The sequence below is a fragment of the Ambystoma mexicanum genome, chromosome 7q (genome assembly GCF_040938575.1).
Source record: "Ambystoma mexicanum isolate Mex_15411 chromosome 7q, UKY_AmexF1_1, whole genome shotgun sequence".
Classification (NCBI taxonomy): domain Eukaryota; kingdom Metazoa; phylum Chordata; class Amphibia; order Caudata; family Ambystomatidae; genus Ambystoma; species Ambystoma mexicanum.
The window spans coordinates 701,399,966-701,544,144 of NC_090941.1; the positions used below are offsets into that span (position 1 = coordinate 701,399,966).

Below are 144,179 nucleotides of genomic sequence, written 5' to 3' on the forward strand. Positions count from 1 at the left end.
GGCCAGGCCCAGACTCTGTCCTAGCGCCGTTGGCGCCAGGCTCATGTTGGACATCAGTCCTGGTGCCATAGGTGCCAGGCTCATAAGGGGAAGTGTTTGGTGCACTTACCTGAAGCAGACCATGCTGCACACTCACCTGATGCAGACCATGCTGCATGAAGAACCAAGCCAAATGAGGTTTAGGAGGGACTATTTTTCTGAAGGAACTATTTTGTTACTTGGGTGGGGCTGTGGAAGAATACTCACCTGGAACTTCTTCCAAAGCTATTTAAGCCACGCCCGGACAGCCACACGTGCTTCGCGTTGTTCTGCATCCCAGCAGCTGAACGCTCACTGTGTCTGCTCCTGCAACTGGACTCCAGCCACGCCCGCCTCAAACCTGGAACACCTGTAAGGGAATAAGAGAAGAGAAAGGTGAAAACCAAGAACTTATTCAACCTTCTTACATGCATCTGGAATCTTCACGCCAGCATTCCTGAAGGAAGACTTCCATTTAAAAGCACTGCGTTGCTCGCTGCAGCGCCACGCTTCACTCACCTGTTCCCGAGACGCCGCCCGGCTCCATCGCGGCTCTCAGCACCGGTCGCCACATCTCTGCACCTAGGGGAGAGAAGAAGAGACAAAAAGGTGAGCAAGGGAACACAAGAGGAAAGCCGAATTTTCAGCCATATTACTTAACGGCTTTTCTTGGTGAACCATTCCACATCTCGGGTCGGCGCCGCATCTTTGGCAGGTACCGCACCCCGGTCCCTATGGGGAAAGGACAAAAGACATTACTGGGGAATTATAAAGACATTTAGAGGGGTCGCCCTCATCACTAACTCACCTGATTTTACCACCGGCAATTTAACCCCTCAACGCATCGCCTTTGTTCTGCACCAGAAATAAAGGACAGAAAAAAACAACATAAAAGGAGGCTCACACTTGAACTTTGCATCTTCATACTTACGGCGTATCGCTCAGAAAAGTCAAGTGGATGTGCCAGCGCCATTCTGAAAACCAGTGAAGTAACTGGACGAACGCGCGCCCCTGCACCAGAAGCAGGATGGAGAGTTCATCCTTCCAAACCATAAGGTGAGCTTAAACCGGGGGTTTTGGAGGAAGTCAGAGAAGAACGAAGAGGGAAAGGGGGGGCAAGCACACTATTCAGCAGACAGTTAATCCCCTTTCTCATCTGCAGAAGGATATTCCTACGGGCCAAACAAGCAAGATTTGGGGGTCCTGTTCAATCGGTGGTCCGAATTCTGTGCATCACGCTTGAAGAGGCCACAGCAACCCAGACCAGACCAGCGCCTCCGTGGGAGCCAGGTGAGCATTACAGAACGCGAAGCCTTCCTACAAATTCCCACCCAGGCGCTATGGAAACTTCCGAGACTGACCAGTTGGCCCAACTACTGGGGGAATTACGGGCCGAAGTACACACCGCTCGTCAAGAGACTAATGCTCTCAGGAGGGAAGTGATTGTAACAAAGGAAAGAGCTGATGACCTGGCTAGACAGCTTTTGCAAGGTCAAGCTGGACAAACTCCTTTACCCGGTTCCGGAGGGAACCCCGCTCCTGTGCTTTCCAGTAACCCGGTGCAGATTAATCTACCTAGAAACATGCCGCTAGCCCCACCCGAACGCTTTGCTGGGGACCCCAAACGATTCACCGTATTCATGAATCAGTGTCGTTTGCATTTCCTGTGCAGACCTGGGGCCTTCCCTAATGACCAGACCAAGGTAGCCTTTGTATTGTCATATCTCAGCGGCAGTGCTGCCGATTGGTCAGTTCCACTGGTAACTCAAGATGACCCGATTCTTCGTGATTTTCAAGGATTTCACGCAAGCATGGAAAGGTTATTTGCTCGTCACTCCCAGGGGCAGGCTCTAGATGACGAACTTCTATCTCTGCGACAGGGCAATCAAGACCTCCTTTCCTACATTGCAACCTTTAATAGACTAATTGTGGAAACCGGGTGGCCAGAGGATAAAAGAATCACGTTATTTTATCGAGGTCTACGCGGAGAACTTAAAGATGTCCTGGCCCAAGTTGTAAATCCGCCCCAAGAATGCTCAGAATATATAGACTTAGTGGTCCAATTGGATCACAGACTGCAAAACAGAAAAGCAGATCGGTCCAAGTTTGAGACCCGGGTGTTAGTCAAGACCCACGCTAACCTCAAGGGGGCTGAAGCCTCTGAGCCAATGCAAATCAGAGGAGTTAAAGGACCTTTAACGCAAAAGGAACGTGAAAGAAGACGGCAGATGCACTTATGTCTTTATTGTGGATCCTCTGGACACTTTCTACGAGATTGCCCGGGAAGGCCGCCCAGGAAATCCATGAAACCTCTGCATCGGGAAACGACCCCGCCCGACAAGCGTAGGGGTCCGCTTGCCGAGCTTGAAAACGAACTCTCAGACCTCGCATTTCACTGTGCCAATGGTCCTCGTAGATCCGGAACAGCCTAAGCGGTTGCATGCAATAAAGGCATACATCGATAGTGGGGCTACAGGAAACTACGTGGATCATGAATTGGTCTCCAGGATTAACCTTCCCCTGCGTCCTAAAACCAGCAAAGATGTCATCACCACAGTTGATGGAACCGAAATTGCCTCGGGACACATTCCACAGCTGAGGTGACACTTGTAGGTCCGGACGGCCATTGGGAGGCAGTTGTGTTTGATGTAATCAAGGCTCCACAGTTTCAGGTTATTCTCGGAATCCCTTGGTTAGAGACACATAATCCTCGAATTGATTGGTGAGCGAAGAGAATAACCTTTCCAGAGTGTGCACGAACCTGCTACCCAGAAAATCTGAAGATCAGTCTAGCATCAGTAACCTCTGTCTCCATGCAACTACCTCCGGAATACCAAGACTTTCAGGTTGTCTTCCAAAAGGAACAGGCCAACACGTTACCTCCTCACAGATCGTACGATTGCCAAATCGATCTGGTGCCCGGTGCACAACCCCCTTGTAGCAGGATTTATGCCCTTACTGAGCCAGAGAATCTGCATTTGAGACAATATTTAGATCAATACCTAGCCAATGGTTTCATTCGCCCGTCAAAGTCTACGGCATCCTCGGCTTTGTTCTTCGTGACAAAAAAAGAAGGCAACCTTATAACTTGTATCGATTACCGCGCATTGAACCAGATAACTGTTAAAAATCGTTACCCTCTGCCTTTGATCCCTGAACTCCTTGACCAGGTGAAGGACGCTTGCATATAAACCAAGTTAGATCTCCGGGGGGCTTATCATCTGGTACGAGTAAAAGAAGGCGATGAATGGAAAATGGCCTTCTGTACAAAATATGGACTCTTTGAATACCAGGGGATGCCTTTCGGGCTGTGCAACGCGCCTGCTGCCTTCCAATTCTTCATGAATGATGTCCTTCGGGAACTCATCGATGTCTGTGTTGTCGTGTATATCGATGACATTCTGGTGTACTCCTCTTCGGAATCTGATCACAGAAAACATGTCAGGGCCGTCCTTGAGAAATTGCGCCAGCACAAACTGTTTGCAAAGCTGGAAAAATGCGTTTTCCATACCACCGAGGTTGAGTTTCTTGGATTCATCCTGACACCTAAAGGGGTCCGAATGGACTCACGGAAAGTGGATGCCATCCTCAAATGCCCATCACCTAGTTCGGTGAAAGGTGTCCAAAGCATGCTTGGTTTTGCCAATTTTTATCGCAGGTTTATCCCGGAATTTTCACGGGTGCTGCAACCCATCACTGCACTCTTGCGGAAGAATAAACGTTTTGAATGGACCGAGGAAGCTGAACAGGCCTTTCAGGAATTAAAAGCTAAATTTACGTCCGCACCTGTTTTGAAACACCCGCGTCCTGATCTCCCATATATAGTCGAAACCGACGCATCCAGCTTAGCCATGGGAGCTGTCCTGTCTCAGAGAGACCCCGAAACCAACCAACTGCACCCCGTAGCATTTTGGTCCAGAAAGTTCTCGCCGCCGGAGATAAATTATGCAATGACCGATAAGGAATTATTAGCCATTAAGTCCGCCTTTAAGGCTTGGCGGCATTATCTTCTTGGCGCCAGGCATACCATCACCGTGATCACTGATCACCGAAATTCACAATATTTAAAAACTGCCAAGACTCAGTCTTCACGACAGCTCCGATGGGCTTTATTCTTTGCTGAGTTCGATTTTGTAATCACCTACCGTCCCGGCTGTAAGAATGGCAAAGCGGATGCGCTATCCCGAATTGGAATGGGAGAAATGGACACAAACTCAGAACCTGTGCCGATAATTCCCGAACAAAGAATCTTGGGGATAACCACTTAACAAACCCTTGAAGACATTCAAGCACGGGTAAAACTATTCCTGGACTCTTCAGCCTTGCAGGATTGGATCAAAAGGGGGTCTGCCTTTTCAATCAATGATGGCTTACCTTACTTCCAAGGACGTTTATTTTTGCCAGAAAAGGAATTGCAAGAACTGGTTATTTCCCGTCATCACGATACTCTAATGGAAGGACATCCTGGCATTGCCAAAACAGAGGAAAAAATTAAACGACAATTCTGGTGGCCGTCCTGGCGAAAGGATATTAAATCTTTCGTGATGTCCTGTGGAGTTTGCGCCCAAAACAAAGGTAAAAAAAAAACCCGCCGGTCTTCTTCAACCCTTAGACATTCCACCAGCACCTTGGCACACCTTGTTACTAGATTTTATCACGGACCTGCCCTCTTGTAATGGATACAATACTATTCTGGTTGTGGTGGATTTATTTTCCAAGATGCCCATTTTATTCCGTTGAAAGGATTACCTTCAGCTTTTGTTCTTGGCAAGGAATTCCTCGAAAATATCATCCGTCTGCATGGATTCCCATCCATACTAACCTCCGATCGGGGAAGCCAGTTTATTTATCATTTTTGGAAAAAGTGTTGTCAACTGGCACCAATCGACGTAAGACTCTCAACCAGCCACCACCCACAGACCGATGGTCAGACGGAGAGAACAAACCAGACCCTTGAACAATATCTACGATGTATGTTGCACCAATCGGAGGGTAATTGGAAGGATATTTTATGGGTGGCTGAATATGCATCCAATAACTCGATACACTCTGGAACTGGTCAGAGCCCCTTTTATATCCTTTTTGGACATCACCCTCGTACTTCAGACTTGGACTCACCTTTGAGCCTCGAAATGCCCGCAGTGGACCATTTGCATTCTACGATTACTCAAGTCTTCAAGGATGCTACTGCACACTTACAACATGCGAAAGGGAAATACAAAAAGAATGCGGATCTGCATCGAAAGGAGGCGCCTCCATACCAAATAGGGGATCAAGTATGGTTGGCTACCAAATACTTATCGCTCAAGGGACCTCGGACTTTTAATCCAAGGTATTTAGGCCCTTACTCGATCAAAGCTATAATTAACCCAGTGGCAGTCAAGCTAGATCTACCAGCTAACATGCGGATTCACCCCGTTTTTCATGTGTCACTTTTGAAGCCAGTGCAACCAGGAACCAGATTGATAAAGCCACCAGAACCAATCCAGATAGATGGGGAGCCTGAATTCGAGTTGAAGAACATTTTGGACTCTAAGATCTGAAAATCAAAACTTTTCTATCTAATTGATTGGAAGGGGTACGGGCCTCAGGAAAGATCTTGGGAACCCAGCGACCACGTACATGCACCTCGGCTAGTAAAAAGGTTCCATCGGAATTTCCCGAACAAACCGAAACCTCCTGGGGAAACAACCTTGGGAGGGGCCTTGGGGGGGGGGGGGAGTGCTGTCATGATGCCTACCCCCGGAGCAACAGGCCAGGCCCAGCACCCCCGGGAGCAGGCATCACGCCCCCGGGTAAAAGCCCAGCAGCCCTTTATAGGGGCTCTTTGGACTGTGTCCTGGCGCCGTTGGCGCCAGGCTCATGTTGGACATCAGTCCTGGCGCCATAGGTGCCAGGCTCATAAGGGGAAGTGTTTGGTGCACTTACCTGAAGAAGACCATGCTGCACACTCACCTGATGCAGACCATGCTGCATAAAGAACCAAGCCAAATGAGGCTTAGGAGGGACTATTTTTCTGAAGGAACTATTTTGTTACTTGGGTGGGGCTGTGGAAGAATACTCACCTGGAACTTCTTCCAAAGCTATTTAAGCCACGCCCGGACAGCCACACGTGCTTCGCGTTGTTCTGCATCCCAGCAGCTGAACGCCCACCGTGTCTGCTCCTGCACCTGGACTCCAGCCACGCCCGCCTCGAACCTGGAACACCTGTAAGGGAATAAGAGAAGAGAAAGGTGAAAACCAAGAACTTATTCAACCTTCTTACCTGCATCCGGAATCTTCACGCCAGCATTCCTGAAGGAAGACTTCCATTTAAAAGCACTGCGTTGCTCGCTGCAGCGCCACGCTTCACTCACCTATTCCTGAGACGCCGCCCGGCTCCATCGCGGCTCTCAGCACCGGTCGCCACATCTCTGCACCTAGGGGAGAGAAGAAGAGACAAAAGGTGAGCAAGGGAACACAAGAGGAAAGCCAAATTTTCAGCCGTATTTCTTACCGGCTTTTCTTGGTGAACCATTCCACATCTCGGGTCGGTGCCACATCTTTGGCAGGTACCGCACCCCGGCCCCTATGGGGAAAGGACAAAAGACATTACTGGGGAATTATAAAGACATTTAGAGGGGTCGCCCTCATCACTAACTCACCTGATTTTACCACCGGCAATTTAACCCCTCAACGCATCGCCTTTGTTCTGCACCTGAACCGGACAGAAAAAACGACATAAAAGGAGGCTCACACTTGAACTTTGCATCTTCATACTTACGGCGTATCGCTCAGAAAAGTCAAGTGGATGTGCCAGCGCCATTCTGAAAACCAGTAAAGTAACTGGACGAACGCGCGCCCCTGCACCAGAAGCAGGATGGAGAGTTCATCCTTCCAAACCGTAAGGTGAGCTTAAACCGGGGGTTTTAGAGGAAGTCAGAGAAGAACGAAGGGAGAAAGGGGGGGGCAAGCACACTATTCAGCAGACAGTTAATCCCCTTTCTCATCTGCAGAAGGATATTCCTAGGGCCAGACAAGCAAGATTTGGGGGTCCTGTTCAATCGGTGGTCCGAATTCTGCGCATCACGCTTGAAGAGGCCACAGCAACCCAGACCAGACCAGCGCCTCCGTGGGGGCCAGGTGAGCGTTACATCATCCCTGTCAAAACAATGCATTTTTCCAGCCACAGCAAGCACAGATCCCCATTTGCTATGGCCGCCCAATTGATTGCGTGGGGCAAACCTCACCACTGGCCCCCCTAATAGAATAGGTACTTTTAGTTACCCAATAGGGACACATACATTTGATGACTGATTAACTTCATTGCGGCTTTTGGCACAAATGTACACCAGTTAAGCTCACTTTGTGCAAGTTACACTCATTTGTCCCACAGTGTTCAAAGCACGCAAGATGTAAGTAGCAGGGGCTACTTGTATCCTGCCTTGCCAAACAATTCTTGGATCAATTACTCTCTAAAATACTAGACAGCAGATCCATTCTGCTAATACATTGGATTTAAAATGTCTTTATTTATGCCCATAGCTGTGTGTGTGGACATTTCCGTGACAGACTCTTTTGATCCTGCAAATCTGTTTTCATTTTCGCATTGCTTGATCAAAATATTTTTTTTAGAAAAAAGTCTATTAACCAAACAACTCTCAAACTAAACAACTCCTCTCCTTGGTAAATTGTACTTTAGCCTTGACAGTTCTTTTCTGGTGCTTCCTTTGTGCAAAACTATTATCCTGCCTGTGGCCCTGAAATCTTTGCTCCCCTGAACATTACAAAGTACTACTCAGTCTTAAGGAAAGATTCACTCAAGTTATCTTCTGGGAAGGGAGGCGAGAGGGGAAAATATTGTGGCATGAACAGACATTGTCCTTGGCTTTTGGTCCACTGTGCACCCTCTCTGCACAGCAGTGAGAAAATGAGGACTATCCACAGGTATGCAGAAACCCTCCAGAACAAGCCTTACCATGGGATGCGGCTAAGAAGAATTCCTTGCAAAAAGCCAATTTCCGTAGCTACATAAGCAGACAAACGCTTTAAAGAAATTCTCCATGTCTGGGAAAATGAGGCAAAGTCTTCTTGCTATGCATGCATATTTGCAATAACCTAATACAGTGCTTTAGGTCTATGCCACTTAAAATCACATTAACCCTTTCACTACTCAATGCTTTTTTTATGGCAATTAGCACATATATGTACGACATAAGGACTGTCAAACGATTAAACTTAGCAATAATTATTGCTACGCCATGCTTATTTAAAATGTAAAACCGACTGCTTTGTTTAAGAACGTACTGAAACACTATCGGAACCCAAGCTTATGGAAAAGGTATGCGGAAATTGCTGGTAGGGATTGTGTGCATTTTCTCCATGCTAGGTTCTCAATAAGACTTCAGACAGAGAAACAATGGTGGTTAGAAAAGCAGAACAATTGCTATAGCGTAGGAGATTATACAATTCAACTAAATAAAACTACATGTTGCCTCGTCCCGTCCCCAGCCAAGTAATAAGTAATGAATATCTTGTGTGATCACCACTTGAAATGCAATACCTTTGAAGAAATATTTATTTCTTTGCTTAATCGCTAGAAAATCTTACAAAAAACATCATAATGTATATAAAATTGTAGGCTCTCCATTGTGGGAACTTGTGATTTTTCTGATAACAATTTAGAAACGCAAAAGAAAAAAAAAACATAAAAATATAATTCTCCCCAACCCCCACTTATAACTCAGAGATTTATTGTAGTCAGTTTGCAAGTATTACTTAGAAAAAAAGGAGTACTAATATGTCATGTTTGAAGCATTTTTCCATACTAGATGTTTCAATGATCCTCCTCTGAAACTTGCATAATCTCTTATAAGATATCTGAGACTCAAAAAAAACAATTCTATTGTTAAGAGTGATCTTGTTAATGTAGTCTTCATGTGGAAATTTGCAGAGCTGTTTACACTTCCTGCACAGACAGTAGGGTATTCTTGGAAGGGATCTTCCTAGCTGGCTCACAGCCCAGGCCATACAGAAAATGGCCACAAATCAGGTGAACTGTTTTTCTTGCACAGGTCTTTAAAATATTACACATTGTAGAGGTCACATCTGCAGAAAAAGCCCATTTGTTGTGATGTAAGCAAGAGATTTAAAGGGCAAATATGAATGTACGAGACTCTAAAAGTTCCCCACTTAGTAGGATGTTTGAATACTTGAATGTTACGTAGCAGAGAGGAAATAGTAAAGACACAGAATAAAAGTTGAAGACCCAGCTTTATCTTTAATCCTATGGGGGGTAAGCTACTGTATGAGACAAGCAGTCAGAAGAGCGAATACTCAGTGTCAGTGAGTGGTATGCATACTTTGACAATATTATGGGCACAAAATAGATTGTCACCTTTAATACATTAGGGTCACTAGAAGTTATTTTTTGCTGTATCCATGCACCAATATATTCAATTTCATGAATATATACCACAGGGTCATAGTGGCATTTGCTATGTAATGCTTACAGAGTCTAAAGCTTCCAAAATGCCCATCTGGTCTGTACATATTTCATTAAAAATAAACTCTATATAATAAATAAATATATAAAATAAATATAATGTTGCCTTTGGAATTTCTATAAATAAATTTAACTTTTTATTTTCACTAAGATGTCTTTCCTTTAAACTCCATGGGTTGAGATGCCCCACAGAGCAGATAACTGAAAAGTCTCTTGTTTTAGTAAGACTGCACCCTTTGTGCCTTTGCAAACGCAGCATACACTTGAGCAGGCCACCAATCGGAAATCCTGATGAATTGAGTATGGCAGCTATGCCGATATAGGATGAAATACAACTGATCGAAAATGAAAAAGCGCGGCTATCGCTCTGCATGCATCGGGCCATTTTTCCGTCCTTGTATCAGCTTCTCTTCTCTCTATATCCTTCTCGGTCATCGTAAATCAAGCGAATGGGCATTGGCTCTCCTCCAGGAGGACAAACCTTCAAGTGCAGAACAAAATCAGCATGGTCCATCCAAGCCTCCATCATACAATATGCATGCTACAAAGTTTGGCAACAGTGGAGCTGATGTGACGACACAGCTAATCAATAAGAACCCACCGCATTAAACCTTTATAGTGGTTACTTTTTAAGGGCTCGTGTGTAGGATTCGGCTTTTGTCAACTTTGGCTTAAGATATCCTTGTAAAGTTCTGGCACTTTCTCAGGGTCCACAGGTCTAGGTAAAAAATGTGTGAATTTCTGATGCCGTTTAGTCCTAGTCCCTTCTCTTGGGGTCCCGTCTTTATTTAGAGCCACATAATAACGTCTTCCAGTGTCCACGTGCTTGTAGAGATTAGATGAGTATGTGTTATACCAGTTTTCTTCAAATTGCTCTCTGAAGACGCATTCCTGGGTTAACTTTTCCTGTAAAGACAAAAAGGGAAAGGGCCATTATTATCAACCTGCAAGCACAGAACAACATTTCCTTTTTAGTGACATTCCGAAAGTTCAGGATACGGTTTAATACCCTTAAGCAGGTTTTTGTTCTGCATAGGTCCACATATTCAAATGATCAATAAAATAAATACTGGTTATGAACTGGCACGGCTACGTCCATGAAAGGAGATAGACATGTGCAATGGAAATGACATTGATTTTAATTTGGTTTAATCGCACTGCACATATTCACCATGCACCCAGGTTGAGCACTGCACATATTCAACCCCATGCACCCAGGTTGAACAAATGTGTGGCATATGCCATCTAACACCATGTGTTGCATGAACAGGTTTCAAGCAAGTTTCTAATAAATTAGGCCCATACTTGTACAAACACACAACCTGAAATCATATGCTATGGATGACGATTTCATAGGTCAAACCTAGCAACAGCCTGCAAATATGTTTGTTAGGAAGCACAGTACAGCGTAACCACAGTGGAATACATCACAGAAAGATGGAATTCCACCTCAAAGGAGTACAGAGCTGCTGATATTAACAGGTGCAATAACAGGTTCTAATTCAATGGCATACTTGAAAATAAAGTTTTGATTTGCAAGTGTTGGTTTGCACTTAGAGCGTCCCAGCCAGGCAAAAAGGTTCAACATGAGAAAAACCTATTAGTACATGCCACAGTGCGAGCAAGTTGAGTTTTGCACGGCAGAAGGCACACGTATCATTTGTAGTTCGTTTTGATACATTCGATTCTTCACATAGCAACACAGAATGAGCAACAAACATATTAATGTAGTGGTTGCAGAGGTTATAAATAGGGCCGTGTGTTATAGCCCCTGTGCTTAGAAGTAGTACATGAAGTTACGTTTTCATTGCGGTGCGAGGAAAGAGCTGAAGTAGGTGGAAGATTGAGTCAGAAAGGTACTTGATTATTTGATTTTAAGGCATAGTACCTAATGAACAAATCCCAAGACAAATCCCTTTCCTATTCCAAAAGAGAGGAGCCGAGGTCAGAGGCACCCGTGTTGCGTTGATCAACTCTAATTGTATCCAGCTGCACAGTCTGAAGGTGATGGGAATGGAATGTTAGCTTTGGGGAGGGCAGGTAGGGATGAGCCTTTTGAAGGACAAATTCATGAGAAAAGAGCACAAGGTTTTGTGATACCAATAGGTCATGCCAAAGATTTAGAACACTACTAGCAACACCCAAGCAGCGGTCATCCAATTTTAACTACAAGTAGATGCATAACCAAAGCAAAAACATCCCTGAAATTCAGACTCAAGAGTGGTGCCTTGGTTACATCATTACTGGGCATCTGGGGTTTGAAGGAGATGAGGGGTGAGCTGTGTCTGAAACGTTCCATGATTTAGGATAGAAGCAGCAGAGGTGACGTCAGTACATTTAGTACAAGCTCAGGGGTGCAGCTTGTGTGCGCCACGGCGTCTAGTATAATGTGAAGGTCCATTGTCTTATCAAAGCAGAGTTGCCCTCGCCAGTCTACTTTGAACATGTCTGAGTAGGAGGGATGGAAATCACATGACAGTCACGGTTGATTAGTGTATCAATATACCCGTTAGTCAATCGTATACCTGGATTCATTAGTGACGATGTAGTAGACCACATGGATAGGGGTCTGGGTTTAGATAAGGTGTGGCCACTCAGTCCAGGGAATATAGGGGGGTATTAGCATGTTATATAAGTGGTAGCCAATGAAGGTGGTGCGTTGACATTACCTATGTATGCTAATATGCGGTGTTACGCTATATAACCTGTAACTTCTTGGGGTGTGACGAGCTCTGTGTCCGTTAGGTTCTACGGGGCCGTCCGGCATATAATATAACCTTGTCTTCCCTTCATGGGCGGTGCAGTGGTTATTTGGCCTTTTGGATTTTTTTTTGTAATGTACAGGTCTTGGGTAATGTCTTTCTTTACACAAGGACTTCTATTAAACTTGAAGTTACAGAGAAGCAATCCTAAAGTCAGCAAGTCCGTCAGATAACATATTTGTAGAGTGAACATTCGATCCAAATGGAGTCTCTTGGCGCCATAGGCAGGACACAGATTTGTATTGCGGGAGACACTGAAATGATGATGGATGAAAAGGTTGAATAACATTAGGTAAGGCACATAGACATGTGACTGGAAACAAAGGCGTGCAGAATAGCCGACACTATGCAACACGCAATTTAGGAAAGCAAGCATCACTGCTGATTAATACCACAAAGGATTTGGAAAGTTCCCCCAACAGGAATAGAATAGGATTACAGAGTGGGGAACATTTGGAAATAAACGAAGGTTCATGGGACAATTGAGACAGAAAGAGCACTCAGTGGGCAAAGTAACTGGACAGAGCATAGACACTGAGCTAGGCTACACCCAATCCTGCTTGTAGCGTGTTGGGGGAAGGGGAGTACTTAAATGCCCATTGGGGCAATCTGGCAGCTGTTTGCAGCTACCCAGTATTGCATTCATCTAGTACCAGTGCTGATGAACTATAAGCCACAAAAATATATGACTCCATAAATGAAAATTAAAATGTGAGTCAACCAAAAAAGGGAACAGCAAAAGGACAGCCCATTCCAAATGAAAACCATCATCAGGAATGGCGGCTGGCAACAGCTATAAATTCGAAAGAACAGTTAGCTGCCTACCAGGGCAAACATTAAGGATTTTGACAATCAGCGTTTGGAGACCATGCACATATTTCGGTAAGATAACAGCATGGCAATTACAAAATATGTGATCTTATTTACTTTATGGTACATCATTTACCAGGGTGTATTTAATCCAGTTGAAACCAAATTTACCACATTTACACGCATCATTCACATACCAAATGCACTACAAAACATTACTGATTTCCTGGAAATAAAAGGTCCACACTAATAATTGTCTTTTCATTTAAGTAAAAAAATAGAATAAATCTTGCTAAGACTTCTCTTAACAAACAATATCATATTCACAAATCTAAATCTGGACCAGTTTATGTCAAATTTGCACTTAAATACCAATTTTATGACTTGTTGAATAGGGGAAAAAAGGTTTGGCCTCAATCAGTAATGTAAAAAAAAAAAATCTTTGGGGCAAAAAGCAATTTGAGTATTTTATTACTATGCGTCATGTTATTTTAGCAGACCGATTCATTTGTTTGCCATAGTGTAAACGATTTTAGATCATATGGAAAGGGACAAAACCAGTTTGCTTCATTTTGTATTACCAAATCAGTAAAACTGATGCTAAAGCCTGGAACGACTCAGACCTCGTCACCCTAAAACACAAGTGCAGGGTGGCCGAAAGGAAATGGCGTTCTTCAGGTACATCCTCCGACAAACTGGCCTGCCGCCTGCTGCAAAGGCAAAACCGGCTCTCTGTCCTAACAAAGAAGAGAGGTCATATCCAAGCCTGTGTCTCAGCGACATCTAACAACTCGGCTGAACTCTTTAAAATCTGCGAGGAACTGGCCAATCCTGCTGCAGTCTCTACCTCTCCTGTCCCTTCCCAGGCCCTCTGCACGGCACAGGCTTTGCACTTCATCTCAAAAACTCAGTAAATCCTGTCCTCTCTCTCTTCCTCTCCCCTCCCTCCCCCTACTCCCTGCTCTGGCCCTTCTGCAGCCACCTCTCCTCCCTCCTTCTCTGCCTTTCCCCTGTTCTCCGTTGACGAGGTTTCTAGACAAGTCCGTTCTATAAAAGTCTTGTCGAAACAGGTTCACCCCTGTTCCTCCAAAACTATCAAGGACCACATTGACTACCTGGCTCCTGCCCTGGCTGATTTCTACAATCACCCCTTCACCACTGGAGTCTTCCCATCCCCCCTGAAGCACTCCTTTGTGCACCCTCTTCTTAAGAAACCCTCTGCCGACCCCTCCTGCCCGGCTAACTATCGCCTAATCTCCATCACTTCCTTCCTGGGCAAGCTCCTAGAGAAACTGGCCATCTCCCAGCTTAATCTCCACACTGAATCTGTTGGTTGTCTTCATGACCATCAGTCTGGCTTCAGAGCTGCCAGAAGCACGGAAACTGCTCCCCTGAACATCTGTGAAGACCTGCTCTCCAACCTTGACTCTAACACCCCTTGCGTCCTCATCCTGCGGGATCTCTCTTCTGCCTTTGACACTGTAAACCATGTCGTCCTGCTCAACTGTCTCCGTGATAACCTGGGTATCACTGGTCAGACTCTGGCATGGCTGACCTCTTTCCTCTCTGACCGTTACTCCCAGGTCCAACTTGGGTCCTTCCTCTCCGCTATCTTTTTCTCTACCTGTGTTGTCCCCCAGTGGTCTAACCTCTCTCCCTGGCTGTTCAACCAATACCTGGCACTCCTTGCCCACCGCATCGCCACTCTCTGCCCTAACTTTCAGTGCTATGCGAATGACACTCAACTCATTTTCAGGCTACCGTCTGCCTCCTCCTCTCCTTCCCTCATCTCTGGCTGTCTTTCTGCTATCCAGTAGTGGTGTGCCGCCAATGACCTCTGCCTTAATACCAGTAAGACTGAGATTCTCCTCATTGGCATACCCGTTCCCTCCTTTCCTATAGCTCTCTGGCCGGCCTCTCTTTGTCCCCCAGAAGCTCACTGTCTCCAGAGGTCTGGTTCTCTCTAGGCTGGACTATTGCAACAACCTCTTTCTTAAAGGAGAGTTCCGGGACTTTTTTTTTATTGTCCCTACGGGTCGGCCATGTGTTTGTAAGCATAAATCGGTAGATCGTAGGAAACTTTCCTATGGACCTTACCCGACTTTTCGCCCCTTATCGCACTCGAAATCAGCCTCCATTTTGTGATAATCCTATCATTCCGCCGCATCGACCTGGCTCACCTGCCTTTGCGGCACTAAATCAAATCCCCCGCCCCTGAGCCTGACATCAGCAGACGCGTACTGCCCATTTCAAGCACGTCTCGTGTCAACAATCGCTGCGCCTCAGCTATTGACGTGTTGCCATGGAAATGGCAGGACGCCTCTTTCCCCAATAAGTATAAACAGACCGTTTCACAACATACAGCAGCAGATTTTCGATTCCATTCCTCTCTCTGTGTTACTTTGAGTATTCTGTGACTCGTTTCAGTGCTCTGGTCAGCTACCTTCGCCGCTTGTAGCCCGTGTGAACAGATACCAGTACCACCGCTATAAATTATTTTACTATCTTTACCGCACAATGGCCACAATAATGCCGTATATGTACGAGCCCGAGTACACCGAGGAAGAACTACTGGAAAGGCAAGCACGCGAAAACGATGGGGATTCGGACGGCAGTTGGGAGGACCAGTCAACGGATGAAGAGCCTGGACCATGTCGCATGGACGGCGTCTCCACCTGGTGCACGTGCAATCGGTGCGAGCTAATGCCAACTGAGGAGGAGAACTGCTGCTGCCGTGAAAATTCCGGGTGCTTGGCCTACATTTCGGAAAGCGAGCAAAGTCAGCAGGAAGGCGAGCAAAGTCCGCAATGCATCACCGAGCTGCCAGAGTTCAGGGAAGCCTGCCTCTCACGGACAGTGTTGAGGATGATGATGGTGCTTATGCACGAACTTCGTGGCACTGTTCGTCCGCGTAATCCGAGTAACGAGTAAGTATACTCTGTTTGTGATGTCAGTGATGCCACCACTATTTCATGGTCGTCTCCCACATATAAAATTACATTTACATATCATTGGAACGCATGTAAATTGGTTCCATATAGTGCATTTTCTAGATATAATTTTTTTCTAAGAAAAATGACATGTGTTACCTGAATCGACATTGATAAGAAAGTTTGGTCAGTTTAATACAGTTTGCATCTTTTTTTTTCACAGGTGGTACAGGCTGGTGGCCTATCGTTGCTTCACTTGGTGGCTTCACGGGAGGCTCGGACACCGCGTTCGGAGAGTAATACCTGCCTGTGCGGTACTTGCCATTAGACAACATTTCCCCAGTGACAGTGGACAATACCGCGGATTTTCCCTCGATGTGCTGCAACCTCAACTTTACAATGTGTAATGTTTATTATTTATGTTTAATTAAAATCTAAAATAAAGCCCAACATATATTTTAACAATGGTTGTTTTGATTTTTTAAATGAATCTAGTGTATATTCTCCTGGGAGGGTGAGGTATTTATAAACTCACCCCCCTGCCTTCCATGTAGTAGATCCTGCAGCCATCCTCTTACATTCAGTTAGATGGCCTCTCCTTGGTGAGGCCCTGCGGCAAACGGGTCTTGTCTGCACGACCACCGCCCCGATCCACCCCCCGCCTTATCAAAGGCAGTTCGCACCGGGGTACTTGAGCTGCTGGCAAGTGGAGCTGTCAGGGAGCGATAAAGGCCAAGAGGTGCCAAAGACCATGTACACTTCAAAGTGGTCTATAGAGCATGGGTTTGTTGTTCCCATGTCTACCTCCAGACCCCGTGTCTCCTGCCAAGCATCCCCCTCACGCTGGACGGCCCCCTGCAATCCACATAAGTGTGTCTCCATTCACGAGTCTTCCTGTGTCTTGTCTGCACGACCACCGCCCCGATCCACCCCCCGCCCTATCAAAGGCAGTTCGCACCGGGGTACTTGAGCTGCTGGCAAGTGGAGCTGTCAGGGAGCGATAAAGGCCAAGAGGTGCCAAAGACCATGTACACTTCAAAGTGGTCTATAGAGCATGGGTTTGTTGTTCCCATGTCTACCTCCAGACCCCGTGTCTCCTGCCAAGCATCCCCCTCACGCTGGACGGCCCCCTGCAATCCACATAAGTGTGTCTCCATTCACGAGTCTTCCTGTGTCTTGTCTGCACGACCACCGCCCCGATCCACCCCCCGCCCTATCAAAGGCAGTTCGCACCGGGGTACTTGAGCTGCTGGCAAGTGGAGCTGTCAGGGAGCGATAAAGGCCAAGAGGTGCCAAAGACCATGTACACTTCAAAGTGGTCTATAGAGCATGGGTTTGTTGTTCCCATGTCTACCTCCAGACCCCGTGTCTCCTGCCAAGCATCCCCCTCACGCTGGACGGCCCCCTGCAATCCACATAAGTGTGTCTCCATTCACGAGTCTTCCTGTGTCTTGTCTGCACGACCACCGCCCCGATCCACCCCCCGCCCTATCAAAGGCAGTTCGCACCGGGGTACTTGAGCTGCTGGCAAGTGGAGCTGTCAGGGAGCGATAAAGGCCAAGAGGTGCCAAAGACCATGTACACTTCAAAGTGGTCTATAGAGCATGGGTTTGTTGTTCCCATGTCTACCTCCAGACCCCGTGTCTCCTGCCAAGCATCCCCCTCACGCTGGACGGCCCCCTGCAATCCACATAAGTGTGTCTCCATTCACGAGTCTTCCTGTGTCTTGTCTGCACGACCACCGCCCCGATCCACCCCCCGCCCTATCAAAGGCAGTTCGCACCGGGGTACTTGAGCTGCTGGCAAGTGGAGCTGTCAGGGAGCGATAAAGGCCAAGAGGTGCCAAAGACCATGTACACTTCAAAGTGGTCTATAGAGCATGGGTTTGTTGTTCCCATGTCTACCTCCAGACCCCGTGTCTCCTGCCAAGCATCCCCCTCACGCTGGACGGCCCCCTGCAATCCACATAAGTGTGTCTCCATTCACGAGTCTTCCTGTGTCTTGTCTGCACGACCACCGCCCCGATCCACCCCCCGCCCTATCAAAGGCAGTTCGCACCGGGGTACTTGAGCTGCTGGCAAGTGGAGCTGTCAGGGAGCGATAAAGGCCAAGAGGTGCCAAAGACCATGTACACTTCAAAGTGGTCTATAGAGCATGGGTTTGTTGTTCCCATGTCTACCTCCAGACCCCGTGTCTCCTGCCAAGCATCCCCCTCACGCTGGACGGCCCCCTGCAATCCACATAATGCCACGACATATACACGTCATTCATTCACAAACACACCCCTGGTTCGAATTCTTTATAACCCACCTCATATTTCTAATGAGAACTTCTTTGCGCTTTGCTAGTCAACCCGTGAAGGTGCTGGTTATCTGCTCTTCGTCTCTGTGAACTTCCGTGACCACTTTGAGCAAACTCGTCAGTTTGCAACCTGTGAACTGCTCCCTGTTCTACGACAAGAAACTACTCTGATCCCTGCATCTAACTGTTTGTTCGTCAAGGTAAGTCCATGTACCATAATCATTTTGCGTCCAATTTTTTAATTTATATCTATTTGCTAGTAGTCATCAAATTGCATCCATGTTTTCTTTTCGTTCACGACAGTACATGCAAGGAACTAGTCACATGTTCTGAGTTTAGTCAAATTACTTTTTCTATTTTTTGAAAGTTATTGAAATACTTATCCGCATGTGAATAACGTGTATAGTTCCAAGAACCAAAACGGACCTTGCATTGAACCTTTTATGTGTCATTTACTGTTTTAACACATTGGTATTCATAGAGAATTGTTGATCTTTACTTTTCAGAACTTTCCATAATGCCTGCCTGTTCCATTGGCGGTTGCCCTTCGAAGACCCATAACAAATCTGAAGGTACTATAATGCATGTTTTCCCTAAGACAATAGATCAGATAAGAGAATGGGTCCGATATTGCGGATATCCAGCCTCTGAGCTAGAAAGTAGAGTCCTAGAAGTCTTTGCGGACAAGAGGGGTGATCGATACCGCATCTGCAGCAGGCACTTTAGCCCAGACATGTACTCCACATCATTGCTAATAAAGAAGAAAACACCGCGAGCGAGGCGAAAATTGCTCTCAACCGCTATTCCCACTCTATTCGTCCACATCCCTCCACTGGTGAGTCAAGTTTACGTATTTATCTCTCGGCCTTGCGGTAGTGTGTAGCATTAGCTAACAATAATTTCCCCATTTATGTATCCACTCAATATGAAGGCGGAATATTCTCCATCCGTGTCGTTATTGCAGTCATCAGCCACTTCAAGCGCCTATCGGGTAATCTTACTTAGCTATTCTGACACTGACTTGTTTTAGGCATGTAAATCAATAGTTTTAATTGATCGTGTAATTATTTTACCTAATGGTACACCCTTGTACTCGTCCTCTAGTCTTTGTTTTCAGTTATAATTATTGTTATCCAAAATAATGCAAGTACTGTCTTTCAGGGAGATGCTGAGGAGTCCAACGCATTGACGACAACCGTAGATGTCACTCAGATGCTCGAGGTACGTTTCCGGACAGTTCCATCGATGGAGATCATCAGATCTTGCATTCTTGTAGCGTGATTGTTACACACAATGTTTCTTTCGTTTTTAGCCATTGATATGTCCTTCTGTCGTCGCCCTCCTATTTGTCTTCTTTTTTCAATATTGTGTTCATTACTAATGAAAGTCCTATGTTTCAGGGAGTCGATGGAGCATTAGTCCAAGTAGAAGGGGGAGCATGCAGTTACGGGTCGGCGCAACAGCTTGCAGAAGTGTGCACCGCAGTTACATCGTCCCTTGATGTTCTTATGCATTTCGAGGTATGGATACTGACAGTTCGATCAAGCGAAATCATATGACGTGATTACATCCGCTATACTTCCTTCTTTATTAACGCAAGTACTATGTTTCAGGGAGATGACGGAGCTTCTTCTACAAGAACATCACCCCTAGTAGTTGATGCAGATCTCTGGGTGGTGACACTTCCAACGATCGAGCAAATCGAATCATATTTACATATCCATTATTTATTTTAGACAACTGATCATTTGTGCAGGTCTATTTAGATGAGCCGTTGACGCCTGCTCAAAGTTTATGTTCTTTTTAACAAAATAGAAAAGCATACTAATGCAATTACTGTGTTTCAGGGAGTTGCTGAAGCGTCATCTTCAATAATATCATCAATGGAAGTCTATGCGGAGCCCGAGGTATGGATCTTGACAGTTCAATCTAACTAGATCAACAATGCGTGAACTATTGTCGTTTGAATGTTCTACACAATGCGTTCATTCGTGTTTTGCTATTGAGATGTACGTATGGGTATTGGTCCCCAAGTACATTTTGTGTTTTCAATATTATTATACATACTAATGAAAGTTCTATGTTTCAGGGAGTCGATGGAGCCTCAGTGAGTGATGGATGTGCTTATCATGAAAATATAGTCGTTGCAGCGCGAGAGGAAGTGGAGACATGCACACACGAGTCGGAGCAACAGCGTCCAGATGTTGAAGTTCGAGGCAAGAAAGTTTCAAAGAAAAGAAAGCAAAAGAAGGTTAGTGTCCTGTTCACTATATTATGTTGTCTTTCACTGTCAATAGTTCAATACTGTAAGTTGTGTTTAAACTGAACATCCCTTTTCTAATCTGTCCTCTAGTTGCGAGTGGGTGTAAGAACTAAATCTACACAGACAGTGAAGCGAACGAGAGATGTTGCTTGTCAAACCTTTTGGCAGGGACTTGAGACTGGAGATGCATCGTGCCAATGGGAAGAATATGAAGTGATTGACAACGGAGCTATACCACCACCAGCCATTGATAGTGAATGTCCTCCTGGTAGTTTGGATGCAGTCGGAGATCAATTCACAGAATCCACACCCGCAAAAAATAAGAGCGCGCGAAAGTTGAAGACATTGTTTTTTTCTCCCATCTCCGGACAAGGAACAGATGTTGCAATGGAAGAGAATGACGTGGACGACAATGAAACACCATCAATATCACTCAGCATAGCGGAAGACGATATCAGAGATTGTACCTTTCACGCGAGTGACATGTCCTCAACGTTACAGGCCGAACCAGCTGGGATGCAGAGTGAAAGTATAAGGAAAGAGGCCAAATTCATTGTATTCGATAGCTGTTTGATGGATATTATTATGATGATGAAATGTGGGCATTCGGTTGGTGGGGAAGTATGTGGGGAGCCATTGATTAATGTGACTCGTGCAATTCGAGGCACTAACCTTAAAATACATGCCACCTGTACACAATATCATCCGTTCGCATGGTCTGCACAACCCATGCTGGGGCAACTGCCAGCAGGCAATCTACTTTGTGCAGCGGCCGCACTTTTTAGTGGTTCAAGTTTTAAAAAGTTACAGTATTTCTTTCAGTTTGTGGGAATCCATTTCATTGCGAAAAGTCAGTTCTACAAATACCAAACCGATTATCTATTTCCAGCCATCAGCGAAGCTTGGAGAATGGAAAAAATGTCAATGGAAAGTACATTCGCGGGCAAACGCTTCAGGCTAGCCGGTGATGGACAGTGCGACAGCCCAGGATTTTCAGCCAAGTACTGCACCTACCACTTTCAGGACATGGAAAGTAAGAAAATTGTGAGTTCGGTGGTCGTGCAGGTGTCACAAAGTACATCCTCAGTGGCCATGGAGAAAGTTGGCTTTGTAGCATCATTGCAAGAACTACAATCGCGGGGAATGGTGATCGACCTGATAGCCACGGACAGACACGTTTCAATTGCCAAGACAATGAGAGAACAGTACAAAAATATAAATCACCAATTTGACGTTTGGCATCTTGCAAAATCAATCAATAAAAAATTGTCTGCTGCAGGTAAAAAAAAAGAATTGCAAGGTATTTCACAGTGGTCCAAGTCAATCAGCAACCATCTTTGGTGGAGCTCAAAAACATGTGAAGGGTCGTTGGAAATTCTACTGGAAAAATGGCGGTCAGTAATGTTGCACTGTAGCAACGTACATCGATGGTCGACAAATGAGCATTTCCACAAATGTGAACATGGCCATTTGTCCACAGAGGAGGCACGGAAGAAGAAGTGGTTGATTCCTTCATCACCCACTCACAAAGCCATTGAAAAGATTGTATTTGATAAAACTATAACAAAAGCTTTGAGGGGACTCACGGAATTCTGCCACACAGGAGATTTGGAGGTGTTCCACAATATGTGCCTCAAGTACAGGCCCAAAAGATTGCATTTTGGCATGGAAGGCATGATAAATCGGACTCTTTTAGCGGTCTTGGCACATAACCATAATGTTGGCCGTCAACAAAGTAGGACGACCGGAACTTTAGGGACGCTTCGCTACAATAAGGCCTTCACTAAAAGAAGTAAACAATGGGTGATCAAACCAGTGTTTGAGGATATGCAATATGAGTTTATTGAGAGACTTATCGTAGATGTCCTCGATAGGCACATACATGGAGTGGTGAACGAACCTATGCAGGGGACAACTGCATTGCCACCCAACATTGCCTCTGTTCCATGTCCACCTAAAGCAGAGCTCATTGAGAAATACACATCACGGTTTAAATGATTGTAATTTGATTGTCTGTTCTCTCGAGTCTCCTCATGTTGCAGGCCCATTGCAATTAAACCAAACAGTAATATAAATCATTTTTACAAAAATTATAGAATGTTTCCGTATTGCAAAAACATGGCCGACCCATAGGGACAATAAAAAAAAAGGCACGCAGACAAGATGTCCCTAAAACTAACTGCAGCTAACTAGAAATGTGTGCTCGCTCAAAGTGAAGGTCAGCTGCTTTGATGTTTTGCTCGGGTGGCGGAACGGCCCACGACCCAATATAAGGTTCTATTGTGATTTGACCTTGACAGGCCGGGACCATCCTGAAAGACTAAGAAAAGATAATGAATAAAATTTCAGAAACGAAACGATGAGCCACGTTCATTAGAAGAAGTAACGTCGGCAAAGAAGGAGTGGTGTTTCGGGTCTGCCCTACACAGAGACACAATGGAAAATGCAAATATAATGTAAGTAACTTTTGATGAGTTTATACCGCAATTTCATTACTATACAGTGGCTTTAAAGACGGGTTCAGTTGTACTTGTTCGTTCTATGTGGCATATTGTTTTCTACCGCGCACTATCTTGAGGAGAAACATCTGCTTTTACTGAAGCACCTCAAAACCTTCCTCTTTGCTTCTGCTTTCTCTCTCCCTCTCCCCTGCTACAACTGGTCCACTGTCTGCGACCTCAGTCCTGGGCCCTTCCACTCTCCACCTGCACTCCCCCCCCCCTCCATGCCTCGCCACGCCTTTAAACACTTGTGTACACCCAGTAGCGCTGTCCTCGCTATGAAATGAATAATTTTAATAAGGATCTGATGGTGAGACTAATTTCATTTTTTATGTTTTTAGGTACATCATTCACTACTGTCTGTGTCACGAGTACCAGACACCGGCGGACGGCTTCTACAGCCGCCAGTTGCTTCTCCGCGTGAACAACGTTACCACCCTGACCATTTTATGGGACGATCGCCAAGTACAAGTATGCCCTTACGCGGTACTAACGGTTAGATGCAACATACCTACCATTGTGGTGGCCTAGTGCCTCGTTGTTGGAACAGCCATGCGATTATCAGTGCGACAGAAGAGCTTATTTTTATCGTAAACCAACACCCTGTGTACTGCACACGAACATCGCTTCCCTCAAGACGAACTAATTTGGATCGAGAGCAAAGAAAAATGCAAATCGCTGAATATTCTCTAAACATTTGATGTCCAATAAACGTACTTTGCCAAATGTACAATCTTGCCGTTTGCTTTTAAACCACGGTTTCACATTCCGAATTGTGGTGCTGTATTGTGAGATGCTCTAAGACCCTGTGTACAGCAAAGGACCATCGCGTTCCTCAATACGAACTTTTTGGAACATGAGCAAATAAAAATGCAAATCGCTGAATATTCTCTAAACATTTGATGTCAAATAAATGTACTTTACCACATTTACAATCTTGCGGTTTGATTTCAAAGTACAGTTTCATATTCCGAATTGTGGTGCGCTGTATTGTGAGCTGATCTGTGTTGATTTCCGGGGTCTGTGTGGAGTCGCGCACAGTCACGTCACGGATAGAGGCGGGGAATATGAATGTTTTGATAAAGTCTGTTTCAGGGGGGGGGGATTTGATTTAGTGCCGCAAAGGCAGGTGAGCCAGGTCGATGCGGCGGAATGATAGGATTATCACAAAATGGAGGCTGATTTCGAGTGCGATAAGGGGCGAAAAGTCGGGTAAGGTCCATAGGAAAGTTTCCTACGATCTACCGATTTATGCTTACAAACACATGGCCGACCCGTAGGGACAATAAAAAAAAAGTCCCGGAACTCTCCTTTAATCTGCCTGCTTCTACTCTCCGCCCTCTGCAACTTACCTCAAGCCCAGGGATCGCATCTCACCAGGACTGAAATCTCTGCACTGGCCACCAGTGGCTGCGAGGATTAAGTTTAAAACCCTCTGCATCGTCCACAAGGCCTTCTGGGTTCTTGGCCTCAATACCTTCAACTCTCTCTTCCCAAATATCTTCATTCTCGAGCTCTTTGCTCATCCACCTCCAACTCCCTCAGGGTCAGTTGCTTCTCCAAGCAACAAGTTGGTGGTAGATCTCTTTCTTCGGCTGGGACCTCCCTTAAACAGGAGGAGAACCATCTGCGGTGCCGGAAGCACCTCAAAACCTTTCTCTTTGCTTCTGCTTTCTCCTCTGCTGACTTTCTGGCGGTAACCGGTACGGCACTGGCTACCTGGACACCATCTGACCGCGGGCCCAGGTCCCTCCCCCACCAAGCGTCACACACCTGCACCGCCCACCTGGCAACCCCAGCACTTGGGGACTGTTTCTGTATCACTACAGTCTCCCTTCCAGCTCTTGACACCTGATGTCTGCACTTACACATGCACTTGCCACATGCTGGCACTTACTTATTGTTATTATTTATTCCCATGTATTGCACGGTCCCTGCCCCCTTCCCATGCACTTGCGCGATCTGAATGACACCTGGCCTAGTAGGATCATTGTAAGTCATCCCTTTGTTCCCCTCCCTTGTCTCGTTGCACCTTGAAACACATGTGTAGAGGCACGTTATAAATGCCATATCATAAATGTATTTGCAAAATGTTTAGAACCAGTGCAAACCTTCGGTAAAACAGGCCATCTTGCACTGCACATAACATGTAAGTTTGACTGCTTTTGAAATGCAACTATTAAAATAGGGTGTTGGAACTGAAATACGAGGAGTTAGTGGATAAATACATAAACATTATTGGAAAGGGTTCTATCCTAGAGAGGTAATAGAGCCAAGAAGAGTATAAACATGTTAAATCAGTGTAACACACTGCCATGTCTCAAAAAGAGAGGGGAACAATAAAAGTATGCAAAAACTACTTCAAAGATCCAGCTATTCATGCAGAAACACATTATTACTGTAACCCATCTTTTCCCACCCGCTCATCCCTTAGTCTTTAAGTTGGTATGATGAATAATAGGAAATGTGTTGGTCATCACTTACTGCAGCTATCAGGACCGTCGATATCCAAGTCTTGTTTCTCTTGAAAGTCTCTTGGCTTAGAGGGCCTGATGTATTCAAAAACAAAACAAATGTTCCTTCAACTAAGTGCAAGTTGATTTCCTGGTTTCACTTTGGGTGGGGAATTTTCAGCCCTGGGTCCCTCTCTTCCAGGCGCTGCCCCTTCTTTACTTTTAGCCTACCTTCATTGGGTTCACTACGGCTTTTCCTTCGTTCACAAATCTTAACGTCTTTTTAAACAGTTACAGTGGACATCCCTCGGCCGGGTTCATTCTTGCCAACTTCACATTCATAAATGTTTGCAGGATTCACTTCCCTGGCTTTCCCACATTCGTAGACCAAAGGCTTTCGACTGCACAGAATTTTTGCTTCACCTCCTGTATGACCACTTTGACCTATCTTGGTGGCTCTCCTACAGCCTGCTGGTTTCTGTAATTTTCATTCACACGAGTGTCTCTCGAGTTAGCACGCACGTGGTGCCGGTTCCCTCTGCAGCTAGTCTCCCCTCAACATTTTACAGTTCTTTTGCTCTTAATTCATTTTGCCACTTTGCATCTTTCAAAAATCACAACCAGGCTCTTATCGCCTCCCCGCTCGACTCACTGGGTGTGATGAACCGCTTGGCTTTCTCTGTAACTGGAGTCAAGACCGGTACCACGGTAGCAGGAGTTTCCCTCACATCAGCGTCGACACGTTCCGTGTACCCATTGACATCTGTTGCAGTACACTTGGGCTGTTGTCCTCGGTCTTACGATTCCCTCCGCAGAGGTTTCACGGGTGTGCATCGGAAAGGGCAAGGTTGTGTCTCTCCTTATCAGCCTCTCGATATTCACCTCCTTTCTCCTCCTCTTGAACTGCCGGACCTGAACAGCGGTCTCGTTGTGCAGTCTGCCTTGCTCATAGTTTGCTCTCTTGCTCCACCTTTTATCCCTGTGGGGAAGGGAAAGGGCTGTCAGGTGTGTGTGATTCTGATCAATTGCCTGAATTTGCCTGACGCTTGTATTGGGACATGTCAGGTAAATGGCTCTGTTAGTCCGTTCTCTGGTGAATTGTGTGAAAGTGTTCGTGACGGAGGGGGGGGGCATTGTTTTTGAATGTCGTACGTGGTAGGAGGGGGAAAAGGTGTTGAAAGAAGGGGGATACTGCGTCCCAAAAACACAAAGAGGTAAAGGGAAAGGAGAACCCGTATGTAACCAACCCTCAGAAAGGTCAACAACCTTTAGTAAACAACATTAAGGTCAATCAGGCCTCTAGATTCCATTTCTCAAAGGTAACAATAGGACCAGTCGATGCTCGGTAATGGTGAACTGCATCTTATTTCATTAAATTATCAGGCAGTGCCAACTGACTTTTTAGAAAATACAATTTTATTTATATACAAAAGTCGAACACATGTAATCTGAAAAGGACAAAAAAGACAATACACAATTTATGTTGTACTGACAGGCAATTGATCTGGGAATAGAGCAGTGTAGTTTACTTCTACTGCACTGTGACCCTCCTGTGTTTCAGCTCTAACATCAAATAGACAGCAGTGCAAAACATAGAACAGACAGTAAGTCGTGTAGGGGGCTAGACAAAGTAACAACCCTCTAAGGTCTGCAGTGTCTACAGATAGTGTTGTATGCTTGTGCAAATACATAAATATTTTAAAAAACAAGGTATTACATACATCATTTCATTCTCTCACTCCAAAATGCTACACACCCTTCTCAACACAACTCATCCAACATGTTTCTTTCCAACAAACAAAAAAAGTGTGAACCAAGTGTAGGGAAATTCATCAGGGAATCAAGTCTATGTCAACAAAATGTAAACACTGTGTAAAGACTGAAGCACTGCAACTGTGATGAATGGAAAGGTCAAGCCGCTCCACTGAGTGCTTTGAGTTCCATAGTATCAGCAAAAAAATGCATACAATAGCGTGAATAAAATGCAAAAAGTATTTTATATTGAAAATGCATCAACGATAAAGCACCTTGTCAGTCCACATGTTACCATCCAAATGATGGTCTATGTCAACGAATCCAGCGGCCCGCCGAAGGACACTGTCTGGAGGATTGCTATGTAGTTAATAGGGTTTTCATGGCTTGATACTGAAAAACAGGGCTAGAACCTGTACACGATAGACTGCTGTGCTGACTGAGAACGTATCAAGCCGGGGTCCTGGTGTAGGCATCGCTGTGCGCTGTGGAGGTTCCACTAGGCGGCGGGGAGCCGTACCTTCAATGCAGCGGCATGCTATACATGAAGGTGTCTGGCTGGTCGGATATAAGTGGCAGCTGCTATCTGCCCGATACTCGAAACTGTAGAAGTCAGTCCTTGTTCCGCTGTGCGCAGTTTTCCGGGATAGACGTGGCCGTAGCCCAGGATGCGTGTCGGTGTCCCACTCCCAGAGGACTCCAGGTGATCCTCCCTCACTGGTCCACCCCCAGGATCTGGATCCAATAGCGATGGCCGTGTCCTGGCCACCTGAATGACAGATCCCCGGAGACTAGCTAGGGAGACACCTTCAGGTTTCTCACAGGTAGGATTACAAAGATATTCTCAAAGAGGCCAAAGAAAGAACTGGGTCCAGCCAGCACCACAGAAGGTTTATCAGCCTGATGATGCGCCAATGGCAAAACCGTCCACTCACTCTTACACTAGGTCTGCATAGAGGGCCGGTGACCAGCCATGATAAATTCTAAGTGTCTTCTGGATAACCCTAGATGCTCCAGGATAACTTCCCTCAGGAACCAGGCTGATAATTGAAGAGATTAAAGGGAGCAGTGCCAAAACCTCACCCTCCCCTGCCCTCTCTCTCTCTCTCTCTCTCTCTCTCTCTCTCTTTCTCTCCATCCCCCTCTTATCCCCTCACCCTCCCCACGCCTCCAAGACAAAAAGGTCAAACCTCAGGGGAAGCTTGAGCAGGGCGGACAAAGGGGTTACTAAAAGGTGCGAAAAACACTTTGGCTGGCAACCAGAATCGGCATGCAAGGCACTGGTCGCTCATCGAACTTCCTGCATATTTTGTGAATCAGAGGGACAAGGTGGGACACACATTAAGGGATATTGCTTCCCAAGGAATAGCCAGACTATCACCAATTGAGTTCCTGTGCCTGCCCACCCAGAGGGCAAACATGCAGCATTTTGGTGTATAAGTTCGTTTTTCCCCAGCAATGGATAGGGACGTTTTGCACACAGCTCAGTTCACTCAGGATTTTTAATATGAAGATTGAATAGAATGGTTGGGGGGCGGGGGTAAGAACACATCCCTAGCGCAACGCCCTCCTAGAGTCAAACCATGAAATAATTAGCCTGCATTGCCGTATCCTGCAACTACCCCTAGGTCCATGTGCAAGTTAATTTATTATATCTTTAAACCACGTAACGTATCTGATATTTAAACAACATAATGGGAGCATTAAAGGAATGGTTTTCCCAAATTATTGGCCAAAAAGATGGGCAATAATAAAAAAAATATATTGACACTTTTTCTTTTAAAGTTCTTATGTAAAGTTTTGAGCAAATGAAGCTCAAAGGGAAGCACATGGAGGCATCCATTTTGTGAAATGGATGCCCGCGTGTGCTTGCTTTTGCGGCACTAATGAAGGAAAAGCCAGCCAGCTGTAGTAAACAAATGCTACCACTGGGAGGCCTTTCCTTCATTGGTTGCGGGACTCGGAGGACAGAGACCGGAGACTACAGGCAGAAAAGCTGCAGCTAAATCTTGGTAAGTGCTATTTTTTTTTTTAAATAAGCACTAGCCGCGTTTTTTTTTCTACGTTTTCCGGGCTGGAGGAGCCCAGAAAACTTAGAAATAAAACTGCAGCTTTAAAAACGTTGTATTCATGTTTGCGGTAAAGCTACCGCAAACATAAATACAACGTTATTGTGTTTGAAAACGCTGCGGTTTTTCTTTCTAGGTTTCTCAGGCTCCTCCGAGCTCCAGGAGCCTGAGAAACTTAGAAAGAAAAACTGCAGCGTTTTTTAAATGCAACCGCATTGTGTTTCTGCCTGCCGTGGCTATCACTTTGGGTGTCCGGTGCTGGGGGTTGTGTTTCCATGCCGCAGTGTTTTCGCTTACAGCAGCTTTCACAGGGAAGGCAGAAACACAACGCAGGTGTTTAGAAATGCTGCAGTATTTCTGCTTACAGCAGCCTTCACTTTGGAGCTCTCAGGCTCCCCGTGGGGAGCCCGAGAGCCCCAAATGGGAAAGCAGCTGCAGGCAGAAACACAACGCGGTTGTGTTTCGAAGACGCTGCGGTTTTTCTTTCTAAGTTTCTCAGGCTCCTCCAGCTCGGACACAATGGGCCTCATTATGACCCTGGCGGTAAGTTACCGACTCCGCCATGGAGAAAGGGGGAATTACCACCCCATTACAAGGTTCGTGGGGCGGTAATTCCCCCATCCTCCATGGCCCTTCCCCATTCCCATTTTTGCCCCATAGGGCTCAATGGGAATGGGGAAGGCGCTAAGTACGGTGCCGCAAATTGCGGCATCGTACTTAGCACCAAGGTCCCTCTGCGGGTCCCTACTTTAACGGCTGGTAAAACCAGCTGTTAAGGTCGGGTTCGCAAAGGGACCTCATAATTAGGCGCTAATAGGTTAACGGCGCCGCAGCCTTTTACGGCGCCGTTAACCCATTAGCGCCTGGGTCGTAATGAGGCCCAATAACGTTGTATTTATGTTTGCGGTAGCTTCAAAAGCTACCGCAAGCATAAATACGTTTTAAAGCTGCGGTTTCATTTCTAAGTTTTCCGGGCTCCTCCAGCCCGGACAACTTAGAAAAAAAACTGCAGCTAGTGTTTATTTTTCTTTCAAAAAAAATAGCACTTACCGAGATGCAGCTGCAGCTTTTCTGCCTGTAGTCTCTGGTCTCCGTCCTCCGTGTCCCAGCACTAATGAAGCGAAAGCCACCCAGTGGTAGCTTTTGTTTACTACAGCTGGCTGGCTTTTCCTTCATTAGTGTCACAAAAGCAAAAGCAAGTACAGGCGGGCATCCATTTCACAAAATGGATGCCCCCATGTGCTTCCTTTTGTAACGTTTCTGCTTCATTTGCTCAAAACTTTACATAGGAACTTAAAAAAAAAAGTGTGAATATTTTTTTTTTTATTATTGCCCATCTTTTTGGCCAATAATAATTTTTGGCCGAACCATTCCTTTAAGACAATATCATATTGTTGTAGCAAACTGAATGTTGAAACATCCATTGTTGGTTAAGAGATGCAGCAAATCCTTTCATTGTAACAATCAGAGGTCAGGGCTGTGATGTGCTTGCAGCTTGGCAGGGAAAACAACTTGTCGAAATATAGTTTTTTTCTGCTCACTGCAGATAACCGGGTCACATGGTACACCATGCATCAGCATAGACAGCCCTTGTTAAAAATAGAAATCATTGTAAAATGCCATACTCTGTCCTCTGAGGCATTAATTATTAAGTTCACACATCCCCCACAGTGAACAAACATGTTATCACGCATCAGGTTTGGTGCATGTTTTTTACACCTTGTTAAGATTAAAATACAAAGCGTTCGCACTAGAGAGTTTGCTTAATTATTCCAATATAAAACAATCAATGTTACCAAAGGCCATTACATTACACCAAAACCAAAATAAATTCAGAAAAAAAAATGTTAAAGGAATTTTTACACAGGCGACAATGAACTGTAGAAGTATACGATTGGGTGGGCCAAACATTAAGCTGCAGTGATCTCCTTCGAGCCTGGCGCAGTTCTGGAAGGTGCAACCAGCTTAAGTACATACAATACCCCAGGGCCTTGTGTTCTTCTCCATGCGGAAGGGCTTATGGAAAATACAGTGCTGGACTTGCACGTTTTACATCGATTTATATTAGAAATCGCTATATAAACAAAACAAGTCAGTAATTTTCAAACTTAGCTAGCAACCGGTCATTGATGTTAAAAAGGTGGAACTGAATATCCATTATCGGGTTATGTAAAAGGACCTCTGTAGAGACATACGGTGTGGGTCTCAGCATTTCCAAACTTAGAAGATGGATTTTGTGAAATGCTGTCTATCTGCTCTGTCTTATGTATGTATGATGTCATGAGTGTTGTATATATGATATTGGTGAGAGGCTGGCTGAGTGAGAAGGTGTGCTGGGTGAATGTTCCCTTACTACTAGGGCCTGTACTATATCTGCAATCTGTAACTAGAATAATAAAGCCTGCTTCTTTTGTACCTGTGGGCCCTAGCTTCCCTACTAGATGGCCTACCTTTAAATTGGTCTTTTACACTCTCTGCAAAAACGTTATTTTGAGTATAGGTGAAATAAGAGTGAACATATATGCACAAAATCCATGTAGCAAAGAGTAAAAAGAAAAAAGGGAAGAAGAAAAATAGTAAAATAGCAACATGATCAAAGTTTTCCTACTTGCCTCCGCGTCAGTAGGTTGTGTGTAAACGAGGTCCTTCCAATTAAAAGTAACAAAAAAAAGGAAATCTCTTAACGTTGATCCTCACTTGTAGAGCAAATCGTCACTTCAACTTCGAGAATCCTGGTGAGGTCCTCACAGATACAGAAATGGCGTGGGGCAGGGTTTGGTCTAGAAGGTGGCTTTTTGCTGCAGGGCGGGAGGTGTGTATTCATTGAAGTGTGCGGGGCTTCTGCCTTAGAGAGAATGGTGTCTTTTGTGAATGTTCCATAAGGCTGAAAGCTCACACCATATTTGTTTCGGCAATATAACAGTCTTTAAACCTCAATGTGGCAGTAGACTCAACTCTGAAATCTTAAAAGAGGGCAAGAGAAGGCATGAGGAGGACCCCAAACCATATGCAATGTGAACAAACTCTTCACTCCGGGAAACGCTCTGTTCTGTCTGCCCCCAAAACTCTATGCAGACCTTCAGGCTCCGACTGGCCTATTGGGTAATGCTCACAACTTGGGGGGCGATCGTTTTCTGTTGCTGAATGCAACAAGCATGAGGTGGATGCGCATCTATTTTGATCTTCAGGTCTGCTGCTGGACACCAACTGACCCCCCCCCCAACCCCATTCAGGAGTACATTTCTATGAGCATGGGCACAATGCTCGACTCCTGGGGACTGACACATGCAATTACTCACCATATGGGAAACTCAAGGGATAACAGAAAAAGAAAGCATACGCATGTATTAAAAATACTTCCTGTTTTTACCTTTACAAGAAGCCAAAACTCTAAATGCACAACATAAAGATAACAAAACTAGATGGTATATAGCAATGGTTAGAGGCGGGCGGTACACACCGACACTAAATAAAGACAAGTAGAGGCCCCCCATCGCCAGGAAGAAAACACCAGCACAGTTCTGCACTCCACATTGCCTAGCAATCTGATAACCCATTTAGATCAGTGTGGCCCCATCCTCCCCCTGCCCATCGCAAGAACTGTTGGCAGCAGTATTTGGTGGGATGCCACAGGACTGCAACAGCTCACCAGAGCAGGAGAAGGGAAGATTTAGGTGAGGTTAAAGTCCCTACGTATTAAATAAGGATTATGGATTTTACGATTGGATTATAGGTAATGTGTTGCCACATATTCCCAGCTTTCATGCACCTTTCATGCAGCCAACTAGGCCATCTCTCAAGTGAAACTACTTCCATAGCACCGAAGGCGCATCAAAGAATGGTTAAATGAAAATACTGAACAGGGAAAGAACCACTGGGTTTTAAAACAATTGCTCCACAGGCATGTCGAATACCCATCCACTGACTAAGGGACCGGTCACAGACTAATAATGCCATGGTTCATATATTCCATCACATAACTCAACCTCTTCAGTTGGCACAGAAATATCTGGATCCAACTGTAAGGCCAAGATGTTAGCACCATGCTGCAGAGCAAAAGGCTGCCTGCACTCCATGCCCTCAAGGTCTTCATCTTGGAGCCTTCATCTGCACAAATAAACAGGGTTCTAGATGTTTTGCCAAGATCTTCAGCCTCTAAACTATTGCAGTTAAACCACTTCTTCCGCCGACCTAGTCCTGGCTACCCTTAGGAAAATTATGCATTTTAAAAAGGCACACACACACTTGGCAAGGACAGACGGGGCAAATCACAACATTAATAGGAGAATGACCATTCACAGTGCACGGAGAAGGCTGCCACACAGAAAGAAAAACAGGTCTTGGCAAAAATATAGCAATCTGAATAGTGGGGGTTTCCTATATCCCCCAGGACAGTCTTTGAGAGTACATTATGCTATGAAGAGACAGGTGAAGCTGTTTTGCAGAACATTACACTGCTGTCAAGGTGGCTTATAGGAAACAAATGTGGGAATATTTGGCAACATTCTAAAGGAGGTAGTAACGACAGGATTAACTAAATGATGTGGAATGAGAATAACTGACACTAAACTAACAGTCAGTGGTTCCTTGGACAGCTTTTTGAAAATAATTAAATTGAAAAAAATCCATACAATCAGGGAGCCAAGCGAAGACCTCTGCTAGCAGTATTGTGAGGGAATTAAAAACACAGCCCTGTGGGCGTAAAGTAACAATTATTGCATCTCAGATTGAAGATCACTTGCCACAAGTAATCATATGGGAGAGGAAAAATAAAACTAGTCCGGGATAATGAAAAAATAAGTGAATACAGCAAGACTGAGCTCTATGCAGTAAGTGTTTCTCCATCACCCCTCCCCGAACCAGGTCAAGAGGAACCAGAGTCTGTGCTGGGGAATACAGTGCAGCCCCCACCATTCAGATTTCTCTATTCACCAGGACTAGGGCAAGGAGGATCTCTCAAGGGCAGCGCAATGGAAGCAAGACAACACACAGCAACACAGGTTTGAATCCCAGTCGCGCACATGGAGACTGGTCTCTGGTATTTAGCGGGTTATAAAACGATAAATTTGTACATTCTAACTATCTACAAATGGCCCTAGAAAAGCCCCATCTTATCTTTACATCAAGATGTTCAGAAATTAAGTTCTCAGACGGTTGCCGATGTTCCCATCAAAGAAACATCTTTAAGTGTCCATTGGCATACAGAAACTGAGACAGAAACCCCCAAGAAAACAGTGTAAATACACAACCTTCCATCCACGTATACTTTCGCTGTTCAAATGACAATGTTTATTTGTACTTGGGTGGGGCCAGAGCGTAAAAGGTATAGTGCAGTTAAATGCAAATAGTTCTAGTTCATGAATCTGGAGCCCGAGAACACAAACTATTCCATTGTTTTATATATATATGCACTTGAGATTGATCTTTTGCATGGTGGAGTTCTCTCCACCTGCATTATGCTAAATAAGATTAATCCTGGCAAGCCCTCACAAACCTCATACCCAGTGCCCTACTTTGGAACCCATGCAAATCAGAGTACAGAATTAGAGGGCGGATGGTAGTCCTAACCACATAGCCTTGCAGTTTTACATAATTACCGGCATATTTCCCAAAGGACAGCAGAAAGGTTAGCTATTTTTTTTAATGTATGCCTATAGTCTTCTATAATATATATAGGCAAAGACACCATTACACCAAGTGAGTCTGTTAGTCTCTTTCGATGAGTGTGTTGAATCATATATTGAACAGTAACCCTACCTACTGACTGATGAAGAGAAAGAAAAATTGATAACAGGGAGTAGAAGGAATAGATTGCTCTCCTTTTGCGTCCATTGAGGGATTATTAGCAGAGACTGTATGTGAGGCCAAGGAAGAATCAAAAGACCCAGGCCATCTTTAGTGGAAGAGACAGCAGACAGGCTGTTGAGGAAAGCTGATTCCATTTTGCTGACTGATGCCCACCTGTTCCTAGAGGGGGATAATTGAACCAGTCCTTAAGAGGGAGCCTGTCTGATATAAAGCCAAAAGAAATTAATAAGGGAGTATAATCTAAAGGGAAATAATCCTGAGGGGCGTGATACTATAAATGGAATTAGATTAAATCCTGGACCTGTTAGTTGTAAGCACTAAGGGGCGGCAGTATAGCAACGGACTGTACAGCTCTTTTTCTGTGGAATCTAGAAACACAGAATTGTATAGGACATCTCACTGTGTGCATACCTAGATAGCATTACAGTAATTGAAGTCACTTCCTGGATACACCACAGAGTAGAATATTGTTGTTAAAGCCAAGTTGGTCCAGACAAAAAGGGTGTAGGATTCCCTTCAAGATGTCTCTAACAGACTCAATCGTTCAATAAAGATCTTGCCATAGTCTGGTAGTTCCACGTGCCAATAACTACTTTTGCTCCTCCCTTAGCCGCTAGTTTGTTTGTAATCTGGTTTTTATTGGCCACGTATAGTAATGCAGCTTTTTCTCGCATGTTGCAAAACCCCTGATTTTGGATGGCTTCAAGTTTTTTAAAGTTTTTTAAAGATATCTCTCAAATGTAATTGATTCTGCACTTATCAATGAGGGTGGTGGGTAAAATTTGGATTTGTGCAAATTAGTGGCACTGATGGCATCCTCAAAAACATGTCCACCATAGTACTGTTTCAAGTGGATTTCCCTAATTAAGTGATCTCAACGCGAGTTTGATATGGATCATAGAATGCTGTCGGGACAAAAGAAAGGCCTTTCTGTAGTACTGCAACCTGGTCATTATCTAATATAATAATACGAGACAAGTATAGTACAAGAGAGTCAGTTAAGGCTAGGGGTTCTATGGGGGGGGTTGTACAGGGAATATAAAAGGGGGTTATGTGGTGGGGTCCACCCGTGTCCCCTGCTGCAGGTAATTTTGGGCAAATTGTCTTGCCACCTGCTTCTCGCCTTCCCCTGCCACGCTGCAAAAGAAATATAGAGGATTACAATTCTGAGCCCCCCACCTTTCCTGAAAATGCAGTACTCTTTCAATTGGTAGATCTTTAATACCTGCTGAGGAGGGCCCAGCACCAGTTTCATCGGAGGTTTCACTGGAGAAGCTCTAATTTTCTGGTCAATGGCAAGTTTTATTATAACGCCTTCTTTGTCTCAAGCCTGTATTAGGAAGATCTGCATAATTTTGCTCATTATAATAAGAGTCTGAGGTATACAGATAAATCCTTTCATGACTATATGCTGCTATGTCTTTGAGTTTCATGATTTTGTTCCCTAGGTGAGACGTCTTAAACTCCTTCATAGCCATTTCCAGATCCTCCAGGCTCTTTTTATAATTTGCAAGAATCAATTGGTTCTGTAAGGTATCGTGTTTTTGTTGCATTTCACAAATTAGTTTCTCTGAGACCATTTTGGAAGTATTTATTATCAGGAGTAGCCAGTCATGTGTACATTTATTTGCAATATAGCTCCAGTCCTTACGGAACTGGAGCCAATCTAAAAATGTGTGGTTCAATCCTGTTGATAAGTCCTTGTGGTGCAAAGGGAGAGCAGATATACTCTGTCATCAGAGCCCCATGTAATTCAGTTACAAATAAGTTTTTTTTTCAGAACTTCAAGTTCGTTCCAGTCGTCTCCACTTGCACATGCAGGGGATCTCTGGTCCGAGAATGGGAGGAAGGGCTAGGATCCCTTCTACCATTTCCTCAGTGTTCGCTAAATAAATAGACTCCGCTATCTTTTTGAGTATCTATTTTTCCACTGAATCTATTGGTGTGTCTTTTTTGGAGGAACAGAATTATGAGGAGAAATAGAGGGGTACTAAGTGTGTACCAATTACAGAGGCCTACAGCTACTTGCTGTCCGAAGGAGTATTGCATCACTTAAGAGGCCAAACAAAAAAGGGCACCCTGAGCACATTCAAAGCCCAAAACAACTGAGACAGGGTGGTTAAAAAAATAAATCTGGATTTATAATTCACTGAAACTAGTTTACAGGGTCATTCCTTGCCTATCCCTCACCCTAGATAGGTGGCACACCACCGCACCCTAGGGACAAACATCACAAGAGGGCATGTTTAGCTCTGATTGGAGGGACATAAATGTTACTCAATAACTAGTAAATACATTAATAGATATCTGGTTCACCATTCCTTTTGTGTTAAAGTTGTTTTGGATTTGAATGTGGTCCGAGTGCCCTGTTTTGTGTGGCCTCTTAAGTAATGTGATAACTTAAAGTTATGCAAAGTCTACAAAGAGGCTCTACCGACTTTATAATCTATAACCTACAAAAAAATTGTCATTTGCCAACTGCAAGATCATGGCTATTAAGATTGCGATTTAACGTCTTGCAGACTATCGAGTTACTAATCCAAGGATACAACCTGTAGAATATGTAAAATGAATTTTGTGGAAAAATTGTACCATCTTATCATAGTATGGCCGAGGTTAGTAGTGAAGAGACAACTGTTCTTTGAAATGTGTGTGTACTCTACCAGTGCAGTGTGTTCAGAGGCTCTTTCGGCTAGAATTATGGTGATGAGACAACTGAACTCACCTCTTGCACTTCTACAATTTCAAAGGCATATTTTTAGCATTTTTAAGGATGTCTTAGAGAAAGATCGGATAACGGTAATGTAATGCTGTAGCATGTGAATACTAGCTCTTGGGCATCTACAAAAGCAGGGTGCCAATTAGGCCATTTCCAAGGACTTGTAGTTCCACTGAATGGACAGTCAAAGACTTGACTCATAGCTTTACTGATGATCAAACCGTGTCAAAGATTTATGATGCCAGATCAGGCATCCCTTGTTAAATACTTGAGATAATGTTTTTGTCACACATGCATTCTCTTTTTGTCCATTTCAAAACCATGGAAAAAACGTACTATTGCTAGGGTCAAGTTCTCCTGTATACTGGTCAATAGGGTGCTAAAATAGCGCCTCCTATTTGACAAGTTCTCCATCTCCTTCAGCTGTCTAATATTTGTAGGCCTGCCAAAGGTATTTTATGAAACCTCTATTTTTCAATAAGCATGCCGCATGATCCTCCCCCCCCCCCCTTAAACTACACAACTGAATGGGAATCTCAGGAACTGCCTTCAAATGAGGCCGATCATTGCTCAACAACCACACCTGAGAAAATCATAAGAAACACCAAATTCTCCAACAGGAATAGCCCTCATGGCATATCACTTCTATGCCCACCAACCTTAACAAGTACTATTGCACTAAACGCAACCAAAAAAAACATGCAACCAAAAAAACAACAATACCAGCTGAAATTTGTGTCATATGCAGAGGATACGCAAATCAGGAAAAAGGGGATGGGGGCAATCCAACATTCCCATATGTCTGAATAATACCACACATTGGATGAATAGTTCATTTGCAGAATAGTCAAACTTTTACTGGGTGAACCATATGGAATCACCACTCACGTACAGTGACCTATTTAACTGCAAATGGCTCTCCCCTAGAAAAGAGGTAGAAAATGTAGCCATTATTTTGATTCACTCACTTTCTAGCCCTTACAACCTCCCACCCAAAGTTCCTGTCGTTGTCAAAACGGACTAACTGTCAATGCTCCATGTTTCGTAAACTGTGCCCTCTCCTACAAAGTAGCCACCTGATGGAACAGACGACATCCCTAATGACACTAATGGAATATAGCATTGTGGTTTATTTTGAACACCTAAAGAAACAGACTGACAAAACGCAAAATCAGGCAACTAGACTGGTCCCCATGTTGAAAAAAGGAAACTATCAGGCCATCCAATGTATCCCTTTTACTAGCTGCCAGAACTTCGAAAGTTAAGTTTGAAGTTCAATGCAACACGCATGTCATTGCAGAGCAAGGGCACACTTGGGACAATTATCCAGGCTTTATGCCCTAAACCAGAATTCTCCCCACAAAGAAATCCGTGACTGTCTCAAACTAAAATGCAAATTCTGAAAACAGTAGCAAAAACGTGTGGGTAAAGAGCATAATACTTTGAAACATCATCAACCCCATCATTGAGAAACCAACCAAGTTCCCTCACATTCAGGACGTTGCTAGACATTGAACTTTTAAAGCATTACAAAAAAGAATCAGGATTGTGACATTTAGTGAACATTTAAAGCCGCATGCCTACCAGGGCCAATCCCTCTTTGACCAACCATCTACTAAACCTCTCTCCAACCCCTATGCAATCCTCCACAAACACAGGAGTCAATATCAGATTGTGAGGTTCATTGTAACAGATCGCAATTCAACGCATGCTATAAGCAATAATCGGTGTAGTCTTGATTAGTGTTACTTTGCCAGCAGGACTGACAGCATCAAAACGACCACCTCAGAGTAGAACTCGTATTGCAATTCCTCCACTGGTTGCCAGTTACAACACCTATGAATATTAATTCACCAGTCATTGGGCTTCTAAGACCTACAATTGTAGATTGGAAGAAATAAAACATATGCGCCATCTCACAAAAATGCAGTCACACAAGGTGCTACCATTTTAGTCAACAATATGTTCAAAGAAGTCGCCATGTACTTTCTGTTCAGTTGTCAACTCTGGAGCTCAAGCGGGAACAGCTAGGTTTACAAAGCCTTCCTGGTCGGTCTGTTGTTGAATGGCAGGGCATTTAAACTTCCCTTTTTTCTTGTTTGGCAATTTATTTTGTAGTGCCAATAAAAAACATTATTGCCAATCCTACAGTTAACAAGTGCAATTAGCAATTTTAAGTGACTATACATTTTAGCAAATACCTTTCAGTGTTTTTATCACAAGAGTGCCTACTGTATGCCCATGGAATTGAAATTTGCATTTTCTCAGATACAGAAGAAACCTGTATCACCTTTAGTAGTCAATTCTACTCTATGCATTTGAAAACAGTGGGAGCAAGTCTGCGTCGTTTCGACATTAACTTTGAGAGGTAGAAGTCTGGAAAGTGATACATTAAGTGAAAGTGTGGAGGACGTGAAATGTTCTAAAACAGAATTAACTTACCGACCCATACAGCTCTCCTTTCTCGTTCATTCCGAGGTAGAGTCCGCTGTCTACGCCACGAATGCTGACGAGGCCCACCGCAATGCTAATAAATTCCAGTATGCCTACAAAATAAAAATTAAAAAAAACTCACAAATTGATCTGCTTCGCGGGGTAAATATGGTTACATGTGGTTAGAGGAAACATAAAAGCACTGCCTCCCTATTGGCAAGTCACAAATTAAAGCAAAGTCACAATTAATAAAAGGCAGAGATACCAATTAACAGTGATCTAAAATTAAGAAATGTAATATATTTTGACCTATGTGTTCAACATTGCAAGTACATGCAATGGCAGTGTGAGCATTGCAGCCCTCTATGGTAATAACAATATCCACTAACATATCACAAGGCTCAGGAATGGCTTTCCAATAACTGCAGATGAGATCATAGTGGATGTGAATGCTGCCTCTACTTTCAGTCTTACCCAGATAATACAAGATTTCACTGTGTGAATGATGACCTGAACCAACTGCTAAGGGCTTGCAGCTTGGAGGAGTATATACGTTTGCAAGTGGAGCTCAAACTGACCGATAAGGGCTCGTCTGGGCTGGAAACCTAAATATTTTAAAAGTGTAGAAAGATGGTGCAGCATTTTAAAAACGCTGTTTTTGTTTCAGATTTAGGCTTGAAAAATGTGTGCTGTGTTTAATCTCTCCCAATCGTGCTGCTTAAAAAAAAATTTAACATTTTTTAGAAAATGTATGTACTATTGGACCAAAAACAAATACACATTTTTAAAAACGTGATTTTGCTAGAAGACCATTCACACTGCTTGGAAATTGCCCTTTCATATCACTAAATTTATACGTTTGACTGGCGGTTGTCAAGATTCTAGAAACTATGTGCTAAAATATAGAAAGGCCTTCAGAAAAAAAAAAGAATAGTAAACCAATAATTATACCCCATCAGGACATTCATATACAGGATTACGGGTATGAAAAAATGATAATCAGTGCGAGCTGTTACTCTCCTAACAAATTAAGTTTTTTTATTTAAACAGAAAACTGCCCAACTATCCAACAGACTCATACAATTCTTTTGGCATACGCCCGCCTCCCGATACAGCAGAAACAATCAATACTCCATGACGCCAATTGGTGCATAAAAGCAGTTACTGGTCAGCTACTCCTTTCAATATATTTAATATGTCATCGTAGTGCTTCACAGTGGACTCTTCCAGCTTCTACGTACTGTAATAGCAGGGGTTATTTCCCCATTTTATATGGTACTGGATTTCTTAACTTCGTAAGGAGGATAGGCTTCGGAATTCAAACTAGCAATATGCAGGCTGCTTTCACGTCAGAGACAGACACACTCATTCATGGATTATTTGCGGCGAAAGAAAATGGGATTTGTGCGCCATTCTGCCCGCAAATCCCCATTTGTTAAACAGGGATTCACGGGCAGAATGGCGCACAAATCCCGTTTGTTTTGGCGCAAATAATCCATGAATTACCCCTCAAAGCTTTACCATGTGTGGCTGAACATTGTTCAATGTTTGTTGGTTTGTTTTATTGATTTATAAAGCACACCACACCCTGGGATATCTGGGTGCATTACACAACAGCTTAGAATCACAGTAGTTACAAACATAATAGAAGTGACGTGGCAGAACAAAAAGGAGTACATCAAATGTAAAAGCATATGCATACAACACCAGTGACTGTTTGATAAAGGTAGTACGACAATAGTAGTAAAGCAGATACAGTAGAGGAATTGAAGAGTTTGCGGGATAAGTGAATTTTTAAGAAGGAGGACGGTAGAATGGTTTTAGTACTCTAATGTGTTGTGCTACTCATCCCCAAAGAGGTTGAGGATGCAGCATATGAAACCCTGACAAGTTTCAAGTTTGATTATTCAAACGTTGTATGTGCAGGTTTAGCGGAATACATTTAATCAGTTATAAAGAATATTGATAGAAATTGCAAAGGAGACTTCCATTTGGCCTGAAAGGTTGCAGTCCAAATCAGACCGCCTTACTCAGTGACTTGCTTGCCAGATCAGTGACTTGCTTTCAGGGTTAGCGGAACACAAAGGGGCAATTATTGGGAGAAATATTACACAAAGCATATTTTGCCACTAAGTACACATTTCAAACATCTTAAGGATCAGTCATTTCATTGAGGGTCATGAATTTGGCAGATGATTAATGTCATACCTCATTTATTCCAAATTACACCAAAGGCATATTACTACAAATATGTACAAAAAACAGATGAATTAAGAAATTCACCATGAAATACCCTAACTCAATTAATGGTCACCACTTTCAGAATTGTGAAAAATAATGAGAAATATTATCAAAATGATAATACATAGAGTTATGCAGGAGGGAAGATTACAGTCATGAATCTCTTGGTTTTATGTGCTGGTACAATTGGGGAATCCCTGTGGATAAGATTTGAACTTACCCCATGAAATAGTGCACTGAAACCCATTAATGATTGAAACCGGTCGAAGTGTGTGTTGCAGCTATGCAACAGTTAAAAAAAAAAGAAAAACAAAAAAGGGGGAGAAGCCTTCAAAAGCATAATTTCTTGTATGATCATCGTGCGAGATGCGGGATGTATACATGCAGCCACAAACTTTTGCAGGTTCACCACTCTGGGGTCTCAAACCAAAGGCACCAATCAGCAGGTTGAGATGCAGGCGGTGCAAGGTAGGAGAAGGGCCTCATGGAGCGTAAGAGAAGGGCCTCATGGAGCATAGGAGGGTCCGTTCAGGTAGAAATGGTGTAATAGTGCATGCATTAGCCTCGGTTTAGGTTGCAAGAGCATATTTGAAGGTTGGAGACAACTGATTTGTGCAGGTGCTATTCAGGCTCATTTTGGCATGTAGCCCATGACACCCACTGATAGGTATGGGGATTCTTGGCAGTTTAGGAAACATTACCATTGCCTAGAACGATTTAACTAGCACCTATTTCACACAATAGCGTGGGCTATTTCACCCAAAATGAAGGAAACCGCATTTATCCACATTGGGCATAAATAAATGCAGGGCATTGAAAACATGACGAGATAAATGCCAAGCTGGAAAGGCAGTATTTCACTTACATCTGCTACATATCCTAATGCTGTTTCAAATGAAGAGAAATCTACTTACTGATTGGGCCTTGCATGTGATCGACAAAGCCAAGAACAATTAAAGGCCTATTCTACATGGAAAGCATGGCATTTGCAAACACAGAAACTGCGATCATGGAAGTGGGTGCATTTTGCAGCAGAAATAACACATGGAGTTAAAATGTCCCATGTCAAAATGAACAAGTGTTGGCAAGATGCAATTGTATTTTAAAAAAACAGAAGGCCTCATGTCCCAAGGAAATGTTGCCTTCACAAATATAAGTGTCTGTTTCTAGAGGCATGACTTTAAGTTTCTATTTCCTGAGAAGGGCTCATTTTCTATTCAGAACACTCAAGCACTGACCAGGAAGGAATTTTATTGTGGCGTGTTATCTGAGATAAGCAATAGGATGCCCATTTGCCCTGAGAGAAGAAAGGATGATGGGGTAATTGCAGGCTAAAATCAACAACGGAGCAGCAGAGACTGGAGCAGGGAGAAAGAAAACGTAACTGAAATGAAATTCAGGATCTGCACGTATGTTTGAAGATTCCCATTAGTTTAAATGGACTATCATAGTTATTAACTTTCTCAAGAATCATACGTTGCGCCGTAATGGTTAAAGTATCACTAAAATGCTGGTGAACAGGCCTACCTACTGCTGTAATCAGAATTCAACCATGGGGACAAGAATTACAACTTAAAATGTGTTTTTGACTCTGCAGATAATGTCACAAAGCAGAGATTCGGGAAGGTGATAACTAAATAAAGTAGATTTCCGGGTGTAAACTAAACTGCAAAATATTGCTGTTTGAACCTGCAACCTCCGGCCAAGATGAGAGTTAGTTCATTACGAGTAGCATTATTAGAGGAAATCAAAAATATATATTTTGTTAGGTTTATGTGTAAAATGAAGAAAGTTGCCATGTGTTCACTTTTTAGGTGAAAAATTAAATTGAAGTATAAAATGAAAATTCCAGTGGGAGGATTCATCCCTCCTATCATTTCAAGTACATAACTCCAGGGACCTATCCACAGAGAGGGGCTGGGCCTTGGGGGATGGAGAGAACTGTAGGGGTACAATTAATATTCAGGGCCAATAAGCTAGCACCTCCTAATTTTAATCTTCAGAGGTGTGGGTTTGATGTTCAAAAGTGGACGCACAAGCCAGAGAGGGGATTGTTTCCTCTTATCATCTAGGTGAATAATGAAAGAGAGTTATAGAATTTAACCTTGCCAGAGAGCTGCCTAAAAATCATTGTGTGCAACTATTAATAAAATGCTGCAGACTTAACATTGACAATTGGGAAAGACTAAAGAGACTGGGATATTTACAAGGTGAACACAAGAGAGGATGAATGCTGGTGGCTATCTATCCATGACTGAAGTGCTTGACCAGATCATGTGCTTCCCCAAGAGAGGGTCCTGAAACACTGATGTCTCCCCTGAGCACCGAACCCAGACATCCAATGTAGGTTGTTTGTCCAACAGAACCAAGTATGGGGATTTGTATGATTTAATACCTTCTCCTTAGTTGTTGGGTGAGGAGCGTGGAAGTAGACCCTTAGTATCTTTTGATAAATAATTCAATTACTTTCACTTTAGCTAAATAACACTAAATAACATTCAGAATTAACAAAACTCACAACCAGTGTGAACAAAAACTATAGTCTGTTAATGTAATCTGGTACATCTATTTTCCTTGTGAACCCCAGAATTCCTGTTACAATTCCTCAGACCAAGCCTTTAAGCAGAAGGATGCTGAATGCAACTGAATGCCTTGGTTTTAGGTGCTGGGTAGAGCAGTGCTTTGCTAAATGAAACCAAGTGTAGTTCGTAATTGAAAAATGCACACTCTCTCCGGAGAGTGAGAAAGGTACCCTAATAGAAGAGAGGTGTTGTATTGCTTTAGGGTGAAGGAAGAAGGGTTCTATCAATCCAAAATATTATCAAAACTCTGTTGTGCTTTCAAAATGGCTAACAAATTCAAGTGTGCAGGGAAAGTGTATACAAATTGCTGCATGTGTGAAATTGCTTTTGAAAATAGAAAAAGGTTTCAGTTAGTTTAAATCTAAAATTTTTCAAGGAATGCTAATGCTCATGATCTTGTGATGTTTCAAGAGATTGTTTAATTTTGATATTCAGGGGGTTTTGTGTGATGGGAGGGTTGAACTTTTTATTTGGCCTATGTTCCATGTACACGAAACTCAAAAGTGAAATCCTAAAAATTGAGTTTTATTATTGAAGCTTTTTTTTGTACCACAGAGAAGCTGGTGTGTGTGTAATATTTTGGTGCAAATATTAATTGGACATATTTAATATATCTTTTTACTGTACCCCGACCTGGTTCTTGTCTTATTGGTGGCACAAGAGGGGGTATCTAGGCGGATCTATATGAATCATAGACAAGGCCAGACTGAAATCAGACAAATTATACATTGTGGGATGCTTTAATTGGGGGGGGTTAACTCCCCATGTTAAGGGTAGTCTCTAGATATATTGTTACAATAGTCATCTGAATGGTTCAAATTATTTTTTTTTCTTTTGAGTGTAGAGCTCATCAAGGCCAGTCAGTGGTGTCAAAGCACAGGGGAAGAGGTCTGGTGGGAGAAATGGTGAGGTATGCTGCAGGATTACAGCAATTAATCAATTAAGAGAGGACTGAGAATCCTGTGGATGAGCAGGGGCTGCTGCTAGGAGACAAAGCACTGTGGAGGCACCTGGCCATGTTGTAGGCAGAAACGGGAGAGTAGATCCCACACAGTGCATCAATGGCTGAGGTTGCGGGGAGGATTGACAGGATTCATCAGTTGGTCCCCTTTATCTGAAAGGAGGTCCCTCCCCTACCCGGCCCTCTCTATAGGCCCTGCCTTTTGGCCATTAATCTATTAAAAGCACTTTCAATTCTATTTTCTAAGAAGTCATGTGTATGGTCAAATCAGTTCTGATCAATTTCAGTCGATCTGCATATAGATATTAAATGTCATTTTGCCAGCAATACATATTAAATGTGTATTTTATTTTACCAGTGGAATTTCTGAAGTGCTAACCATCATAGCACTGAACCTGGAATTGGGGTGACAGGGAATGTGGGGATATGCGGAGGGATATATAAAACATAGAGGGATTGTGCGTAAAGGATAGTGATTGCACATTATTAAAATGCCAAAATGCTTTAGTCCCAAGTAGGTCATGCAAAGCCTAATCAGGGTTTGCTTTGAAAAAGTGTGTTGGTGTGCTTTTGTGTTCAGGATGGTGTGTTTCAAGGGAAGAGGGCTACAACCTTGTAGTACTTTGGTGTATACCTTCAGGTGTACAGATCCTCTCTTGTGCGTAGGTAAGACCAACGCTTGACAGTGTGGCGGAGTCTTTTCAAATGGTGATTTTGGCAGATAGGTGAGAGAACTTTTTGAACGTATGTCCTTGAATACAAACCAGCTGCCTTTTAAAGAGAACGTGGGAGCTAGTCAAGAGTGCCCACTGTGGGGAGCATGTGATCATTTTTGCAGTAGCGTGTAATAAGACTGGACACGTTTGTATCCTCAGAGGTCTCCTAGCTTAACATTGTTGAATGCACATTTTTTCCTTACTGATCGATCGCATAAGGATTGAACGACACACATTATCGAAGGAAGACATTCCTACTTCACATTCATGCCACATATTGGACTCCTGTCTAATTTGGACATATGGTCTCTAAACAGCAACACGGATAAACAATAAATGTTGCTTGCACAGAGTTGAAAGCATATTCTACTAGCATACCTACAAGTATGATATAGGAGGTCTTGTAATACAGATCTGAATGCTCAAGGGCATTGCAAATGAAACTTAGAGACTATTTCAGTGGTGGTGGGGGTGGGGGTGAATCAAAAGGGCCAGAACTCCTAGTGTACCCACTGGCTGGTACACTATCAGGGAGAGATCCTGACAGTGTCTGATGAGGGGGTTAAGGGAGGAATCCCAAACACTGAAAAGTACAAACGCTTTCTATTTTGCTAGTTTAAGGGGTGTAGGGTGTGTGCGCGTGTGCATGTGCGTGTGTTCGCTTACCACAATAGGAAACATCTGCCTCTATTTTTCAATAAAGAGGATTTTAAGAAAGAAAAGAAATTAGAATTATCAGTCATCATGGCAAGATATCATGCGATATCCCTGCCTGGGATTGCCACAGTGTTACGTGTGCTACACCATTTCAACTGTCATAAGGGTTTTGATGAAGTGATGCAATTGGAGTGATGCAGCATGTATCAATAAACTCAAAATTCAGTGGGAGTTGCTTCTTACTATAAATGCTACTACCATAAATTGTTAATAAGGTTTTTGTGGGTGTGGGGCAAATTTACTTGGGAACATTAGCAAAAAGCAACAGAGGGGTCAGATATGTGCCCTTTTCTGTGGTTTTCCATTAGACTGACATCAGTCATGGCCTAAGACTTGATGTGGATCACGCCAATGAGGAATTCAGTCTGAACATCATGCACTGATGGATACTTCCAGATGCAACAATGCCCCAACAAACAGGCACTAAACTCACTGAGATTCAAGGGACGATTCCTAAAATCTACAGAATTGCACTGCAGAGCACAAGGGAGGCCTACATAGGAATAGAAACAATGCAAACACACTGATCATAATGGTGGCTGCTTGTTGGCTCCCCAACACTTCACACTGGCAGCAGTCAAAAAAGTCATCACAAAAAAAATAAAAACATTGCCTCCACGGTAATACTAAAACATAAAATATCTATCTATAGAAGAGCTTTTTTAAGCCAAAGATCCCCTCTGTTCGGTCCATCTTAAAAGGTTAACAAGTATTGGCAAAGACAATAGGCTTTACCCGTCATATGTCAATTTCAGCCTCAATTGATACAATAATAATCGACCTATACCAGTCATTAGGAGTTCATTACACATTTGCCGGTCATTCCGGTGTGATACCGGCAAACGGTAATACCGTTCTCGCTGCCTGATATTACGGAATTTCAGGTGGCACATGGGGATTGCCGGCATTAGTGGCTGTTTTTTGCCAGTGGGGGCCCTATTTACCTCCAGCTCTTGGTCGGAAAAAGTGTTGGTATATGAAAATACCAGACCTTCCCCCCTCCCCCAAGACCGGCAAACTTGTAATGAGGGCGATTTGCACCATATGGTAAGGTATAAAGTCACATGTGCGCATCTGCCATTATATTCCATGTGCAACCTCAAATTATACCCAAATAAAACTTCCAACCAGATAGATACATGTGGAGCTGTACAGGAAGCCAGAGGAAGTTTCCAATCATATGAGTGCCCTTTTCCCCAAGTCTACTCATTTTTGCAAGATAATATCCAGACTATAACCTATGACAAAACTCTGTTTTTAAATGTTATGTTCTTTATGCAGAAAACCAATATATTTTATATTAGTATGCCAGCAGAATACAAATACTTATTGCCCACTGACCAGTCAACAAAATTGTGTGTGTGTCACGAGCTTACAATTATCGTTTTACATATCTTGAGGTTTACAGTGTCAGGGATTAGTATCCCCAGCATAGGAGCAGGTTGCCTTTATACAAGGAGCAAGGGAAAGAGAAGGATTGAAGGTGCAAGTAAAAGGCACAAAGGAGGGAGAACAAAAAGGGGAGCTCTCAGGACACTATTTGCACATCTATGGGCAGATAGAAGGACAAACAAAGCAAAAACAAGTTTTTCCATAGCAGTTCAGGAGATGCACAAATACCTATCCATCAACAACTGGATCCATGTGGACATTCCACAAGATCAATGATTTCAAGTGAAAACTTGTGACAGAACGGACCTGTGAAGCAAGAGTGGTTGATCTCAAGTGGCTCCATGTCAGCTTCTACTAAATAACATTTTGATTTGTATACATGAACAATAGTGATAGAGACTCTGGTTAGGGTTGAACTCACCATGGGCAAAACACGTCTGCTTACAGCGTTTTGACCCCTTTTGGCTAAACATTAAATAGATTATATACACATATAGCCTAAGTCATAATATTTTGAGAGTTTGGTGATGCAGAAAGTAAATGGCTGGCTGGATTTAAAACAAACTTACACGAGGCACTAGTTAGTGTATGCTCCCACTTACGATTTTTACTTAGTCTTCAGAGATTTTTATAGAATACCAGAAAAAGTGGAAATATGATTTTAAATGGATTAAGAACTATTTTAAGCTTGCAAAACAAATTGGAACCCTGAATATCAAAGAAAATGAATCATCATCAGACCTGGACTGCAGCAGAAAGGTATTTTATAAGGTACCAGCAAGAGAGAAATTCTGATTGGAGCAGGATGAACCAAGTGTTTTGAAACTGTTGCCACACTGGTGGCCTTCAGCCGTGGGTCTACAGAGCCAGGCAGCTGAGAAACAACTGAAAAGTGGCATGTAGCGACCCAAAGCTTTGCAGGGTTAAAGGTGGTAAAAGCTGGGTAGGATCTGTCAGATTTCAATGGGGAAAAAAGTATGTTTGGTGAAATGATCCACAACCTCAACTCTGGATCTGTAGACCGGATTGTGGTCCATGAATCAGAATAAGCAAAGTATTTAACCAAGGTCGATATATGTGAAAACACTGCATCCTTTACGGCTAATCCAAATTCACTGACCCGTTTGTGCGCATTTCACCACAAATGAATGCGGGGGTGCATCCCCATGTTATTAAATACCCTGACCCACCTCCCCTCTATAGAGCAATGGAATGCGCAGAAAACGGGTTGGTGAAAACGACCTTGCAGTAATCGGATTCGATCTTTTCTTATGATACCAACAAGGCAGCATTACTGGCACTTAGTGTGCCCATTGAGGCATATTGCTGGCCGGGACAAGGCCGGGTACCAGGCAAAAAGCAATGCTGAGTGGGAACTTTACATGAGGCATAGCTAAAGACCATGCCCCCAGCACAAAGTCCACTATTGGCCTGTTATGGTCAATCATCACAGACAAACAAAACATTACTGAAACTGTTATGTAAAGTTATGGTTGGCCTTAGAAATTCACTTAACTGAAGGAATGTTATGGTTGCAGTGGAAAAAGTAGAAACTACAGAAATCTGTCGATTATGGTTACAAAGCAACTATAACTCCACAGTATGCACAGCTCATGACATCGGAGTCCACATGAATGTATCTACTGGGCATGGGGAACACAAATAACCATTGAAATGTCCCAAACTGCTTTCAAGGAATTTTACTTTGAATTAAATGCTGAAGTAAAAGAAAGACTAGAAATGGCCCATAAACATTATTTCCAAAAGGCCAGAAGCTATTGTCCATAAACTGCATATGTGCTGTTTGAAGGGTAGTGGCAACAACATAGTCCGGTCAACTTAAGTTTTTAGTGAAATACAAAAGTCTCCAGCAAGTAAACAATGAAAACATAATTGATGCAATAAATTTACCAATGGAACTTCCATAATACCAACTCAAGAAAGATTGAAATGAAAGATGCCGGTTTGCAAAACGGAAAAACAAATGAATAGACTAATGTTTTAATCAATCTCAGAATGCATGCTTCGTTTTCAGTAAACACCAGAATATTACGTAAAAATGTAAAGAACATTAAGCAATTAGGTCAACTATAGACAAGCAGTAAAGTTCATACGTACTACTTCCCAGAGCCTTCGTATCACAAAGTAAAATTGTCCAACTTCTGTAGACGATGAGCTTGACAAAGCATTTTAAATATCAATAGGCAGTCAGAAAAGATTGTGAATGACTGCCTCAGAGCATTGGTCAGCACTTGCATTTGAAAAATCTTACTAAGAACATTAAAAGAGCCAATGGTAGATGCAGCAGATGTCTTGTGATCACTAATGCCTGTGGAGGGGGTTGGGACATGGCCAAAGTACTGGTGTATTAGTATCCATTCATATATCTATCCCACCCCATTTCACACTTAAAAGATTCGTTTGTGCCTACACTAGGTGTAAAAACCTAAAAATGCAACTGAACTGCCTATTACACGAACATGGAAACCTTATACTGCAAACAATTTACAGACACCGCACAAGTGAACAAAAACAATTCCACCCCCATTATCCCAGGAGTTCAGGACGTTGCTAAAGTTCCCATATCGAACAAAGCCAAAAACACACAAACTAGGCTCCCGATGGTTCTTCCAGTCTGCCAATTCCACAAATGAGCAAATTCACCAAGATCTGCTGGATTATGCAAACTTGCAGGAACAGAAATGTTCATGGCATAGTGCTTCAAGAGATGTCTCACGGGCAGGACTACTTTTTTGCTACCCAAAACAATAAAGTCACAGATGGAAACTAGTAATCGGTTTGATGGCAAACAACCAAAACACAGGGGCAGCTTTCTCAAATCCATGCTTATTCATCCATGGTTCGCTGCATATTGGATAGAGTGACCTCTGTGTAATGGATTGCTACTTATGTCCAGCGAGGCGCCTGGGGCAGTAAAAAAAAAAAGCTTTTAACTTTGTCCCTTAGCATGGCAGAAGGTGGCTGTGATGGGCCAAATCTGGCATGTGCAAAAAACAGAAGCAAATTCATAACCTCGGATTAACAGTCCCACCGAAGAGTCAAGAGGGAAATACAAACACCAAAAAAGCACAGCAATTTGGCATTCAGGGATTTAGCTGCATGAGGTGAAGAAAGAGACTAGCATGTTTTGGCTCAAGACAGAGGTTCGTTCTAGTCCAGGCTCATGCGAATAAACATAACTTAATGTCACAAACCTAAAGGAATGAAGTTTGCGAGAGGTACATTACCACAATTATTAGAGTGTGGTGAAAAATGGTTGCCTTATGCTACGTTTAAAGGGCTTACAAATTGGGCTCATTAAGTGGCAAAGAAGTGAAGTAAAGTGCTCACACAAGCGACATTAAGGCCTTACCCGTGATGGTTTAACTTTGCTGCACCCTCGAGTGAAGGGGAGATCTAGCCAGCACCCCCACCAAGCCTTCCGCATAGGCAGAGCTGTTTCTGAATTGTCAGGCCCTGCTCGTCAGAGAAAGATCTCCACAAAACTGTCACTTACTAGTGATGATTATTAGGCATATTTCAAGTCACCTTGGAAAACATATTCTGCACACTGGCAGCACATCTGCGAAATGCACGCTTAGTCAGCACAGTCACTACACATGCTGCATGCAGCAATCCACTGCATTAAACAAAATGGCATCTGCGAAAAGCTGCTTTGCTAGCCTATGTAAAAAAATATACATATAAAAGCCTTGTACGAAATCACAATTCCAACAAAATAAAAAATAAACCGCAAAGAACCAAATCGAAGATGTAAAAAGATAGAAAATGCGTTGTTGTGGTATTGAATGTGTTTGATGCCAGAAAAGAGGTTAGCACTGAGCGGTTTGGGATTAAAACTGCCCACTCAATGAAATACTGCGAATGCCGTTAGCATGTTATACTAAAATAACGTGTAATGTTACAGAGTTATTACAATATGGACTGTCCCAGGTGGCTTTTAGAAAAGCACTTACGTGGATTTGAAAACAATTAATTTTGCCTCTGTGACAAAATAGACTGTGTTCGAATCAATAACAGGAATGAGCCACATAAATACAGCTTAGGGTGATCCTCCAGAGGCAAGCGCGCAGCCGAGGGGACGCAAAGATGAAATGCGTTTCTTATAAGGGTACACGGATCTTTGCTTCATGGATTATTCAGGGGCGCAGACACTCGGCGCGCGGGAGCAGCATGTGTGGACAAGCACTTTAATACGAGAAATGGGCCAATCCCTTCAGTTCCTGCTGGAGGAAGGGGCCCAACCCCGAGGCGCAAATGATTTGGATTGGCCAGCCCGAGGTTACTCGATCCTTACCTCAGGGATTTCAAAATCAATGCGCATAGAATATCAGTGCGCGCCTCACTTAACCAGCAGAGGAGGGCCTTTTCATGCAGCCGTGCTTGAACTTCTTTAACAATAAGGTCACGACTCGAGGCGACACTTGCAACAGAACTGCCAACAAATATCCACATGTTCACACAGGACACAGTGTCCACCTGCAGCCCCGGAAACACCACTAGACCCCATAATAAATAACTGCATATGAAAATGGCAGTTTCAAACGCAGGGACAAAGAGCTGCATCATGGAGTGTGGTTAGAAGTCAGATGCATTAGCACTCCAATTGCTTGTTACCAGTGGTGTAGCACAACATTTGGGGGCCCCCTGCGAGCCAGGCTGAGGGACCCCCCCTCCCAGGTCAGCAACAAATCATGGCAAATCATGGGTTGTGCCACAATCTGGGCCGACCTAGACTACCACGTCCAGAATTACCTCCATGTCCCTCTTTCTTGTCTCAGTGCTCACATAGGAGACACCTTGCTTTGTAGATAAATACTGGGACGAGGAAGAGTGGGACCAAGAGTAATGAAGATTGCAGGTAACTAAACGAGGCATTACCTCCATGTCCCTCTACCTCATCGCAGTACTTGTGTATGAGGAAAAGTGCCTCATACAGAAGTATGAGGACAAGGAAGAGTAGGTCAGGAGTAATGAAGATTACCAATATATAATCCAGGCATTGAACACAAGCACACACACCATTCACCGTACACTCACACACACCCATCCACCCGTACATTTACATGTGCACCCTTTCACCATGCACTCACGCACACCCAGGCAGCCACCTGACATCATGCATTCACACACATCACATTATATACATATAAACATTTGCATGAACGTGCACACATTTAAACAAAATACATGTTCTTACCTTTTTTAATCCTTTTAGCCAGAGAATGAGGCCTGCAGCAGCAAGGAACCAGTGTTCCCGTCATTCGAGAGGATCTGGAGGAATCCATGTCATGGGTTGGGATGGGGTGGGTCGGGTTCCCTACGACTTAAAAAATGACCTTTTTTGAAGTCACTCTGCCTTCATAAAGAAATTATTTCCATTACAGTTTTGTAATGGAAACAATTTTGTTATGAAGGCAGAGTGACTTTAAAATGAAACTAATTTCTTTTTGAAGTCAGTGGGGGCCTTCCTCCCATGACATGTGGCAGCGGGGCCCCCTGCACCACGGGCCTGCGGTGGCCCCCACTAAGCCAAAGCTTACTACATCTTCCACTACGCAATGTGTGAAGCATTATTCTGCTAGGAAAAGGTACAGGCTTCTTCCCTAGCAATACCTTGTCGTTCACTATTGTTATGGCGCCCGGGAAGGCAGGCCCACTTCATCTTGGTGTTTTGGGAGGCAGAGCGGCTTGAAGAGGGATGGGGAGTTTACCCCCTCATATAAGATATATGAGGCAGAAGAAGGCCAGGAGATACTGCAATCGTGCAAACTATTTCGGGCCAATTCCCAGTGTTCCTATGGTGGACAAGTATTTTGAGAGATACCCCCTGAGCCAGCCCTACAGGCCAGGTGCGGTACAAATATACCGCAGAGTGGACGAGGAGCCCACTCTGCGCTGCAGTGGCGCCCGATACGCCAATGCTTGCTACATCTTCCATTACACAACTTGTGAAGTATTATTCTGCTTGAAAAAGGTGCAGGCGTCTTTCCTAGCAATGCAATGTCTTGACGTTCACTATTGTTATGGGGCCCGGGAGGCAGGCCCACTTCATCTTGGTGTTTTGGGAGCCAGAGCGGCTTGAAGAGGGATGGGGAAGTTTCCCCCCACCTATAAGATATATGACGCAGAAGAAGGCCAGGAGATACTGCGATCGCCCATACTATTTTGGACCAATTCCCAGTGTTCCTTTGGTGGACAAGTATTTTGAGAGATATCCCCTGAGCCAGCCCTACAGGCAGGTGCCGTACAAATCTACCCCAGAGTGGACAAGGAGCCCCAGGCTGCAACTAAAGCCCTCTCCATAGACAGTGTCGATTAAAGTACCAAGAAGTCATGTTGCTGACGTCGATAGGGACACCACGACATAGCAGCGTTAGACATGAAGCGCACATGCCATCTGCACTTCGGGACATAATCACGCACTCAAATACACAAAGAACACAAGCATACAGTGCTATAGAGGACAGATAGATATACATACTGTCATGGTTTTTATTATTTTGGCACTAGCTAGACGCAGCAACGCAGAAACCGCAAGAGCAATAGATCTTGAACCAAGCTTGCTGATGCTTTCACGCAAATAACCTTATGGAACCGCAGGAGCACCTATGGGACCTGACGGAACCAAGTGTGAGTAACCTATGGAGAATATAGAACAGCACGAACATTGTAGAAGCTGCATTATGATTTAGGAAAAGAGCCGATCTCACGCTACCAGACAGACGCTTGCAACAAAGATGCTACAATGTGAGACAAGGGTTGCACGGAGCGAACGAGCACCGTCATAGATTAAGGTGTTACACACAAGTTACAATGCAAACACAGTCATTCTTATTACCTTGAAAAGGTACACCAAGAACTGAGAACCTTTGTGGATCCCAGGCCTGGGTATGTCAGCTCTAGCCAATCACAGTTTGGTATCCGAGGGGTGGGTAGCAACGGGCAAGAACCAATGGTAAGACCCTCATAGTGCAACATTGATATAGATAGTGATTTGGGGATGGACCAGGCCAGCCACCTGACATGGGAGAGCCAGTAGAATAACACATAATGGCGACCATATTGGTTATTAGGCTCCCGACGGCCAATCTCGGAGGTTTTCTGGAGTAGGGCCCAGGTTGTGACGTCACTGATGCAAATGGGATACAAAACTGGCCTGCAAGCCAGTAGCCATTGAGATGTCCACGGATTTCTTCCGTCATTGTGCTGATCCCTGTTGGTTGTATTTGTAATAAACCGCAGTTTGAACCTGCCGTTGACAGAGTTCTCCGTTTGTCCTGTGGAAGGTGTTGGGCCTTCTGAGAATTCGAGAACTCCTAGTGGCCCTCTGGCATACCTGGGAGTCTGTCCTAACAGGCTGCTCCAAGGTCACTGCGCTATAAAGATACTCCGGATGCAGGAGTTGGGAGGCAACCAACTGGAGTGCGGGAAGCCGTCTGTCTCCATTTATTTGTTACACGTGACCCGGCACGCACCCGGGTGGTGATGTGCTGTAGTCACACCATTCCATGCCAAGGGTAATGACAAAACAACAACGTCATTTATCACTGGGTCCATTTTAACCATGAATATGCAGGATAACAATTTCAAACACACATTATTATTCATGGTCCCTATTGAGACTAACATCTTGTCTCAATAGTCTTGGAGAGATCTGCTTCATCAGTGGGCAGACTGTCGCTGTGAGGCTGGAAGAATACTGGCAGTCTCTCTGCATCTTCCTGACCTGGATGCACAAGCACTCTTGGGGGAGAACCGCAGCCAGGTAAATGTCTTGGAGGTGGTGGGGGGGCTGGGACATCACATCTGTTGGCAGGGCAGCTGCTTTCTGCATGAACAGTGGGAGATTGCTCCTTCTCCACTTTCTGGCCTCCAGGTATGGAGGCGCTGTGGCGTTGTGTATCTCACCACAGTTGTGGCTGCCAGTGAGGAGGTCATGCGTGGTCACAAGTGGGGGAAACCTACCGTGTGGTGGGGCTCTTAGTCAGTCATCTGGTCCTTTTTCCCACCAGGGTGTGCGAGCCCTCACCTACGTGAGAGCCGCAGCATGGTGATTGTGTCCGTGGTGGCAGGTCTAGGGCCAGCGACCTGTTGTGAAGGTCTTGTCCATCTGGTGCGTGTTGGGGCTTGAGGGGCGGGAGAGGGTCAGGGTCATCCCAACCACCAACCTTTCCTTTTCCTTTCCTTCTAAGGAACCCATGTGACTGTGCTAGGGTCCAAGCACAGTCATTGAATGAGATGTAGTCGACAGTACAGTTCATTCGCGCTTTTTTACTGGTTAACCTTTGGAGGTACTTGTCCCTCATCTCCTGGCCGCCCCACTACGCCTGCTCTTTCCCTGGGACACAGAATGTGGGGGAAGAAGACAGGGACAGTGGAATAGAAGCAGAGCTCGAGTCTTTATCCCCCAGCGGCACAAGCACTCCCCCACTGGGAACTGCGACTGGGTGAGTACTGGAAATGGGCCACACCTTCTCGTCAGGCCAGCGTATGCTCTTCCTCCGGAGCACCCCTCTTCAGTGACCTGCTGCATTGCGGGTGACAGGGACTGGAGACTGGCTGACCGCACTTTTGAGGGCCACGTCAAACAGGGCCCAGTGACACCGAGAGGAGGCCCTGGGTCTGCCGGGGGCATTTTATTAGTGGTCCCCCTATACGGTGGGGGAGCCTGGCGGCAGCAGTTGGGCCGTGTAGAGTTCGGGCTCCCCAGGTGGGAGCAGTCATGCAGAGGGCAGCAGTCTGAGCCATGCAACTTGGCAGCGGTCAGAGCTTTGCAGTTTCAGGGCTCCCCCTTTTGAGAGCTGTCAATGCATGCAGTGGGTGGGTTGGTTGCCATGGGAAGAAGCGGAGGGCGCCCCTCATACCTCCATGCCAGGGAGGCCAGCAGTGACAGTGCGTCGGGGAAGCAGCTGCGGCGTGTGCCCCCAGAGGAAGGGCAACAAGCGGGCGTGTGCCCTAGTGGCGACGTGCTGCAGTCACAACAAATATCAGAGCAAGCTATTGCACTCCCTGTGGTTCATGCGCATCATCTGGGGCTCTCCAATCCTGCTCCTTAGCACGCTTTATCACAGCCCTATTCCTTACAAACTGCTATATTCTATGCATCTGGTCAGCTGTACCCCTTCCACATGATTATGTGCTTCACACAATCTAGCAATTGTCGCTTCAACTCAGGGTACAAGTCGAGGAAACACGCAGCTAGACGGCATCCACCCACTTTTTTCAGAGGGCTGATGCAATTAATTAATAAAATAATAATATACAAACATGTGCTCCCCACCACCTCTTTGGTTGATCAACAGGGCCGTAGCTGGGATTCAAGCTCCAGAAACCTATCCACAAAAATATGCGAATATATCAACCGCTGTTGTCAAATATCCCGTATTGACATTCTGATGTGCTGGACACTTTATTTGCACAATCTACAACATAAAAGGTGCGTACATTTTTTACTTAGCCAGGAATGTTTAAGGATATCCTTTTCTCTTATAAAATGCTTATTTATCCTCTACACTTCCATTTGGGAAAGACATCCTATTTTCAAATTCTTTAAATTTATATTCAATTTTCAATTCCTGTGATGCCACTTCGCACTGCATATGTCAGAGTCCCTGCATTTTTTTTTGCACTTGAGCACTGCCCCCTACCTTTCCTGGCCTACCCAGCTGGCCTCGTACACTGCTTGCCACCGAAAGAGGCCTACCAGGCGGTGGCATCTCTGCCCATCCATAGGGGGCCCTGTATTAAGTTGCAGGAGATCGTGGAACAAAAGTAGAGGATTGCACTGAAAATGTTGCACAACTCCCACAGTAAGCAGGACAAAACATGGAGTAAATATCCAAGACCTGTGCTATACAAAAAGGCATTCTGCACTAGCCACACTGCTGAAAACCGTCTCTGGCGATGACGACATGGGAGGCAGCGCCGACCCTAGAGGAGGTATAAATAAGCTTAACCAGGCCGCTGCCCTGGAGGCTGAACCAAGGAAAAGGTGGAAGCACACGAAAAAGAACTATGGGCTGGAAAAATGGAAGGGGGGGGTATCTGCAGCTGGAAAGGTACAGGGCAGCCAGTAGGGGGCTTGCCCCTCTCCAAGTATATAAAGGCAACCCGCCTCTGTAGGACCCTTTTTTCTGTTGTGTGGCTGCCGAGATGGACTTAAAAGACTATGAAGTGAGCTTGGCAATAATCAGGAGTGGTTTCCGCCTCACCCGTGGTGAGCCTCCCTCTGAGGCCCAGCGGCGAGAGAGAAGCTTTAATAAAGGAATAAAGCTCAGCTTCTACCGTCAGGAACGGCGCCCCTCCTGCCCAGGATCTCCTGCAACGGCAGGGAGACCGATGAGTCTTTTGGTTGGGGAGCTTTGGCCTCATAAAATATGGAGAGGATTGATTCGAGGAGGAAGTAAGAACATGTTAATTTGGTCGGCTGTTAGCCGCTTAAGGAGAAATGTTTTTTTATTGCAAATATAATGTTTGCAACCAAGAATTAATAATGTAACCAAAGTGTGATTTACAGTATTGACAATCATGAAGTACAACTGAATAGATGTTGATTGGTGTATACATGTAATAAACCTGCGGCCTATTAAGCCACAGAGAATAAGCTAGCTGTGGACATTTGTTATTACTTTAAAGTCTATTCCACAGGTGTTAGTAATACATGATTACCAGAAAAGTAAGAAGGGGAGGGGGTGTATGAACCGAGAAGTGGCCAAGTGCCAAGGTTATTACATCTCCACAGGGCACAGAAACAAAAAGGCAAGAATAGCATTGGGAACAGCAGCAGGTCACAAATAAAGTGAAAATCTAGGCATGGGGCACCTTGTTGAAAATACTCTGTTGATGCAGGGCGAGGGAGTAAAGTTACTGATACGATGCCAGGACAGTGCAAAGCACCACTCCTCAGTAAAGAAGAGAATGAAAAGCCATACAGATCACCTATTAGGCAAGAAACAGTTTGCACAAGTTCTTCAAGATCTTGTATGCTTCTTTGAAACATCAATATATGTCTACAAAACCAAAACGCAATGGGTAAGAATGAAAGCAAAAGACCAACAAAACAAAATAGTCTCAAAGTACATGTGCCCACTATGAATGCATAATTTATAAATGATCAAAGTGGATCAGATACATAAAATAAAGAATAAAAATCGTGCTTGTAGGGAACATAACTAAAGTTGGGGGGGTCAGTTCTGGCTCGAGCCTGGTTAGAGCCAAACACCTGGCTCAGGCTTAGCTAGAGTATCTTTGGGACAGGCAGCCTAAATAGAACCGAGCTAAGCATCCCCTGATCCTTTTCATTCACAGTGTAAATTAAAATGGCACTGCCACCTAGTGACAGTTAAAAGAACTACATGCAATCATCTACTTGCACAGGGTACTTTGTTTATTCATGGTCTGGAATTGCATGCTGGTGCAAAACTAAAGATGCAATAAGATGCAATAATAGGAGCACATTTGAGCTGAAACCTGCAAAACTGAAATGTGAAACCAGAAAACATGGCTCCCAAATTTGGCCAGCCTATGCAATCCTGGGCAAATCATTACATAAACGGGCCATATTTCGTTTGGCTGGAACAATTGTGATCACGTTATTCTGTTAAATTTGCACTACACAAATAGTAACACATACATAGTTTATTAAGGTACAGTGAGTGCACCAAAGAGGATAGCAATATTGACCATTTGTAATGTGCCCACCACAGGCTGAAGTAGGTCATAACTTGCTAAATCACATGTTTCTCTCTTAGCTGAAAAGTGAATTGGATTATATACTCCACTATTCGGTGAGCAAAGGGATTTCCAGGGAAATGTTTTCTTTACTGTATAAAAGGGCCTGATACAACAAATTTATTTGAACACCCCCCCTCCACTCGAGCCTCCCCCGGCTATGAACAGTGGTCCTGTGGACTCCATATATTACCCAGTTCATGAATGAGGCAGTGGAAGTTCACAATGGTCTTAGGCAAGGGGGATGCTTGCGCAGACATGAGGCTTTACACCTGCCACACAGCCCTCTATATTTTCCCAATCTCTCACCATGCAGGATATAAGACTGCTGCCTATTGCTCCCACTTGTGCCTGCTGAAAGACGGAGGCTAAGCTTTAAGCCCACAAGAAGCGGTGCACGATAGCCACCTCCAACTCTGTGTGAAATAATGATTGCACCTAGCTGATCTTTTCACTCTGTTTTGTTGTGGCATGTCCAAGCCTTGAAAGTATGGTGCGATATTCAAGCCATTGTTTATGCCAACACTACTTTGCCTTCAGGTTCGATTCAGAGTGGGAGAAATAAAGCTATAAAGAATCTTTTTGCTTGATATAAGGTTTTATATTATTTATTAGGTTGGTTTCTATTTTAATTTTAGGACTTTTCAGACATCTATAAGAAACAGGGCATTATTTTAACTCCTTAAAACCGTACATGAATATGCATTCATGTCAGCTAGAGGGGTGTCTTGAGTGCATACTGGGATCATATTACATCCTGCAGAAAGTGATTGATCCTGCAGAGATCACTGGATTTCACTGTGCCATATCTTCTATATTTGGCATGCCAGGTACAGGTTTCATGTAATGGGGCAGAAAGTCAAGGCATCAAGTATGGGTTTCTGTTGTGGGGGGTATGAAGTAGCAGGCCTTGCAAAATCTACTTTACAACTTGCATAGTTGTTTTTTTAATGAAGGTAGAGTACTATTTGTATGGTACTCGATCTTGCTGGTATGTACAATGACATTCTGGAATATCTTAAACTTATTTGTCATTCACTGCAGACAAACTTTGTTTTGAATAAATAACTACAAGTTTCATTGTGCATGGGTGGCATACTGTGGCAGTGGTGTGGCAAACATGAAGTAGGAGTATGTTGATATCCGCCATTTTACAAAAAGCACTGTGGGGTGAACTCAGACTACATTGGGTCATGTTAACGACGTTTTATTTAAATAAAAAGGAAAACGCCTACATTGCCCTATAGCTATGAGTGAGTTTCCCTACCTAGTAAAACAAAAGCGAAGGGGGGGTTGTCAAGTCCAAAGGAACATGTTTTCAGTTAGAATCCTAAACAACCAACTGGCACTACCACTTTAGAAAACACCAAACTAAAAAGGAAAAAGGCAAGGCTTTCAGAGCAGCCCCAATAGGGCTCCTGCCTGGCCCAAGCTCTGGTAGAATTGTTTTCAGTCTTCAAAGTTCCTTTTCCTTTCCAGTCTTTGCATCAAGTTAGGACTTTCAGACTCTCCTTTTCATAAAGAAAACTGTCTCTTGGTGCAAACCTTTCCATCCCTACCGGATTATGTGGAAATAAACACTTTCACCTTCAAGGTGCTGGGACTCTCTCCAAAGTCCAGAAACCCTCCGATAGGTTGTTTTTCTCTCTCCCAAGTTATTTCACATAGGGCAGCTGTCCCCCTTGATCTTCCAGACTTGTATTCCTTCCATGGCTTTGTCAGCTGAAATTCAGAGTGTCCATGTCTCTTTCTTTTCCCCTTATACAGGTTATTTGTGCACTACGGTTGCTCAGGCTCCAGTAACCTGGATAACTTACATAGCCGTCAATAACAATATCCGGATCGCTCTCAATCCCCTTTGCATAGGATATCTGTATATTCAGGATTCTCAGGCTTCCGTAACCTGGATAGCTTTCTTTGCCGTCACTCACAGTGCTCATACATTGTAGTGGTATCCCGTCGGCTTTCCCTGCTGCTACTTGGCACTCTAGCTACAGTAGCTACAGTCCAACGTTTGTGGAGCACGGGGACTAGGGCTCCCTCATATACTCTGGTCTCAGCATCTGTTCTCAGCCTCCCAGCCCACTGCTAGCCAGTGGCTAGTGGTTGAGCCACCAGATGAGACCTTGGGATTCCCATCTCAACATTGCCTGTAGCCAACACATGTAAAGAAGGATCTTTGTAAAATATAGTAGTTGCAAGAGATATTAAAGTCTTTTCCACATCCATATATGCAGACAGGGGGGTTTGCACTAGGAGTTCCGCTCTGGAATTGGAGTCCTTGTCCCCAAGAGGGGAGTCACTCTCAGAGAGGATCCACTTTACCAGAACCCTAGGGGTGTCTTGAATAGTGAGCTCACCTCACTAGCCCGGTGGCTCCCCTGGGGTGAAGGGACAAATTGTCCAGATTCATCAAAGCTGGTCAAATTCTTGTCATACGTCACCAGAGTCTAATGTATTTCAGTTAGGGTTGAGTTGGTAAACTAAGTTACTCAACCTGCAGGTCTAGTGGGATTTTAAAAAAGGATTGCAAGGCCTGAGGATGCCAGGTATTGGACCTTCATTGCAAGTGTTGAGGGGGCAGGAGGCCAGGTATAGGTTTCCGGTTAAGTGGGGTAGGGAGGAGGGTGGCCAATGCCCAGTATTTGTTTTTTGTTGTGGGGGGGTGAAGAGGCAGGATGGCAGCTATAGGATTTTTGTTTTGAGGGTGGGGAGGCAGATGGCAAGGTGAAGATCAATGGAACCAAAAACCTTTTACATAAGGCAAACTGATGCTGAAAAACGATGCTGCTTCTTTCAAGTGTAAGGGTTCACTGTAGGAGAATACCAAAGGCGAATTCAGAATGTCTGAATTCAAAGTGAGAGATGCCGGAATAGGGCTTTTTCCTGCCTCATTGATGTAATATTTTACCATTGCAACAAATAGTGTGCACTTGTGGGATGCAGCACCTACAAGGCAGCACCTGACACATAATACATATTTTACCACAAAGTAAACCACACCAGGAGCCATATTGGTCCTTGAATACATTTCAACCAGAGATTGGGTTTTAACTTATGTAAAGTGAAAACACGAAATGCAGAAAGCATGAGTTCAAAAAAATGTCCTCCATCTCTAAAAAGCACAAAGACACCAGAGTGGGCCGTAAGAGGATACAGCCCATGCTACAAAGACATTCATTTTAAAATGAAAGAACTCAAGTGATAGCATGAATACTGAGAATGAAATTGTTTTATGTGTTTACCTGCAATGCTACAAGTTAAAAACTTGTACAGTGCATAATTTTCTCATTTTATTGGCATTGTTAAAATTGCATAATGACTCTTTAAAACATGTTGAGCATGAAATAATGAAGGCATTGAAATATTGTTTAATGGCAATGGTTTACATTTTGTTAATACAATAGAAGTAGATAAGCCTTTCAATAGACGAGGTGAGATGGCTTTGGCAATGCCAGTTTTAAGTCTTCTTGCGGAACTAACCCTAAAGTCAAAACTACGCTTCTGCCCTGCATACAGATTCCCGTGTGTGGAGGTTGCAGGGGGTGGGGGGGTTTAAGACTCCCATGGACTGTCAAGAGAACCCATTAGGCACACAAACAACAAAGACATCTCGACTAGGCCCATTCCACAGGAACCTAATTTAAGCATACATATTAAAAAATGCATCCATTAATATACTCGAAATGAAAAACTGATATGCTCATTGATGGGCCTGTTTTTTCTGGGGCCTAACAGTAACGCAGATCAGATACAGCCTAATGGCTATTCAAACAAAGGAGGCCCGGTTTCAGTGAAACCTGACTAAATTATTTGCTGAGAACAAGCCTGAACATGTAAGCCTTCCATTAATTTAAAACACAAGACTTTGCAAATGTGCGTTAAAACAACCATTTCCCTCATACAGTTACAACCAGACAGGTTATAAGCAAAAGTGTGGTTTAAAGCAGTGAGCTTTCTCTTTAATATGCCAATAAGTGCATATTTCTTACGTTCCTTAAAAAGTATTACAATTATAAATACGCAGAACTTTATGAATAAATATGTAACATAGTCGAGCCGCATATAAAGACGTGCATTTAGTGGGGCCGATTACTGAAATCCTGGTTTCATTGAAATAGCATTTTTCTACCATGATTTATCTAATAAAAACGATTTTCTATGCAAAGTGTAGGAGTGAAACAACCCCCACCTCTGCTCCTGCTAAAATACATATGAACATCCAATGTAGAGGGATGTATTCTATAGGAGTTCCCAATCATGAGGTGGGCCAATGGAAAGATCGGACCAATTAAATAGTGTAAAATAATCATGACATAAGCATGGGAATATTGGGTGTAAAAAGGGGAACAAAGAGGTGATTGGGTTATGACTCTGTAAAAAGATACAGGAAACACCACCTATTGGATAAGTGATGAATCTGCCTATTATCTGCAAATGACCAGCCCCATCTATGAGGGAATGGGAACCAACTTGACCAGAGGCAGATTTGCTTTCCACAAGGGAGTACGAAATCAGTAAGGGTCTGCTGACTGAGAATTTCCTGGGGACACAAGAGGCTCTCTACTAGTTAAATGACAATAAAGATAATTTCAAAGTGAGCATGAGAGTTCCCCAAAAGAAATTATATATGTGCTCTACAAATATTTATCCCAAAGCGTGAGTGGTCTGGGAAGGTTTTACGAAACAACATTAATTTTAAATGGGAAATTAACAGTGCATTAAATGAGACATAATTTCAGTCCAACCCAAAATACATTTCTAAACTATGTGCAGTGATAAAGTTAGCACTTCTGTGCAGTGTGCGTACAGTTCTTTGTAAACTAGAATCTCATTACATTGTACCCAATGTGTTTTCACAGAAATAGTTTACATTGAGCTGTGATATGGAGAGGTCCATACCATAGCCTAATGAGGATGTACTTGAAAATGTGTGCTCTCTGAAGGTCACAGCTATTTAATAAGGATTGGGAAATGAGTTTAATTGCGTCATTTCTACTGCCAGCGAAAATTATACAAATGTAAACACCAGGCAATCTCACTTTTGAATATATAGCACAGAAAACAAATCTTGCGGCAGTGGTACTCAATCTGCAAAATAAAATAAATAATCGGGGCACTAATACCAATTTAATAAAACACTAAAACCATTCTCATAGGTGGGATGGGCGACCAGACATTTTGTGCATTCTGAATCGAGAACGTGGTTTCCCTAATCAAAACCTGAAGAATTCTTATGCAAGTCATGATAAGCTTACCTAAAAAGAACATACTAAGAACCCACAGCCCCATATCTACATGGAAATGTAAGACATGCAGCAATTGTTTGATTCTAGTTTGTTGATGCATTTATAAGTGTAACTTTACATGTAATTTTGAGATGTTTTGAAATCAAGAAAGATTTGATACAGTGACCAACAAGCAGTAAGATCATGACTAAAATGCCTATTGCTAATCAGAACTAAACATGCATTGATTCAATTATGTAAATGGATCGATGTGTGCAGGAAATAGCCAGATTTGTGCAGGCAGGTTAATTTAGTTTGTTGTTGACGGTCTGTAATTGTGTAATACCGTGCGGATTTCCCCTGCATGAAGCTTGGGGACCACCTTTGTATTTATTTTACTTTAAAACCAAATCCTGATTTTTAAATCAGCCGGTTTCCTGACCCCAGAATTGTGGGGTAGGATTGTATATCAGAGGTCTTATATCAGGGGTGCCTACTTAGTGAAAAGAATAATATACCAACTAACAAATCTTATATCAAGCTATACATATTTTGCTGGTTTAGCTCTTAGAGCCAAGCTGAGACCCATGGCTCCATGCTGGTGTGGCTCTACAAATCAATTGTTTGGCTCTTCCACATCTACGCACAACTCATGTGCAACTTTCAGGTTAGTTACAAAGGTGCAGAGGAGTACTGGCCTATCTGGAACCGACGATTTCATGAAATGCCAGTTCCTCCAACAGTCTGTGGAGCAGATCCTAGAGAGGAGGCGGGTCAAAGAGTGGTCACCTCCTTGCAGCAGTTCTCTAGTTTTCATCTTGCTTAGAGGCTGCAGACAATAGAGTCCAGGGCGCTCTATCCTTTTGCTTAGAAAGGTATATAGCACCACTAAAGTACTGCAAACCCATATTAGTCAGGGACCTGGCACAGTTAGACGCAGGCCTGTTGATAACCATTATTGTTGAAGAAACTTAGCTTCTATTGAAAATAGTAACATTTGTAAGCATTCTGAAGGGTGAGGTTTAGGGTTTGGACCACTGAGCAGGTTCTAACCTGCTGTGATGTTGAAATTCAATTTCTGTTCTGAACCATTCCAGAGCGCAGACAACCCTTTCTGCAGCCCAGCCTTTTCCATACACAAGGCACGTCCAAACAATAGCTTAGAACCCACTTTGTCCTGGAGCCCAGTCCAAACACTAGCCAGACTTGCATCCAGCTTTGATGCTCAGTCACACCTTGAGCACAGCCCAACCTTAAGCCCAGTCCAGCATTGAGCCCTGATGGCATCGTTATATCAACAGAGCACAAGCATTGGTGGTGCGCAACACCGCCCCACCTGGAACTCGACCAGCTCAGACAGCCTTGGCAGCTATAGCCTGATGCTGTTCATGGACAGAGCCCATGCCAGTGAAGGGCAGAGCACTGCATAACCAGAGTACAACCAAGCCCACAGAACCAGTGCAGAACTCGAAGGTTCCCACAACACAGCCATATCCAGACACCCAAACCAACCTTCTCTACACACTATGCAAGTCCGATGCCCAGCCCTCTCCAGAGCCAGCCCTTTTCAGAGGCCAGTCATGAAATCCAGTTTTTCTCAAAGCTCAGCCCAGCGCTCAGCCTCAGATGCAGATGCATTGCCTAGATCCCCACTATGAGGGCATGTCAGTCCGGAGACAAACCAAGAGACATAGGACATAGGAGCTGGGGCCAGGGACTTTCCTGAAGCCCAACCAGGATGCCCATTCTGTGAAGATCTCAGCCCACATGGAGCTTAGTTCAGAGGCCAGCCTAGTCAGTACAGAGTCCTCATGACATCTGTGCCTTGAGCCCACAGGTCTGTCAGGACCTCTTCCCAGAACCCAGCCCAAACCGGGCCTGGGCTCATGAGATCAAGAAACATTCAAGTTCATACATCCCAAATCAATAACTTACAGTACAACTGCATATTTGAGGATCATTGCATACAATACAGTTAGTTTGTCTTATTTCAATGTGCTAACTGCAGCATGGCCTGTCCAGGTTCTGCTCAACGAGCCCTGGCTAAGCCCATGGGTCTGGCTTTATAGTTGTAGCATACGGTTTCATGTTGTAAAGTGGCCAAGAAGGACAAAAAAAGGTTTAGCCCCTACATTCGCACAGACAGAATTATTGGTTTTGCCAATTCTTTTAATTGCACATTAACCACTGAAGACATTTCCTGATGCTTCCACTTAATACTTGTTCACCAGATTTCCATAAAGCGGGAGATTAGCTATCAACCAATTTTGCACAGGTGAGAGTGTAACTTATGCCGGCAGTGTGTTCATCACATTTCCCTGCCTCCTCTGTGTTGGCCCAGTGGTTCTACTCCAAAGTAAGGCATGCCTACATTTGAAGCCAGAAAACATCTCCAGTGCAGCACCATTACGCATCGTGATCCACATTTGTCTAAAATGTCTTTTGGCTATTCACTTGCCATGCAGGACCATTAAAGCCATCATGTGAGTGTTCAGAGATTGCAGTGGGTTGAACTGCAAGGCACTTGCTGGAAAGGTGGTTTTGAAGTATGAATCAGTAATTTCCACCTGCATCTTTATCTACTCACAATTCCATTGCTCAGTATACATCTGTGTTAACAAACACGAACTCCTCATCCTCAACTAGCCCTATTGAAGGCCATTGAACTCATTACTTGTTGCATGATTTGTTCCTTACACTAGATTGGGGGTTATATTTTGTCAACACCATTATATACCATCTGAGCATCACTAGTATCTGTATTAACCAATAACATTAATTTGTATTAGTTTCAGTTCCTCATCATCACACAATTACCAATGCACACCTCAAATTCAAATGTTACACCGTCTTAACAGCCATTTTAAAATACCAGACATAAGCACTCCACAAGCCACAACCAGCAACATAAATGATCTACCAAGGAATGCTCTCAATAAGCACCCATTGGAGGATATTAGATGCAATAACATGAGAATGAACTTCAAATGACTAATGTATCAAATGCAAATTTGGCTGGGGAATAAATGCCCACTAGTTGCACCAAACTGGGGACACAGGCCATACGCTCTCCATCTGAATCAGTTTGCAGCGTTTAGACACCAATCAAGGATGCAGGGACACCTCTGCCACCCCCAGACCCGCTTTGCGCAGTCTTTGATCTTTGTCACTGCTTTTTTCACAGTAAACAAACGTACGCTGTATTAGATTTGGTATTATTGTGCAATACCTGAAGCGCTACTTATGAACACAGTAACACTACTGTGGCCCTTAACTACAATTACATCGAATAACCACAGACTACTAATTGTGCAGGATCCTAAAATAGCAAACATATGGCTAAAGTGCACAGTGGGGAAGAAGCCTCAGAGTGGTTTGCACTAAAAAGGGAAGCATTGAGAAGGATCACAGTGAATGGAAAGGGATGAGATTGGCAGAGCTTCTAGATCTTTATGAAGAATGTTTAAAAAGATACATTCATTCCACACAAAGAACTATTTGTGAATAAGTACTTTTACTCCCTAGAAATAGGCAAACACCACACCAAAAATAAAAAAACAGGGAGTAAAAATACACCCAACAAAAAAGACGCATCAGAGCATGCTCTCCTTTCATCCATGCAGCTCTATGGATATGTTTGGGCCAGTAGTAAACATAAGGCAACAGAAAGAAGCTTTACTATTATTACTGCCTGGTCTCAAGAGGAAGAGGAAAAGGTGTTCCTTCCAATGTTCATGTATAACTTGGTGCAAAGAAATATTTCCAGCAAGAAAATTCTGTTCTTAAAACATGTTTTACTCGCTTATTAAATAATCCCATCGGGACTGAAACCTACTGTTTTACTCCCTCAAAAATCATTTTACTCACAAGTTTAAAAAAATGGGGAGTAAAATACCCCCACTTTAAAATCTCAGCTGGAGCACTGAGTACAGCCAACCCTCTTAAGGTTCAAAAAACGATATGTATTCCAATAATCCCATGTAGGTGCTCAGGACTTACATTAACACCAAATTAAAGACCGATGCGCTCCATGAACACCAGTCACAGATACAGGATGTATGAACTGTTTGAGTTGTCACACTGGGCCATGAGCACCATTGAAAGGTAGTCTGTGATGCAGCCCCAGCCAAGGGGTACATTTATCCCACGTAGAACCAACCAGAGTCAGAAATACAAATGTATGTACTACCAGAGCAGATATCAACTAACAAATAGCCACACAAGTAGGATCAAGGAAACTTTTGGAGACTGATTTACTTCAACTCAAAAGGTCCTCCCTCATGGACTTGGTTTGCATGACCTTCATAAATATGCATCTACAGAAACACATATGACAAAGATGGAGAGGAACATTGCTTGGCAATAACGCTGAGAGGTATAAGATGGGTGCACTCATGGGCATTCCAACACAGGTGTGTGTGAGGTTCACAAATACCCACCAAGTGACACATGGACTCAAAGTGGATCCTAACCAGGAATCAGTCTGCTGAACTAAAATCTACCAAATTATATGCATTCCATTGAGCAGATGACATTCACACAATGCACAAATGCTCACAGGTTTACACAACCATGAGCACTCCGTCTAAAAAGGCGGACATGCGCACCCACCTGAGGATAGGAGCACCGAATACCAACATTTGTGTAGCGAACAAACGTCCTCTCAGTATCTATCCAGGTAGAATGGGCACACAAGTACCTGTATTAGAAATTCCCAGTGCATGTCGAAGCACAAGGGATGAGCACTTCAAAACCAAGTTGACATCTATGTACTTTTGTAGAGAATGGTCTTACTAAGTGAAAGTGTTTAAATAATTAAAGTTGATTTTTTTAACAAAAAGCTGCCATTTTAAGGTAGTAGGCAGTAGGCTACGTAGATTTGGTGAGCAGTGTTGATTTTGAACAATACAAACAGACAAGAATTCGACAGGAAGTTTTTGGACTGGGATTGCGTCCCTTCCAAGCAGCAATGTCATGTCCTCTCGAAGAGGGAATTTCACACTTATCACAAAATACAAGTGATTAAAATGCATTAGGGTAATCCACAAGTCACGAAGAAGGATAGACATGTTAAACTAGTGTAGACAGCCTTTCTTTAAAGTGTTCTATCGTTTCATGGAATCAAACTCAGGCAGAATTTAGAGGCTCCTTCAGTGCTAAAGAGAATACAACAGTGTCCAAGAAACACACGTCCGCCAATAACAAAAGTATTTGAAGCTGGATGCATGGTGTCCACAGATGTGAATAGCCTACAAGGCAAAGCTGATGATCGCGGAATCATACATTACAGAACTACGTTCACCAAAAAAAAAAGGTCTTCGCCCAACTATAGTAAAGCTGATACCATCAAATATACATGTACCTGTGCCCTATGTCAGGCTTGGGCAACGCATGCAAAAGGTAATTGGACAATATGCCAGATTTTGGAATAGAATACCCAAGCACACAACTGAAACCAATCGTTTGCCTGGGAATATCACACGGCCAGGTACTCAGATCTGGGGTAATCAGTGTTGTGTCCCACCATGACAAGAACACAAAACAACACTGAATAGCTTATACCATTGCTTTTAAAGCCATGAGCACGGAGCTCTGTACTGCACTGGCAATCATGCATGCTTAATATCAGCTCTTCTCGCATGTGCAGGAGTCCTAGTGATGTGGGAAGTGGAAAGCGGGGAGACACTTCAGGGAAGAGAGAGTACAGGGGCGGAAATTGAGAATACATTGTGCTTTTGCTTTTCAAGGATTGCCATCATGTACACGGGTAATCACAGAAAAACAATGTACTCACATTGTACAGTTAGCAGGTGACTTGCATTAATGTCCCTGCTTTTCTCCATCCCCCTTATCCAAGGTCACCTCTTCAAATGCAGTGTCAGGGGAGGTGGTGAGGGTCAATACAGCCACATAATAAATCGGAAGCAATTCTCCATGCAGGTAGCCAGTCAGCGTATAGGAGAAGAGCATGTAACCCCTAGCTTTCCTACCGCAGCTAGGGAAGTCTGGGAGAGGAGGTGGGGAGCAACAGTCCACACCCCTATCCTCTGAGGTAAGAGGGAAATAACAGCTCTGATCTACATTATGGCAGGAGCCAATCTGTACACCCAAGCCAGGAGGAGAGGTTTGGGGGGTGTGGGGTCTTCCTTCTGTTCGGCGATGGCCAGGCATATACAATTTCTAACCGTAAATACCCCCCAAAAATGGGGTTTTAGGTGAACACCTAGATAACCATCTGTACATACTTTATGAATCTGATGGCATCATCACTCCCTTTCCTTTGGTAGCCTCTCTCCATGTCGCCAGGGGACGGCGGCTGCTACCTGATCCTGACCCGGGGGCGGGGGGGTGCGGCTATATGAAGGAAGATAACAGGGGTGGGTGACCCTCAGGCAGATAACATGGAAGCACATACCCCGCTTTCCCTTTTAGGGATGTTCCCTCTGTGTCTCAAGCTCATTGTAAAAGTTCCCTCCCACTGCCCACAAAACATGCAAAAGACCTCTTCCAGCATCATGTAGAAAGAAAACATAGGAAAGCCCAACATTTCCATATATATAAGAATACTGAGACAAGGAGGCTGAAGGGAGCAATGCAGATCCACAATGCCGAGAACTGCAGAGCGCGCTCTAGTAGTTACGAGCGCTTGACAGGTGCCGGGAGATTTAAAAGGCGGAACCTGAATGAATACAGTCCAAGCAACTTGGGGAAGCAGAGGTCGATCGAGGGACTGCTGAGCTTAACCTGTGCCCCATGCTGGGACAGCAGCAGAGGAAGAAGGCAAGTCTGGTTGGCGGCCACCGGAAACTGAGCACTGCCTCAGCCACAGGAACACAGAAAGGCTCAACCACCAAGCGGGAGGTGTGAAGGACGTGGAAGCTGGGAAGTGAGGACGGTGGTCCTGCAAACTGGAGGCACTGCAACGCCACTCCCCAATCACCACGAGGAAACCCAAGAGCGCTGCAGAAAGCCAGCGAGTCCTGAAGAGAGAGATTGGGACACCTGGGCGCTTTGGCACTGATACCAAAGAACTCTAAATATTTGTAAATGGAATAAAGAAGGATCATTTTGGGAAGCAAACCCAGAGAGAGGTCAAGGGAGGAGAAGGAAAGGAACATTGCGACATGTTCATTACCGCGCCTTTACACAATAATAACACGCCAACCCCCCCACTACACCAACTAATGGGAGAAGGAGTTGCAGGAGTTTCCCTGCTCCCCTTTGTTGGTGTAATGGGGCCATTGGTTGCAGGGGTGTCCCTCACTTCCATTAAATGGTACTAGGGGAAAATAAAATAAAAAAATATAACAATAAAGAAGGGCCCTGCGACGCCAGTTCAAGCCCACAAGGACTGACGTTGCAGGGTCGGAGGAGGGGCGATGGCACACTTCATGGTGTGCCGCCAAACAGGTAAGTGGGGAATGGGGTGAGGCGGTTATGGGAAAGCAGGGCACTGTGATCTATGTGATCACAGAGCCGCAACATAATGGAAGTATGCAATTTAATAGTCGACATTATGGGGGGCGCGGTGATCACATAGATTCAGAGAAAAACGGACACTGTGTGAACTTTGTAGAACCATTAGTTGCAAGTCTAGGACCCGCACCCAAGGGAGGCAAAACCTGAAAGAGGTCAAGGGGGAAGAAGAAAACCCCCTCACCTAGGGAACACTTGCAAATAACAGTTATGAGTCTGGGACCTGTAACCAAGGGGAGCAAAGCCAGAGAGAGGTTAAATGGAGAGAAAGAGAGCCCTTCACCTTGTGACCCTTTGTGAAACCACAAGTGTGTGTAAAGTTTACCACGCTGAAAGCCCTGGCAGGAGAGTACACCAGGCCAAAGCTAAAGTTTGCAATTGTAGAACATAGACCACCTAACAAATTCCTGGCAAAGGAATACGCCAGGTAGACCCGAGACAGTGAATTAAGTGAAAATGAAGTGGAAAACAACTTGGCAGAGGAGTACACCAGGTATCCTGTACAGTTAGAACTTACATCAAAAACTGTTTTGGAATACAAAGTGTTTGTTATTAACCAAGAAACCTCCAAGGAAGTGTTCTGCCTTTTGGAGTCTCGAGAAATAACAGCAATCTGGGGAATGGAGCCATCCCCTGGAACTGTGAACCTTATCCATTGTGAACTTTCGTGTTGATGTACATTTATATTTCTTTTGGGCTTGAACATTTGTGCACCTTTAAAGACTAGAGACATTACCCCTTTGAACATTAGAGTTACTTTATAATGTGAGGGCAAGGATAGGATTTTAGACACAGGACAGTTTTGCTTTGGACATCTAAACATTGGGCATACCCTTACTTTTGGTTGAGGTAGGGAAATACCTCTTAGAAGTAGGGATAATGGGGCATTTTCCAACTGCTTCTCATTTAATAAATGTCTATAACCACAAATATGATTTCTCTATGTCTGCATCTCATCCCTGGCTCCTCACAATATCCAAAAATGTCATCTCAATTAATAGGATTATAGTAAGGTACTATACATTTCTAACCATTTATCTATTGAAAATTCTCACCACACAAATATACTTCACGAATGACAAAAATAACAAAGCAGCAACTGGTGTTCCAGCAATACATTTAGAATAAAAGGGATTGTCAATTGCTTCTAGTGAACACTCTTATCTATGAAAATTCATCTATTTATTCCAGAGGTTAAGGATCCTACGGCTGTCCAAATTTAGTTGTGCACAGTTAGTCAGCCTAGTCTTGAGCCAATTCTCTTTCCAAGGCCTGGAAGCTTTCACAGCTACTGTCAATGGAAGCCCCAGGTATTCTGGAACATTTGCTTAACTTAGTGAGAATTCAGCAACAGCTCAATCAACTGGTGTGACAAAATGGCTTCTGATCTGTGGAAGTACATGGATGAATAGTCAGCCCCCACACGTCTAAACAAAATGTGATCCCAATAATAACAATTAAAAACATCCTTCACCTTTTGTGGTAACATGAGCAGAGGGAAAGCAATACTCAGAAGGGGTGGGAATACAAGCCAGAAGCAACTCAAACAGCAATAGTATACTGTTCTAAAATAAATTCAAAGAATGTCCAATCAGGGTCCTATACAAATACATATTTTAAATTACAGAAATCAATTGTACACTTAAAAACACTATATAAAACTACGCTTATAAAAGGAAGATCTAGAAATGCAGAATGTAATGATGCATCACTCTGGATACTTAACAAGGAGGAAAAACAGTCAATCAATGCAACAAGCAGTTTAACATGGATGTGTTTTATAGGAAAAAGGTACAGAAGGGACATAACCAGTCTCTAAGACCCCAAAAGTTAGACCAGGGGGACAGGGCCACTTCAAAATAGCCGATCCCAATGTTAGGTGGTGCAACTGTGTCGAACCAGGCTCTAAGGTGCTGACGGTGCAGATAAACCAGGTCCACGTGTAGGGAGTTGTACTGGGTCAAGAGTCTAGTTAGGTGCAGAGTTGTTTTGAAACCGGTGCTTGGGATGCAGTGTTCAATTGATGACTCATGTAGGTCGGTTTGAAGGTAGTCTGTACAAGACGTTAGGAACCTGCTGGTTCGGTTCGACAAGTTATGCAATGCTCCAGTGGTTCAAGTTTAGGTCCAGCAGTTTAAAAGCTGTGATCCCAGTGGTTCAATGCGTTGTGTGAAGAGGCGGCAGTACAAAGTCATCTGCTGCAGCAAGCTGGTTGTCGAGCCAAACAGGTGATGTGCTGTGCTTGGTCCAATTTGGTGGTGAGCGAATTCGATGGATGCCAAACAGCAGTGGTTTGAAGTTTGAGAGTGTGCCAAAAGCACCACCAGCAGGGTCCCTTGTTGTGCAAATGCAGTGAACACATTTAAAATGTTTTTTGATCAGTTTGATGTGATGAAAACAGGGATCATGGTTGTTCTGGGTCTCCAGGATCTGTTCTCCCTGCATAAGGTGGCTTGCATGCAGGCTTTGGTCTTCAGCAAGAGTCATCCCTAAAATGCCCTAGGAGTGTGAAGGGAGCAGAACTTGCCTCTGCCTTGGAGCATTCCTTCACCTCAATGGCTAGCGACTTTGGAAAGATCAACTCTCCCAAAAGAGATCAAAATGAATTCTTCCTTAAGTCCTGAATGTTCAAAAGTGAATCAAAGAAGTGGTGGGAGGCCCCCTCTTTTATATGCAAAAGGCCATACCAGGATGGAGGAAAGCAAGCCTGCTTTAAAAGGTCCAATCCGGTCCTTTTGACAAGGGGCCCTTGTCTGGTTGCATCATACACGCAGTGCTTTCTGCTAAAGAAAAAGCAAGATGGTGAAATCATTCACCAACTAGGCTGAGCTCCCTCTGGCAACACCAATTGTGGCCCGTCTCAAACCGATAGCATCGAAGGCTCTTTGGTATGCTAAACTCTGGCGTGATCTAGTCCTTTAGTTAAGGATGTGCCCTAAGAAGCCTGCTTCCCAGGCTGCTCCTGTTGAAAACTTCCTGAGCTGGAAAGAGGCGTTAGCCAGACCTCAAAAAGGAACAAAGGAGAGGCCTCTCCCACTGTCTATTGTCCTGCTGGTTGCAGCTGAGACATTCTAGGGAGAATACATGGCTGACCTGTGCTCACAGCATTGACTTGTGTATGATACAGATCAGATGTAGCTTCAATAATTATGTGAATTGCCAACCACCATACCCCAAAAGGTATGGTTTATGTGTAAAGACAAAACTGCTAGAAGGATGATAGGTTATCATAATTATGCTGTTTAGGAACAGAGGCGCAGATATGACATGCAGCCTCTGCACTGCAGTGACTTTGCTGTCACAGAAGCTGTCAGACAGGGCGCCTGTGACCGCTGAACCTGCTCTGTACCACTGAAGAGCAGCCGCTGCAGATCAAGAGGCTTTTGCAGCAGTGCACAGGTATATACTATGATTTTAGCATCGAGCTTTATGATAAGTGGTCCACCTTATCTGAAATGTTATCACCTGCATCTTTTTATTAATACATTTCTTTTTAAAAGAGCTGTACTCATTTGTCACATGGCAATTTCTCACAATGCGTCTAACACAATGTTCACACAAAAAAGCACACTAGCTGTCCACAAACCTATAAAGGGTCTTTTTCTTGACACTAACAATGAACAAACCAAATAGTTTGCCTTAAAGGTTAGAAGTCAGATTTAGGGCCTCATTACACGGATGGCAGTGAACCATGGCGCTATTAGCGCCATGGTTCATGTCGGTAAAATACCGGCACCGCCTTGGTGGAAAGGGGAATTACCGCCCTATTCCAAGGTTGGCGGGCCGGTAATTCCCCCTTCCACCATTGCCCTTCCCCATTCCCATTTTTGCCCCATAGGGCTCTATGGGAATGGGGAAGGCGCTAATTACGCTACCGCAAATTGCGGTACAGTAATTAGCTCCCTGGTCCCTTTGCGGGTTGGTTTTTACCGCCTGCAAAAAGCAGGCGTTAAATTCCCCAACCCGCAAAGGGACCTCGTAGTAAGGCGGTAAGGGTTAACGGTCACCGGTACCATTACTGGTGACCGTTAACCCTTACCGCCTACCGTGTAATGAGGCCCTTAGTGGGAAAGGATATTATCCTGAATCGCCAATATATCATGCACTTATTTTGTGAAATTCCCTCCTCGAGAGAGATTTCATACTCCAATATTGAACTGGTGGAATCTTTAGATTATCCAGACCCAACTCACATTTATTTACACCTGAGATCTACAGTTATAATTACATTTTAAAGGAGTTGGAAGCTTTGACAATTATCAGTTTTGATGTTGGAATGGTTACATAAAGGAGCAGAGTCTATGTTAGACTAGCTAAACAAAAACCAAAACAATCACATTTTATGAAATTATTTGATCACTATACAACAAGCACTTGCTTAAATGAATGGGATAAAGGAAACATTGAATCTACTATGGGTAAAACATGAGGGGGAATTGTAAGACTTGAAAAGGATATGGAACCTCGAAAAGAGAATGTCAAAAATGATTGGTCCTGCTTAACTACTATGCTCAAATCGGATAGAAAATGGTATTCCTGAAAGTAGGCTGACACAGATAAGAATTCTATCATGGAAGTTTTTTTTACAGGTTTACAGGAAACATTGCTGAGAGGGGGAATTAGTTTTGATGGTTTTGTAATTGTCGTAAAAGGTTTCTTGATTGCTGTCCGAAATGCTCTGCTAAAAGAACCAAAAGATGTTTACAGATATGTAGATGCCAAAAAGGCTTACAAGTTAAGGTAGAACGTTGGATTGATCTCAGAGCATTGTATTTGTTTATTTATATAGCGCGCCTGACCCAAAGGCATCTGGGCGCATTTCTTACAATTACAGAAACATGATGTACACCAAACATAGAATAATATAAAAGTTGCAGAGGCATGATGTACCACAGCCATAGATCAATATACATTTCATTATTTCCAAGATAATTACAAAATTACAAGAAATGTTCAGGGTGTTAGACGACACAACAAGGCCTAGCGAAGCCAGGCAGAAGGAGAGCGGTGTAGGTTGTTATGGTCAGGATGTGTGGAGTGGCGGGTGGAGGCTTTAAACATCCTGCGCTGTAAGCCAAAGTTTGGCTTTTCTCTTGAAAGAGTGGAAGGAGGATTCAGATCTGAGAGGGTTGGGAAGCGAGTTCCACAACTTGGCGGCGAGGACCGGGAAACTGCCACCCCCTGCTGTCTGAAGCTTGAACCTAGGTAAAGAGAGGCAATTAACTTGGACTGCTCTAAGAGGGCGAGTGGATGTGTGGTGAGTGAAGCGGTTTGCCAAGTATTTAGGGGCCTGGTTGGCCAGGCATTTGTGCGTGAGCGCAAGAGTTTTGAGTGAGATTCTTTGGGAGACCTAGAGCCAATGAAGGCTACGTCTAGTGTCAGAGATATGCTACATGTAACTTGTTAATGTTACGTTGACTGGTCCCAAGATAGAGTGCATTACAATAGTCGAGTTTCAACATGATGAGGGTTCTGGCAAGGATGGTACAGTTTGCAGTAATAAGGAAAGGTCGGCATGCTGTGATAAGTTTACATGTGTAGGCTGAAGATGACATTGCAGCATTGGTTTGTCTTGGTTACCAGACATTTCATCGAAAACAAATGGTCGACAGGACATTTGGTCGAAACCATTTGGTCAAAAACCAAATGGTCGAATTTTATTTTATTTTTTATTTTCACTTTTTTTTTTTTGGGGGGGGTGGTGGTTCCACCCAACCCACTTTTTTTAAAAAAAAAAAAACCTTTTTTTCCCTAAACTAAAACGTAAAAAATATATATATAAAAATAAAAAAATTCCACCATTTGGTTTTCGACCAAATTCCGTCGACCAAATGACTTTGGACAAAATGTCTTTCGACGAAATGTCCAGACACCGTTTGTCTTATCAGAGATAAGGTTGAATCAAGATAAATGCCTAAGGTTTTTGTGACGTTGGATACCTTGATGGTATTGCCATCGATGATGAAAGATTTGAATGCGGGATCAAGTCTATTGAGTAGCTCTGTCTTGTCATTGTTGAGACAGAGCCCGTGTTGTTCCATCCATGCCTGGATGAACTGATAGACGTCGTTTAGAGCTTTGGTGCCAACTGTGTGGTCACCAGTGATAGGAATGAGTATTTGGGCGTCATCTGCGTAGTTAGTGTAGGGGACACCCAAATAGTCAAGAATTTCGAAAAGCAGTTTCGTGAACACGTTGTAGATTGTAGGTTAAATGCACGATCCTTGAGGGACCCCGCATAAGACTGGCGAGGGCTCAGCGGAGGCCAATGGGGAGAAGACCCTCATGGATCTATTCGCCAAGAAGGATCTGATCCATGTGGTGGCTTTGTCAGAAAAGTGGGCTGCAGATTTGAGATGGTGACAAATAATTTGATGGTTAAACAGATCAAATGCTGCATTTAAGTATAGCAATAGTAGGAGGGCCAGCTTGCCCTCATCTTTAAGGTCCTCTATTTGAGTTTTTAAGTCGAAAACATATGGTGGGAAACCATATGTTCACCACATATGTTTATCCTGGGAGGCCTAAATGGAGGAAGTCCAATAAAGAGGGGCTACCGACATGACAGCTTCATTGATAAAGATCTTGGAGGCACCTGATGCCATAATTGAACAAGAAAAATCAAATAAACGTGGTATAGCTAAGGGTGAATTCTTAGCAGCTTGCAATTTAGTCATGTTGAACGGTCGCATAAAGGGGGATGTTCCCAGTAATTGTAGATGGCAGAGGGAGCCAAAGAAACTCTGGATTATATATTAACTACTGCAGATAATTATAACCACTATGAATCATTATACATAAAGGAGAATGGTTTTAGCGGCCATTCCTTTTATGTGTTGCTCTGAAGAACATGTTGGGATAAACCAGATCGTAATTATACTTTCAGAGGAATTAACAATACAAAAAAGGAGCTAATTTAATCGGGGGGAAAGAGGTCCCCCAGGAACATTAAAGCAACGTTAGCGTGGTTAAGCATAAAAAAGAAATGGTCCCTTAAACAATAGAATGGAGTATTGCTGGCTCCCCACAGAAACCTTTTCAGAAACCATGTTTTCAATGGTAACGGATGTTTTCCCTATTTAGGACTGATATACTAATAACAAGTAGCAATGGCCCTGGAACCATTCGTGTTGATGCTAACATTCAGCAGCGAAAGAAAGATTAAAGAATTAATGTGAGATATAAATCTTGTCAGACAAACTTAAGTTTCGTAAAACCCAGAAATATAAAGGATTCTAACTGCGTATAAGTATGTGAACAAAAACAAATTGTCGAATATGCTTAAGATTTTCATTGCTAATAAGTCTAGACATGTATGTGAGATTTTTAGAGTGGTTGATGAACCAGTGAAATGTTTTATTTAATTCAAAACAGGAAGGACAGTGGGTCAACCATATTAGGAGAACCTCTGACACAGGGTACTCGACACATCACATCTACTTGTTAAAGGATACTGTGGATGGTTGGGAGTGGGTGAAAGGATATTTTAAAGATTTCAAGGACCTGTGGTCCTGGTGTGAAAACAATTATATTTCAGACGGACAACTCTCCCCTCGCCCCACTGTGCTCAGCTCCTGTGATATCCTCCATTACCCTCTTCATGGACTAAAACGAATGCTATCCCCATTTATAAAATGGATTCCAGGATTGACCAGACTAACTATGCACCATTTGCACATCTGGATGGATCAGGGAAAATATTAGCTTCAATGCTTTTAGAAGATGTAAAACATAAATTGATAAAGAAAATATCCTCGCTGTATCACAAACAGGCTTAGAAAGGTTATGGGTTCCATGGAATGTGGAATAACGCAGAAGTTTGAGAAATAAAACTGTAAAGATAAAGGGGGAGGTCATATATGATAAACCCCTATTGGGCTACAATGTAGCTTAAATGAAATATTCTCATATGACTGACAATGAGCTTGAGGTGAATGCTAGCAAGTCTGCAGTAAGGAGATTCTCTGGAAACTGGAATATTTATAGGAGTTTCTGGTGGAACCAGAACCAAACAATTGAAAGGAAAATGAATATACCTCTGTAGGTTTGGGGTTTAAAATCACCAATAAAAGCACCCAAAAAGCATAATTTAAGGAGAATAGTAAAGATATGCCATGAAATGTATATAATAAAGAAATTTGATGGTTTCCCAAGATTACCCATAATTCTGCTTTATAAAGAAAAGATTGTTCTGGTTATTTTATTAGTATGGACCTCCCTTGTTATGTTGCTAGAGCCTGGTTGAGCAAATTGGGGTTAGACATTTGAGGTTACCGAATATGCCTCCTGGTCTTCCTATTCAAGCATTAAGTGTGGAATTAGGCTTAGTTTCCTTCAGTGCTATTATTTTACTAAAGAGAATGTTGATAATCTTAAAAATAGAGGGTGATACATTTGAATACGATCCACCATATATTGAAATAGCAATTTATAGATATTAATGAAAAATAAACCTATGGTGGATACTAAAAAAGGAATCCTGATAAGAGTTCAGACGAAAGGCTTTTGCAATGTAATCATGTATACTTAGAAAATAAAATGTACATTTGATGACTATTCAGAATTCTTACCCAAAATGTTAATTCCTTAGCCATACAAAATGAAAATTCCTTTTAAATAGTAAGATTTATATGTTATTTCGTTTCAAAGCGTTACCGACAAATTATATTCGAGGTGCTAAACAGGAACTGATAGAATATGTAGTTTTTGTAAAAGTAAGGAAACAATTAGGAAATGTTATTTAAAAATAAATTGTGTATATGACGAAATGCTGTCGGATAATTAATTGTTTTGGCCAAGATTAAAGTGTGTGGGTAATCAAATCTCTGATAATTGCTAATTCCAGATGTTTTTAATTAGTGATGTCGTATGTTAGGTTGATATAATTGTTTTATGATGTATTGAATGATTTATTTTTTGATTATACGTGGACGGTTTAATACCAACCAATATCACATAAAAATAATAAAAGCAATAGTTTGTGTTGCAGCTTTTCAGTCAGAAAGCTGAAGGACAACTTTGTCTTCTAGGTAGCAAACAGCAGCTTTTAGTGTTTCAGGTGCCTTTTTGTAGGAAACAGCCAAGTGGAGAGCCACTCTGCCCCAGGCACTAAGAAATAAAAACGGGCCACGAGCACCATTAAAGGGGAATGTTATCGAGGGCAAAACACTCTACAGAGAAGACTGTGGGGGAACACATTCAAGACGGTTGAGCCCAACAGAAGTCACCCTCATTGGGGTTGCGAGGAGATGGCACTTCTTGAACAATGACAGAAAATACACATATGGCATAGGATCCGTAGGGCTATTTAGACAAGCCAGCACACAGTTGAAGGGGTGACCCATACTAATTATGAGCAAATTAGCATGTAGCACTGTTCCCCGTCAAAGTGTACACACATATTCCTGCTTCTACCTTCCAGAAGCTGGCCTTCAAAAAGGAACAAATGGGGCCCCAGAGCCGTGTTGTTGCACAATACTGCGATTCTTCAAATTTAGGGGGAGCTTAATTTACAGTCTGAAATGAATACCAGCTCTCAGACAAGTATGCAGTCAAAATCTCCACTTGACGGGACAGTTAATACCACACAAGGGAATTTGCACAAAGGAAGAATCCCATGATTGACACGATACATTCTTCATTCGTACTGCTAGAATATTTCCCACCCACAAAGCACATCAACACTGCAGTCTGTGTAAGAGGATTTTCTCAGGATCTTATGATAAACTAGCTTCCAATTACTCTCACTTTGGCCAAACTCTGGTATTTGAGAAGGTGTGGCCTTTTCACTAGAAGTTAGGCTTGCCATTCAGCAATGCTCTGCTGTGATCGGTCACTTTCCAGTAAACCTATTCTCTGCTGGAGGACAGACTGGGTCACACCTACTTCATGAGGCAAACAAAGGCTTCTCGTGTTTAGGAGCAGGAAACAAATTATACACATGATGAATGGAATTTCCAAAGTTATTGCAAGTCATTGCAGTGAACTCCATTTTTGCTATAAACTTTTAAATTGCTAAAACCCATGTAAAGCTACAATTGGGGTATTCACAATTAAAACATACAGTGCTCATTCCACTTAGAACCCCAAAAAGTACCAACACTGCAGCTCAGAGTTAGCATTTCATCCAAAGTAACAATAAAATATGAGGAGAACAGGAGGCTTTAAAATCGGACTTCACACTGCCTTCATACAATCATCTAGGTTACTGCACACAGATGTTGTAGAGGCACTCCTTTCATGGATGCATGGTGTTCCATGCCAGTGAGAAGCTGTGTGAGGAAGCATACGTTAAATAAATGTGTATTTTGGTTTATTACAATCCTTAAATACAAACATAAAAACATCAAGTACATAAGATACAAATGATTTACAAAACGTAAACAGTTAGAAAATCCCCTACAATAATCTTACATCAATTTCTTATCTCATCAAGAATAGATCTAAAATGTAATATATATCCCGTTGCCGAATCTTCATCAGATTCACAGCCGTCACCACTACCAATTACCTTTCTAAAACCTTAAAATTCCAATATCACATAAAGTGTTCGAAAACCTTTTTTAGAAACTCTTTCCAGATATACGCTGCTGTGGTGATGACCAATGAGTTTGCAGAGAATAGGGCACCCCCAAAACGTATCTCCTCCAATATTTTCCCGCTTTGTAACACACTTCATATTTTGGTCTTAACGTTGGACATTTTGTTAATATATGTCGAATCATCTCAACACTACCTTTACACAACCTGCATAATCTCTGAGAAAGGGCAAGGAAATTGAACCCTTGCATCACATTCTCTTTGAAATGATTTAACTGCCAGCTTCTCTACCTGCGGGCCTCTATCCCACAGGCAAGCTTTGTTTCATTTCCCTGGTGTCCACTGTTAAACCACTGTTAAATTAAAAATATCTTCTAAATTCAGGTCTATACTCAGAAAACCCACATACTACTTCTTCAAAATGTCTAAACACTCTAATCGTACTCATATTTTTAGCCATATGCACAGAGTATTTTAAGAAGGATTCTCTATTTGGATCCATATTCAATATTTTTAAATACAGCAAACCTCTCACCATCCTCCATACTATTGTTAATGATGTCAGGCCGTGCTCACAACAGATGGCTTCTATAGGCACACATGAAGGAAGACTCAACAGATATCTCCATATCTTACCTTCAATCTTATGAAGCCAGCTCACATCCTTCTACATACACTTTCAATCCATAAACTATGCCTGGAACAATACTGTCAGGGTCGTCTTTGAATTCTCTTTAAGTTTGGACGCTCACATTCACAATGTCATTAGCAAATCTCAATATCATTTTAAACTATTATGACTGGTGTAACCTTACGTTTCAGAAGCAAACTGTACCACACTGGTCCGAGCATCGATTATGCCCACGATCGATTACTGCAGCGCATCGTTATCTGGTGCAAGTAAAGGCAGCCTGGCGAAACTACAAATTCTGCAGAATGATGTAGTGGACATTGTGAAGAGAATAACTAGGCATGAACCCATCTTGGTGCAAAGGAGAAACGTGCATTGCCTTCCAGTAGAGGCGAGAATTTGCTTCAAAGTTAATACCATTGTGCACAAGTGCCTTGATGGACATGTACCCAGGTACTTAAAAGATTCCATCAATGTGCTACATCCTGGGAGAACCACTAGGTCTAGTGATGCAATACGCTTGATCGGTCCAAAGAGTAAACAGGTCATTACTGGCAGATCATTTCCGGTATAGGCAGCCTTGGCATGGAATAAACTCCCAACAACTCACGTGTTGACAGAAACTTAATGACTTTCAGGAAGCAACTAAAAACAGTCCTGTTTGATTAATTTCTCTCTTAAATGTTACTTTGAAACAGACCCTGGTAATCCTTGCTTGTTCTCCCTTCTTCTGCGCCCTGATGCCTGCAGGATCCAGCACATTACAAATAAGTAAAATAAATAGAAGTTCTACATAATTTAATCAGCCCCACCATTGAACAACCTCCTTTACATTAAATGAACGCTTTATAAAGTTTCCAATAAATACCCCCTTCACATTATGGCTAATGGGTAAGCCGAGCTAAGCATATTTCTGTACAAACTCTATCGGGACACAGTTACATTTCCAGATAAATTCATATCGCTTATCCCGGCTTTCCCATTTAATATACCCTTTGTTTCTGTGCCATGGATTGTTAGACCATTAGCCTTGGAGTATCTTTCCAGAGCATCAATACTTCTCTGTAGGGCTATGGCCGTTCTAACTAGTATCAAAGTGTCATCGGCATAAGGAATCCACGCCACTGGATCTTTACCCATCTTTGGGGGAAGTTACTGCACTCTTTCAGACTTGGAAACAAATAGGTCATACAACAGGGGCAGGGGGCAACACGCAACCCTGTTTGGCATGCCTGTTGGTTTCTATGTCTTCGGAGACATTACCTTCATTGTCCAACAGAATAGCAACAGTGGTGTCTTGATAAAGCTGTATAAACAAACTTAATAGTTCTGGGTGTCAACCAAGGCGAGTCATTATCTGCCATAATAGAGGTCTAGATACTGAGTCAAACACCATGGCGTAATCTATATAGAAAAAATATAATTTGGCATTCACACTGGCCAATGTAAGTGTAATAAGATATGTTGACGCCCAAATATTGTAAATACAAACTATCTCTTTTCTAAATCCAGTCTATTTGTATGGAATCGAACTAAATTCATTAACCCATTCAGTCAACTTGTCCAATAAAGTTCAAACCTATGAATTCTGGGGTCCGTTCTTACTCCCTTTTTTTAAAATCAGAATAAGATCAGCTTTCTTCCAAGCTAAGGGGAATGGGCCCTGTTTTAATAATATCCATAAACAGACTATATAATGTGTTGGCCCAAGGTTGCGGATGCACCTTCATTACTGCATTTGGGATACAATTGGAGCCAAGGGCTCTTGCGGGCTTAACTTTTAAAATAATTCAGTATATGTCCTCTTCTTCAAATGTAAAGCATTCATCGATTTTATTGATATTACAATATTCCCTTCCCATTCCTGGTGACCAATCATAAGCCTTGGTCTCCTTCATAATACAACGCCCCAATATATCCAGAACAAACGATTTCTGAAATCGGGTTCACCAACATTCCCCTTCTCTTAGTCATAAACGTATTCACATAGTGCCAATATTTCTGACCCCATCAGACATTGCTTCGGTCAGAAACCAATTTGCACTACACTCGTACTGTCTATTTAATCTTATCCAATTTAGATACTTTGTCCGCACATTTCCAATTACTCTAGCTCTTACAGCTTCAGTTCCCAGCTCAGCTCCTAGTAGTTTCCTTCTTTACACAACGAGCAAATGCTGAATACTTCCTTTTCTTATCCAGAACACATGTTTTACCCCATCTCATACTAAATCCACAGGTATATTGAATGTAGACATTCTTAATACACCCGTCGCATTCCATTCCATTCCTAGTGGGTGCCACAGCTGATTCTCTTTCTCGATCAAACTGGAACTAATGCCATTAAATAGTTCCTCCATATGATCTCCCCCATCTTATGTGATTTCTTTGCCCATTTCTTTCCACCAACCCCAACACTGCATTATGTTTGTGCTGCCACTGAATATTTAACTCGACAACACAACAAAACATGATCACTCAGGTTATTGACTAACGAGCTATACCCACCAAGGACGTTACCCAAATCCAGAGTAGCAAAAATATAATCTATTCTCCATTTCTGAGAACCTCTATGCCAGGTATAAATGTCCCCCCACTTATCCTCAAGGTTTGTTCCTAATATGTTTATGAATTTTAAAATTCCAACTATCTAAAAATACCGACCAATTGGTATCATTTTTTAACATGTCCTGCAATCAAACATTTAATACCTCCTCAACATAATACTGCCACATTTTGGCATTAGTTTCTCCCGGTTTATTATATATATTAATTAAAAGCATTTCAAAATGATTTTTTGACCTTGGATCCATTATCATTGTAGCTACGGCATTATTGTTACACTTCTGAGGTAAATATTCAGTGATTAATAGACCTGATCTAACCCCATCCACAAGTCCTCCTGATGGTCTTCTCATGTCTTTTTTGCTTGCCAGTCTCTGCCTCATTACAAACATTTCCACAAAAGAAGGATACACAAGCCATGTTTCTTGCAAACAAAACATTTTAGATTTCAGCAGCATATCCATACCCTCATTATGTGATCCCAATGAATTCCACAAAAGTAGCTTTATATTTGTGTTCAAAACCACATTAGGGTTATAAGCCAGACTTCAAAATCTGTAAAATCTTTTATAGAGGTCTTCAGCTGATCAATCTTTCAGCACGACTGCATCTTTACTATTGTTCAATTATTCAAACCCTAAATCGACCAAGATGGATCCACTTCTAAGTCTGCCTCAATCGTTTGAAGAGGGATAACCTCAAAACCTCTTTCAAAAATTTCCTCAGCATACTACATTGCTTAGTCAATAAATATAGGGAATTATAGTGTAATAATGACCAATTGGGTTCATAATCAGATTCCGGCAACTCCACCCTCGATACAACATCAGACAAGATCATAGTCAAATGCGGGATCTTATGGAAAATGTGCAACACCTGCTGTCTGTGGACATAAGGGCTATCTAACGTTGTGCCCCCGTTTCCACCAGCTTGACTTTTTGAACATTGAATTTATTGAGTCTCACTTGCCCTCGTGCCACATCTTTGGCCATCGGGGACCGATCATACATCATTTCGATTATCCCCTAAATTCTGTCCTCTCTTCTTCTGAGCAAATAGAATATTCCTTCTCCGGCATCTCCTTCAAACCCTCCCTCAGAGTTTTTTTTTCTTTTTTTCCCCAAGCCATTTATGTAAACATCCCTGCTTTGGATCAGATTGTCTCAGTATCCTTATTTTCTTATGCTGAGTTTCTGGGTGTAAACTACCCTCTCAGGACTTTAAGTCATTCTCTTGTGATTCACTTAATTAGAGATTAGTATTACCCTTCTGTAAGGGGGTCGTTTTACTAGAATTACATAAACTTTCCAAGTTTCTCCTTTGCGGTTTCCTTATCCTTTGCAGGCATGTCGTATTTTGCTTTCATTTGTACGAAGCAGATTCCGCCACTTCCTCCTTACCAACAATCATCCCTGATTCCTCCTTTGTAGTCTGTACTATCTTCCTGGGTGTAACTTCTCCATCCTTCTCCTTCATATCCAAGATAATGAAATCCTCCACATAGGCAGTCTTGTATTATTGGGTCACAGGGCGTGGTGCATGGAGTATATTTATTGGCTCACCATTCAAGTCCAACCCACTGTTGAACCGAAGAAGGTCCACAATTCGGCTAACCACATATGTTTCATCTTTTAGGTCTAGCGCTCAGTACAACTAAGGCTTTTACTGTAGCGTCTGATGCGGTAAAACCCCATTTGTGGGGAGATTGTTGACTGTGATGACTCGTCCAATTCCTCCAGATCATCCCATGTCAACTCTTGTCACCCATCTGGCACGGTCTGGGGATCCAGAGAGCTGTGGCTCCATTATATTTGCTGAATCCCTCACTGTTAATTCAATTTGACTCACTGGATGGATACAAATTTCCCGACCTCCGAAGGATTCTCTTTGCAAGGAGTAACATACATTTAACAGTGAGTAATTATTGTCAATAGATTGTAACTGCGACAAGTCCTCATCACAGATTCGTTTTGGTGATGAAGTGACTTTTATTCATATCTGAGATCAAGGAAGCCTCAGTTTCTATGGTATCTCTCCCAGGGAAATAAGATGTCATTTTCCCCAGGTGACCCTCATTACTATTTTCCTCTCTCCCCACTAGTCATCGCACTGGTCGCCACTTTTCCATACAGTTTAGCTGCTTCTTCGCAAGACCGACTTTTAGTCATTTTCCTTGTTCTTACTGGCATTTTTGAGATACTGACCCAGCACAAATGTTCAGTCTCAATACTCTTAGTTTTGGTACCCGTACCCGTAATCAGTATATTCATGGAGGTTTTGATTCCCGCTTTCGTTGCAGCCAGACTGCACTCACTATTGTACATTTTCACAATCCAAATTAGGGGGAAAAAGACACTTCTTCTCAGCCCAACGCAGTGAGACAGCCCTCGCTGTTGCACTCGCTCTAGTGCAAACATACAGCTTTTGGTTGCCTCTTTGTTGGAGTAAGCACCACCAAAGAGCAAAAACTAGAAAGTAGACAGGTGGGGTAGATCAAGCATGTTCTGAATGCCTTTTCAAATTAAATTATTCATGAAAAAGATGTTTATAATGAAAACTCTAAGTCTCAAAATCTGGGCAATCATTCCTAAAAATAGGTATTGGGCTGACTAGCCAGGGAGAGTACGTTTTAAAATGTGGTTGGGGCATGTGGAGTATTTAGAAGGTAAAGATCCGTTCACAATATTGCTTTTGAGATCTGTTAAGCACTCAATCTATCCCAATAATATGCACACCGAGTGTGAGTAGCTTGAAAACAGGTTTAAAAACAGAGAAAGTCCTAACAAATGCAAGTAAAGAGTTTTATTTCTTGGGAGCCATTTTAAGAAGGGAAACATTAAAACTTGTTCAGATCCAAGTTTGAGTACATTTTGTTTTACTAGGGTGAGTAAACGAACAATAGTAATAGATTGAATTCAAGCCAGTAGCACTGTCGAAAATACACACAGAAAAATATAGTTTAGTGACAACATTTTAAAAAGGAGGGGAAAAAAAAAGGATGCAAGGTACTCCAAATGAGAGGCCACTATGGTTTAGCCATACAAAATTGCTCATCTTGAAACAAGCTTTGCTTCCTCTCAATGATTTCCTAAAATCCAATTCTTCAATGTCTCAGAGAAACCGAATCAAAGTGCAAGGGGAGGGGTCCAAATAAATCACAGGAAGTTGGATACCATCAAACCAGACAGCCGCATTGAAGTAACCATTTTAAAACCTTTAACGCAGTGCAAGGAAATAGGCTAAAAATCGATGAATATCACACACAAGAGGAAACCAAGAAGTGTACCAATAGAATAAGAATTCAGAAGCAAAAATCATACTTGCATTCAAGAATGTTCTATGCAACACCCCTGGATAGATTCTTACTAGATATTACTAAACCGTTTTAATCATCTCACTGGTCCCGGCTTAAATAGCAAAGCACAACCAGAAAGTCAGGATAACCCGAACACACTGTAAATCTACATGTAAAGGCAGAGAACAGTCAAAATCAATTAGGAGGCTGAATGCGATTGTAAGCAAGGAAATTAGGACTAGGGCAGGCTTAAATATCTGGTTTATCTGCCAACAAATTCGGTTTATGAAACTAGCAGTTGTACGCCGGTAGGGGATTCCTTTTAACAGATGGGGCGCCTTTTCTTCTCCAACCCCCTTATTTTCCATACTCTAGCATGATTCTGTGTAAAATGGTGCTACCCGTAAAATAAAGTATACATACAAGTCTTTATGAAATTGAAGTCAGGCATTTCAAATGCATAATTGTTTGGCACAGATGCCTGTTCCATTGTGAAGATCCTGCAAGAAAAAGGTGCCACTTAAAAATCCCACAAAAAGGGTACATGGATTTCAAGATTAGATTCAGCAAAGATTTTTCTATCAAAATACACAATAACCCAACAATGTCAGAATCCCTCTACTAAGAGCAAATAAAGTCTAAAATAGCTTGTTCTATTGGCTGAAACCAATTGAGGTTAACACCCAATGAGGCATAATCAATGTTTGTTGGTACTCCTGTTCGGGGGGACATTTGTAGGCCATTTAGGGCTGTGCCGCCTTTGTGGTGGGCACCACATTGCTATGTAAATGGTGATTCTCTTCTGATATGGCACAGAGCTAGGACCTGATGGAGGACCACCTGGGTGGGTTACAATGCATAAAACAAGCTAGTGTTTTGTTCCATTTTACTGTATTGAGAGTAATAATCCATATTTTATTTTTAAATATTGCTTATAGCACAAATTTAACTCGAGAGCAGCGGAGCACTTTACTATTGGATGGTGCCAAAACTAGGCTTCGCATTTTATACATTACTACACCTTAGGCAGATTTTCAGATACTTTGCTTTATCAGACATTGAAGCTACTAGCAAATGTGCCAATCACAAGAATCTTGGAGATCAGGATAAGCCATAAAAATGGAACGGGTTTAGGCGATCCAGTCTTAACTAACTGTGTTGGTTATGGCCAAGGAAAACTATTTTTCTGTCAGGATCGCCACAATGGCAGAAGGGTTACAGAGAACTCAGAGGGTAACACAGCCAAGGTGGAAGAGAACACAGTGACACACTAAATGTGATTGAGGGTTAAATAAAATGGGAGCCAAATCACCCTAAAGCATGACATGAAATGGGCAAGAATAGAACGATATTATTTATCTTGGATCCTGTTATGTTCTTTCCAAATACTTTTGTCATGTTCTTTTCATATGCACTGGCCAATTCTTACAGCCAGTGATTCCCCAAATTTGAATAACAAATGCTAACATGGGTACAGAGCAGCAGGCCTCGATCACTGCTCTACCCAAGTCAAACACCGGTTTTTGATTTATTTCCTTGATACAGGGCATATGATCCCGACAGATTCACAGGTGAAGAGGATACTACCATGCCTCAAAAAGAGTTTAAGAAAAACAAAAAGTTTAGGATTGGTACTAATGCAAGTGGATTGCCTACAATATTCATAACTGTAAAATGTATTGCAGGCAGTGTTCAGGGCTCAAATCGAGGGTATACGTGGGTGGCAGAGTTCATCCACTTTTTGCAGAGGGTGAACTCGGTCCCCCCACGCTAAAATCAGTAACATTGAAAGTCTTCTTTGAATGTATGAATTAAAGCCGACCTCGGTGATTGAACCACAGTCGTCAGGTTTGCAGGCCAGACACTTGACCACTGCACCTGATGAACAATAACAAACAGCTAAATGTTAAATGTCCCATGGAAAACATGTGTATTGGTTCTTGGAGTTTAAAACATGCACACCTTTAAACGTTTTCAAAAACACCATTAGAAGAAAATATCCTCTCTTGGGGGGGGGGGAGATGTGTATATATATATATAGATATATATAGATAGAGAGAGAGAGAGAAAGAGAGAGAGAGAGAGAGAGAGAGAGAGTTAATTAGTTACTGGGCCAGCTTAGGTTTGCTTGTCCATTTCACCCAATTTGATGACATTTCTCTGCACCACTTACTCACGGTAATGTGGGCAGCTACTAGTTCATATAACCACCTCCAATAACAAAATCATATGAACATTCTACAATAGAACGCATTTTGATTTAGGCTTATGTTTCTACGCTTAAAAAAAGAAGACCGAGATAGGAGATATGGCAGCCACCATTCAGGTTCATGTTTGTTCCAATAAACAAACTGCCCGCTTTTGTAAAACACCCAGTAATGGGTCTGCTCTGCCCACTAAGACGGCATGCACTTTTTTTCCTGTGTCTATTTCATTAATCAGTCTATCAATCAAAATATCTTTATTCGGATTTCTCCATTAAAACATATACACAAAATACACAATTCAAATACCACAGCATCCTCATTCAGCCATAATAACATCTAAAAAAAGTCCTTTAAAACCCACTATTCAGAGAAAAAAACTAATTCAGCCAAAATTCCTATTCATTACAATATTCATATATATTAAAGGTTTCCGTACATAGAATGGTTGAAAATAAAATCATCACTACAATTCATTATGTTAAATAGGGCCTCTTGATAAGTTTTGATGTTGGCCTTAAAAGAAATGGGGCCTAAGCCACCGTTGTACACAATAATATCCACAGATTAGCAGGAAATGCAGCAGACCCTTGTCGACTCTTATTTCGCAATTACATTTTGTAGACACCACCCCCTTTTGCCAGGTGCTACATAATCATCAACATGCATTTCCTAGCGTTGTGGGGCTTGGTCTTACAGATTTCACCGCTCATCTCAGAATGCTGCCAGGTGGCCTTATATAATGCAAGCAACGGTAATGTGCTCACCATAGCCATGTCTAATTCTTTACTGTCGCTTTCCTAGTCAGGTCCCATTTAATTTTTAAGAATTCCTGGGCAGACAGCTCCTTCACTTCCTTATGTCCCCTTTTGGTCCATATGTCGCAGCCCTCATTATACCATTTGTATTTTCTCGAAGATTCTGAACAAACCATCTCTGCCAATGCGTTCTCTATATTAGGGTTCCTTAGCCCCAAAACATGCATCTATGAGAAAAAAGTTGCCAACCTCAGATTTGCCAATGTAGCTACATTTGGGGCTCCCAATTCCACGCTTATTATACTATTAGGAGGAGGCCGTACAATTTCCTTATCATTTTGTTCTGGACCACTCCCATTTGATCACATTTGGTAGGCCCCCAAATTTCTCTCCCATGAAGGCGAATTGCCCCTACTTTGGCTCTATAAACTTGCAGGCATTTATTTAGGAACCTGGCCCTGTATTTGTAGTAAAACTGCATCAGGCCACCCATCCTCAACTTTAATTTTGCGACTACAGTTTATGCCCTCTTTTCAAAAAATGCTTCCCCCTTTGTTTTGGCTTCACGATTTCTACTTCCCCTTGGATGATCTTGGAGGTGCTCCCTTGTATTGCCTTCATCTTCTTAATGTCCAAGGTGGTCTTAATACTATGCAGGGAAAATGAGCCAAAAAGTCCTCGGAGGGGTCACAAAGCATTGAATTCCCTGGCACAAGAGCAAGCTCCAGGGAGGGGGGCGTGCTGTCCGAAATTCTGATAAGGCCATTCAAAGTGCCTCATATAGTCTTTTCTGGAATAATGGATTGTAGTAGATTCTTAATCGACGCCAATGATGACTCTATAGAGGCCATGCAACTTAGCATGGCAGAGTCATCCCCAATAGTATAGTTTAATGATTCCTCCAAATCAAAGAGTTGGGGAGTTGTAGGGGGTGGTAAAATTCCCCCGACGAGGGGGTGGCGTGCTCAAGACCAGGGCCTTGAACCCCCCCACCCCCCAATATCCAGATTTGTTCTTCATTGTCACAGCAGCTTGCTTTATTCCCCTGGTACCAGGCCATGGGGGCCTGGGCTCCCAAAAGGGACAATTCTCCTCTAGGTTCCTCTTCCTCCGATAGATTATATAGTGGGGTAGCTGGAGTATCTTCATCCCATAAACTAATAAGGGAGTGGGTGGGGGTGGGGGGAGTTTAAATAGTGGAGAAACCTATTGAGTGAAAAAGGTGAAGGCTTGTTTTTCACGTGTAAGGTTGAAAAGGCTCTGCCTGAATAAATGTAAACGCATAGTATAATTAAAATGTCAAAAATCTGCAATCCGAGAATCGGAGGGGGGAGGGTGGAGTGGAGTGGATGGGATGGAGTTCACCACAGTTTGATTTGTAGTTATCAAAGCAATAAAGCAGACATTTACACCGACCATATCATAGACAATGCCAAAAACGTAATTGCTGGACTAATGTGCGTAATTAGTCAGTTTACTACATCATTATTTCATACACCTTAGCACACGTGCAGCCGGTTTGCTACTAAACACTAGCTACATGTTAAGTTACTATCATTTATAGGCCACCATCATGCTGCTGAGACAGCGAATGCAACAATGCTGTGCGGAACCTAAAGATTAGTATGCAGCATTGATGCTCCGTCGGTTTGCGATGCAGCATCACTTCTCTCCATCTGTATTTTAATGCAGCACGGCCCTCCTCCCCCTTTCCAGTTGTGCCGCACAGGGTTGCTTTATGATGCTGCAGCGGGGCCTTCATCTCCCGTAGCAAGCCAGCAGTGTTCCTGCTCGCCAACCATCAGAATCAAAGCATTCTTGGCCTAGTGCAGATTTTTGCTGACCGCACCCCAGGCAGAATAGGCATGATTGAAACTGGTTCTGACAAATAGCTGTCCTGTGATTCGGGGCTAGAATCCTCAAAACATTTAATAATCTGTGCGTACATACAGAAGTACTTTTGTAAAAATGTATTACGATATTGGTTAAACCAAGTAAACCTTAGACAAAAACATATACAAAAACAATATGAGTAAAATTATCTACATTACTTCAGCAAGCTACAATCATTTTTAAGAGACCTTCTAACATAGTGGACGTACGTTAATAAAGTGCTAATGCAAAATGCTGCAAAAGTTCTTAAAATGGGACAATAAAAACACATGCATGCATAAAATATACATTGAAATACCATACGTAAAAAAGAAAAATCAGATCATCTAATAGCAATAAGATGAATTCTTTATAAAAAATGTTAATACAGCTATTGTTAATGGGATTTCATTCCCACTAGATAAACGTAACCAGAAGTCGTGTTCCAGCGACCAATTCTCCGAATTAACCAAAGTCCTGAACAATGTGATTCGTAAATTGTGTTGTGTAGGAAACTGAATCACCAGAGGTTTTAAAGTTTGGATAGTTTCTGGTTGCTCACAGAAAAAAAAAATTCTAATATGGGACATTTGGAGCATAGGGCCAGAATTTCTACTGTTGGGATGAGGTTCAATCTAAACCGCAAAGGAAGTACTTCAATAGGAAAGTGGACCATATATACAGCTTACAGGTGGACCACGTATAGCTTAAAAAGACCAAGACTGCAAACACCAACAGAGGAAACGGAAATACAGGGAGTGAGAGCAGCAGAGAAATACTCTTGTACAGATGCCGAATTCATTATTTCATAAACAGGTGCAAAGGACTGACATTTCATCCAGGTCAAGGTTCAGAAGTAAGCAGAACCTTTCATTCTCGTTTTAAATGTTCAATGATACATCCCCTGTATCGGTTTGTACAGATAACCACCTCTACCAGTCACATGCAGAGTCCCACGGGTATGCATGCCTCCTAGGATCATAGGATCACCAGCCTCTACAAGGAGCCCCTGGGAACCTTCTTCACCATCTACTAATGCATAGGACATCACAAAACTTCCTCAAATGTCACCCATGAAAGACATCCACCAACTCAATGGGCCTCATTACAAGACCGGCAGTAACCATGCCGGTACTGCCAGCAGGTTGCCGCTGGACTTGCAATATTTACTGGCACCTGGCTTGCCGGAATCACCGGGGGTTTACGGCCACGGTGGTCCGGGAAATCAGGCACCGTTAAATTGTTAATCCCCATTCCCATTTGAGTCCCATGACTCAATGGGGATGGGGATGACAGAAGTACTGGCACCGTTAATAACAGTGCCAGTGCTTCTGTGAAAGTCTGCAGGCAGGTGCCGTTCCGCCCACCAGATTTAACCGTGGCGGCACCCGCCCGCAGTCTCGTAGTGTGCTGTTCGGGTACCAACGGTGTCGGTAGGCTTACTGCGTTGTTAGCGGACCGGCATACTTGTAATGAGGCCCCATGTCTGTGCCACCTGGGTCAAACCAGAATCACCAGCCCCTTGCTCAAATTGATCCACAACAAGATAAAACTCATGCTCTCACCAACGAGACTGAACGCGGGCATATCCAGACATGGCTATCCAGCAAGAACCTCCAGGGTTTAGGGTGCACATAGACAGTCATCTCTACTCGACAACACAGAGCAAGAAATAACTTGGACAGCATGGTACAAACTATCTTCTCTGAAGAAAATCAAGCCTTTCCTACCAAGAAACCACATTCAGAGCCACCAGATACACCCTAGTCTGATCTCATCTGGATGGAGCAATCACCCTGCTCGCTGGATGGGTTGTAAGGACTGTTCTCATAAGCGTATGCTTGTAACGCCCCTCCCCCCATTGATGTTCAGAGCTACCATGCTTTCTGAAGCTAGGTTTGCACACATTCAATCCCCCCCAAATAAAATATATAAGGAGTAGGGGAAAAGATTCTGCAATGTTTTCTGAATTCTAAAAACCCATGCTAAGAAGCATCAGCCCTTAACATGCACATTACGTCTTGTTTTTAATTGACCGATTATTGCTTAGTGACATGGAAATTGATCATCAATAATTAAGTGTTACCATGCGCACATAATTATAGAAATGCATGACTGAATATGGCACTAAAAACGTACAATGACAAATGCTTGGCAAAACCAAAGAAATCCACTGATTACATCAAAGAAGTCAAACTGAAAGAGAGACACGTTCCGTTGTTGCTCTATGCCTCTGCTAAAGAGATGGTTTAAACAGATGACAGACAATCCGGCTAGATTCATCTGGTGACTCTTTGATCACAGATTTCCTCAACTTATATAACAAGGCAACCCTATCATCAGGACTAGGTCCGCCTTTCCCAGTATCCCCTGCTTAGCATCCCCTCTCCCGTATTTTCAGTTGTATCCACATCATTGTACATTGTTACTTTATCCTCATTTAGTGAAGAGATGTGTTGCTTCTCAGCAAGGTTTGCACTATACAAAATCTCATTGGTAAACGGGGACAAGAATAAAAGTACACAAACTTAGTGTCACAGTACCTAAAACGTCAAATGATACCAAAAGTTTGTTACCCACCTGTTGTCAAATATTAAGCATCTCAACACCTACGTCCAGGCCCTTTCCACTCGCCATCTAACCTGAGACTGGGTGGTGTGCTCCACCCAGTTTCCTCCCCTAGTTGCTTGTAGAACACTTGCTGCCAAATTGCTTGCCCTCCCGTTTTTCGCTGTATGCTCCTTTTTATGGATACCTTGCGATCTACTTCCCTCCCAATGTACTTTAGTTGTAAAGTGATTAGTTACTTCCTGAAGCAAGGTCTGCGCTCAATAAATACCCTAAACGATGTCTCAAGGAAAAAGTCTATGGACACTTGAAGTCATTGCCATAGAAAGGTACATTTTCTCACCACTCGGCATTGCAAGAAACTCCTTTGATTTATTTTTACTCCAAAACCAATGGGCAAATAAATGCAACCGTTCTCATTACATATATTTGCTAGTGTGACATAAGTGGGCATAAAAGTCAGCCGCCTTCGAAAATAATAAATGAATTGCTCTTAGGCAGCCATTCCATGCCCGGAACTGTAGAAACTGGGTTAATTTTTCTGGCTTTCAAAATTGGTATTATTAAGGCCTGCATTTCAGGAACGAGTACAGGTTGTCATCAAATAAAACACGTAATGTCCTGGTGATGCAGAGTGGTGTTTGGGGATTGGGCGTATGCAGTCTAAAAAGTAGGATTTCTAAACCAAGTGAGCCGGTACTGAATGCGCTGGTGGTGATGGACGGTGGAATCCACAACTCATAGCTCCACTACGGAGAGTTCTCACTAGGCTAAAGTGCAAATCTTACAGCACTTTGTAAGGTACTGTTAGCCCATGGACACCCACGGTTTAAGGGTACTATACACAAGTATAAATAATAATAAATGGTCCTTCACTGCGTAATAGGGTAAGCCTCCTTAAAGGCATCACATTCCTGAAGGTAGGAGGGGATTGAAATACAGATTGTGTGGTGTTGGAGTTCGTGCACAGTCATTTTACCACCAGGTTTTTTTCCAATAAGTTTTCTAACAAAAATATTAATTGAAAAAAAACTCATTCAAAAATAAAGGGGTGGGTGAGTAAGGGATTAAATAATAGTTTAGGTCGTGCTGGAGAGGTGTCGGGGGGGGGGGGGAGTAGCCCAAATATTTTAAAACAGAAGACAAATAATAAAACACAGATGTTTTTCCAATGAAAATGTTTAATACAAAAAAAAGAATCGAAACAAAACTGGCAGCAAAAGAACCAAGAACCGTTGGAGTCTAAGTAAGCCTCAAATTGGTGAATTAATAGTGAATTCCAAAAGACTGGCGGGAGAGGAAATGTGGAGGCAGAGTAGATAGTTCAGTGGAGTTGGCTTTGATATTTAGGAATGGTCTAATCGGAGCCTGCTGGAGTACATCGGCTCTCTGGCTTCAAGAGAGAGGGCCATGGATATATGTTAAATATAATCTTCCAACTTCAGGATTCAGCTTGCCTGAAGCAGTGTAACCTTTTGAAGGACTTCCTAGTACAAAACAGGATGAAACTTGTGAGGGAATAATTGAGCTTTCATGGGAGTTTATGATTGTATGTGATGATTCATAAATCGAAAGTTGAGCCACATCCATTCATTTTTTATAAGAAAGTGAATTTAATTGAGAAATTGGCTGATATTAATCAAGAGGAATTACTTATAAGATGCTATGAATGCTATTATGCCAGGAAGAATGATTTGATGGAGGATCCAGTGGATAAATGGCAGGGTGTGGAACATAAGAAAGGGAATATAAAATGTTCCGTGACTCAAGGTGGACAGAGGCAGATACACCTTGATAAGGACCCAGCAAATTGGGCCTGGCTCACATCCACACTCACCATGTCCAAAGGGGACAGACCTGGATTAAAAAACTTAAAAGAGTGTAAAGTTCCATGCTGGAACTCTCATGGGCATAGTCGTTTTCGGAAAGTGGGTGTGAGAGCTGTCTTTCTGAGATAGGCTATTGTTTTTGTACAGGAAATGTGGTTGATTACAGACCCCATAATGGGTGGATTCAGTATTACAACTAAAAAAGCTAAGAAAGACAACAAATGGCATCCGTTTGGAGGGATCCTGGCGGCTATAAAAAATCAAGCAGGGATGGGCTTTCAACCGTATCGAGACAACATCAGAAGCTGTTCCAATTACCTCTGTGGGGTGCATTCAAACGCCCCAAACCGAAGTCCCTTTCACATGAAAAGTAGGATTTTTCAACACTGACACCAAACACGGCTTTGCAGTTTAAATGTGAAAATGTACCACTGCTACAGAAAAATCTCAGGGAAAAGACATGGTGCGTGTTGACAAAATGTTATGTACATTATGTTTTGTATACAAAATACCAGTGACATTTGAAGAGCCACTTTGAATTACATGGAAAAACGTTAGCCCAAGGCAAACCCTTTTGGCTTGTGGGTGGGCAAACTTTACAAGGAAATCCCCAACTGCTAGTCTGGATGTTACATCCCCCATCCAATTACAACTGCAATAAAGTGTGTCCCGCTGAAGGTGTGGAAACCCCAGTGTTCCCCAGAATTGCTGGCTCTGGAGGCAGTGATGGCAGGACAGTTTCCCTTGGCTGGAGCATTACTAAAAAGGTGTCAAGACTGGGGTCTACACCTTTAAACAGGCAACCAACTTCACAGAGTGAGCTGCAAACACAAAGAGAATAATAAAAACTCTGGTTACAGGTTGACCCACTGAGACCATACGGCCTGACGGCAGGGGGATTGCCATTCGGCCCAGATGAAGATTTACAGTTAATTTTAAAAGGACTATTATAACGTAGGCCTTTTTCCCCCAGCAACCATAAGGCGGATTTTCTTTATTTATGTACAATTTTTAGGTAATTTCCAGGTGATTTTGGATAAAATTCATTCACCTGTGACTCAGGGAACTCTAATGACCATCTAAGATGCATTTCTGACTGATCTGAAGATGTTCCAAATGTGAGAGTAGGTGAACGGGTGGAGGGAAAAATGTGGAATATGGGTAATAATTTACATATTCTTAACTGTTAGGCTTTTTAAATAAATGGCAGTAAATTGCCACATGGCCATGCAAAATGGTGCAGACCTGGCTGTTGTCTTATTTAATTCCCCATGATTTGCGGATCATAATTTTACTACTAACTGCCATAGTATACATATTTTCTGAAGTTGCCACATAACTAGTTAGAGGGGCTTGTAAATTAAGCTGCCACATGTCTGCTCCAGACTCTTAAAACAATCCATAGAGAGGGGCTGGTGTGGGCAGGAGATAGAAAGGTAACTTCTCAATCCTATTTGCATTACCTCTTGCAGGATACTCCCCAAGGTCCCAAAATTGGTGGTGTCATTGCCACTATACAAGGGGGATTGTACTAGGATGAAGAGACCGAGCTGCTGACATTTACTATCGAAGAGTGCTGCTGCAACTTACAATCTGACAGCTTCAAGAAAACACAAGAGGAGATTATTGAGGGTGCATCTGGGTGGAGCTGGTCTATTGCTAGGAAGGCCTAAACGTTGCCTGGCTCCTATGGTGGAGAGCGAGAGGCCATCCTTGGGGGTGGAGTGACCAGACCTCTGCCCTATCTTTCCAGAGGGTCCTGCCTTGCAGCTGGCTATCCTGAACTTTAAACAGAGGCTTTCTATGTAAGTAAAGGTGGGGAGTCTGCTTGCCTTAAATCCTTTTCCCTTTACAGTGGGCAGGGGTAGAAGACTATGAGGCGAGTTCTGTTAAAATTCTAAATTAACAAAGCTGACTGCCCAGTGTGTGCTGAAAAACTATGGCCTATAATTTAATTGGGTAATCCTTTTTGTTCTGTTGACCCTGACTTCTTGTGGTGTCTTTGTTCTTAAATCAGTCCAATATTTTTGTTCAACTTTCCCCTATGCAGGCCTTTAAGTTCGCGGGGAACTGAAAATCCTAAATTCTCAACTCATCCCAATTTTTACCATCCAGCTTCCCCAACACAGGCCTTTCAGTGGTAGAGGAGGGGGAGGGGTCTAAAATCCAAAATTCCCAAATCATTACAATTTTTCTGTCAGACTTCCCCAACCCAGACCATAGTGAGGGGGGTCTGAAAAACAAAGCGCTAAATCACCCGGCGATTATTTTAAAACAAAGATGTGGGTGAAATCCTAAAATGGATGGGAGTCTATGCTAGCTTCGTTACTTCCCCTACTATGCTTTTTTCTTTGTTATTCTCTGAATTATGCACCACTACATGTTTCTTTATGCCCTACGTCAGACTTGTCATCGTACTTGGCCAGTGAACAGCGGCCATGCAGTGTTGCAACTGTTGTTTTGGTTTGCTGTTCTATTGGGGTTTCACCCCTCTAATTGAGAGGAGGGTGGGGATGGGACAAATGTTTGAAAAATTGCTTGGCTTACGATTGAGGGGACGAGCTTCTACTTACCCTCAGGTTAAGTACATCACGATTCAACCCATCTCAGCCTGGTCAGGATTTTACTGGCCATATAGCCAACGGATCATGCATCCACTGACAAGCCTACCGTTTAGATGGTGGATGAAAGCATAGTATGTATGGGCTGGAATATTAGAGGATTGGGTAACCATGTTAAAATGCGTAAACTGCAACTGTATGTTGAACGACATAGGGTCATGGTACTTATTTTACAGGAAACCCACGCATTAGCTAAAGGTTGTGATGGGTTTGCTAGGTCATGGGGCCCCCAGCGCTACTATACTACCTATTCCACTCGGGGTCATGATCCTAATCCATAAGTCCCTCAAGTTCATTCACAAAGTTACACACATCGACCCCCTGGGACGCTACATTTTACTATTTGGCTCACTTCTTGAGAGGGAGGCAGTTTTTCTCAATATATATGGTCCCAATACTGACGACACATTTTTTATTCTCATCTTTACTCCCTGCTGTATGGGTTCCCCCTCGTTCCTATACTGTGGGTCGGTGATTTCAACACATAGTAGACACCGACTTTGATAGATGCGGTACGAAAAGTCACCAACTTTCCAAGGCTGCTAAGACCATTATAGAAGTGCATACCTTGCTGGGGGTGGTCGATGCATGGAGACTGATACACCCGGATTCTTGTGTCTTCTTCTATTCATCGGTGCATGACTTGCACTCTCATATTGATCGATGACTAATCTCTGATATTCTTATCAGAGCTATAGGGCAAATGACCATTCTACATAGGACCTTCTTGGATCACTCCCTGGTTACTATTTCACCAAGGTGGGGGAAAGCAATGGGGGTCACGCTCATGAAGGCTGAAATTGTACACCTTGTTGGACACGGTTTTGAATCCGAATTGGGGTCCAATATTGATGACTACTTTGCGTTCAATACTGGATCGTTGGAGACTCAGGCCACTCTCTGGGAGACTTTTAAGGTCTATATTCGTGGGGTTGCCTTGGCTAAGGAGGCAGAGTGCCTTAGGGTAATTTGTAAATCCATTGGGGAGTGTAAGCTCTTGCTAGCTGGGCTGGAAACCCAATATGCCTCATCCCCGAGCGCTGTCACAATCGGTGAGATAGGGACAGCACTAGATACCTTCTGAGCCCATGCGGACCGTGGACGCATGTTCTTGGAAGACCCCCAGACCGCCAGGAAATATGGCGAAGGGGAATGCCCCAGCCGTCTGTTAGCCAGATTGATCCGTCTAGAGAATGGTGATCCCCATATACCAGCAATTGAAAGAGCAGAATGATACCAACATCGACGCCTCCCCTACGGCAGATATCGAATCCTTTCTAGATAGTCTTCCGCTCTCTGTGTTGTCCACAGAGGCACTCTACCTCCCAATGACGACGGAGGAATTATCTAAGGAAATAGACTCATTATCGTCCGGGAAGGCCCCTGGGGCTGATGGGCTTACAATCAAATTCTATAAATGCTACAATGGTCGTCTTGTTTCCCATTTGGCGGCTGTGTGGGAAGAGGCATGTGGGGTTGGTGAATTTCCCCCCCTCGCTCTGTGAGGCGGTCATTTCAGTATTGCTAAAAACTGATAAGCCGGCCATGCGGTGCGGCTCATACCGGCCCATTTCTCTCATCAATTGTGACGTCAAAATATTTGCAAAGGTGTTAGCCCTGCGGTCAGCACCATGTATGTCATTTATCGTTCACCCCGACCAGTCTGGATTCAACCCAGGGCTTTCTAGCGCGCTGAACCTGTGCCGTTTACTGAGCATTCTGGCCCATATCGACCCTTAGATATGCAAAAGGCATTTGATTTGGTTTCCTAGAGATCTCTATGGTTGGTGCTAGTGAAGAGTAACTTTGGCCCCCGCTTCCTGTCCTGGGTGAGACTACTATACGAATGCCTGGTTGCCAGGGTCCGTACGGAGGATCGATGCTCCACCCAAATTAAGATAGCCAGGGGAACCAGACAGGGCTGCCCCTTCTTGCCTCTGATATTTGCGTTAGCCATTGAGCTATTTATTAGCAGACAGTTCGTCAGCGGGATTCCGATAGGGTATAAGACTCTCCCGGGACCCTGAGATCATCTCACTCTATGCAGATGATGCATTGCTGTATATCCGCTCCCGTGAGGTAAATCTGGCACCAATAACAGAAGACGTTGTTCTGTTTGGCGAGTTATCCGGGCTAAAGGATAACTGCACTAAATCCACACTATTTCCGTAGACAGACACCACCACAGTCCCTCTGGACCTGGGTGGGTTTACCTGGTCTCAATCGGAGTTGAAATATCTTGGGGTAGTACTCACACATCACCAGACCTCATTATACGATCACAACTATGGAAATTACCTCCCCTCACGTACCCAAAAGACTGAAGGCTGGGCTAAATGGCAGATCACATTAGCCGGGAGGGTAGCAGTTCTCAAAGTGGTTGTACTCCCACAACTTCTATACATATTCCAGAACGTCCCACTTTGGCCTGGAAGCAACTTCTTCAAATCACTAACCCAGGCAGTCAATGCATTTTTGTGGCACTCAGAGGCTGTCCGCCTGAAGTTAGACACGTTGGCTACCCCTTTTGCGCAGGGAGGGTTTGCTGCCCCTGATTTTGAGCGCGACTGGACTGCTGCTCAAGCCCAGTTGCAGCATACTGGTTTGAGCCTGGCAGATCCCCTCCCAATGTCAAAATAGAGCACCTGGCAGCCGGTAACCTGGATGTTCATTCTCTGGTTCTCCCCTCTCCAGGTCTGAAACTGGAGCCCACCAATACCACTGGAGTCACGATGACGGCATGGAGTAGACTCTGGAAACAGGTAGACACCCCTTCTCCATTTCACAGTGATGTCCCCCTGTGTAACTGCCTCCCCGAGACTCCATCCGTCGATGGCGCAACTGTCGCCACTGGCCAGAGACAGGCTCTGACACCATACGTGATGTTTTTACTATGGGTTCCTTCACAGAATGGCAGGACTTGCCGGAATACCCAAGAGGATGTCCCTCCCAATGGCTACATTATGCCGACCTGCGCCGGCCACTCAAGGGAAGGTGGCAAGAATTCCCTGCAATCCACCCTGATAATTCACTATTATTTGAGATTATGATGGGCACGGCAACCATTGGGAGGGTCGCCAGGCTTTATGGCATTCTTCAGGGAAGGAAGACCCATTCATGGGATAGTCTCCTGGATGCTTGGAGTAGGGACCTGGATATAGATATAACCGACCAGATATGCGGATCTATGTGCGCCCGTACTAAGGAAGTCTCCTTTAACTCTAGGTTCAAACTGATCCAGTTTAAAATACTCCACAGATTCCATCATACCCCGGCTAGGTTGCATCGTATGTCAAGCGATCGATCTTCTGAGTGCCCGAGATGCAGAACAGGCAACACTGATTATATACACATGCGTTGGTCCTAAACTCACTTCATTCTTGGAGGAGGTATGTGACGCGATGTCTCAAATACTAGATTGTACTATTACACCAACCTCAATGACCTGCTTATTTCATGAGTTTCTCCGCACCGGGCGTGACCCCAAGAGGATGGCCGGTCTCTGCATGTTGCTCACAACCCACTGTATATTATTGCTCGGGTTACGCCCTAGCGCCACCACCTTCAACCAGTGGCTTCAGGCTGTCACATGAACCTCGGATGTGGAGGAGCGCTGGTCCACCATGCAGCCAGCATGGAGTAGACCCAGCAACATCTGGGCCCCTTTTCGATCCTATGTATACTCCTTGACTACTACAGATGAGAGTGGCGGTGACAGTCCACCGTCCCCTGACTAATGTCCCTGTTAATACATCTACATGAATGTTTGGGTACCCACCTTCATGATGTAATGCTTATGTGCTCCTATGTTGCGACCCTTATTTGTACTCTCATTGTTGGATGCTGATGATTCAGACAACGCTCGTTGCTCCCTGTTGTAATGTCAAGCAAGTTAAATAAAGTTTTTTTTAAATAATTCTCACAAGAAGCCATATAGCACCTTGCGGCATGCTATAATTGGGTGAAATAATGATTCACAATGCCACCAGATGATAGACTGATGTCTCTGCATACAACAGAGGCACAAAGAATGCCATACCAAAATAGAGAACTAAATGGATAACATTTCACCCGAATGGTTCAAACGTAACAAAGTTGTTCCTCACTATTTGAAACCCTAGATTTGTTAACTTGATCTATGGTAAGAAAACATGAAGAGAGAGTGCTACATCAAACTCTGCAGGTTGAAACCGTAGGCGGATAAAGACTTGGGATAAAACGGTGTATTGGTTCCCAGTTGTAACCATCATTAAAAGTGGCCTATACAACCTGCGCAGATTAAGATGTAAAATTCAAGATTAGCCCTCAACCGTAGCAAGGACAGCAACTGTTCCTTAGGCCAGTTCCCTGCACTTAATAACCCATACAACTCCTTGAGTGCTACTTATTCAAACCGTTAGACCAGGCTGTGAGCAAGCAATGGGGAGCCAATGTTGGAGTCAATGACGTCTATTACTAAAACACCTACATGGCTACTCACAGAACATATGTTTAACCAAATCAACAGTGCGGCACACTGCTTTGGCCCATCGTACCCAAGAAAGGGAAGCAGACAGAAAGTGATGAAAGGGATATGTGGCCTGGGACAAACAACCTCAAAATTTGACTGACACCACTCATTCATGATCCATGCCAAATGAATTAGGGGTGAGGGAAAGAAGTCGCTTTTACTGCCTGACTCCATCCTGGGCTCAGATTTACCCTGGGGCCCCAGGGCAGCAGATTATCTGTCTTCCCAGTGCTATCATCCACCCGAGTTAAGGTTCTCCTTCAAGCCAGATACATCACTATCCTCGCTGTGGAGCTGAAGGGGTTTAATGTCCCATGTGGCAGGCAGTTTGAAACATCCTTTCATTGCTCCTCTTCTGGGCCTCAGGGGTCCCCTGCTTATTTTTAAAGGTGTATTTTAACCCCCTTACCAATCTCTACGCCTGTTGGCCTCCATTAGCTCTCTGCTCACAGGCCTCATGACTGTCAGCAAGTGGATGAGGGACAGAAGCATTAAAAGTAATGCTTCCAAGATGTAAGCACTTCTGACGAGACAGAACACCTCTTCCAAAATCCCAGAACCCTACCTGCTGCCCCCACATCACACCACTCAGTCAGGTTCTCCCTTTTACAGACAAGTCGAAGTAGCTGGAAATACTGGAAGATGAGTCTTCATTTTTACTCCAGGATGAATACAGTCTTTAATATCCGTTTCAATAGTTACACTGCAACCTCCAGCTTATCTGCACTGACTTGCACTCCTCTGATGTGGGTGGCTTGGCCATCCCTGAGCTTGCTTATGGCCAGCATATGCAAAATGCTGCAGTCCGGCTTATCCTTGGTTTAAGAAAATCGGAACCCATAACGCTGCTTCAAAGTTCTTTGCATAGGTTATCAGTACATGCTGTAATACTTCAAGGTATCTTGACTAACTTTTCAATTTCTTCACGACTTGCCTCTCCACCCCCTTTTACTTCCCCTCCCTGCAGAGATTCACAACATCCCAAATGTTATGCTTTAGGTGATCTCCCTAATGTATTACCAAGCATTAGACCTATGCGTTCATAGCACCTAGAAGCAAAGGGATTAAAGGTGCTGAGCTATACAAGTTCAATTAACCTATAAACAAGAACCCTCGTGGAGGTGGTTTTCCTCTTGCCAAATTGGAATGCCTTGCGCCAGAACGCCTCACCCGTCTCCTACATTCGTAAAATGTAGCTATTCTAACAGATCATTGTTATGATTGTGTAGCAGCTGGCCTCACATATACGTTAAATGATAACAGCTGTTCCGAGTGACTCAGGTACTTTGAGACACTATAAGGACCCGCTTGAACATATCTCAAGTCCATCACGCAACCACATCCATTACCATGGATCATCTGGTTTAGGTATGGCCATCACTAAAGCCTTTGCTTTAAGCAGAGGTTAACATTCTTGAATATTTCTCCCAAACGTACTGCTAACTAAGCTAAGAAACACATATCCTTATTACCTCAAACATACTACCAAGCCTGCATCCTACCGTTTTCACCCCCACTGAATCGGGTTGGCTACCCCACAGTTTCCTATCTCTTAACTGATGGTGATGGGGGCAGTATACATGTATTGGGATAACATAATATACAAAATAAATCCCACTGCGTGCATGGTCTTAGGTCACATGGTGTGGCATTGTTTGTATAGCCTAAACGATTCATTACCCAATGCACTAATGCTAAGTGATGAAGTGCCCTCTGGGAGTATAGTGTGAGCAAGGACTGGAAGCGAGGTTAACAAGAATCTTAGAGGTATTGTGTTACAGGTAAACCAGCGTAGTGCTATATTTAAAAACAAATCCATAAACTGACCACTCCATTCATATGGATCAGCATGATGGACCAAACTGAAAGGGAGGGGCGAAATAGTACACTATATGCATCCAACATATATGTGCCATGCACAATAACGTAAACAGTTTCTGAACTGCAAAAAGTTATGATCTATGAAGTTGCCCGCCGGCAGGCAACTAGTATGACCTTTCGGGAGTACTGAGAGTGGCCTTGCAACTAACATGTTCCCCTAAGGTTCTAATATCTTGCTGTTGATAATGACTCCCATCTATGCAGAAACTTTGCCATGCAGTGCATTATCGCATCCCCTTTCACATGAGACTAAAGAGTGGACTAAGGAGTGGACTACCGACCCTCTGCTGTTCAGCAATGTCTGCTCATAACCAATGGACCCATAAGCAGGCAGAATAGAAAAAACCCAACCTGGGTGTAAAACCCCTTATGCGTTCCACCCCCCAGGTAGTACTCGAAAACATTGGGTAAGTGTTGGCAATAAAAGGCAGTGGAACTTTATTGCACAAATTATGGACATAACAAACAATCATAGTTACAGTAACCATAATATGCTGTACTTTTGGGCACCGGGTCCTGAAGTCTTCTCTGTCCCGTGCCGCCTTCCTGCTCCCACGACAGTATGGCTACTGTACAGTGACCGGTCTTCTTTCTCTTTCTTCTCTCCCATTTTGTAGGGTGGGCGGGTTCTGGGAAAAAGAAGAGACTCTGCGTACACAATTTTTGCTTGGGTCCCTGTGCAGGGACCCAAACTGACTTCTGGTTTTCCGCTGCCAAGGCAGCTCCTTATATTGGACCCAGTGCTGGCCCCTTGGGTCTTTGTTGTGTCTGTGTGAGGGGTGGCGGGGGGCGGGGGGAAGGTGTGTTGCAGCCCCCTCCCCCCCTGCCCCTATGGCAATTGCACCCTGAGTGCATGTCTGCAGTTGGTCCCTGCCTACTTCCTGGTTCTCCCATTTTAGGTGCTTTAGCACCTCTTTGTGAAGAAGGGCAAGGTGTTGTTTACACCTTGCCCTTCATTCTTCTGGTTTGTGCTGCTGCAGCATGGCTGCCCTCGGGACAGACATGAAAGCTAAATGGGGAGAGGGAAGGGGCCATGTGTGTGTTGTTTCGGGCTAACTGCCCCTGCCTTCTTCCTGCTCTGCCGGCCATGGGGTACGGGTTACCCACCCCCACCTGGTACCCTTGTGGTGCTGGCCATACTCCAAGTTGTATTCCATCATTTTGCTACTAGAACTGTATTGCGAGAATGGCTAGTTTTCCAAACTGCCGCCTTTACAGTAATGCTACCCGAAATTCACGTGTGGAGATTAACAATTTTACTCCCACGCCCCACGCACAGAGACACGCCTCCGATGCTGCGACTGAGAGCGGGTCTTACTCAATGCATTCCCGAACACTCCTAAAACACAGTGAAACGCACCGGGCTAGTTTTATTTGACGGGACTAGCTTCCAGAAGCGGCAGAGAGCTTTAAATAGATCAAACTCTACAGTCCGGCCTGGATTTATGGTGAAACTAGAATACAAGAAAAAAAAATATTGTACTGGCGAGAGGGTACACAATGTATCGATGTGGGTAAGGGAATCATCTTCTGAGAAGGTGGGGGCGGGGTCAGGTGTCATTATTGCATCGACCTCAGAAGGATGATAGACCGAGTAAACCTCTCGGGATTCGAACCTGGGACCCTGGATAACTTGCGGCCACGTAATTCATAGCAATCTCCTTCACTGCATCCACTACCGCCAGCCGGCGTATCTGCATAACTGTGGAAGCTCCCAGTCTGCCTAGCAAACACACGTTCACACGTTTTACGGACGATTCTATTAAATTCAAGAGGGCACAGCACTGCGGTGCTGCTAGGAGTGGGGCTGTGCTGACGGACTTGGCAGCTTCAGGGAAGAGGTTAACGATGTCGGGCTGACTGCGTGACAGGAAACGTTTCCGCGACGTCATGCTCCTCATGGCGCGGTTTTCGTCACACCTGGACTTCCTGCGTGCCCATTGCTGTGGCAGGTCGGTGGTGTCCTGCCGCCGTATTTGTTTTGCTGTCGCCCGCAGCGAGGGCTTCAAGGCCGAGCAGGGCGCCCTGGGGGCCGGGCACGCGGCTAGCCCTCCGTGGGGCGGCGCGGCCGTGTCCTGCGTGTTGCTAGGGAAGGGCCTGAGAGAGCAGCTGCTCTGAGGTGACACCGCCAGGATTCCCAGGAAAGAGTCACAAGCGCGTAGCAGATATTCACCTGGAAACCCAGGCGCAGCAGCCCCCGTCTCTTGAGCTCCTCGGACCCTGGAGACAGGCCCGGCCCCCTCTGCAACTCTCTCACACAATCTAGCAGGCCCATGGCTGGATCTCTAGACCGCACCCGTCCAACGCAGTGTCCCTCTGGTATCTGGGCATCTCCCACGGAGCCCCTCTCTTCGGGACTCCGCCGGGATCATAACACCAAGGAAGAATTCCCTCTATAACTCACCCGCATGGGGCCCCCTCTTCTCCCGGGCAATCTTCCTCTAGCGGCTCTCCCCGGCAGCCATCCTCCGCCTTTACACAGCAATAAGCGTTAAGATCCGTTCCGTTACAATAATTGAACTGTTCAAATACCGCCCGCTCTCCTATGATTAGAAAAGCCACATATATTTTTAGAAAAGCCGGCCAGTACACCATGCCGTAAGTATCGCGGGAATGCTGCCAGTGGTTCATGCCCTGCAGCAGCCATGCCAGCAGGGACCCAGCACGTTATCTGTACGCCGCGCTCATAAGCAGCCTATCCCGGAGGTCGGCACGTGAGCAGCGGCATCTCCTGGGCCACGGGCTCGGCCGCCCCCATCTGCAGTACCGCACTGTGGCTACAAGGCGTGGGAACCGGAGCTGAAGAGTCCGCGGTCGCTGCACTGCGTGTGCGCACCTGCAGCAGCAAAGAGATGCACTCACAGGGAATCCCAGGACCCAACGCACGTCAATCACGCCTTCACAGGTCCATGCCCAACCTATAGGGGGAGGGCGTGTATACTACGCGACTCCCCTATGCATCACGCGTGATATGAGGATCCCCACACCATAGAACGGGGGTGACCGCGCCACACACACACACACACACTGCGGCGCGTTCACAGCGTGTAAGAAGCCCAACGCCCAACATGCACAGAGCTCAGGACCCCAGCTGCCGCAGCGCTCCTCCCCGGGGATATGGTGGGTTCCAGGGTAGCATTGCGCAGCAAGCTGGTGGGGCACTTAGCCAAGCTCCCCTACCACAACCCCTTTGCAAGAAGCAGCAACCTGTGCTGAAGGCTGGACTACCCACGGTTAAAGAGAGATGACTTGCCACACGCCCTTTACAGAGGGATATTACCTACCTGCTGCTATGGCCCACTCCGCCTATCGTTTACAACAGGACCCCTAGCCAGTGGAGTCGCTGGGGAGGGGGGGCTGGGAGGCCGCCCCCTTTCGCCCCCCCCCCACTTAAGAAGAGCAGGGACCATGTTCTCCCCCTACTTTTGTCTTTGGCCCCCTCTGTGCCCCTCCTAAATTTGATTCCTGGCGGCGCCACTGCCCCTAGCATACTAGAGAAACCGATAGTAGGAGCTGACCCCAGCCGCCAGAGGGCGCTATGACATTATTCCGCACTTCCAGTGGGTCTTCGAACGTCACTATTGCTCGGGGTGTAATGTCTAGGCATGTGGTTGTGCGGCAGATGACATTTTTGGCAAATTAGCTTAAGGACATAAATGGTGCAGTGGCATGCATGGCAACATGCCACATGCTCGTCCAGTCTTTGTGTTCCCAAACTTAGTTATACGTTTCCCACACTAAAAATCCAGAAGTACCAGCATGGAAAGGAAAAAAGTCTGTGGGACCCTCTTAATGGCATGGGTATTTATGCAGCAGTGGGTAAAAGAAAGATTGACCACTAACATATGTGTACCCTTTGACGAAATAACCGGTACCATCTCTGACTTTACAATTATGGGGCCAATGCCTGGTGCAAGACGTGGAGGCTCAGGCAAGGCTAACAGCAGCGAGACGCTGCCTTGGCAGTCCCGCAAACTTATACCACTAAGTTTACTGAAAACAGTCAACTGCAACAGTTCTATTCACTGACCATGGCCTGGGCGAGGTCTCCCGACTACACCCGTAAACACTTCAAACGCAGCCAAGTGCCAGAATTCATTTGGTCTAGAGACGTGATTCAGAAAACAGTTTTAAACGACACCTTTTAGCAAGCGCAGAACTCGGTACCGATCGGTTAAATAAGAGCCATGAACGCGAAGAACGGAGAGCAAATGAGAAGCCAAATTCAAGTGCTGGCAGGTGCGTTTCATAAGAGGATGTGCACACCCTCTCCAACCCCCTTACCAAAAAGTACACTTTCAAGAAAATAAACTAAACGGGCGACTGGCTCATTCGCCTCACGCGGGCTGCACGCCTCTCTCCTGTCAGTTGGATTCCCCTTCCCTGCCGTCGCCTCTTAATCGGGTCGTCGGAGGCACAATCGTGCAGCTCTCCATGCTGAGTCACAAATAGCCTCCCAGAGACACGAAGCACGGGGTTGCCTTTTAAAATTAGCTCGGCGTTTCCTGCTACTCTGCCGTGGGGTGCAGCGCGCGCGGATAGACAGGATTGCATATCCCAGATCTCTGCCATGTGTTATTTTCTGGGCTGTCAAAGTGCACAGTATATAGAGCAATTTGAGTACATGCAGCAATTGGCAATCGCATTTACTGTGCAACTCGGTATCACACACTGCGAAGCAATACAACCGGTCACCTGGAAAAAACACCATGTATTCCACGTGCATTCTTAACCACAGATAAGGCCGGTCTACCCTTATCTGATGGCAATGAAACTCCAATAGACCCAACGTCTTAACTCCCCACTCAACCACTAAAACATGGTAGACACTGGCTGCACACAAGCAATACACCAAGCACATGCTATCTACGTTTAAAGCACAGACATTGCATTGTAAAATAACTAACTAGATCGTTTTTTTAAAGCTTACCCGCCCCAAAAATCAATTTATTAAACACATACCAAATCGATTGTGGTCTTGCCTGGTTCCCTGGATGGTGCCGTTAGGGAAGATCTCCAGATGAAAGCCCGTCCTGCAGTAGAGCTGCCTCCGCCGCAGGATGCCCTTTAAGTGGTCCAGGTCGGTCACCCCGGGTCCCCGGGGCAGCCCACCGGTCTCGGATTGGACCAGGTGCTCGCTCAGCAGCATGGGACCGTCCATCGGCAGCACGGGCGCGCTCCCAAAGGCCGCTGCCGCATCCTGCACACCGAAATAGTTCCCAACTTCCCCCAGGGGAGCCATCGGAGAGAGCCTGCCCTCAGGGGGGGAGCCAGCAAAGACGAGGCGAACGCTCCCGGGAGAGCCGAGGTAGAACGCGGCCCGCGCCCTCCCCAGCTGCACTCACTGCCCTGGATCCATCCAATGCATAGATGACAGATGCTCCGGCGCCCACCCCTTTGGACCGGTTCGGGTTCAAGGTCAAACCGCGGCAAGTCTAAAGAACCACCGCTGAGCACGGATGCACTGACATCCTAATGGAGAGGTACCCCCGGCTCCTAACAGGCGGCGAGGTCTTCAGCCCACCCAGAGGCCACAAGCGCAAAAATCCATAGTTCCTCCATTTGGTTCAAAGTGAAAATGACCATCGCAACTTCTCGCCCCACGGGCGGGTTTCTGTTAATCTTATTCTACGGATGGGCAGGCTGCGTCAGGATGCACACATCCTCTTCTCCAGGAAGGCACGCGCCGCTTTCTCTCGCTGTAGGAGACTGCAAACATCAGCATGAACCCGGGAGAGAGAGGCAAGAAATCAAAGCGGGTTTAATGCTGATAAAACAGATCCCTCTGCCATAAAAACATGCAAATATTTTTCAGCAAAGAAAAACTTTTCAGGCCCCGATGTGATGCTGCAGCAGGGATGTGTCCCTGGTGCTGGTCAGAAGGCAGGAGGATGGTGCACACAGCATGCACACGGGCTGCCTGGGAACAGGTGTTGTTGCAGCCTCTGCAGAGCAGAATGGGATCCTCGGGGCTGCAGCGGCAGGATGTCGAAGAGAGCCAGTCTCTCCCAGGAGCAGCGGTGAGATGAGCTGGTGCACTGTGGGCAGATAGAGGTCTGTGGCGCGCTGCCTCCTCCTCCAGCAGCAGCAGGCTGGGCTCGCCGCCTCCACCCACAGCAGCGCGTAGAGTGGCGCAGGAACGGGCATAGGGCTGGGTTTAAGGTGCTCCCGATGGCGCCTCGCCGGGTCCTAGCGCCCGCCCATCTACCTGCTGTTATTACTGCAGGCCAGCGCCAAAGAGAGGGAGGCCGGCTCACCTTCAATCCTCTGCGGCAAGGCGGATCTCAGCCTCGAGCCATCTCTGCGGCACCTTGGACGTGGGAAGCACAGATCGCCGGAGTTGTTCCTTGGAAATTACTTTTAGTGGAACAACATAATCATTTTGGAATCGTGTAAAGTGCTCGAGATTGATCATTCAAAGAAACTGTGTTTTTTTTCAATAGAAAATACTTTCCGAGTGAAACTTTGTGCTCAAGTGATGTAACGAAAAGTGATGTCAGAGCGTGTGACATCACAGACAGTGGTATTACAGGGACATCATATGAGCAAGACAAACTGGTCAGGCCACGTTATTTGTGTGACACTCTACTTTCCACCCACTAAAATGATCGACGGAAAAGTTAATACTAAAGATTACTCTGACGAGCATTCAATTTGTGGAAGGTTTCATATTAGGCACATCTACTTGAATTGCTCTGAACAGCATTCTATACCATAGTTATGTTAGCCTGTTCTCTCGTTACAGAAGGGGGGCAGCCATTAGAAAATCAGTCTTGGCCGTGCCATCAATAGTGTTGTAGAGGTCAGGCCATTACAACAAATGGGAGTAGACCAGTATGAATTGCTAGGCCACATCGTTTCTGCAAAAGGAACACAACACACCCAGACATGGCTTAACCTTGCTTGATCTAATTAATCACTAAGGTGCAGCCAGGAAAACGACTCCTGTCTCAGTCAGACTCTCACACTTTGGGGGACAAATTACAACCAAACAGTGATGGTTGCAGTGGCATTGCTCTGGGAAGCCTTCCATGCTATCATATGCAAATCAGTCTTGGTTCTGCCACCAATTTGTGCAGTCACCAATTTGTGCAGTATGGCTACTATGTCACCAGGAAAAAAGATGGCAGGGCTTGCTTATCCTGCAGTTGGGATCCGCAGTAGTTTGCACTGGACAGAACCTTTTGGTGGCAGACCCAAGATTAATTTGAATATGGCTGGTCCCTTTCCGAAATGGTGAACAGATGCTAAAACAAGCATTGGAGAAGCCAATAGTTGTTGCTGATATATAGGTATTGATATCTTTTTTAAATTATTATTTTTTATTTATTATTGCGTTTTTAGTACACCAAGTACCATTACACAATAGGTATTGCATAACACAATTTCATAAATACATTATAGACATTCCGACATACAGCACTCTAAAAACTTAAAAACATCATTTCATTAAAAAAGTCTCATATCAAAAACTGTCTTTCTATCAAATCCAGATCCTCTGTAACATCACCTCCTCAAAATTTCGCCACGGCTAACATAAGCGTCAAGTTTGCGGTCCTCATAAGTCTGTGCCAAAAGTCTTTTACTATAATCGCAGACGAAGAATTAGTGAAGGGTTCAAAGGTTTGTAACCTCATATTCATCATCAACGGGCAGGACAAAACGAAGTGCTCCAATGATTCCAAAACCGTTCCGCACAGTCTGCACAGGATCAATGCTGTAGGGATACCCAGTTAAGGCCCCAACTACCTCCAGTGTTGCCAGGCAGTTCAGCCTAAACTTAAGGTAACTGTCTCTCAGTTTGGCTGAGGGACATTTTTTCAGATACGATATAACCTCATTTAGAGGGAGATACTAAAATTTCATGCCCCTTATACAGTTTCAGACGTGCCAAATCCTGTATATCAGGTAATTGATGCCACCTTTTCACCTTCTTTTTCAATATTTCGTCAGAGTCGGAACTGCTCACGTCTAAAATACTCATCAACAGCTCACATCTTTTCCTGAATCCAAGTAGAAAAGGATTCAAATCCCCTACCATCATGGTATTCAAGTAAGAGTCGATGTGTGGTTTCTTAGCTTTTAGTATCTTGAAGAAGAGGGATAGACTGCGCTTGTGCCCACCACGACATTGGCCCAGCTCCAATCTTAGAGCACTCACTGGGACTGATCGAGGAAGGCCCAGAACTTGCTTCAACACCCTGCCTTCCAAGATGTCAAAAACTTCCTATTCTCGCCCCTCATTAGTTCAAACCCGTAGAAAATGGTTTCAGAGATTTTTGACCTGTAGAACTTGATTAAGGGTAAAAGCAGTAGGCGCAGAGTCTATTCCTGACAGATTTTACCAGAGACAGACACGCTCCCATTTTTTCTTCTATTTTCATTTCTGGTATTTATTGTTTGTTTTTAAAAGAAACAGGAAAACCCAAATATCGAATACAGTCCACCTTTGCGACTACTGTGTCATTGATCTTCCAGCTATAACTTTTCTGTTTCTTCGCTTTGCTACAGGTCATTACGTAGGATTTAGCCGCATTTGTTGATAACTTATCCTGGGCCAAGTATTTAATTGCACCTGCCAAGCACCTTTGCAGCCCTGCTGGGGTATAGTCCACAAGGAGGAGATTGTCGGCATATGTGATGCATCCCAACTTCAGATCCATCCACCTTTGATGCATACCTTCCCCATGCCCTGGCAGCCTCTCACAAGTCCGCTAGATACAAGTTAAAGAGGGTTGGTGCGACCACACACCCCTGTCACACCCCCTTTGTAACTGCAATTCCTGTAGAGAGTTCTCCTGCAAGGTTTAACCTCACCTTCGTGGCATTGCTTGTATAGAGCATTTGGATCTTTGTCAGTAGTCCCGGATCTATGCACCATCTCGACAACTTCATCCGAAGACGGCTAGGTCCACATTATCAAATGCCGCTGATAAGTCGATGGCAGCTATATAAAGATTTTACACTACGCTGCCCCCGACTTCTGACATACAGGCATGCATAGTCATACCACTCTGCAGTGTGCCTACTCCCCTCCTAAACCCTGTCTGCAAGGAATGAAAGAGGTTTGAGGCCTCCACCCAGCTTCTCAGGTCTCTCAACACCATCGTGGCAAAGACCTTGGAAGATGTATCCAGCAGGGCGATGGGCCGGTAAATCAGCAGGGAACACCTGTCACCTGATTTGAAGATGGGAACCAGAATCGAATTTAGCCATGAGTTAGGACACTTCCCGCTCCTTGCTATGTGCTTGAATAGATTACACAGAATGTTGGACAACAGAGGCGTGTTGTTTTTTAAGATCATATTTGTTACTCCATCCGGACCACTAGGTCTGGAGTTCTTGAGATTATTGATCACCAGTTCTATGTGCTCTCTATCCAAATTATGCACCCACTCTGTGGTCTGCCCTGATGGAAGATCCCCTCTGCTCCAGGCTATATCCCTAGCCCTAAACTTGGGTGTCAGAAATTTCACACATGCCTCACCAGACACAATACCCACCTGCGCAGGGATTTGCAGTCTACTTTTTTAATTTAATATCCACCATATCGAGCATGCATCTTTTTTGACTAGGTATTGCATGAGTTCCTGGTTGTTCTGGAATATATTTCTGTATCTTATGTTGGCTACTCCATTGTTTGTACTTTCTCGTCAACACCTTTTTCACTCGTAGTTTCCCTTCCTCTGTCATAGTCTGGCACTTCCTTGCCATCCTAAGTTCTTTCGCAACAGTCCTCTTCTGGCCACAACATCCCTGTCAAATGTAGGCTCTTTGATTGCACACACCGCTCTTCTGTCTGGACACCGGGCCTTGCACTTCGCTCTTCCCAGTTTAGCTAACACTCTCTGGAAGCTGTCCGGGAAAGAAATGTTCCACCTGGCCTCCAGTGATAAGACCATCCACTAGGCAGCCAACCTCTCATTCACTCTCTCTACATTCTGATTGTAGTGGGTCAGTCGGTTCTTGGAGCCAGAAATCACCAGGTCTCTACTGCCCATGGACTTCGCCTCTGTCCTAGCGGTATTTACTAAAAGAGTCAACATTAGCATTGTGAGGTCGCTCAATTTGGTTTTCACTATCTGAAACTCTTTCACTCTTACCCCATTCCCTATTTTTGACAAAAATGTAATCGATCGTTGAGGCTGCCACTGCATTAGACCATGTGGGCTCATCTTTTACATTAACCCCCCCACCCAACAAATTGGTCTGACTAAAGCCCCATCTCGACAGAAATTGCGACCACTTCATTCCAATGTTGTCTCTTATAGAGGACACAACTCTGTCCACCAACAGTATCCATCTGATCAAACTCTCCTGGTGTTACCATGCATTTGCCATTGAAGTCACCCCCTGTTGTGTTCTCCTCAATGACACTTGAGGCAATTGTAAGGAGTATAATTAGTTTTATTGCAGAGAGCCCCCAGGTGAGTGCACTCTCTTCAACGGCAATGATCCGCTCTCACTAGCCGTTCTCGAACCCAGGGGAGTTCGAGAACTACATCAGGTATGCCGCATTAAGATACAACATTACAACACATAACATCTCCCACCCCCCAAAATGAAACAGGAATGTGAGGAGGGGACAGTGTGAAACCACAGAAAACGAGAAGGAAAGAAGGGTAGAAGGAGGGGTATACATTGCTATCTGAGTTATTTGTCTCTATACGGAAAGTTCTTTATCATCCCAGGGCAACCTTGATGCAATCTGCGACAACGTTGGATATACCTGGCGTATATACGACATTCACATTGTATTGCATAATATCCAAAATCCATCTCCGAATTCTGGGTGATACCAAACGCGGACTCTTGGAATTTAATACATAGATCAAAGGTTTATGGTCTGTCCTTAGTTCTATATGCAGACCCCATATCAAACTCCTGAAATGTTCTAAGATCCACAATACTGCAAGGGCTTCTCTTTCAATAGTGCAATAATTTTGTTCTGCACCCTTTAAAACTCTTGAAGCAAAAGCAATGGGTACTGCTCTTCCTTCCTGAATTTGTTCCAGAACTCCCCCTGAACAAACATTCCTGGCATCTACTGAAATTATGTTGCAAGATGTGCAATTGAACATTTATAAGGTCGGCGTGCTATTTATGCTCCTTTTTATGCATTTAAATTCGTTTTTGCATTCATCTGACCATACACATTTGAAAGATTTCTTCATCAGTTCTCTCATGTTTATCATTTTGTCCATGAAACGTGGTATAAACTTTGAATTCGAAAAGTATCCGGTTGGACCAAGAAAACTTTGCAACCGATCTTTGTTTGTTGGAACTTGAATATTCAAAATGGTGTCCACCAAGCTCTTCTTTGGATTAATCCCTTTTGAATGAATGATGTGACCTAGATATGCTACTTCTCTCATCTTGATTTTGCATTTGTCTATCCTTAAGCTAAGGCCACTTTCCTGTATGACTTGTAATACCCTTTCGAGTTTGGCATTATGTTCTTCCTCTGTCTGCGCTGCAATCAGAATGTCATCTTGAAAATAATACACACCCTCTGGGCCTCCAAACAGCTGATGCATCAATCTTTGGAACACTGCTGCAGCTGATACCAAACCAAAAGCCATTCTCGTATACCTAAAAGCTCCCAATGGCGTAACAAACAATGTAAGGTGTTCTGATTCCTCATCAAGGGGTACTTTATGGTACACTGATGATGGATCTAGGGTTGTAAAATAGCAAGCCGGCTTCATAGTTGTCAACATTTCCCCAATGTTAGGTAGTGGATGCCTATAAATCCATAGGCTTGCATTCAAATCCCTCAAATCAACGCACATCCTTATCGAATTGTCAGGTTTCTACACAATTTCAATGGGAGAAAGCCATTCCGAACTTTCAATTGGTTCAATAATGTTTTGCTCACACAATTTCAACAGTTCTTTTTGCAATGCATCTTTTGTGCCCACTGGAATGTTTCTAACCTGATGTGCAACTGGTTTGGCTCCTTTCTTTAATACGATCATGTTCTTGAAACCCTTTAACACTCCGATACTAGCATTGAATACTTGGGGAAAACTCGCTAAGTTTTCACTTGTGTCACAGCTTTCTGTTGAAATGCTCAGTAGGAGAACACTCTCCCCGGGATGTAGTTTTATCTGTAGTGCTGCTTGTTCCCACCATCCCACTACCAATGAGCCATTTTCTGCAAAGTATAATTTGCAATATGTCTCCCTTCCTTCAAAGCAGAAATGAACCCGTTTATACCTCATGAATTTATCGGACTCTTACCATATCCAGTGGCTCTCACTCTTGTGTTCTGCAATTCTTCACACTTGCCTTTTAGCTCTCTAACATAAGTTGTCACATCCACAATGGTATAGGGTGAGCCCGTGTCTACCATCACCTGCAGCGGAACTTTATTAATGCTCATGTATACCCATGGTCCCTTTTTCCCCTCTGATGAGAGGGTTAGGATTTGAATTTCCTCTTCTTGGTCATTCACAATAGACAACAGGCTACTTGGGCATCTGATTTCTTCCAAGGCTTTGATGCTTGTACTTGCAAAGTGATTTCCCTCTTCATGCATCGTGTTGCCTGAATATTAACTTATTCTTCCTCTTCCCCTAATGTTCCTACAAACTTTACTGAAATGACCAACATTGCCAAATTTAAAACATTCGGCAGAGTAAGCCTGACATTCTCTATCCACATTTATGTGTTTGCCTCGGCCACACTTGTAACAATGTCCTTTTATTCTGTTAAATGCTTCTCTTTCTATTCTGGGTTTCAACCTTGGATAGTTTGCCGACATCCTCCTTACTAGAGCTACTAATGATTCTTCACTATCATCCTCTTTCTCTTCTTGAATACCTTTTGATTTCATTACTCTCTTGTTTACTTTGCACTTCTCTCATGCATTTCTCTCCTAACACCATGGCTCTTTCTATCTCCATTGCTTGTTCTAAAGTTTGCCATAGTCTTTGTTGTATGTGGGGATCAGCAACGTGCAACACTAGTTGGTCTCTCAAATACTCTTCCACCACACCTGTAAATGTACAGGTTGATATCAAACCTCTTAATACCGCCATGTAAGTGTCAACTGATTCACCCTTGTTTTGACAGTGAGAGAAAAAGTGGTACCTTTCGAGAACATTATTCGTCTTATTCGCAAAATGTCTGGATAGCTTATTTAGGGCACTTTCATATCGCCTGTTGTCGCTTGTACCAGCTGCATCACCCGACCCTTCATTGGCATTATTCTGATCTGGCAGCGTATGAAAAACTCTAAGCGCTTCTGCTCCAATGCATTTCAACAATGTGGCTTCCTTTAAGTCACCACTAAACTTCGTGCCACCAATCACCCTTAAATACACCTGAAAGACGTCTACCTATTGTTCCCAAGGACTGGTGGGATTTCCTGGACTTGGCAAGAACTGGGTTGGTGCTAGGGTATGTTGCATGACGTATAATTGGCAACTGGTTGTGTCTATGCCTTTGTGGTTGTTTTAGTGTTGGGCTTTAAATATGGTACCTTGCAACTTTGTGTTTTAATCACTTGACGTAAATTATCTCACTTGCTCATTGATTTTTTTTTAAATACTTTATTTTGAAGTATTTTCCGTATACAACAGAAAGAAAGAACAAACCATGCACCAACAGGGTGCTCATTAAACAATGCTCATTAAACAATATCCCTCGTACCCATCCCTTCCCAGTCACCCCCCCTCGTGTCTCTCGTTTACTGTGCAGATGCCTTGTTGACCCTTTGTTCGATGCCTTCACTCCTGAGTATTCTTCTCTTGAGGACCATCCATCCCGGTCTGTCCCAATTGAGAGTTCGGGGTTTCTGTGTCTAAGGATTCTGTACTGTTTATCAGGTATGACACGTATGGACCCCATATATCCGGGGGGCGCGCATGTAGTGGAAGCGTTCTAATGAATTCTGTGTCTATGTCTTGGCAATATATGATGTCTTTTTCCCAGTCTTCGATCTTGGGGAGCGGGCCTTTGCCCCATGTCATTCCTACTCTTCTCCGGGCCAGAACCATGAGGAGTGCTGTCAATCTGCGTGATGCTGGTTGCATGTGTCTGGTAAGTCCCAGGAGGGCGCCTAGGGGGAGTGTGGTTATCTGCTCTCCCACAATTTTGGAGGTTTTCTGAATGACGGTGGACCAGAAGCAGTACACGCCTGGGCAGCTCCATGCCAGGTGGAAGAAATCTGCGTTATCGGATGAGCATCTTTCGCATTGGGCCGAAGTTTCTGGGTGGTGGGTCTTTTTTTTGGCTGGTGTATAATACGTTTGGTGAATGAAGTTAAAGTGGATCAATTCATATCTCGTATTTAATGCAATTTTTTGGGTTTGTCGGAGGATGTATGTCCAGTCCTCTGTGGGTATTGGCTCCAGAATGGCTGTTTCCCACTTCCTTTGGGCTCGGGGGTTGGGCCTTCGAGTGTCTTGTGTGAGAGATCTGTACAGGGTTGACACCAGTCTTCCCTCTCCCTGAGCTTGGATCGCCCTGTGTAGCAGGGTCCACGTGGGAGGCTGCTGAGGGAACGTGGGGAATACCCCCTGTAGGGTGTGGCGTAGTCCAAAATAGAGGAATACATCTAGGGAGGAGTTAGCTCCTCTGTCTCTGGCCATTTGTAGGGTTAGAAAGGTGCCCTCCGGGAACAGATCGCCCAGAGATTTAAGGTTCAATTTGTCAATCCATATGAGAAACACTTTTTCATTTGTGAGGGGTATTCCGGGGATGAATTTAATGGAAAGCAGGGGGGAATAACATATGGTTATGCCATATTCTTTGGCCATCTTTTTCCAGATAGCATATGTGGATAGAACTGTGTTTAGTGTCTTGTGTGGGACGGGGAGATTGCTAATAATGACCGCGCTAAGCAGGTCCGGGGACGCTAGAGCTCTTTCCACTTGCACATGCTGACGGATGTGGTGAGCCGAGTACCAATGACTCAGAAATTGTGCCTGGGCTGCCCAATAGTATTTTTCAACGTCCGGGAGAGCCAGGCCTCCCTTCGCTGTTGGCAACGTTAGGGTGTTGTAGGCCACCCGTGCCGGTTTCCCGGCCCACAGTAGTTCTAAAATCAAACTCTTGACTTTTTGAAAGTAGGATTTGGGTACGAGTAGTGGGATGTTCATAAAGAGGTAGAGCAATTTAGGGAGGATAACCATTTTCGTCAGGGAGGTCCTGCCCCAGAGCGTCAGTGGAAGAGACTTCCATCTCTGGACACGTTCTTGTATGGAATGTAACACTGTTTGGTAGTTATCTCTAAATACCTCGTGATGATTGCGGGACATGTAGATGCCCAGGTAGCGCACTTTGGACTTTTCCCATTTGAACCCATGATCATCCCTGAATTCTGTCGTGTGAGGGGTTAAAGGAAACACTACTGATTTAGAGTGATTCGTTTTAAGGCCTGACATTCTCCCGAATTTTATCACTTCCCTTATTACAGGGTTCAGATTGTCTTGGGGATCGCTGACGAATAGCATGACATCATCGGCGTAGAGAGAAACTATCAGTTTATGGGGCCCCAGTTTCAAAACGCGGTGACGATGTTCGGTCCGTAGCCTCGATGCCAAGGGCTCCATCACCAGGGCAAAGATGAGGGCTGAAAGCGGGCAGCCCTGTCTTGTTCCGCGTTCCAGTGTGATGCCTGGGGACCTAGTGCTACCAACCGTGATGTATGAGCATGGCTTGTTGTACAGTAGTGACACTAGTTTAAGGAAGAAGTTGCCTAGGCCCATCTGCCTGAGCGTTGCAAACATAAAGGGCCACTCGACCGAATCAAATGCTTTCTCTGCGTCTAAGAGGACTGCAATTGCCTGTTGTGACGGGTCAAGGGCCTCAATAACGCCGAACAGCCTCCTGATGCCATAGGTCGTGCTACGACCTGGGATGAAGCCGGCCTGGTCGCCGAGCACCAGGGCTGGCATCAGAGGGAGCAACCTCGTTGCTAGAATCTTCGCTAGGATTTTATTGTCCAGATTTATTAAAGAGATCGGCCTGTATGAGGCACAATCCTTGCAGGTTTGCCGGACTTATAAAGTACCATCACGTTGGCTTTGCATATCGTGGGCGGGAGTGACCCTCGTTCTATCGACTCCTCGAAGACCTGACCTAGAAGGGGGGCCACTATTGAAGCGTGTGCTTTGTAAAATTCTCCGGTTAGTCCATCTGGACCCGGAGCTTTCGTGTTTGGGAGGGCTTTTATTGCTTCCTGGATTTCTTCCAGTGAGATCGGTGCGTTCAGGGGTTCTCGTAGTTCTGCACTGACCCAGTAAAGTTCAGTGTCATTAAGAAACTCTTGTATTGCTCCTGGATCTGCGGCACCCTTTGAGCTATACAGGGTGCGGTAGAAGTCGTAGAATGCCTCGCAGATATTTTCTTCGGTATATGCCAGTTGGCTTTGTGCATTCTTTATACGTTCGATGCGAGGTGGAGTTTTGTCGATCGAGAGAAGGCGAGCTAGCAGGGCTCCAGGCTTCTGCCCCTCTCCATATTGTCTGATCTGATGCCTGCGGCCCAGGAATTTTAGTTCTCTTTCAGCCGTTTCTCTGAAGTTTTTGAGTTCCACTTTCATCTTGGCTTGGAGTCGTGGGTCATGGGAGACGGAGGATTTGAGCTTTAGGTCTTTCAATCGGTGCTCACTATCCGTGAGTTCTCTGCGGATTTGGTATAGCATGCTGTTTTCTTTCGCCAGGCATATTCCTCTGACATAGCATTTGAGTGTATCCCACACTGTACTAGCTGAGTCGACTGAGTTTTTGTTCATGTCAAGGAAGGAGATTATTTCCTGGCTTAGTTCTGCAGCAAAGATGGTGTCCGTTAACGAGCCTGTTTTAAATCTCCAGTGAAGACCAGGGATTGTGGAGCCTGCTAGGGTGGTTTCAAGTACGACCATGGAGTGGTCTGAAAAGGACCTTGGCATGATTTGGCTTTTCCCCCATTCAAACGGGCTGCGGGCTGCAGCCAGGATATAGTCGATTCGTGAGCTGGAGTGGTGAACTGCCGAGTAGAATGTGTATTCTTTGGTGTTCTGGTTGTGGTTCCTCCATGTGTCCGTTAGACCAAATGCATGGCCGATCTCTTGGACCTGGGCACTTGCTTTCGAGGGCTGCCCTGACGTGTTGTGTGATTTGTCAAGCTTGGGGTCGAGTGGGGTATTGAGGTTCGCTCCCCATATAATGGTCGTTGCATTCGTCTCTCCCAGTTTGGACAGCACCCAGTTGAAGTTATCTGGTCCATCTGTGTTGGGAGCATAGGAGTTAACCAGGATCACCTCTTTTCCGGCTAGTATTCCTCTCACCAGCATAGCTCTCCCTTCGGTATCTCTTCTTGAGTCGATCAGACTGAAGTTCGTTCTCTTCTCTATCAGTATCGCGACTCCCCTGGCGTATGACGAATAGGATGAGAAGTATCGGTGGCAGCCCCAAGATCTGGCCCAATGAGATTCCGAGGACTTTGTGAGATGTGTTTCTTGTAGAAAGGCGATATCAATTTTGTGTCTTCGCAAATATTGGAGGATTTTCCTCGTTTTCGCCGGGTGGTTGCCCCCACGTATATTCCATGTGGCAATCCTATAAGTCGTCATTGTCTCGTGAGGGAAATTTCATGGGCATGCTGGGCCGAGGTTCAACGGTAGGCGTGGAGTCAAGGCATTCGGGGGGAATCTGAGGTCTTGGCTTCTGCTTGCTTGGTTTCTGTGGTGAGGTTGGCAAGAGATGAGGGTACGAGACACTTGGTGACTTCTTGGAACTGGGAACTCTCCCTTGAGTGGGCAACCCCCAACTGGCCCAAATAGAACTAACTCTGGTTGGCAAAACAGCCAACGTTGCTGTGCATGGGGCGCTGGTGGCCCTCCAAGAGGGGCTGGTTCCCCACGTCTGTTACTGGATTAGTTCTGTGGTGGTGAAAGTAGTTGCGTCTGGGTGATACTTTGCCTTATTAGTGTGAATCCGTCTGACGAGAGTTACGTAGGGTCTCTTCTGGGTCCATTGCCTCTTTGTGGTCTGCTGTTATTTGTGACGGGTCTGCATCCAGAGCGGTCTAGGTAGTCACTTGTTTCTTCAGGTGTATTAAAGAAGTGGGTTCTGCCCTCGTGTTGGATGCGGAGCTTGGCTGGGAACAGCATTGAGTATTGAATTTGATTTTCCTGCAGCCTGCGTTTCACTGCTGTGAACGATCATCTTTGCGCCTGTACCGCTTGAGAGAAGTCTGGGAAAAACTGGATTTTGTCCCCCTCGAATTGGAGGTCACCTTTGTCTCTGGCGGCTCTCAGAATTGTGTCACGATCTTTGTAGTTAAGCAACTTTGCTATGATCGGACGAGGGTTCGCTCCTGGGATTGGCCTCGAATTGGGTACTCTGTGCGCTCTTTCGACGACAAACATCTTGGAAAGGGCCTCTTCACCGAACAGCTCAACGCAGATTTTTTCCACATGATCTTCCATCCTGCTAGCCAACTGGTGCTCTCTAACGCCTACTATCCTAATGTTATTACGCCTGGAGCGACCTTCCAAGTACTCATTTTTGGCGCATACCGCTTTCATTTGTGATTCTAATGTGGACACTCTGGATGTTAGGGAGGTCGAGCCGTCCTCAAGATCCGATACCCTCTGCTCCACCGTGACCAGTCTGTCTGCGTGCTTGTCAAGTCTGTGCTGGAGCAGATCTACTTTGGATGAGAGAGTGTCGAGCTTGCTCCGAAGGCTGCCTATACCGGCTTTCAGATCGAGCAGGATTTCTCTGATATCAATATCCTGTGCCGCAGTCTCATCTTGGATTGCGCTGGGATTAGGGGATTGAAAGTGACCATCAGCCGGAGGTGCCTTGTTTGAAGAGCTGCTCTCGAAGTTGAGTTTTTTCTGGAGTCTGTCTGCCTTCCCCATAATTGCTGTTGTTGTGGAAGCTCCTGTGCCACCTTTGGTGAGCAGTGCTACGGATTTGTCGTGCTTCTGCGAGACTGGGTTGTTTGAGGTGGTGGTGGTCTTTTTCAGCGGGGTGCCGCCGGAGCTTGCTGTTTTACGGGCCGCGGCTCTGTCTCCGCTGGGACTTTTTGCAGCCTATGCTACCCGGCGTTGACTACCGCGGCCGCGCGATAGCGCTCCTGGAGTGTCGCCGGCCTCAATTAGCGGGCAGACCCGGGTCGGGAGCAGCCCAATGCTCCGACGCCCTCTGATCGTGTGGTTGTCGCTCGAGGGCACCCAGGAATCTGTGCGGCAGCCGTCGCGGCCACGTGGGCCAGGGGGGTACGCGGAGTGCTTTTATCTGACTGCCCGGGCTGGGCGCCTGCCTTCTTTTTTTCCCCTCTCCTGTCAGTTCGACCAGGATTCACCGGTTTTCGTGCTGGTTCAGCGGCCGCCAGTCCTCTCGCCGCTTGGGACTCCTTCCGGGTCGCCCACGTAGGCCGCACCTAGTGTCCGCGGAGGGGAGGGGGTGGCACCTTCTTATGGGAGATTCGCCACACACGTCCATCGGATCGATGAAATGAATATATCCCCCTGTGAGGAATCGCTTTCTCTACAAGGGGGAGGCAGCTTCTATCGGAATACACCACACGGATGCAGCGATTTTTCAGGATATTCGTAGGAGCTCCGTCGAGCTCACAGGAAGGCCGCCATCTTGGACGGCTCTCTAGCGCCCTCTTCTCACTTGCTCATTGATAAGTATTGATTTATTTTTTTTTTTGTGACGCAACTATTTGCCTGTTTCAAATTATGTCTTCACCTCTGTTTCATATTATGTCTTTACATCTTTTATGGACCTTGACCTTCGACATTGGTATATTATGGCACCAAATCCTTTTCAATTGTTCGTGATGCTTATCTTATTGATTGACCAGTATTGTTGCTATTCCATATTCGATAGTGAAAGCTATATGCATAACATTTTTAGCATGCTTATATTGTACGGTTTATGCAGCGTTTTATTTCCCTTTTTTTTCCCTCTTGAATGTGACGCTTAAGCGCAGCAGGCTAGATCAATAGACACAGTATTCTATGCCGTAACGTACAGCTCACCTGATCCGAAATGAAAAGCTGGTTGCCAAGGTGAAATTGTTGTAACAAAATGGCTGTTATGTCGGGGACGTTTGTTGGGTTCTTTACTCTAGCTATCCTGATGCTGAGCCAACGCAGTGAGCGTGCACCGTGCTGCCGTTCAAAAGATGCGAGGGTACTTCTACTACATTTATATATATTATTACTATTATTTCTCGCAATTGTCTCTTGTGAGCGCTGTATGTCCTTTAGCCACCAGTACCTGAACGATGGGTATATCCTGTGGCCGCTCTAATGCAAGGTTTCAGTGGTCAGGCACTCTGCACAGCTTCCATCGATGCTCGCACAAATGGGTTGTTTTAAATTCTTCCCTGGGGGCTCTCACAGTTTTGCCGTCCTCGTCGCCAACTGTTGTGTTCTCCTCAATGACACTTGAGACGATTGTAAGGATTATAATTAGGTTTATTGCAGAGAGCCCCCAGGTGGGTGCACTCTCCAACAGCAATGATCCTCTCTCACCAGCCGTTCTCGAACACAGGGGCGTTTGAGAACTACATCAGGTATGCCGCATTAAGATACAACATTACAACACATAACACCCCCTCAGTACTATTAGATTCCCCGAATCCTGGGTATGCCAGTCCAATAACACGTTCTCCACCTCATTCAGCACTTTCTCAATATCGCCCGTTATGGGATTAAAGTAGATATTAATCAGGAGAGTGTCGACCTGATGGCCATCTATCGAATCCATCAGCTTTGAAATCAATTGAGATTTCACTCAATGGATCAAGCACGATCTCCTGATTTTATCTGCCATTCATAATCCCCCCCCAGCCTCCCTCTCAGGCCTTTCCTTGCCTTTTTGTAGATGATTGTGTATACATCAAAAATTGGATCTGTCCAGGTTTCTTGGAGAAAATCTGCATCCATAAAACCTTCATTAATATCCATATTCACAAACGAATTGTAACCTTTTGAGTTCCAGCATAACATTCTACAGTCTGTGCCATTAGAAACCCGGTAGCTTTCTCGACCCCGCCAGGAGAGAGGTGGTAAGCCACTCCCAATTTGATGTAACAACCCCTCCTCGATTGACCTGCCTCTGTTGTTCATGATCGAAATAACATTTCACTGTTAAGATGACACAGACATTATCTTGATAGTTCATACATGCCGGTTTAGCATAATATGTCTGGTATCCCTTCAATAAAAGATCTTCCTGACATTCACTCACCATCATTTCCCCCAACTTCGAATGAGAATGAACCGCACATTTCCCCAAGGGTGACCGGTCAAAAAGATGCACACATTTTATATCCGAGGAAGAGATAAGTTTTAAAGCTGGCAACGTGGCGAGCAGAGAAAATACACAGTGCCGATTGAATGGAACTTCTTTGTCCTCTTCAAAAATAGATTCGAAGATGATTGGGCATGATGCTGTCGACTCAGTTTGGTTCTCTTGCAGTTTTCCCAGAGTGTCCTTCCAGGCATTCCCGCCCCCGGCTACCCACTTCTTCCCCTCATAATTCCCATAGCTGGGGTCCTAGCCCACTGCTTTAGGTGCCTCTTTGTTTCGCAAGCTCATTTTCCGGACGGCATTCCTTTCTGATGGGGTGCTCACCTCCTTAGATTGAGACGTCAACACACTTGTGGCCTGCTGCTGTCTCCATATTTGCACTCTTACTCTGGCTGGTATGATTTTCTTACTCTTCTTTGTTGCCTGACCCTTTTGTTTTTTGGTGCTGCGATGAACAGGCACCTCTTGGCAACTACTTGTATTAGTTGTGGTTCTACTCCCTATGGGCTGGTGGGCATTACACACACAAGTATCCTCCACAGAGTGCAATTTAAGTAGTCTTCCAGCAACATCCGAATCTGCCACTTGCACACTCAAAGTTTAATTCGCAGATTGTCTCATTCTCTTATTTGCTGCTAACCCCAGGTTCCTTAGGAATTTTTGGGACCCTTTATTCGAGACTTTGGGCCCATTTGCTATGTTTTTCAATTTCCTTTCCTGACACTTGGAGAGCCATTTTTTGAAAGGGCTGTTCATATCGTTGCTGAGGGGCTGCAGATCCAATGTTCAGGGCATCATGCGTTGATTCTACAGTTTTTGCCAACTGTTTTTTGATATGCTGTAACGTGTTGGTGTTATTTTTCAACTCAGGAGCAATAGTATCATACAGTCTGATAAAAGATTTAACACAATATTCAGAGCCGCCAACAACCTCATTAATGCTTCCACCGCCTCCCGGCAACTTGACCAAGACCCCTAGGAGACCGTTTGGACATTGGAGGCACCGGGAAGGGGGGGGGGGCTCACAGGCTCAGGCAGACTCGAACTGAGGCTGGTGGAGACCTTGGCAGTATAACCACCCATTTGGGGCGACAAGGTGTGGGCCCGCAGAGGAGAAGATTCTGAGGAGGGGGAAAGTGTATAATGATCTCCAGAGTCGCACGAAGGAACCCCCATGGGGGAAGTGGGAAAGCAAGGCTGGGACACGAGGGCAGGCCCTATCTGTGCCATGGAAGGAGACCACGGAGACCTGGAGGAGCACGCCATCTGAGGGGGGCTGACTGAACATACAGATCCCGGCGGGAACCAAGTGGACACCCCCGGTGGGCATGGGTGTGCTAGGTTCAGGAGTGGGCTCCTGCCAATAGAGTGAAATGGGGGCGATCCCCCAGGCCCGGAGCAGATAGAGGAGATGAACGCCCCCAAGGGTTAGCTCTGGGGCGTTTGCCCACCTTGCTGGACACAGCAGTAAGACTATCACCTTGGATTGGCCTGGTGGAAGTCCTACGAATATCAAGGGAGACCTCCAGCGATTGGAGAGTGAAGCAGTCCCAAATAGAGGGACCCAGGTTTTCTATGGACTTGAAAGGGAAACTGGGACGATTTGAATAACCCCAGGGCCGGGGCTTTGAGAACACTACCCCGGAAAGGAAAATGCAGAAGGGGTGAGAGGACCCGGTGTCCACGAAGAGGGACATTGCCTCATTACTAGAGGAGATCAGAGGAATGAGGGCGGATATTGGAGGCAAAGTGGAGCAAATGAACGCCTGGATCAATGCAATGGACGAGAGGTTGCAAGCAGTGGAAAATAATCAATCCTCCCTTGACACACTGAAGACTCGGATAGATATGAGGATGGCGGAGCTGGAGAGGAGAGATGGGGAAATCACACTTAAAATGGATGATATCGAGAAAGGAGGAACAACTTGTGATTCTTTGGGGTGCCAGAGAAGGAGGGTGAAACGGAAAGAGACCTCTGCAGATTCGTCCATGAAACAGCAAAAGTGTTGTTTGGAGATGACACCATCAATGAGCCCAAAATTGATAGGGTACACAGAGAAGGTGGAGTAGGCAGAGGCCTGAGATCCATGTTGGCTCACTTCCATAACTATCCCGATAAGCAGAAAATACTGGAAAGGTCAAGGGGGATAGGCACAGTGATGGTGGCCAACGCAAAAGTTGCAATCTTTCAAGACCTGTCTTCACTTATGTTGGCGAAGAGACGTATATTTGCACCCCTCACAAAATGGTTGAATGAGAAGGGGGTACGATACCGATGGGGTTTCTCCATCTCCTTTGAGGTGGATGGGTACCACTACAAACTGGTCTCTGAGAAAGATATACACAGGGTTACCAGGGAGCTGATGGGGGAAGCTTAGATCGCATCAGAAGGAGGGTCAAAGGGCCCTGAGTAAAGGAGATGGTGCATACAAGGGCCGAAGAGACGCACAGTAGCAGGATTGAGGAAATCCAGGAAACTTAACACCCTGCCAGCAGAGGATACTTGACCTATTACCTGCGCATCTTTCTGGGGGTAGGAGGCTGTGGGAGCCCGCTTGTTTCAGAGGTATTTCTTTTGCTTTGTTCATGGGTTCACGAGGAACATTACCTCAGGTTCTTTGGAGGAGGGTGGCAGGGGTCTGGAGGTTTTTTAAGGGGCACGTGATGGACCCTCAATTGGAGCCTGCAGATGGGCTTGGTTATTGAATTTGGGTTCGGAGTAAGGTGTTTATACCAGATGGGTCTAGTCAGGAGTGTTGGGGGGTTATGTTAGAATGTTAAAATGTTGGGGTATGAAGTGTGAAACAGGGGCTCTTGGTTTTGGTAGTGATTAAGTTGTTGGCCCTGGGTTTGGGTCCTATTGGTGGTCCAGTGTTCGTCCAGTGATGGGCACTGCAAGAGAGAGGAGAGATGGAGGAGGGTGGTAAGATTTAGAGGGGGTACGACTATTATGCGCTGTCATGATCCACACTGAAATTACCCGGGGCTTGAGGAGGTCTGTCTAAAGAGATGTGGTAAAAGTGGGGAGATGGTGGACCTGAATAGGGGGGAGAGGAATGATTCCTTGCGGATCTGCACATTGAATGTTAAGGGGCTTAATTCACTGACCAAGAGGTCCTTAGTGGCCAGAGAATTCCGGAGATCTGGATTGATGTACTCTTTCTCCAAGAAACGTGGTTCTCCAGGGGTGAGGAAACGAGAAATCCCTGGGGTCTTGTGGGACAGGAATACTGGCATTCCAGGCCCTCAAGAAAGGGGGGTGGTGGTATCCTGCTACACAAGAGACTGAAAAGGGAAGTGGCGAAAGTATGGGGGTGCCGAGAGGGAAGGGCGGTTCTGTTGTCGGGTCTCATACAGAGGGTCAATTTGTTGATGAGAATTCTGAATGAGGGGACAGGGCACCTGGTAGTGGGGGGTCTCAACATGTGGGCATATGCGCAGTGGGATAGGAGAACTAGGGGACCGGTAACAGCAAGGGCCCCATATTTGGGGGGCGGGGGGTTCACTACAGGCTTGTCTGGACTCATACAGTTTGTGGGATGCTTGGCGCTTCTTTCACGCTCAGGAATGGTGATTTATGTTCTTCTATGCGCCCCATGGGACCTATACTTGGATGCGCCAAGGGAGCTTCTCGAAGTGGCATCAGACTCTGGAATCCACCCGATTGCCTGGTCGGATCATGACATAGTATCCATGGATCTGTCTTGGGTTGAGCTGGGTCCTGGGAAATCAATATGGAGGTGTAATGAGTCCCTATGGAAGGACACAATCTTTAGGAAGGAGTTTGAAGAGGCGATGAAGTTGTATTTCCTCTTGAGCAATACAGGAGATGTGGAACAGGGAACGGTTTGTGATGCGGGTAAGGCTACATGGAGGGGGTCTCCTAAACAGAGACGGGGCATGCAAAAAGAGCGGACCTTGTTAGAGAATAGGCAGCATGCAAAGATAGGGACTTTGGAAGAAAGAATACAAGTGATGGAAGAAGGGGCGGGTGTGGATAGAGGAAGTGCAGGGCAAGAGGGAGGAACTGCATCTGTTAGAGGAAGGGAAGGTAGTTCGGAAGCTCTAGTTACTAAAGCAGAACTATTATGAAAAAGGGGATAACGCAGATGCCCTGCTGGCAGCATGGCCAACGGGCGGAAATTTGGATATCTGGTTTGTAGCAACCAGAGGGAACCCTAGTGACTTCACCTGGGGGAATAGTCAAGGGTTTTGCCGATTTCTAGAAGGGGCTATATAAGGGGAGGAATGTTATGTTCACCTGGCTCCCACAGAGGCGTCGATCTGGACTGGACTGCTGCGGTCTCCACCAATGTGACACGTAGGGCCGAGATGACGGGCTGGTCTGGCCCACCTAGCTTTGTTTGCTTGGCCCGTAGGAATATTCTTCTGCAAATGGAGAAAGGGAATTAACAACCCGTGGAGTTGAGCGTAAATTCCCCCACCCCTCTTTTCTCCCCACTGATCACCTTGGATGTCCCCTCTTATAGTCTCATAGTCAGATTCTGAAGAGGAGTATACTAGAATATCATCGATATATACACAAACGTCAATGAGTTCACGAAGGACATCGTTCATGAAGTATATTGGAAGGCTGCAGGTGCATTGCACAACCCGAAAGGCATCACCTGGTATTCGAATAACCCATACTTCCATTCGTCGCCCTCTTTTACACGTACCAGATGGTATGCCCCCCAGAGATCTAAATTAGTGTATATGCAAGTGTCCTTCACTTGGTCTAGTAGTTCAGGGATCAGAGGCAATGAGTATCGGTTCTTAACAGTTATCTGGTTCAATGCGCGGTAGTCTATGAATGTTCTGAGGTCACCTTCCTTTTTCGGCACGAAGAACAAAGCTGAAGATGCAGGGACTTAGATGGGCGAATAAAGCCATTGGCAAGGTACTGGTCTAAGTATTGTCGTAGGTGAAGGTTCTCAGGTTCCGTAAGGGCATAGATCCTGCTACAAAGGGGTTGTGCACCGGGTATGAGATCGATTTGGCAATCGTAAGATCTGTGAGGAGGTAAGGTGTTTGCCTGTTCTTTTTGGAAGACATCCTGGAATTCTTGGTATTAAGGAGGTAGTTGCTGTCATGATCTCTGCTTCCAAAAGGTCAGGGTTTTCCCAACTCCCTTGGAAGCAGATCCATAACCCAGGTTCCGAGTGCCAACCAGTCCCAATTGGGACCTTTTGGACCCAGTCCTGGCGCCAGTGGCACCAGGCTCATAAATATGCCCAGTCCCAGCGCTGGAAGCGCCGGGCTCATAATGCTTGGGTGGACTTACCTGCAGCAGACCATACTGCTTACTTGCCTGCCAGTTGAGTCTCTGATCCTCTTCTGTTTGGAACTACTTTTCCTGTTGGGTGGGGCAGGAGCCACTCCCTAGATTCAGAACACTGGAACTCTTCTGGAAAGCAGGAACTCTTTTCTTACCTAGGCGTGGCTGTGGAAGGAGACACCTAAGCACTACAGGAGGCTATTTAAACCACACCCGATGGATGAATCTTGCTTTGCGTTATTCTGCATCCTCAGCAGCAGAACGCTCATCGTGTCTTCTGCATCTGATCCTGGGCCTAAGGAAAAAGGCTTACCATTCTGAATCCAGTCTTCAGCAACACCTATAAAGACAAGAAAGAACAGGTTAGCATTACGGTCTTCAGTGACAGCTCTTCACTTACCTGGTCCATCGGCTGTCACCAACGCCTCGCGCTGCATTCCGGCATCTGAAAGACAAAGGCTTACCTACTCTTCGTGCGCTCCGGAGGTCTTCACACTGCATTCCGGCATCTGAAAGACAAAAGCTTACCAACTCTTCGCACGCTCCGGAGGCCTTCGGCGCTGCATCCCGCATCTGAAAGACAAAACAAGGTGCGTTTAAAGACATTGGGGAACTTTAATACTCACGTGCCATTACTCCTTTCCACATCTAACCCAGTGGGTATTCCGGCACCCTGCAGCCGCCCCGAACTTGTACCTGCAAAATAAAAAGACAGTTAGAGCGCATCGTGAAGCAGGCAACAAGCGCTTACTTACGTGCTTCCAGGCGCTTCTATTCATCACACGGGCTCCATCTTCAACTCACTTCAGCCCGCCATCCGCCATCGCCGGAACCCTGCAAAACAAGAGACATCATTACTAAAGACTTTAAAGACATTAGAATTACTCGAAACTTACCGTTCGTGCAGTAAACGACGGACAGCAGTCCTCTGAAGTCAAGAGGCCTGCTCCCCTTATCCAGTGAAGAAACTGGTTACAGCACCCTGCCTCGAGGCAGATGGAGAGCACGGCGTTCACTTACCTAAGGTGAGAGCGTTAACCTTTGGGGTTCTACAGGAGAAGAGAAAGGGAAGAAGAGAGAGACATTCAATAACCCAGTTCATTAATCCCACATTTTCTATCTGCAGACATCTTACCCTTCGAGCCAGACATTCAGTGCACAGAGGTCCAGCCCAAAGAGCCAGCCGTGTGTTACACATCACCTTTGAAGATACGGTATACGCCCAATCAAGACCGGCGCCTCTACGGGAATCAGGTGAGCGTTACAGAACGCAAAGCCTACCACAAAACTCCCGTCCAGACGCTATGGAAACCTCGGATACCGACCAGCTAGCCCAGTTACTTGGGGAACTAAGGGCAGAAGTGCATGCAGCCCGTCAGGAAACGAACGCTCTAAGAAGGGAACTGATTATTTCCAAGGAGCGAACAGATGATCTCGCTAGACAATTGCTACAGTCACAAGCCGGACAGACCCCGTTACCCGCATCTGGGGGAAATCTTCCTTCTACATCCTCTATGAATCCAGTGCAGATCAACCTACCTGGGAATGTACCTCTGGCTCCGCCCGAACGATTTTCTGGTGACCCAAAGAGGTTTGCAGTATTTATCAATCAGTGCCGGTTGCATTTCTTATGCCGGCCAGCAGCCTTTCCAACTGATCAAGCTAAAGTAGCTTTCGTACCTTAGTGGCAATGCGGCAGACTGGTGGATCCCTCTAGTAAATCAAGATGATCCGGTCCTCCATGATTTTCAAGCTTTTCAGCTCAATATGGAAAAACTGTTCGCAAGACATTCACAGGGGCAGGCCTTGGACAATGAGCTTCTTTCGTTGCGACAAGGTAATCAAGACCTTTTGGCTTATATTGCGTCTTTCAACAGACTGATAGTGGAAACTCACTGGCCTGAGGACAAAAGGATTACGCTGTTTTATAGAGGTCTACGCGGAGAGCTCAAAGATGTGTTAGCCCAAGTAGTGAATCCCCCACAAGATTGTTCGGACTATATAGACTTAGTCGTTCAAATAGATCACAGACTGCAGAACAGGAAGGCCGATCGTTCCAAGTTTTGATGCTCGAGTATTTTCCAAACCGCCAACTCCTTCCAAAGGAGTAGACTCCGGGGAACCCATGCAAATAGGGGGTCTGAAAGGTCCTCTAACACAAAAGGAGCGGGAAAGGAGAAAACAGTTGCAATTATGCCTCTATTGCGGAAACTCAGGGCACTTTCTTCGAGACTGTCCGGTGAAACCTGCCAAGAAGGCAGTACGAGCTGCAGTTACCAAAGTTACAAACTCTGAGCAGGGAAACGACCTCGCCCGACAAGAATAGAGGTCCTCTTGCCGAGCGTGAAAACCAGTTCCGTGACCTCGCATTTCGTGATACCTATGGTCCTCATTAGCCCTGATAATCCGGATCGATTACATGCAATTGAAGCTTACGTCGACAGCGGTGCCATCGGCAATTATGTGGATCATGAAATGGTTTTGAGGATGAATCTAACTCTTTGTCCCAAGGCTGTAAAGGACGTCATTACTACGGTGGATGGTACGGAGATAGCCTCCGGGCTAGTAACACATACCACTCAAGAAGTGACGCTAGTAAATCAAGATGGACACCATGAGAAGATCGTGTTCGATGTGATCAAGGCCCCTCAGTTTCAGATTATTCTAGGAATACCTTGGTTAGAGAAACACAATCCTCTGATCGATTGGCGAGCAAGAACGGTCCAGTTTCCAGAATGTGTCTCTACTTGTCACCCTCCACCTGGTGTTGCACTGGCAGCAATTTCTTCAGAGACTCCCCAGTTACCTCCCGAATACCTAGAATACCAAGATGTTTTCCGGAAGGATCAGGCTAACTCTCTACCTCCTCATAGGTCTTATGACTGCCAGATCGACCTGATACCTGGATCTACTCCTCCTTGTAGTAGAATTTATGCCCTCACCGAGCCTGAGAACCTTCACCTTCGACAATACCTGGATCAATACCTGGCAAATGGGTTTATTCGTCCTTCCAAGTCCCCTGCTTCTTCAGCTTTGTTCTTCGCCCCAAAAAAGGAAGGAGACCTTAGAACTTGTATAGATTATCGCTCCCTGAACCAGATCACCTTTAAGAATAGATATCCGTTACCTTTGATCCCTGAACTCCTGGACCAAGTCAGAAAAGCATGCATATATACAAAGCTGGATCTTAGAGGAGCTTACCACTTGGTACGAGTAAAAGAGGGCGATGAATGGAAGACGGCCTTCCGCACCAAGTATGGGCTATTTGAATATCAGGTCATGCCCTTCGGACTTTGTAATGCCCCGGCCGCCTTTCAATATTTTATGAACGATGTCCTCAGAGAGCTCATAGATTTGTGTGTTGTTGTTTACATTGACGACATCCTCGTTTATTCTTCATCGGAATCTGAACATCAGAAACACGTGAAAATCGTCCTCGAAAGATTGCGTCAACACAAACTTTTCGCTAAGTTGGAAAAATGTGTTTTCAACGTGACTGAAGTTGAATTCTTGGGATTCATATTATCACCTGGCGGAGTGCGTATGGATTCAAAGAAGGTCGATGCAGTTCTCAAATGGCCATCAGCATCCTCCGTAAAAGGTGTGCAAAGCATGTTAGGCTTCGCTAACTTTTACCGCAGGTTTATCCCCGAATTCTCTCGAATAGTCCAGCCCATCACTGCCTTGTTAAAGAAAAACAAACGTTTTGAATGGTCTACCGAGGCGGAACAAGCTTTCCAGGATTTGAAGACTAAATTTATCTCTGCACCAATCTTAAAACACCCTCGCCCCGAACTCCCCTACATCGTGGAAACTGATGCTTCAAGCCTTGCCATGGGGGCAGTTCTATCACAAAAGGACCCGGTAACCGATCAGTTGCATCCCGTGGCATTTTGGTCCCGCAAATTCTCGCCTCCTGAAATCAATTACACGATTACTGACAAGGAACTTCTGGCTATCAAGTCTGCCTTTAAGGCTTGGCGGCATTATCTGCTGGGGGCCCGACACACCGTTACTGTGATTACGGATCACCGAAACCTGCAATATTTGAAAACCGCAAAAGCCCAATCCTCTAGACAACTCCGTTGGGCATTATTCTTTGCCGAGTTTGACTTCATAATTACCTATCGACCTGGTACAAAAAACGGTAAAGCTGATGCCCTTTCTCGGATGGGAGTGGAAGAACACTTGATCAACCCTAAACCTGTACCAATCATTCCCGAACAAAGAATTCTGGGTGTAATCGCCACAGAATCCATAGAGGAAGTTAAGGATAAAGCCAAGCAACTTGTAACTCCAGCAGACGTACAGAATTGGCATCTGCAGGGAAAGGACTTTGCAGTAAAGGACAACTTATTGTATTTCCAAGAACGATTATACCTACCCAGCACAGATTTACAGAAAAAAGTAATCTCTTGTTATCACGATTCTTTAATGGAAGGACATCCCGGTATGGCCAAGACCTCAGAAAAGATCAAGCGCTACTTCTGGTGGCCGTCTTGGAAAAAAGATATCAGAGACTTTATAATGTCCTGTGGAGTATGCGCCCAAAACAAGAGTCAAAAGGAAAGACCAGCAGGCCTCTTACGCCCTATTGACATCCCACCTCGCCCTTGGCATACGCTTTCTATGGACTTCATCACCGATCTACCTCCATGCTCCGGATACAATACGATTCTAGTAATCGTGGACTTATTCTCCAAGATGGCGCATTTCATTCCGCTCAAAGGCTTGCCAACAGCAGCAACTCTGGCCCGAGAATTTCTCTAAAACATCGTCCGACTGCACGGTTTTCCTTCGGTTCTAATTTCGGATCGAGGTAGTCAATTTATTTCTCATTTTTGGCGAAGTTGCTGTCGGTCGGCTCAAATTGATGTGAGACTATCGACCAGTCACCACCCTCAGACCCGACGGACAAACCGAGAGGACCAATCAAACTCTGGAACAGTATTTACGCTGCATGCTGCAACAAACTGAAAAAACTTGGAAAGACATCCTTTGGATAGCCGAATATGCCTACAATAACTCTGTCCATTCGGGAACTGGGAAAACCCCGTTTTTTCTTTTGTACAGCAGTCACCCTCGAACCTCGGAGTTGGATCCCCTCCAAGATCTTGAAACGCCAGCAGTAGACTACCTGCATTCTACAATCACCCAAGCCTTTAAGGAAGCTGTTTCTCACCTTCAAAGGGCTAAAGAACAATACAAGAAAGGAGCAGATCAACATCGGAAGGAAGCCCCTCAATATCAAGTAGGGGATCAAGTCTGGTTATCCACCAAATATCTACCTCTAAAAGGGCCACGCACATTCAACCCAAGATACCTTGGTCCCTATTCCATCACTACCATAGTAAACCCAGTAGCGGTCAAGTTGGACTTGCCCCCGCACATGAAGATACATCCGGTCTTCCACGTCTCTCTATTAAAACCCGTGCAACCTCAAACCCGACTAACCAAATCTCCAAAACCTATCCTAGTTGATGGAGAACTCGAGTTTGAAGTCAAAAGCATTCTGGACTCCAAGATCTCCAAATCTAAACTATTCTACCTAATTGACTGGAAAGGCTACGGCCCCCAAGAGAGATCCTGGGAACCTGCTGAATATGTCCACGCTCCTCGCCTAATCAAAAGATTTCACCGAACATTTCCTGACAAGCCAAAACCCCCGGAGAAGCCCGGTTTGGGAGGGGCCTTGAGGGGGGGTACTGTCATGATCTCTGCTTCCAAAAGGTCAGGGTTTTCCCAACTCCCTTGGAAGCAGATCCATAACCCAGGTTCCGAGTGCCAACCAGTCCCAATTGGGACCTTTTGGACCCAGTCCTGGCGCCAGTGGCACCAGGCTCATAAATATGCCCAGTCCCAGCGCTGGAAGCGCCGGGCTCATAATGCTTGGGTGGACTTACCTGCAGCAGACCATGCTGCTTACTTGCCTGCCAGTTGAGTCTCTGATCCTCTTCTGTTTGGAACTACTTTTCCTGTTGGGTGGGGCAGGAGCCACTCCCTAGATTCAGAACACTGGAACTCTTCTGGAAAGCAGGAACTCTTTTCTTACCTAGGCGTGGCTGTGGAAGGAGACACCTAAGCACTACAGGAGGCTATTTAAACCACACCCGATGGATGAATCTTGCTTTGCGTTATTCTGCATCCTCAGCAGCAGAACGCTCATCGTGTGTTCTGCATCTGATCCTGGGCCTAAGGAAAAAGGCTTACCATTCTGAATCCAGTCTTCAGCAACACCTATAAAGACAAGAAAGAACAGGTTAGCATTACGGTCTTCAGTGACAGCTCTTCACTTACCTGGTCCATCGGCTGTCACCAACGCCTCGCGCTGCATTCCGGCATCTGAAAGACAAAGGCTTACCTACTCTTTGTGCGCTCCGGAGGTCTTCACACTGCATTCCGGCATCTGAAAGACAAAAGCTTACCAACTCTTCGCACGCTCCGGAGGCCTTCGGTGCTGCATCCCGCATCTGAAAGACAAAACAAGGTGCGTTTAAAGACATTGGGGAACTTTAATACTCACGTGCCATTACTCCTTTCCACATCTAACCCAGTGGGTATTCCGGCACCCTGCAGCCGCCCCGAACTTGTACCTGCAAAATAAAAAGACAGTTAGAGCGCATCGTGAAGCAGGCAACAAGCGCTTACTTACGTGCTTCCAGGCGCTTCTATTCATCACACGGGCTCCATCTTCAACTCACTTCAGCCCGCCATCCGCCATCGCCGGAACCCTGCAAAACAAGAGACATCATTACTAAAGACTTTAAAGACATTAGAATTACTCGAAACTTACCGTTCGTGCAGTAAACGACGGACAGCAGTCCTCTGAAGTCAAGAGGCCTGCTCCCCTTATCCAGTGAAGAAACTGGTTACAGCACCCTGCCTCGAGGCAGATGGAGAGCACGGCGTTCACTTACCTAAGGTGAGAGCGTTAACCTTTGGGGTTCTACAGGAGAAGAGAAAGGGAAGAAGAGAGAGACATTCAATAACCCAGTTCATTAATCCCACATTTTCTATCTGCAGACATCTTACCCTTCGAGCCAGACATTCAGTGCACAGAGGTCCAGCCCAAAGAGCCAGCCGTGTGTTACACATCACCTTTGAAGATACGGTATACGCCCAATCAAGACCGGCGCCTCTACGGGAATCAGGTGAGCGTTACAGTTGCATGACTGCTGTGGTTACTGTGGCCAGGCCTGCGCTCAGATTTTTCTTTGGGTAACAGGTTTGCGCACAATCCGGGAAGGTTATTCTCTTCTCTCGCCAATCAATACAAGGATTATGTGTTTCCAACCAAGGTATCCCCAGTATTATTTGGAACTGTGGGGCCTTAATTAGATCAAACACAATAGCCTCTCGATCCCCATCCGGACCCAATAATGTCATCTCTGCGGTGGAATGAGTTACAGGCCCAGAGGCAATTTCAGTTCCATCGACTGTGGTGATGACATCTGAGGTGGTTTTTCAGCAGAGAGGCAGATTCATCCTGGAAGCCAATTTGTAGTCCACATAGTTTCCTATGGCCCCGCTATCAATGTATGCTCTTACTGCGTGCATACGCGATGGCTGCCCTGGATCTACGAGGACCATTGGTATGATGAAATGCGAGGTCTGAGTATCCTTCTTCAAGCTCCGCAAGCGGACCTCTATGCTTGTCGGGCGTAGTCGTGAGTCAGACTCCATATGGCTTTAATCAGCAGCTCCTACCACCTTCTTGGGTGGTTTTACAGGGCAATCCCGTAGAAAATGCCCAGAAGTTCCACAATATAGACACAATTGCATTTGCCGTCTCCTTTCCCTTTCCTTCTGGGTTAAGGGTCCTTTAACCCCTCCGATTTGCATGGGTTCTGAAGCATCTGCTCCTTTGGGGTTAGCGTGGGTTTTGACCAACACCCTGTTCTCAAACTTGGCTCGATCAGCCTTTCTGTTCTGAAGTCTGTGATCTAACTGGACCACTAAGTCTATATATTCAGCACAGTCTTGAGGTGGGTTCACGACTTGAGCCAAGACATCCTTGAGTTCTCCTTGAAGCCCTCGATGAAATAACGTGATTCGTTTTACCTCAGGCCATCGAGTTTCCACTATCAACCTATTAAAGGTCGCAATTTAAGATAGAAGGTCCTGGTTACCCTGTCGTAGGGACAAAAGTTTGTTATCCAGGGCCTGTCCTTGGGAGTGCCGGGCAAATAGTCTTTCCATGCTCGTTTGAAAGCCCTGAAAATCCCGAAGAATTGGGTCATCCTGAGTAACTAGTGGAATTGACCAATCAGCTGCACTGCCGCTGAGATATGACAATACAAAGGCTACCTTGGCTTGATCGTTTGGGAAGGCTCCAGGTCTGCATAAAAAGTGCAAGCGGCATTGGTTCATAAACACGGCAAACCTTTTGGGATCTCCAGCAAAGCGTTCGGGTGGAGCTAATATTTCCAGCAAGGTTTATTTGCACAGGGTTACTCGATAACACAGGAGCTGGATTTCCCCCGGAACCAGGTAGGGGTGCTTGTCCAGCCTGGCTTTGCAATAGTTGCCTAGCAAGGTCATCAGTTCACTCCTTTCACAAAATCAGTTCTCTCCTGAGGGCATTGGTTTCTTGACGGGCGGAATGCACTTCAGCCCTAAGTTCCCCTAGTAATTGGGCCAATTGGTCAGTCTCTGAGGTATCCATAACGCCCGGGTGGGAATTTGTAGGTAGGCTTCGCGTTCTGTTACGCTCACCTGGCTCCCACAGAGGCGTCGATCTGGACTGGACTGCTTGTCATACGCAGCCGGGCCGATTGGCGGATACTTTCGCATTGGATGCTCCGGCGCCGACCATAGTTCCAGCACGTTGCTTTCGCTTACGTGCGGTCGCGGTCTAGTTCTCCGGCAGCATGGCGGTCGCTGGGAGGTACTTCAGCCTCTCACTCCCAGCGATCGCTGCGTTGCAACCCCTTAGCTTTAGCTTCCTGCTTTTGGGTGAGAACGCTAGTTTTTTCTTATTGCAGCTTGT

The 144,179-nt window shown here is 44.6% G+C and overlaps 1 protein-coding gene across 2 annotated transcripts; it reads right to left on the minus strand.

Annotated features, from left to right (window-relative positions):
* Positions 1–8,557: 8,557 nt before the first annotated feature.
* FGF9 (fibroblast growth factor 9) lies at positions 8,558–114,767 on the minus strand. Of its 2 annotated transcripts, none has more exons than XM_069639963.1 (3): positions 113,606–114,767; positions 40,313–40,416; positions 8,558–10,408 (listed from the first exon to the last, which is right to left on the minus strand). In XM_069639963.1, exons 1-3 carry the CDS (start codon positions 113,883–113,885, stop codon positions 10,163–10,165), a joined length of 630 nt encoding a protein of 209 aa, XP_069496064.1. In that variant the 5' UTR covers positions 113,886–114,767; the 3' UTR covers positions 8,558–10,162. The 2 variants fall into 2 exon arrangements, with proteins under 2 accessions (XP_069496064.1, XP_069496065.1); XM_069639964.1 differs by having other exon boundaries at positions 10,272–10,408; positions 40,317–40,416.
* Between the last annotated feature and the right edge of the window lie 29,412 nt (positions 114,768–144,179).

Coding starts and splice junctions, on each gene's coding strand:
- FGF9 (XM_069639963.1), bottom strand. CDS start 113,885: ATGGCTCCCCTGGGGGAAGTTGGGAACTATTTCGGTGTGCAGGATGCG. Junction 40,417..113,605: donor GCAAGACCACAATCGATTTG/GTATGTGTTTAA, acceptor TTTATTTTGTAG/GCATACTGGAATTTATTAGC. Junction 10,409..40,312: donor AAGGAGAGCTGTATGGGTCG/GTAAGTTAATTC, acceptor TTGTCTTTACAG/GAAAAGTTAACCCAGGAATG.